General features: G+C 42.6%; 1 protein-coding gene across 3 annotated transcripts; it reads right to left on the bottom strand.

Moving 5' to 3' along the window:
• Nucleotides 1-15,456: 15,456 nt before the first annotated feature.
• On the bottom strand, nucleotides 15,457-93,832 carry LOC106581145 (roundabout homolog 2). 3 transcript variants are annotated; one of them, XM_014162987.2, is made up of 26 exons: nucleotides 93,289-93,832; nucleotides 60,193-60,519; nucleotides 45,741-45,898; nucleotides 45,279-45,399; nucleotides 45,067-45,205; nucleotides 40,294-40,421; nucleotides 36,836-36,960; nucleotides 35,286-35,457; nucleotides 34,860-35,065; nucleotides 33,332-33,413; nucleotides 32,905-33,079; nucleotides 31,610-31,776; nucleotides 31,302-31,423; nucleotides 30,953-31,169; nucleotides 30,552-30,670; nucleotides 29,782-29,965; nucleotides 29,311-29,529; nucleotides 28,863-28,905; nucleotides 28,637-28,743; nucleotides 28,138-28,410; nucleotides 22,267-22,405; nucleotides 20,999-21,378; nucleotides 19,312-19,428; nucleotides 17,116-17,268; nucleotides 16,681-16,820; nucleotides 15,457-16,140 (listed from the first exon to the last, which is right to left on the bottom strand). In XM_014162987.2, the coding sequence occupies exons 1-26, from the start codon at nucleotides 93,365-93,367 to the stop codon at nucleotides 16,129-16,131; spliced, it is 4,104 nt and encodes a 1,367-aa protein (XP_014018462.2). In that variant the 5' UTR covers nucleotides 93,368-93,832; the 3' UTR covers nucleotides 15,457-16,128. The 3 variants fall into 3 exon arrangements, with proteins under 3 accessions (XP_014018462.2, XP_014018461.2, XP_014018460.2); XM_014162986.2 differs by having other exon boundaries at nucleotides 17,116-17,295; nucleotides 20,999-21,375; XM_014162985.2 differs by having other exon boundaries at nucleotides 17,116-17,295; nucleotides 93,289-93,831.
• Nucleotides 93,833-102,687: the final 8,855 nt, after the last annotated feature.

Below are 102,687 nucleotides of genomic sequence, written 5' to 3'. Positions count from 1 at the left end.
CTACTGCTCTCTCCTCGTCTGCCCACGTGTTCTCGCATACCCCTAGAGCATCGAGCCAGCGGGGTGGTGGCACTGGAATCCTCATCTCTCCCAAGTGGACATTCTCTCTTTCTCCCCTGACCCATCTGTCTATCTCCTCATTTGAATTCCATGCCGTCACAGTTACCAGCCCTTTCAAGCTTAACATCCTTATCATTTATCGCCCTCCAGGTTCCCTTGGAGAGTTCATCAATGAGCTTGACGCCTTGATAAGTTCCTTTCCTGAGGATGGCTCACCTCTCACAGTTCTGGGTGACTTTAACCTCCCCACGTCTACCTTTGACTCATTCCTCTCTGCCTCCTTCTTTCCACTCCTCTCCTCTTTTGACCTCACCCTCTCACCTTCCCCCCTACTCACAAGGCAGGCAATACGCTTGACCTCATCTTTACTAGATGCTGTTCTTCCACTAATCTCATTGCAACTCCCTTCCAAGTCTCCGACCACTACCTTGTATCCTTTTCCCTCTCGCTCTCATCCAACACTTCTCACTCTGCCCCTACTCGGATGGTATTGCGCCGTCCCAACCTTCGCTCTCTCTCTCTCCCGCTACTCTCTCCTCTTCCATCCTATCATCTCTTCCCTCTGCTCAAACCTTCTCCAACCTATCTCCTGATTCTGCCTCCTCAACCCTCCTCACCTCCCTCTCTGCATCCATTGATTTTCTCTGTCCCCTATCCTCCAGGCCGGCTCGGTCCTCCCCTCCTGCTCCGTGGCTCGACGACTCACTGCGAGCTCACAGAACAGGGCTCCGGGCAGCCGAGCGGAAATGGAGGAAAACTCGACTCCCTGCGGACCTGGCATCCTTTCACTCCCTCCTCTCTACATTTTCCTCTTCTGTCTCTGCTGCTAAAGCCACTTTCTACCACTCTGAATTCCAAGCATCTGCCTCTAACCCTAGGAAGCTCTTTGCTACCTTCTCCTCCCTCCTGAATCCTCCTCCCCCTCCCCCCCTCCTCCCTCTCTGCGGATGACTTCGTCAACCATTTTGAAAAGAAGGTTGACGACATCCGATCCTCGTTTGCTAAGTCAAACGACACCGCTGGTCCTGCTCACACTGCCCTACCCTGTGGTTTGACCTCTTTCTCCCCTCTCTCTCCAGATGAAATCTTGCGTCTTGTGACGGCCGGCCGCCCAACAACCTGCCCACTTGACCCTATCCCCTCCTCTCTTCTCCAGACCATTTCCGGAGACCTTCTCACCTCGCTCATCAACTCATCCTTGACCGCTGGCTACGTCCCTTCCGTCTTCAAGAGAGCGAGAGTTGCAACCCTTCTGAAAAAACCTACACTCGATCCCTCCGATGTCAACAACTACAGACCAGTATCCCTTCTTTCTTTTCTCTCCAAAACTCTTGAACGTGCCATTCTTGGCCAGCTCTCTTGCTATCTCTCTCAGAATGACCTTCTTGATCCTAATCAGTCAGGTTTCAAGACTGGGCATTCAACTGAGACTGCTCTTCTCTGTGTCACGGAGGCTCTCCGCACTGCTAAAGCTAACTCTCTCTCCTCTGCTCTCATCCTTCTAGACCTATCTGCTGCCTTTGATACTGTGAACCATCAGATCCTCCTCTCCACCCTCTCCGAGCTGGGCATCTCCGGCGCGGCCCACGCTTGGATTGCGTCCTACCTGACAGGTCGCTCCTACCAGGTGGCGTGGCGAGAATCTGTCTCCGCACCACGTGCTCTCACCACTGGTGTCCCCCAGGGCTCTGTTCTAGGCCCTCTCCTATTCTCGCTATACACCAAGTCACTTGGCTCTGTCATATCCTCACATGGTCTCTCCTATCATTGCTATGCAGACGACACACAATTAATCTTCTCCTTTCCCCCTTCTGACAACCAGGTGGCAAATCGCATCTCTGCATGTCTGGCAGACATATCAGTGTGGATGACGGATCACCACCTCAAGCTGAACCTCGGCAAGACGGAGCTGCTCTTCCTCCCGGGGAAGGACTGCCCGTTCCATGATCTCGCCATCACGGTTGACAACTCCCTTGTGTCCTCCTCCCAGAGTGCTAAGAGCCTCGGCGTGACCCTGGACAACACCCTGTCGTTCTCCACTAACATCAAGGCGGTGACCCGATCCTGTAGGTTCATGCTCTACAACATTCGCAGAGTACGACCCTGCCTCACACAGGAAGCGGCGCAGGTCCTAATCCAGGCACTTGTCATCTCCCGTCTGGATTACTGCAACTCGCTGTTGGCTGGGCTCCCTGCCTGTGCCATTAAACCCCTACAACTCATCCAGAACGCCGCAGCCCGTCTGGTGTTCAACCTTCCCAAGTTCTCTCACGTCACCCCGCTCCTCCGCTCTCTCCACTGGCTTCCAGTTGAAGCTCGCATCCGCTACAAGACCATGGTGCTTGCCTACGGAGCTGTGAGGGGAACGGCACCTCCGTACCTTCAGGCTCTGATCAGGCCCTACACCCAAACAAGGGCACTGCGTTCATCCACCTCTGGCCTGCTCGCCTCCCTACCTCTGAGGAAGCACAGTTCCCGCTCAGCCCAGTCAAAACTGTTTGCTGCTCTGGCACCCCAATGGTGGAACAAGCTCCCTCACGACGCCAGGACAGCGGAGTCAATCACTACCTTCCGGAGACACCTGAAACCCCACCTCTTTAAGGAATACCTGGGATAGGATAAAGTAATCCTTCTAACCCCCCCCCCCCCACTTAAAAGATTTAGATGCACTATTGTAAAGTGGTTGTTCCACTGGATATTATAAGGTGAATGTACCAATTTGTAAGTCGCTCTGGATAAGAGCGTCTGCTAAATGACTTAAATGTAAATGATTACAACTGTACTTCAATTTCAAACACTTTAATTGTAATTTAATATATTCATTCAAAATACATTTGGAGTTGTTTTTAAGTTGAAGTGTCGATTTAAAAAAAAATGTAACTGCTTGAGAGTAATCAAGTACACTATAAGTGTAGAGTAACTTGCAAAAGTATTTATACCCCTTGGATTTCTTCACACTGTATTGTGTTACAAAGTGGGATTCAAATTAATTTAATTGTCATATTTTGTCAACAATGAACTGCAAATACTCTGTAATGTCAAAGTGGAAGAAAAAGTTGTAAAAATATATGTTACATGGAATCACTCCGTGTGAAATAAAAGTAGTAGACATCATTCTTGAATGACTAACCCTTCCTCTGTCCCCCATTCATACAACATTTGTAAAGTCCCTCAGTCAAGTATTGAATTGCAAGCACGGATTCAACTACAAAGACCAGGGAACCTCATAAAGAAGTGCAGTGATTGGTAGATGGGTAACAATATAAATCAGACATTGAGCATCTCCTTAAGCATGGTCAAGTTAATAATTACAGTATGCTGTGGATTATGTATTAAACCTCCCAGATACATCAAAGATATGAAACTGCTCAGGGATGTTACCATCAGGCCATTGGTGATTTTAAAACAGTTACAGAGTTCAATGGCTGTGATGGGAGAAAACTGAGGATGGATCAACAACATTGTAGTGTCTCTACAATAATGACTTAAATGATAGAGTGAAAAGAAGAAAACAAATATACAGAATACAAATATTCCAAAACATGCACCTTGTATGCAACAAGGCACTAAAGTAATACTGGGGAAAAAACACAACAAATGAATACACTTTTTGCACTAAACGCAAAGTCTTATGTTTGGGGCAAATCCAACACAACACATTTTATTTAACCCTTATTTTACCAGGTAAGTTAACTGAGAACACATTCTCATTTACAGCAACAACCTGGGGAATGGTTACAGGGGAGAGGAGGGGGGATGAATGAGTCAATTGTAAGCTGGAGATGATTAGGTGACCATGATGGTATGAGAGAGAGATTGGGAATTTAGCCAGGATACCGGGGTTAACACTCCTACTCTTACAATATAAGTGCCATGGCATCTTTAATGACCTCAGAGAGTCAAGACACCCATTTAACATCCCATCCAAAAGACAGCACCCTACACAGGGCAATGTCCCCAATCATTGCCCTGGGGCATTGAGATATGTTTTTAGACCAGAGGAAAGGGTGCCTCATACTGGCCCTCCAACACCAACTGGTCTCCCATCCAGGGACTGACCAGGACAACCCTGCATAGCTTCAGAAGCAAGCCAGCAGTGGGATGCAGGGTGGTAAGCTACTAGCCTACACATCACTGAGTAACTGCCTACCTATTTTCAAGCATGGTGGTGGCTGCATCATGGTATGGGTATGCTATAAGAGCTTTACACACCTGGATTGTGCACTATTAGCCAATTATTCTTTGGTTAGACAGCAATTTTCAAGTCTTGCTATAGATTTTAAAGAGCTTGAAGTCAAAGCTGTTACTTTGCCACTCAGGAACATTCACATTCTTCTTGATAAGTAACTGGGATGGAGCTAAGCACAGGCAAAATCGTAGGGTAAGACTTGCTTCAGTCTGCTTTACATCAGCCACTGATAGAGGAATTCACTTTTCAGCTGGGTAATAACCTACAACACAAGGCCAAATCTACACTGGAATTGCTTACCAAGAAGACAGTGAATGTTCCTGAGTGGCCAAGTAACAGCTTTGTCTTCAATCTCTTTAAAATCTATAGCAAGACTTGAAAATTGCTGTCTAACCAAAGAATACTTGGCTAATAGTGCACAATCCAGGTGTGTAAAGCTCTTATAGACTTACCCAAGAATACTCACCGCTGTCATCACTGCCAAAGGTGTTTCTAACATTCAGGGAGCTGAATACTTATGCAACGACTATATTTTAGTTATTTAATTTCTATTAATATTTACAAATATTTGTAAAAAATATTCCACTTTGACATTACAGAGTATTTTGTGTAGATTGCTGACAAATTTTTTTTTACAATTAAATCTATTTTAATCCCACTTTCTAACAATAAAATGTGAAGAGGGGTATGGATACTTATGCAAGGCACTGTAGTTTCAGTGCCAATGAGGAGTTTTGAAGTTCTTTCTGAATTCCTGTTCAGAAGAGTGCAGAGAAAGTTGACAATTTGTAACGGCTATCGGGAGAGAGAGAGAGTAGACCAAGGTGCAGCGGAGTTAGTGTTCATCATTGAATTTAATAACAGAAAGTACACTATACAAAACAAAACAAAACAAAACAAGACAAGACAAGCGACAGCCAAACAGTCCTGCCAGGTGCAAAACACTAAACTGAAACAATTACCCACAAAACCCAAAGGAAAAACATGCTCCTTATGTGTGACTCCCAATTAGCAACAACGAACTTCAGCTGTGCCTGATTGGGAGCCACACACGGCCCAAAACAAAGAAATACAAAAAAACTAGAAAACGAACATAGAACGCCCACCCAATGTAACACCCTGGCGTAACCAAAATAAAGAACAAAAAAACCCTCTCTATGGCCAGGGCGTTACACAATTATTGTGTCTATTCAACACAAGGAAATATCCACAGCTGAGGAACATGCTTCCTGAGAGTATACTTTTTCATATCACAAGAAAATAGTTGGGGCTAGGGGGCAGTATTGAGAAATTTTGAAAAAAATATGTGCCCATTTTTAACTGCCTCCTACACCAACTCAGAAGCTAGGATATGCATATTATTAACACATTCGGATAGAAAACACTCTGAATTTTCTAAAACAGTTTGAATGGTGTCTGTAAGTATAACAAAACTCATATTGCAGGCAAAAACCTGTGAAAAATAGATTAAAAAAAAATGTGAATTTTGTGACTGTACTATTTAGTGTCATTGTTTTATAGATACCATAGTGAGAAAGGATTCATTTCGCAACTCCTATGGCTTCCACTAGATGTCAACGATCTTTATAAAGTTGTTTGAAGCGTCTATGATAAACAGAGAGCAAATTAGAATGCAGGGAAGTTGACATGTCGTCACTTCATTTTTTTGCGCCTGCGCATAAATCTGAGAAGCGTGAGTTTGTCATAATTGTTTATCTAGACATAGGATAGGTTGTGTGAAAATATTACTGATGTTTAACGTTAAAAATGGACCAAAAGATTAATGCTAAACAACGTTTGACATGTTTGAACGTTTTGTGGGAGCATAATGAACGCTAACTACTTGGTGTTATTTGGACATAAATTATGAACTTTGTCAAAAGAAACCACATTTGTTCTGGACCTGGGATTCCTGGCAGTGCCTTCTGATGGAAATAATCAAAGGTAAGGGGATATTTAAAATGTTATTATCGATATTAGATGATGCTAACTGTATAGCATAGCTTATTGTTCTTAGCATAGCACCCCGTTTATTGCAAAATGTGATTTCCCAGTAAAGTTATTTTGAGATCTGGCCATTCGGTAGCAATTACGAGATGATAATATATTATTCTTTGAATGACAATATTATAATTTACCAATGTTTTCGAATAGTAATTTTGTTATGTTCACCAGAAGCATTTCAGAGAAGAAAAAATCTGAATTTCACGCTACTGTAAAATGCTGTTTTTGGATATAAATATGAACTTGATGGAACAAAAAATGCATGTATTGTATAACATAATGTCCTAGGAGTGTCATCTGATGGAGATTGTCAAAGGTTGGTGCATAATTTTAGCTGGTTTCTGCTTTTGGTGACGCCTGACCTTGAATTGAAACTGGATGTTTGTACTTTTGTGGCTATGTACTGTCCTAACATAATCTAACTTTATGCTTTTGCCGTAAAGCCTCTTTGAAAATCGAACAATGTGGTTAGATTAAGGAGATGTTTATCTTTTAAATTGTGTAAAATAGTTGATTGTTTGAGAAATTGAAATTATTAGATTTTTGATGTTTTGAATTTCCAGCCTTGTTAGCAATCCCGTCTCGGGGTTCATTGCTAACCTGTAGCCCCAACAGGTTAACTTAAATCTCCACAAAATATATTTTAAGTATACTTTCAAAAACCCATGTGCATCCTTTTCTGCAGCTGAAGTTGTGATTTGTAATATTATATTGTTCTAATATTTACCTTATTCAAATATTTTGATGTAAGTTTTCAAATTGAATAATATTGTACTTTTAATTACACATTACAATGAAATGTTAATTTATTACTGTACTGTGAACAACTAAAGTGTGAAATGCCACTGGTGCACAGGTATCATATACAGTGCATTTGGAAAGTATTCAGACCTCTTGACTTTTTCCACATTTTGTTACGTTACAGCCTTATTCTAAAATGGATTAAATTGATTTTTTCCCTCATCAATCTACACACATTACCCCATAATGATAAACATTTACATAACTGAAATATCACATTTACATAAGTATTCAGACCCTTTTCTCAGTACTTTGTTGAAGCCCCTTGAAGCGATTGCAGCCTTGAATCTTCTTGGGTATGACACTACAAGCTTGGCACACCTATATTTGGGGAGTTTCTTCCATTCTTCTCAGATCTCAAGCTCTGTCGGGTTGGATGGGGAGCGTCGCTGCACAGCTATTTTCAGGTATCCAGAGATGTTCGATCAGGTTCAAGTCCGGGCTCTGGCTGGGCCACTCAAGGTCATTCAGAGACTTGTCCCGAAGCCACTCCTGCGTTGTCTTGGCTGTGTGCTTAGGGTCGTTGTCCTGTTGGAAGGTGAACCTTCGACCCAGTCTGAGGTCCTGAGCACTTTGGAAGAGGTTTTCATCAAGGATCTCTCTGTACTTTGCTCCGTTCATCATTCCCTTGATCCTGAGTAGTCTCCCACTCCTTGCCACTGAAAAACATCCCCACAGCACCGTAGCTATGATGTGAGGTTTCCTCTAGACGTAACATTTGGCATTCAGGCCAAAGAGTTCATTCTTGGCTTCATCAGACCAGAGAATCTTTTTCTCAAGTTCTGAGAGTCCTTTAGGGGCTTTGGCAAACTCCAAGCGAGCTGTCATGTGCCTTTTACTGAGGAGTGGCTTCCGTCTGGCCACTCTACCATAAAAGCCTGATTGGTGGAGTGCTGCAGAGATGGTTGTCCTCCTGGAAGGTTCTCCTATCTCCACAGAGGAACTCTGGAGCTCTGTCAGAGTGAAATCAGGTTCTTGGTCACCTCCCTGACCAAGGCCCTTCTCCCTTGATTTCTCAGTTTGGCCAGGCAGCCAGCTCTAGGAAGAGTCTTGGTGGCTCCAAACTTCTTCCGTTTAAGAATGATTGAGGCCACTGTGTTCTTCAATGCTGCATAAATGTTTTGGTACCCTTCCGCAGATCTGTTCCTCGACACAATCCTGTCTCAGAGCTCTACGGACAATTCCTTCAACTTCATGGCTTGGTTTTTGTTCTGACATGCACTGTCAACTGTGGGACTTTATACAGACAGGTGTGTGCCTTTCCAAATGATGTCCAATCAATTGAATTTACCACAGGTGGACTCCAATCAAGTTGTAGAAACATCTCAAAGATGATCAATGGAAACAGGATGCACCTGAGCTCAATTTCAAGTCTCATAGCAAATGGTCTGACTACTTATGTGGTAATAAGGTAATTCTGTTTTTTATTTTTAATAAATGTACCTACATTTCTCAAAACCTGTTTTTGCTTTGTCATTATGGGGTATTGTGTGTAGACTGATGAGAATATTGTTTTTAATCTATTTTTGAATAAGGCTGTAATGTAACAAAATGTGGAAAAAGGGAAGCGGTCTGAATACTTTCTGAATGCACTGTATGTTACTTGTAAATTGTTGCTCCAGCCACAACTGTTTAATAAATAGTATGGTAACAGTTGCTGAGAAGATGCCTTGGTCATTCAAGGTCACCTTTACATGGCTACTTACAATAGCTAATGTGGTTAATGAGTAGAAGTGTATTTGTAAAAGTATACTTGAAACACATAACTATACTAAATATGTAAAAACAAAAATCTGGAATTCTAATTCAAATACCATTTTAGTACACTTCTAAATTATAAGAAATATACATAAAATGTACTTTTAAGGTGTATTCAAAGTATATTTGTTTTGCTCTTTATCTAATATACAAAGAATATACAGTTGAAGTTGGAAGTTTACATACACCTTAGCCAAATACATTTAAACTCAGTTTTTCACAATTCCTGACATTTAATCCTGGTAAAAATTCCCTGTCTTAAGGTCAGTTAGGATCACCACTTTATTTTAAGAATGTGAAATGTCAGAATAATATTAGAGAGAATTATTTATTTAAGCTTTTATTTCTTTCATCACATTCCCAGTGGGTCAGAAGTTTACATCCACACAATTAGTATTTGGTAGCATTGCCTTTAAATTGTTTAACTTGGGTCAAACATTTTGGGTAGCCTTCCACAAGTTTCCCATAATAAGTTGGGTGAATTTTGGCCCATTCCTCCTGACAGAGATGGTGTAACTGAGTCAGGTTTGTAGGCCTCTTTGCTCGCACATGCTTTTTCAGTTCTGCCCACAAATTTTCTATAGGATTGAGGTCAGGGCTTTGTGATGGCCACTCCAATACCTTGACTTTGTTGCCCTTAAGCTATTTTGCCACAACTTTGTAAGTATGCTTGGGGTCATTGTCCATTTGGAAGATCCATTTGCGACCAAAATTTACTTTCTGAATGATGTCTTGAGATATTGCTTCAATATATCCACATAATTTACCTCCCTCATGATGCCATCTATTTTGTGAAGTGCAGCAGTCCCTCCTGCAGGAAAGCATCCCCACAACATGATGCTGCCAACCCTGTGCTTCACGGTTGGGATGGTGTTATTAGGCTTGCAAGCCTTCCCCTTTTAGCTCCAAACATAACGATGGTCATTATGTCTAAACATTTGTATTTTTGTTTCTTCAAACCAGAGGACATTTCTCCAAAAGTACGATCTTTGGCCCCATGTGCAGTTGCAAACCGTAGTCTGGCTTTTTCGTGGCGGTTCTGGAGCAGTGGCTTCTTCCTTGCTGAGCGGCCTTTCAGGTTATGTCGATATAGGACTCATTTTACTGTGGATATATACTGCTCAAAAAAATAAAGGGAACACTTAAACAACACAATGTAACTCCAAGTCAATCACACTTCTGTGAAATCAAACTGTCCACTTAGGAAGCAACACTGATTGACAATAAATGTCACATGCTGTTGTGCAAATGGAATAGACAACAGGTGGAAATTATAGGCAATTAGCAAGACACCCCCAATAAAGGAGTGGTTCTGCAGGTGGGGAACACAGACCACTTCTCAGTTCCTATGCTTCCTGGCTGATGTTTTGGTCACTTTTGAATGCTGGCGGTGCTTTCACTCTAGTGGTAGCATGAGACGGAGTCTACAACCCACACAAGTGGCTCAGGTAGTGCAGCTCATCCAGGATAGCACATCAATGCGAGCTGTGGCAAGAAGGTTTGCTGTGTTTGTCAGCGTAGTGTCCAGAGCATGGAGGCGCTACCAGGAGACAGGCCAGTACATCAGGAGACGTGGAGGAGGCCGTAGGAGGGCAACAACCCAGCAGCAGGACCGCTACCTCTGCCTTTGTGCAAGGAGGAGCAGGAGGAGCACTGCCAGAGCCCCGCAAAATGACCTCCAGCAGGCCACACATGTGCATGTATCTGCTCAAACAGTCAGAAACAGACTCCATGAGGGTGGTATGAGGGCCCGACGTCCACAGGTGGGGGTTGTGCTTACAGGCCAACACCATGCAGGACGTTTGGCATTTGCCAGAGAACACCAAGATTGGCAAATTCGCCACTGGCGCCCTGTGCTCTTCACAGATGAAAGCAGGTTCACACTGAGCACATGTGACAGACGTGACAGAGTCTGGAGACGCCATGGAGAACGTTCTGCTGCCTGCAACATCCTCCAGCATGACCGGTTTGGCGGTGGGTCAGTCATGGTGTGGGGTGGCATTTCTTTGGGGGGCCGCACAGCCCTCCATGTGCTCGCCAGAGGTAGCCTGACTGCCATTAGGTACCAAGATGAGATCCTCAGACCCCTTGTGAGACCATATGCTGGTGCGGTTGACCCTGGGTTCCTCCTAATGCAAGACAATGCTAGACCTCATGTGGCTGGAGTGTGTCAGCAGTTCCTGCAAGAGGAAGGCATTGATGCTATGGACTGGCCCGCCCGTTCCCCAGACCTGAATCCAATTGAGCACATCTGGGACATCATGTCTCGCTCCATCCACCAACGCCACGTTGCACCACAGACTGTCCAGGAGTTGGCGGATGCTTTAGTCCAGGTCTGGGAGAAGATCCCTCAGGAGACCATCCGCCACCTCATCAGGAGCATGCCCAGGCATTGTAGGGAGGTCATACAGGCACGTGGAGGCCACACACACTACTGAGCCTCATTTTGACTTGTTTTAAGGACATTACATCAAAGTTGGATCAGCCTGTAGTGTGGTTTTCCACTTTAATTTTGAGTGTGACTCCAAATCCAGACCTCCATGAGTTGATAAATTGGATTTCCATTGATTATTTTTGTGTGATTTTGTTGTCAGCACATTCAACTATGTAAAGAAAAAAGTATTGAATAAGATTATTTCATTCATTCAGATCTAGGATGTATTATTTTAGTGTTCCCTTTATTTTTTTGAGCAGTGTAGATACTTTTGTACCTGTTTCCCCCAGCATCTTCACAAGGTCCTTTACTGTTGTTCTGGGATTGATTTGCACTGTTTGCACCAAAGCACGTTCATCTCTAGGAGACAGAACGCATCCCATGGTCCCATGGTGTTTATACTTGCGTACTATTGTTTGTACAGATGAACGTGGTCCCTTCAGGCGTTTTGAAATTGCTCCCAAGGATGAACCACACTTGTGGAGGTCTACAATGTTTTTCTGAGATCTTGGCTGATTTCTTTAGATTTTCCCATGATGTCAAGCAAAGAGGTACTGAGTTTGAAGGTTGGCCTTGAAATACATCCACAGGTACACCTCCAATTGACTCTAGCTGATAGCTGGCTAGACTAATTTACCAATCTAAAACATTGTAGCTGATGGGCTAACTGAGTGACTGTCAGACTGACATAAGAGAAAAACTGCTGATGCACAACCAAAATTTTGAAATTGCACCTTGTGTATTCTACTATTCTAACTCTGAAGGGGGGGAGGCGGCTGCTGTGATGTGGGGGGGGGTGATCCGCGGGCCTACAAAAGGGGGGCTGCGGGTCCAGTTGCCCATCCTATAATTTCACTTTTTTTTTTGCTTACATCAGGGATCATCAAATATATTCAACTGCGGGCCAAATTTTTATTGCGCCAACAAGTGCTCAGCATATATAGGAACTCCTTCAACATTTTTGGAAAAGCATTCCAGGTGAAGCTGGTTGAGAGAATGCCAAGAGCTGGCAAAGCTGTCATCAAGGCAAAGGGTGGCTACTTTGAAGAATATCAAATATAAAATACATTTTGATTTATTTAACACTTGTTTTGGTTACTACGGGATTTCATATGTGTTATTTCATAGTGTTGATGTCTTCACTATTATTCTACAACGTAGAAAATAGTAAAAATAAAGAAAAACCCTTGAATGAGTAGGTGTGCCCAAACTTTTGACTGGTATGTTTTATGTGTGTCATAGGGGTCGTAAGGATAGGACCAAGGCGCAGCGGGTAAAGTGCTCATACTTAATTTAATCGATGAAAACACTTAAACAAAATAAACAAACGACAAAAAACAGTTCCACAAGGCATCCAGGCTATACAGAAAATAACCACCTACCAAAACACAGGAAAAACAGGCTGCCTAAGTATGGCTTCCAATCAGAGACAACGAAAGACACCTGCCTCTGATTGGAAGCCATACCTGGCCACACATAGAAAAAGAAACATAGAAATAGAAAACTACAACCAAAATCCCCTAGAACCAAAAAAAAAAAAAAACACACAAAACAAACACCCCCTGACCATACTACAATTACAAATGACCCCTTTACTGGTCAGGACGTGACATTGTGTTTCGTTAGGCTGAACATGTCTGTCAACAGCCAGTGATTTGCTGAGAGTTCTGTTAATATGAAATCCATTTAGCATACACTTTTATCCAAAGCAACTTACATCAGTGAGTGCATATATTTTTTTCCTATGGGTGGGTGTAGCACCCCGCGGAAATCAAACCCACCACCCTGGCAGTATGCTCTTACCAATTTAGTCACACAGGACCTCTTCAATTGTGATAGATTGTGAATTCATTTCCTAGTGTTCAAATTTTGAGTCATGCTTGAGCTAGATAAGAGTCTGAGACAAAAAAAAAGCTCCATTGTGATAGCTTCTGTGTGGCCTAATGGCATTATTATCTGTGGATCCTACATATAACTAACTCATCACTGGGCAGAAGGATAAATGCTATGTAACAGCCACTAGATGGTGCCTTCTATCAAGTCAAACATCCACATATGGAGCAAGTTCAATAGGCCTCTGTTACTCATCTAACCAGTATCTGGCCAACTGGTAATAAGCATGTGTGTGTTCCTTGTCATCCTCCACATGGTAACTGACTCCGGAGTATTTAGTCAACAGTACATGGGATCATCTCTGCAAATTCTCTCCGTGATGACATTCATGTTTGATTTATAATCTAATCTACAGTACCAGTCAAAGGTTTGGACACAACTATTCATTCAAGGGTTCATCTTTATTTTTACTATTTTCTATGTTGTAGAATAATAGTGAAGACATCACAACTATGAAATAACACATATGGAATCATGGAGTAACCCAAAAAGTGTTAAATCAAAATATATTTTACATGATTCCATTTGTTATTTCATAGTTTTGATGTCTTCACTATTATTCTACAATGGAATGAGTAGGTGTCCAAACTTTTGACTGATGCTGTATATCAGATCACATTAAATTCATAATCCCATCATCTGCCATTGATAAACATTGTGGTATTTTATATTCTTACTGTGTGTATGATGCTGAAGTGGATTCATGTTTGACCTTTTCTATATGAATCTTTAGTCAGCAGATCAGTTCTCATATCTCTAATCCCATCATATACAACTGATCAGGGTTGGGGTCAATTCCATTTCAAATCCAGTCAATAAAAAAATTATTGAAAATGGTTCCTCATTGAAAAGCATTGAATAGAATTAGAATTTTAGTCTACCTTCTGAATTGACTGTAATTGAAGTGAAATTGACCAACGCTGCCAGATATAAAAACATCTGTGGATGTTTGTCTATTTCTGTTCCTATACTAATGGGAAATAAACTATAGATTGAAAAACATTCTATACAGAGACATACTGTATGTGAAATGGCCTTTCAGTAGTCTAACTGAGCCATGCTGGGAGAGGAGCACTGAGGGATTGTGATTCATAAAAATACCCTAATCCACAACACAAACAAGCATGCACATTTTTTTTTTTTTTAACAATGCCCCCCCACTGCTTAACTGCTTTGCTCTACATTCTGATGGATTATCCCCAATCTTTGTGGGTCCCTGTGGACATTTGGGAGAGAGAGGAGTATTTTTGGCTCCTGAGTGGTGCAGTTGTCTAAGGCACTGCATCTCAATGAAAGAGGCGTCACTACAGTCCCTGGTTCAAATCCAGGCTGTATCACATCTGGCTGTGATTGGGAGTCCCATAGGGAGGTGCACAATTGGCCCAGCATTGTCCGGGTAGGCCGTCATTGTAAATAAGAATTTGTTCTTAACCGACTTGCCTAGTTAAATAAAAAAATTGCTTATCATACACCGTCTTGCCCAATCCCTAATTACCAACAGTCCCAGAACCCATCATACACACTAAGTAACGGTGTCCAGAAAGAATGTCCCTTTGAAGTCCAGTGACATTCTACTGACTTTAATAAGGCATGGTCTGTTCTTCTCGTGCTATTTTTACCCAATATAAAAGAAACCACCCAATCATCTTCATATATTTCTGCTCCCAGGCGCCTGTGTTCTCAAAAACCCTAAATGTTCTTACATAACAGTATCTCAAGCAGAGGTTTTCAGAACGACTTGAGACAGTATTGAAAGACAACTGCATGGATGTATTATTGATACCAGTGTACCAGTCACTAGAGAGCTCCATGCTGAGCCACAGAACAAAGGAGGTTAATATTGTACAGAGAGGAGCTTTTAGAAACCTGGGAAGAATGTCTCACAGGTGGAACAGCTCACATGCTCCTCTCTCCCAATCTCATCCACAACGCTCCCAGCCAGCCAGTTGATTTAACACACCTCACATATACTGCCCAATGTTCCACACTAAATAAAAACCTCTCCCTCCTCTGGCTACCTTTTAACTGTAGCATATCCCTGCCGGTTACAGTTCACTCTACTGTAGTTGTGGTGGGTTGTCCTCCTCACCAACTTACTATTAACTACTTTCTACTGTCTGGTAGAAAACACAATCTGAAATCTGTCTGGGTTTAGCAGTTAACTATTATATCAAAGTCAGTGCACAGCGGCACAATACAAGGAACCCAGGAAAAAGGGCACATTTTCCTCAAACGTGAATCAATATAGCAGGCATGTACAATAGGACTGATTACCGACACTTGATCGATTCCAGGAAACAGTCTAGGGAAACATGTCTTTAGAGTAACAAATGTTTTATTGGTATTTTTTAACAAATCATTCAACTGATGACAGAACATAACAATTGGTGTTCAACAAGGATATAGGTTCACACATTTTCAGCATCACAACCTAAAAGGACAAGGCTATTTCATCTGGTGTTGATAAGATCGATATGTCTGTTTAGAAGAAGTAGGAGGTTTACGCCACAATGACAGCGAGAGAGAAACTGTAAACACAAACATATGCCCAACTCTCTGATGGTCTTGTTAACAGAGTTTCTGCCTCATATCCTTTCATCACACAAACATCACCAGGGTTTCAGGGTAAACAACAAACAGAAGTACATTCAAAAATCTGTTGTATAATATCTACAGTAATTTTAAGACTTTTTCTATCCTTTTTCTCAAAATACAATATATTATCTTTATCCAAGGTCCTGTTTAAAAAAAGTTGCTAAGATGTCTATATACATCGAGGCACGACATAAAATCACATACAAATTATGAATAATCAAACGATAAAAAACACAAATATGAACCAATATCGAAAAGGCAGGTGGCAAGCCTACATGCTTTCACTTTTGTCTTCAGCTCTTCTTTGATACCATGGCAACAGGCTGGAGTTCAGCAAAACAACCTTTAAAAAAAACCATGGCGGAGAACTTCACATCACATAATCTGCTTCCAGCTATAGGAGGTTCTGAAAGTAAACAAACATACAACACAAATCAGCGATGTGGCTGGTGCCAAAAACTAATCCTGACACTGTAATTTAGCCAAGGCTTAGCCACACAAATGTGAGTATTCCATTTATGGTTGAGCTCTTATAAATCTACTGACCTCCCATATTTGCCTACATCTATGCCATTGTCAAAACATTAATTTGACATGTCCATAATCTATCCTATGCAACATACTATAGATGAAAACACTAGTGTTGATTTGGCATTAATTTTACCAACATGTTGGATAAACTGGACCAGATTAGTATAGAGATTAAAGCAGCAGAGAGCCAGGTGGGTCTTTGGCCAGTGGGTCTCTTGGCTCTCTGTGCCACACCAATCAACACTGATTAAGATCCAAAATTGTCTTGGATTATCACCAAATCCTTGCCTTACATTTACCCACTATAGTACTAGACTTTAGGAGGACAACAACCAACACTGATAACAACTATAGGACTAACATGTCTCTACTGAGCCAGACCAGGTAGTCCTGCTGTCCTTCACACTAGACTCACCTCGTCCCTCCTCTGGGCAACTCCAGGCCCTCTCTGTCCAGTTGAAGCCCGCGAGGAGGCCCCTCCACCAAGGGAACCGTAGCCGGACATCTGACCCCGGGGCAGAAAGCTGGACGGGTAGTACGGGATTACCCCCTCATCTGCAGATGACAATATGCAATACCGCAATCACTCAAAAGTACAGCTGGAATTATATGGGTCAGATTCTAAGTGCTGGACCAGACTAGACCCCCCACCATCTCTGGCCACCTGGGTAGAGGGGATTGTTGCGCGATGTGTGCTTAAACCGATGCACTATTTTAAGTCCACTGAGGATTTGTATGCATATTAATGTAGACGGAGCATTACTAGACCTCAATCACAATATGAGTCTGTGCTTGCCGCTTTTATATTACTGTACGTGTATTTGCATTAATTAGATGGTTTGATGCATACCTTGTGAGCCCCTCATGGCAGGCCCTCTCTTCTGGGGTGAGGAGTAGTCTCCTCTCCTCTGTAGGGCCGGCGAGTTCTCCGCCGACGACGTCTGGCTACAGCCCAGCACATCAACCAGGAGCTGCATGGGGTCATCTGCTGCAGGGGGTGGGGCTGGCGGAGGGGGCAGGTCTGCACAGACTGATTGACAGCTCATGAAAAAAACACTGCCTTCACTCGACCACGCAGGTTGCCTCCTCAAAGCGCTGCTGTCTATCTGTTCACAGTTAAATGTACACTACAGGAATTTGAAGTGGAACTGACAGCATCTTAGCAACATTAAATATTATTAAAATCTATGACATTTAATTATATATTTTTTTTTATACATTTTCTGACAAGTGAAAACTTAGATATGGTAATGTTCATGTTTTCATAAATTCTTAGAATGTTTGGGAATTACGAATACTAAGGTATTTGTCAAAATTCTACAGCAATATAGAGTGGGAAAGCGGCCGTGCGTTTGGACAATTAATAGACACTGCAGTAAATAAATAAATCTGTCTCGTCCAGGACCAGAGTCTACTTAGACTTGTACACCATAGCCAATCAGAGCTACAGTATAGGCCTTTATGCAAACAAGCCATTTGCACACAGGCCTGCCATCATTCACTTTGAACTGGACTGTGTGTTTACAGGCAGTTGTAACTTAGATCATTAGAACGCATTCGCCAAAAAATACACCGGAATGGATTTCTGCAAATATGTCAATACCACTTGGGAGTCCTCTTACATTTGGGAACTTTGCAGTGCTATTGATTAAACCACCATGAAAAGGTAGGCTCTCCTTCAGTTATGCACATCAACAACAAAAAGATCAACTAATGCTAGCCAGAGAAAGATGAGCTAACATCTAACAAAGGAACATTAGATAAACACTAACTTGTTCAAATAACTAGTCGTCAAAATCGCACTGATAAACGATGGGGAATTGTAGCCTACTATTCCTTTGCCACTTGCATGCCTACAATGCATGCTTATCCCAACCATGAACCAAAGCTAACTGGTTAAAGTTAGCTAGCTTGCTACTTCCTGACACAAATGAGAGAACACCTTACTCTGACCATTTTACTCGCCCTAGCAGAGCTGGTTAGGCTGTTTACATGTTGTTATCTAAAGTGTTCGTGACTAACTATTACTTTCTTTGCCTACATTTACTGACACAAGTCATATTCAGCGGATGTTGCGCATTCATAAATTTATCAGTTATTCTGTGTTCTGGCACATTCAGAAGAGAGTGATCTGAAATTGGAGTAGATAGCTAGAGTGAATTTGCAAACCAAGAGATATGCTAAATGTTAAAGTTCTTGCTAGCCAACCAAATTACACCAGCATCTCTAGCTGTGTAGAGCCACCCAAAAACAATATGAGCAGAAAAAGTCAGTCACTCCTCCAATGACATGACATCCTCCTAGCAGCTAGCTAGCGATTTAACTAACCTTAGGATCTGAGTTTTTAGCTTGCTACATAAATAGATACGCTAGCCTATTAGCCACGTTATGACTGACTAGTGATCATTGCCCTTGCTAGTTTGATTGTATTGTCATATCCAGCCTTAGTTACATTCAACCATTTTTGTCCAAAATATTGAGCCATTGAAACTGAAACAGTGCATCCCAAACAGAGGCAGCAAACAATGTACCAGGCCAACTGTGATTTACAACCTGATAGCAATATTTTTTGGACTACCAAGAAACATATTGGTGAATTATATTAATAATGCATTGACCGGCATCAATCTATTCTGCCAACAATGCCTTAGTGTACATCATGGAATGTTGAGGCAAATATAATTTATTTTTAAAACCTCTTAAGTTGTCTTGTAGCATAAACTGGGAATTAGATATTTAATATTGATATTACGATTGTTTGTTTGTTTCATACCTGGAAAGTAGTTAAAACGCTGTCAGTTCCACTTTGTGTGACCAAAATGTAAATGTGCTGTAAGGATGTGGCTTGAATCCCAAAACAGGCGTGTTACTTATGTGCATGTGCTAGCAACACACCACGAAGTTAGAGCCAGTGAGAGCCATTTCTAAGTTCTTGGAAATAATAAGATGGTGTAACTTGTTATTACAAAAGCTGTGTGTGTTGCCTTGTATAAAAGCTTCTACAAAAGAGAAGATAACATAAATGTAGCTGCCCAATATGTCTTACCTGCTTGGTCATGCAGCTCTTGTCGGTGCTGGCACTCCCTGAGGGCTTTCTTCTTGCTTCTGGTTCTGTGGCCCTGTGTAGCGTATGAGGAGTCAGCCGGGAAAGGAGGAGATTGTCCTGACAGAAAATAACAGCGATGTCATCATCAAGAAGACATTCAGAGGGAATAAAAGATAGAGCCATCTCATAATAGATCTGATTTTCATGTACAAATACTTTGTCTTAAGTAACATAATAACATTGAAAAATTCAGGATAATTATGCAGTTATGTATTAGCCTGGTAGCAGATCTGTCTGTGCTTTAGCCAACTCCTCTTGTCCTTTCGTTGTCATGCCAAACACGGACTGTATGTATGGCAACAAATGACAAAGAACGTGGCTAAAGCACATACAGTTCTGTGACCAGGCTGGTCATTTTCAAGAGGCTAGCTACACATATTTTTTTTATTTCACCTTTATTTAACCAGGTAAGCTAGTTACCAACAAGTTCTCATTTAAAACTGCGACCTGGCCAAGATAAAGCAAAGCAACAACACAGAGTTACACATGGAATAACAAGTGTACAGTCAATAACACAATAGAAAAAAAGAGTCTATATACAGTGTGTGCAAATGGCACGAGGAGGTATGGCAATAAATAGGCCATAGTAGCAAAGTAATTACAATTTAGCAGATTAACACTGGAGTGATAGATGAGCAGATGATGGTGTGTAAGTAGTGATACTGGTGTGCAAAAGAGCAGCAAAGTAAATAAAAACAATATGGGGATGAGGTAGGTAGACTGGGTGGGCTATTTACAGATGGACTATGTACAGCTGCAGCGATCGGTTAGCTGCTCAGATAGCTGATGTTTAAAGTTAGTTAAGGAAATGGGCCAAAGGAGGTGTTGGCTTTGGGGATGACCAGTGAGATAAACCTGCTGGAGCGCGTGCTACGGGTGGGTGTTGTTATCGTGACCAGTGAGCTGAGATAAGGCTGAGCTTTACCTAGCATAGACTTATAGATGACCTGGAGCCAGTGGGTCTGGCGACGAATATATAGCGAGGGCCAGCCGACTAGAGCATACAGGTTGCAGTGGTGGGTGGTATAAGGGGCTTTGGTAACAAAACGGAGGGCACTGTGATAGACTGCATCCAATTTGCTGAGTAGAGTATTGGAAGCTATTTTTTAGGTGACATTGCCGAAGTCGAGGATCGGTAGGATAGTCAGTTTTACTAGGGTAAGTTTGGCAGCGTGAGTGAATGAGGCTTTGTTTGCGAAATAGAAAGCCGATTCTAGATTTGATTTTGGATTGGAGATGTTTGATATGAGTCTGGAAGGAGAGTTTACAGTCTAGCCAGACACCTAGGTATTTGTAGTTGTCCACGTATTCTAGGTCAGAACCATCCAGAGTAGTGATGCTAGTCGGGCGGGCGGGTGCGGGCCGCGAACGGTTGAAAAGCATGCATTTGGTTTTGCTAGCGTTTAAGAGCAGTTGGAGGCCACAGAAGGAGTGTTGTATGGCATTGAAGCTCGTTTGGAGGAAGGGCCAGATGTATACAGAATGGTGTCGTCTGCGTAGAGGTGGATCAGGGAATCATAATATAAATAATTATCCTATAACAGATTAGCCTATATTAATAATTATCCTAGAACTATGACAGAGGAACAGGTGTGTAAAGACAGGGGGACAGGTGTGTACAACTAACCTCCTCTGCCACTTCTCTCTGAAGTAAAGCTCTCCCCTGTGAAGGGGTCTCCCCATTGGCTGGTGTGGTATGGCCCGCTGACGTCATAGGCGTCTATATTGGCAAACAGGTTGGGGTTGGAATGGGAGACCTGGGAACTGGACTCGTAGTTGACCCGCAGGTCAAAGTGCTGCAGCGGGGGGCTGTCGTTGGGGTTGGGGGGGCGTGTCTCCTCTTGGGGGGAGGGGGGAAGCGTGGCTGTGGACTGTAGGCTGGAGGTGGTGTCCTGGGCCAGCTTCTCTCTTTTGAAGGAGGGAAGGCTGGGTAAAACCTGCCTGGAGCCATCCATCAGGTAAGTCCTTGCTGGCAGCGGGGGACACCTGTCCTCCTCATCGGAGCTACTGGGAGAGGGAGGAAGAGGAAACATGATTAGTACATGGGGGAAAGCGAGAAAAGACCCTTGGTTTAACAACTAAGAGGACCTGACACATTGAGTGAAAAACACTGCCACTATAAATCTAAGGGGTCTATCTTACACAATACTTGTACTTCATCAAGAAAACTCTTCGAGGCACATTAACAGCCATATCCAGAGACCGTAACAGTAGTTGACAGTGTTACATTTGAAAAGAGGAACCAGCAGCAATGGGTTACAAAACAGAAGACTTCAAATGATGTATGTTGCCGTGACAACGTCAGAGCAGATTTAACATAGAACATGTTATAGAAAAAGGAAAGGGCTAATCAACACTGTCAGAGGATGGCTAATGTCATTACAAAAAAAGACAACAGTCAGAACAGCTAGGTCCCTCCAGTTATGGCCACAATCTCATCTGTCACAATCAGTTAGAGGAAACTGTACACTCCCCCTGATGCAGCCACACTAAGAGTCTCTCCTGAGCCTCCAGACAAGAATGTTTATGACTTCAACTTTAACCGTAGTAAACATCACTAGAGTTTATAATCTGGTTTGAACTGGAGGTCAGGTTCTGGCCCTAACGTCATGAACTCTTGCTATGTAGTTCAGGTAAACTAGCAGGTCAAATAGAGTGCAAGACATACATTCAATCTAAACACAGCCCTCATATGAGGGCGTCAGAGAATTGATAAAAAGGACACATCAGGAAAAATCACAATGAGTTATGGAGAAAGTGTGCAATATGTAGCAACTTCAGCACTACTAGTTCTCTTTCCCTGTACTGCCATTTCCCTCCTGAACACCGGGAGGGAAATGCTAACAAGCTATCCCATGGGAGGGTGTCTACAGGGGATATAGCGCTGGGTGTTACCTGTTCCTCCCCTCATCCTGAGCTCTCTTGGTGTAACCACGTCCTTTATTAGCAGGCAGTGGTAGAGACAGAACGTCCTCCCAGTTGAGTGGTGCAGGCTTAAATGGAGGACACACTGACCTCTGCTTCACCAGCTTGGCTACAGTACAGAGAGAAAGCAGACAACCCACACACTTAGTTAAATCAAGCTGAAGAGAACATTGGTATATATATATATATATATATATATATATATATATATATATATATATATATATATATATATATATATATATATATATATATATACATACACACACTTGAAGTCGGAAGTTTACATACACTTATGTTGGAGTCATTAAAACTCATTTTTCAACCACTCCACAAATTACGTTTTTTATCCGGCCGTGCGAAACACTGCCCCCTAGCTGTTGGGGCTAGGGGGCAGTGTTTGCACAGCCGGATAAAAAAAACGTACCCGATTTAATCTGGTTACTACTCTTGCCCAGAAACGAGAATATGCATATAATTAGTAGATTTGGATAGAAAACACTCTAAAGTTTCTAAAACTGTTTGAATGGTATCTGTGAGTATAACAGAACTCATATGGCAGGCCAAAACCTGAGAAGATTCCATACAGGAAGTGCCCTGTCTGACAATTTGTTCTACTTCTAGGGCATCTCTATCAAAAATACAGCATCTCTGCTGTAACATGACATTTTCTGAGGCTTCCATTGGCTCTCAGAAGGCGCCAGAAAGTGGAATGACGTCTCTGGGCGAAAAAAAAGCAGGAGTTTGTGAGTGGTCAGGCTGAGAACAATGACACTGCAGTGCGCGTCCATGAGAGGACTCCATGATTTTCTTTCAGTCTATGAATGAATATAACGTCGCCCGGTTGGAATATTATCGCCATTTTACGAGAAAATCGCATAAAAATGTATTTTAAACAGCGTTTGACATGCTTCGAAGTAATGCATCACCCTTCGGATAGGGACCTCAACGCACGAACAAAACGGAGCTATTTCGATATAACTATGGATTATTTCGAACCAAAACAACATTTGTTGTTGAAGTAGAAGTCCTGGGAGTGCATTCTGACGAAGAACAGCAAAGGTAATCCAATTTTTCTTATAGTGAATCTGAGTTTGGTGAGGGCCAAACTTGGTGGGTGTCAAATTAGCTAGCCGCGATATCTACTCAGAATATTGCAAAATGTGCTTTCGCCAAAAAGCTATTTTAAAATCTGACACCGCGATTGCATAAAGGAGTTCTGTATCTATAATTCTTAAAATAATGGTTATGTATTTTGTGAACGTTAATCGTGAGTAATTAAGTAAATTCACCGGAAGTTTGCGGTGGGTATGCTAGTTCTGAACATCACATGCTAATGTAAAAAGATGGTTTTTGATATACATATGAACTTGATTGAACAAAACATGCATGTATTGTATAACATAATGTCCTAGGAGTGTCATCTGATGAAGATCCTCAAAGGTTAGTGCTGCATTTAGCTGTGGTTTTCGTTTTTGTGACATATATGCATGCTTTGAAAATGGCTGTGTGATTATTTTTGGCAGGGTACTCTCCTGACATAATCTAATGTTTTGCTTTCGCTGTAAAGCCTTTTTGAGATCGGACAGTGTGGTTAGATTAACGAGTCTTGTCTTTAAAATGGTGTAAAATAGTCATATGTTTGAGAAATTGAAGTTATAGCATTTATGAGGTATTTGTATTTCGTGCCACGCAATTCCACTGGCTGTTGACTAGGGTGGGACGCTTGCCAGGGAGGTTAACAAACTATAGTTTTGGCAAGTCGGTTAGGACATCTACTTTGTGCATGACACGTAATTTTTCCAACAATTGTTTACAGACAGATTATTTCACTGTATCACAATTCCAGTGGGTCAGAAGTTTACATACACTAAGTTGACTGTGCCTTTAAACAGTTTGGAAAATTCCAGGTGATGATGTCATGGCTTTAGAAGCTTCTGATTGGCCAATTGACATAATTTGAGTCAATTGGAGGTGTACCTGTGGATGCATTTAAAGGACAACCTTCAAACTCAGTGCCTCTTTGCTTGACACCATGGGAAAATCAAAAGAAAATCAGCCATGACCTCACGAAAAAAAAAAGAATTGTAGACCTCCACAAGTCTGGCTCATCCTTGGGAGCAATTTCCAAATGCCTGAAGGTACAACGTTCATCTGTACAAACAATAGTACGCAAGTATAAACACTGTGGGACCACGCAGCTGTCAAACCGCTGAGGAAGGAGACGCGTAAAACGAGTCCTATATCGACATAACCTGAAAGGCCGCTCAGCAAGGAAGAAGCCACTGCTTCAAAACCGCCATAAAAAAGCCAGACTACAGTTTACAACTGCACATGGGGCCAAAGATCGTACTTTTTGGAGAAATGTCCTCTGGTCTGATGAAACAAAAATAGAACTGTTTGGCCATAATGACCATTGTTATGTTTGGAGGAAAAAGGGGGAGGCTTGCAAGCCAAAGAACACCATCCCAACCGTGAAGCACAGGGGTGGCAGCATCATGTTGTGGGGGTGCTTTGCTACAGGAGGGACTGCTGCACTTCACAAAATAGATGGCATCATGAGGGAGGTAAATTATGTGGATATATATTGAAGCAAAATCTCAAGACATCATTCAGAAAGTTAATCTTGGTCGCAAATGGATCTTCCAAATGAACAATGACCCCAAGCACACTTCCAAAGTTGTGGCAAAATGGCTTAAGGACAACAAAGTCAAGGTATTGGAGTGGCCATCACAAAGCCCTGACCTCAATCATATAGAAAATTTGTGGGCAGGACTGAAAAAGCGTGAGCGAGCAAGGAGGCCTACAAACCTGACTCAGTTACACTAGCTCTGTCAGGAGGAATGGGCCAAAATTCACCCAACTTATTATGGGAAGCTTGTGGAAGGCTACCCAAAACGTTTGACCCAAGTTAAACAATTTAAAGGCAATGCTACCAAATACTAATTCAGTTTATGTAAACTTCTGAACCACTGGGAATGTGATGAAAGAAATAAAAGCTGAAATAAATCATTCTCTCTACTATAATTCTGACATTTCACATTCTTAAAATAAAGTGGTGATCCTAACTCACCTAAAACAGGTCATTTTACTAGGATTAAATGTGAGGAATTGTGAAAAACTGAGTTTAAATGTATTTGGATAAGGTGTATGTAAACTTCCGACTTCAACTGTATATACACATACAACCGTTCAAAAGTTTGGGGTCACTTAGAAATGTCCTTGTTTTTGAAAGAAAAGCACATTTTTGTCCATTAAAATAACATCAAATTTATCAGAAATACAGTGTTGACATTGTTAATGTTGTAAATGACTATTGTAGCTGGAAAGCCTGCCTAGAAGCCCAGCATCCTGGAGTCGTCTCTTCACTGTTGACGTTGAGACTGGTGTTCTGGGGGTACTATTTAATGAAGCTAGCAGTTGAGGACTTGAGGCGTCGGTTTCTCAAAACTACACTCTAATGTACTTGTCCTCTTGCGCACCCGGGCCTCCCACTCCTCTTTCTATTCTGGTTAGAGCCAGTTTGCGCTGTTCTGGGAAGGGAGTCGTACACAAGACTGTACAAGATCTTCAATTTCTCGGACAGAATAGCCTTCATTTCTTAGAACAAGAAAAGACTAACAAGTTTCAGAAGAAAGTTCTTTGTTTCTGGCAATTTTTTGCCTGTAATCGAACCCACAATTGCTGATGCTCCAGATACTCAACTAGTCTAAAGGCCAGTTTTATTGCTTCTTTAATCAGAACAACAGTTTTCAGCTGTGCTGACATAATTGCAAAAGGGTTTTCTAATGATCAATTAGTCTTTTAAAATGATAAACTTGGATTAGCTAACACAACGTGCCATTGGAACACAGGAGTGATGGTTGCTGATAATGGGCCTCTGTTCGCCTATGTAGATATTCCATTAAAATTCATCCGTTTCCAGCTACAATAGTCATTTACAACATTAACAATGTCTACACTGTATTTCTGATCAATTTGATGTTATTTTTTTTTTTAAAACAAGAACATTTCTAAGTGACCCCATACTTTTGAATGGTAGTGTACATACACACACTAGTTTTTGGTTACTACATAATTCCATGTGTGTTATTTCATAGTTTTCATTTCATACAATGTAGAATAGTTAATGAGGGTGTTTGTGTGTAGACATCAAATCTATGAAATAACATACACACACACACTTTTTTGGTTACTACATGATTCAATGTGTTATTTCATAGTTTTGATGTCTACACAAACACACACACCCTCATCAACTATGTAACAAAGTTAGCTACAGTACCAATCAAAAGTTTGGACACACCCACTCAAGCGGTTTTCTTTATTTTGACTATTTTCTACATCGTAGAATAATAGTGAAGACATCAAAACTATGAAATAACATCATGTAGTAACCAAAAAAGTCTTAGACAAATCAAAATATATTTTAGAGTCTTCAAAGTAGCCACCAATTGCCTTGATTACAGGTTTGCACACTCTTGGCATTCTCTCAACCAGCTTCATGAGGTAGTCACCTGGAATACATTTCAATTATCAGGTGTGCCTTGTTATACATTTATTTGTGAAATATATATTTCCTTCTTAATGTGTTTAAGCCAATCAGTTGTGTTGTGACAAGGTGGAGGGGGGGGGGGGCAAAGAGAAACGACAGTATGCAAAGACAAACGACAGTTCATCATTACTTTCAGGTCAGTCAATCGGGAAGATTTCCAGTCTCAAAAACCATCAAGTGCTATGATGAAACTGGCTCTCATGAGGACCGCCACAGGAAAGGAAGATCCAGAGTTACCTCTGCTGTGGAGGATAAGTTCATTAGAGTTACCAGCCTCAGAAATTTCAGCCCAAATAAATGCTTCAAAGTTCAAATAACAGACACACCTCAACATCAACTGTTCAGAGGAGACACAGAGTAGGTGAACGGATGATCTCCGCATGTGCGGTTCCCACCGTGAAGCATGGAGGAGGAGGTGTGATGGTGTGGGGGTGCTTTGCTGGTGACACTGTCAGTGATTTATTTAGAATTCAAGGTACACTTAACCAGCATGGCTGCCATAGCATTCTGCAGCGATACGCCATCCTATCTGTTTTGCGCTTAGTGGGACTATCATATGTTTTTCAACAGGACAATGACCTAGAAGGAGAGTGATGGAGTGCTGCATCAGATGACCTGGCCTCAACAATCACCCGACCACAACCCATTTTTTTATTGAACCTTTAACTACGCAAGTCTGTTAAGAACAAATTCTTATTTACATTGACGACCTATACCGGTCAAACCCGGACGACATTGGGCCAATTGTGCGCCGCCCTATGGAAATCCAGTCACGGCCGGTTGTGATAAAGCCTGGAATCGAACCAGGGTGTCTGCAGTGACACCTCTAGCACTGAGATGCAGTGCCTTAGACTGCTGCGTCACTCAGGAGCCCAGTACAATTGAGATGGTTTGGGATGAGTTGGGGCCACAGAGTGAAGAAAAAGCAGCCAACAAGTGCTCAGCATATGTGGGAACTCCTTCAAGACTGTTGGAAAAGCATTCCAGGTGAAGCTGGTTGAGAGAATGCCAAGAGTGTGCAAAGCTGTCATCAAGGCAAGGCATTTGAAGACTTAAATATTTTGATTTGTTTAACACTTGTTTGGTTACTACATGATTCCATATGTATTATTTCATAGTTTCTATGTCTTCACTATTACTCTACAATGTAGAAACAGTAAAAAGAAAGAAAAACCCTGGAATGAGTAGGTGTGTCCAAACTTTTGACTGGTACTGTATATCCTCACCACTTAACATTCCTTGAGCCCTTAACTACAGTACATGAGAAGTGTAATAGGTGCCTGTACCATTGCTTATCTTGGCGTACTCTACAGACTGTCCAGACTGGATGGTCCACTGGTCCAGGTCTTGCACCAGACTGAAGAGGCCCGAGTTGGAGAGGACGGGGGTACTGGCATAGGAGTCAGGGCCCTGGGTGCAGGGGGTGTTGGAGTATGTGTTGTAGTAGGCTAAACCCTGCAAGTCCTCAGCAGCAGCTGTATTGATGGTGCTGTAGATGGGACTGTCAGTTGACACTGAGCTGTATTTCTCAGACTGGCTCAGGTAATTGGAGATGGCAACTGCAGAGAGAAATAGAAAGTCATTAAAACATTTAAAAAGTCAAAACGCATTTCCTTGAATGAACCACTTGATCTTCCCTCTGCAATTTCCTGGTCAATCACAAAAGCTCAAATAGGTTCCATCATTTGAGCAGTAAAGGCAGCGTATTACTATTCATTTTGCTTCTATTCAAACTACTGCATTTTATCCCATCCCAAGTTGCAAGACGTGACTGTGGGCTCTCACCGTTGTAGTATCTGTCTGTAGAGTCCAGTTTGCCAGAGCAACAGTTGACTGAGTCTTTTCCATTCTGGGCAACGTTCCCCATGTTAGAGCCCAGCATCCCTGGTCTACTGTAGACAGATGGAGAAAACTAAAGGTCAGATATTACTGTAAGTCTGTGCTGTTTGTAATAAAAAAATGAGTCCACTCATGTTTACATTGATTCTCTGAGTAAAACCAAGATCTCTACCTTCCGTTGCTGAGACCAGATCCTTCACTGTGAGCAAATCCAACTGCAGGAAAAAACAACAAAAGCAATGGCTGCAATTAAAATATATCTCTTTATTATGCAGTGGCTTTCATCTAGTGCTGTTTGCCAAACAAATTCAGATAATATGCCGTATACTCAAGGGCACAAAACAGTGTGTTCCACTTGTGATTCAGGCATGCCATTTTTTTGTTGTCATTTCATTAAGGCCATGCTTCTGAGTCTGACCTAGATATGCTTTTTAGTGTATCACAGCAACACTAGGATTCAGAACCCACAGATTACAACAAGTCACAGTTTAAGACACTCAGATACCCAGACTTGGCAACTGTGATGGTGACAGGATTGGAACAGATTAGTATTGTAATGCTAATGGTATTGTTTGTATGCTATGTGAATACAGTGTCGGGTTGAGGATGTTACAGTATACCTGCAGGTGTGTAGGCGAATGAGGTGGTGTAGTGTCCCAGCTCCTTCTTCCTGCGGTGGCGACAGTACAGCCAACCACTGAAGCCCATGAGCGCCAGCCACGGAGCCACACCCAACCCAGCGATGAACGCTGGTTGGCAGACCACACCCGTAATCTGCTCTGATAGACTGAGGCTGCTGTCTTTCTGCAGAGGGTCTAAAGGCATGTCCAGTGACAGGGCTGAAAGATAGAGAGTCCAGGTTATCAGTCTGGCAAAGTAATTTCCAATATGGCTTCCTGTATAAATAGACAACTAACTAACCCCATTGGTTTTCTAGCTAAAGGGTTGAAATACAGTATACCAGTTACAAACAATTCAGAAATCTCAAGCCTCGTCTTTAGTCATCTCCCATTACTGACTGAGGACCAAGTTGACAGGCTGTTAATGTTGCATCTAAGGAAGGGTCTATTCTAGTGGTAAAGCTGACTCACTGAGGACCAGGTCTATAGGTGGGCTGTGTTCACCAACTCCCAAGATGGTGACTGCAGCCACCATCACATTGTACTGGAGGTCTGGTAGCAGCCCAGTCAGTAGGATGGACAATACTGCTCCATCCACTGTTCTGTTGATATGGCTCTCTGTCTTCATCTCAGAGTCTCTTCCCAGGCACCAGACCTGACAGACAAACAAGCGTGATACTAAGTGGTGGAGGGACAGAAATGACCTACAACATTTAAAAACACTAGAAGCATCAAGTCGATCATGTTGCCAAGAGGACAACTGAACCAGAAGTGGAGATATTTTGTTGTTGTAAGCCAGCTCGACATGGGGATACGATAGGCTTTAAAACACCTTTCCAGAAAAGTCTGAGATTTTTTGGGGGGGACTGAAAATCTAAATTTAGAGGAGATCCAATCAACAAGATGAGGACAAGTGATTTAAATCTGAGGACTAAATTAGGTAAATTGTGTATTTGTATTCTACAGAAGTGTTGCTGTTAACAGATACTAAGCAGGGAGCAATTTGCAATGTTTAATTAAAACCACTAGCACAGCATGATTTGGCAACATGGATAAAACCGACTGCTTAAAATCAGCACATTGCTGATTCAAACAAATATTACATTTTTGTCTTTCCCACGAACAGCTGTAGTGACTAATTAACTGCCCACTTTTCACTATATTAACATCAAACAGTAGTCTAGAGTAGCACTTTCCTCCAGCCAGGTACAGCTTCAACAGTCTCCATGCTGTAATCTCACCTTGTACTCCAGGACTGTACCACTCTGAACGTCAGAGGAGGGAGGCTCCCAGGAGACACGGATGCTGGAGCTGTTGCTGAGCTGGACCACTGATACAGCCTGCGGGGGAGCACTCAACACTGGAAGGATGTGAATATGGAAAACTGTTAGTTAACAAGACCCAGAGGATCAAGAAGAGACTTTGGTCAATAAAATTGATTTTCCTATACGCATGTGCTGTGGTGTTCTAGAGTAGCATATAACAGCATTGATTAGTCATTTTAGAAGAAAAAATAAATACAGCTTTACTAAATTCGAAGGAAAATGGTTTCTTACTGCCCTTGCAGCTACAATAAAGAAGTCTGTAGGCATAGTACACTACTTCAGAGAGGGACGCTCCTGCATCCCGCTGTGTGTCTTACCCTCCTTGGGGGTGCGTAGCAGCACCAGGGGGCTGTCCAGTCCCTGCAGCTCGTTGAAGTAGGGAAGGACCTTCACCTCATACTCTGTGTCCGTGCGCAGGTCTGATAGGACAGTGCTAAGCTCAGGCCCCGCCTTCACGTCCTGGACCAACCAGACGCTGCCAGTGGAGCGGTACAGCAGCCTGTAGCCCTGCACATACTGAGACTGATGCGCCACCTGACCAATGACAGAACACAGGAGGAGGGAGATAGAGGTGGGTATTGATCTATTCCAAGATATTGTAAAGTATGTAGCACAGTATAAAGTAGCATATTGTTTCTCCAGATTAGAATTATCAGTTTTACTCACAGTCCAGGAGACCTGGGCACTGGTGGGTGATAGGACCACAGGCTTCTGCAGGTAGACAGACACCTCCCCTAGTTCTCTCTGCACCTGTCTGTGGTCCACCCCCTGCTCTGTAGGACTCCCATCTACAACAACACAGAGAGAACTGCACTCAGAAGAGCCTGACATCATACCACATTGCATTGAGAACAGCCTGATGTCATACCACACTGCACTCAAAACAGCCTAACATCACGTAACACTTTACTACGAAACAGTTCAAGTGATTGAGTGATTATGCACATTATATGCTGTTCTGTGCCCATACTGACCCTGTGTCCTGATGGGTTCAGAGATGGGGCTGGGGTCACTCAGACCGTAGGAGTTGACCGCTCGGACGATGAACAGGTAGACAGTGTTTGGGTACAGGCCAATGACCGTGTGCTTCTCCTGTCTCACGTAGTCAGCTACCGTCTGCCACACACTGCCAACGGATTGGCTGGAAAAGAACATTAATCAATTACAGGTTGAATACTGGTAGGATTGTCTGGCCTTGTCCTTATCATGATAAGGACTCGGCTAGCCGAACGAGTGGGCTAACATACTCCCTTAAAAGACCTTGAAAAACGACAAAAAAGTGACAATAGTACTGTTTGACAATTTTGAGACGCCATAGCCAGTATACACTTCCTCAAAATAGTCCGAATTAATCTACGATAACGCAAGAAATCTGTCATTCATTTTCAAGGGGTGTAGACTTTGGCTCGAAATTTCAGCTTGCTGAAAGAAAAATTATGTGTTCAAACAGGCGAAAAAAAACCTTACCGAAGTCCAAAACGAACAAACTCTTCCGAATTCTGACCTTCTCCTTAACTAGGTGTCATAGAAGACCTGCGTGGCAATCTGCCCTCTACTGTACTCCAACCCCCTTCAAGCATCCCTCTCCTCCACCCTCTCCACTCTTCTTCCATTAAGCCCTGTTCGCCAGTCCTAGGAGGGTTAGCGGAGGGATAATGGGATATGTTTCCATCCAGCAGCTAGCTCTATTTAAAGACTGTGCTCTGTTAGATGAAGTTTGAGGAAAGCAGCTAACAGCTACCCATGGGAATGACTCCTCTCAAACTGTGCTGTCAGTCTCAGTGCCAATCAACAGGCAGCCTGTTGGCCTGTCTGTGTCTGGCTCTGCCTGTCCTGAGCCTCTGACCTCTCTGCCTGTGATGAGAGCTCTCTGGCTGGTCTGCCCTTCCATAGCCCCAGGTCAGTGCCGTCCAGGACCATGGGGAAAATGCTGCTTTTTTCCCCTTTATGCAACTGATTCTATGATTCTCTGCTCCAGAACGCGTTATGCTTTTATTAAATCTGCCACGGCTCGGTTTCCCTTCATGTCGTTATTTCCTCTCCCTGTAGCACATGTATGAATGGCTTAGTTAAACCAAATGGACATTTTCTGTATGTGAATACAATACACATCAAGAACACAACTGATACAGCAACAGACCTAGAAAGCATTGAAATAGAAATCCTCTATTTATATGGTGCCCTGCAGGGCCATGTATTAAGAGAGGTTGGGCAATGCGGTTAACAAATATATGGCTCTGGTACCCAGTCCTTGCATGTCATACAGTACCTAAAGGCCTCGATGATGTAGGAGGTCACAGCGGCCCCACCCTCGTGGGGGTTGGACTGCCAGGTGAGGGTGACTGTGCCCTTGGTCACCTCCGTCACCACAGGCTTCTGGGGCGGGCCTGGCAGCTGGATGGACTCTGACACCCGGGGAACTGATGACCCAGGGGCTCCATCCTCTGGGACACAAACAGGGATCCGGCATGAGATAACATGAGACACAGTGGTGGGGTGTGATAATGGTACCGGGATATAGTATGAGTTTGACTGTTTATTTTTCAAGTCTGTTGATATTCACACACAGTAGTGGTGAATACTGTAGCTAAAGCAGGAAAGTAGGTTTCCATAAGATGTAATGTATCATTTGAAACCAGTGGTGTTTGGTTTTGTGAGGCGCTGAGAGAATTGTGTGTGTGTGTGTGTGTGTTTACCTCTCATGGTGAGTGTCCCACTCCAGCTTGACTCGCCCGTGGCGCTGGACACCACACAAGTGTACATTCCCGAGTCCATATCCTAGCAACAGATGTGCATTTTAGCTCCCTTACACGAGGAGAGGGGACCCAAAACATTGGAACCATGGTGCTTTAGATACTGTGTTTGCTAATCCAAGTGGAGCCAATCCCAGTGGATCTCATCTTTTTACTTATTAATAGCTTTTTTGTTCACTGCTTTGCTGCCTGAGACTCACTTTTAGAAGTTTAATGGTAAAAGCTTTTATGACATGCCACTTTGCCACAAAGCAGACATCACTCAGCCACAGCAGCACTAGGAGTCCTGAGTGAACAGTAGTCTACATGGGCTTCATCTCCCCATGTACATGGTCTAGCTCACAGGTGTAAAACACATTCCACAGAGGTCTGAGTGACTTCAGGTTATCGCTCCTTCCTTGTACTTGATTCATGAATTAAGCTCAATTATAAGTAAGGAACTCCTCACCTTGTTGTCTAGAGCTTAATTGAAAGGAAAAACATAAAACCAGCAGACACTAGGCCCTCCATGGAATGAGTTTGACACCCCTGGTCTACCTGCTCTCCTTTTCCACAGTACTGTATACATGGCCACATGCTTCACTGGCCTAATGGTGTTACCAACACTGGGCTGACAGAGTGCCAGTCTACTGTAACCAACATAAATTCATGTTAGATTTCACCTCTGGTTGGTGGACTGGTAGTATGTGGACAGATGAACTGTGTGAGAGTTTAACCACTGCTGAAATATTGAAGACTAGGAGGTGCATCGCTAGGCTAAATATTTTTAGTCCCTCTTTCTCCCTCTAGAACTAGTCCTCTCCCTCCCTCTTGATGCCAAGCTAATGCATATTTTCTGTTCCATTGAGCGCAGTGGCATGGCATATTTCCCCCACCTCATTGATGCATTGGACTTTGTGTTAATGCTCCAAGTTTGCTGAGCACAAATGCTGAGCATGACACAGTGATATAGATATAGATAGATATGAATATATGAGATAGATATATGAATATATGAGAGAGAGAGAGAGAGAGAGAGAGAGAGAGAGAGAGAGAGATGTAATTAAAGGCTTTGAGATCGTTAATCATGCGTGGCCACAGTCAATTATAACAAACGATGCTGCACTCCCCGCTCCGCACGCCCACCTCCAGTGAGGCCACAGCACAAAAGGGCCACTGACTGGTCTTTCATCAGAACACATTTACAAACAAGTCCCTTCATTAACATTACACACTGCATAGGCACGTAATCACACCGGAGAGGTCTGTTTGAAATTCAATTTTACCTAGAATTTTTTTGAAATGCTTAGGTACTTTTAATGGAGGAGAACATAAAAACGTTGGTTGGTTGCCCTCTGGCATTGGGGAAAGTAAAAATGTATAGATGATGGATGGCATTTCTGTCCAGCCGCGCAATACTCATTTATTCATGAGGATCAAAAGACAAATCCGATCCCAGCCATATTTTTATTCCATGACATTGTACAAGTACCTCAACATTAGTGATCTGCAGTGTCCCGTTCTCCATCAGGTTCATGCGGGGGTCGTCCTCCACAATCCTCTTCCCGTCCTTTTCCCACCCGATCCTTAGTGAGGGTCCACCAATCACATGACAGTGAAACTGGGCAACGGACCCCAGAGCCAACGTCTGATTGGCTGGGCCTTGGCGGATTATTGGTGGAACATGGTGTGAAGGACCTATGGGGAAGAGGGAATAACCGACAGGACATTGTCAGTGGGTCCTGTCACACACGCTGTAATGTCCACTATTTGACAGTGGTTATGTAGAGCTGTCAGAGCCTATCTGCCAATCCATACATGCATGTTATAATACCAATGTATTTGTACTGGGCTCTCTCCTCCCAGTACCATATTCCTTCCTCATCCCAAAGTAACCCCCTCAATCCCCCAAACTCACCCCCTTCCACCTCCAGCAGGGCTTTGGTCAGGACACTTCCTGCTACACTGATGGCCTGGCAGATATAATACCCAGAATCCTCTGGGTGCACGTCGGTGATGGACAGCTCTCCACTCATGGACACAGAGTAGCGGCCGGACTGGGAGAAGTGCTGGCCAGGAAACAGCAGAATCTACACACACACAGCGAGAAAGAAACACTTGTATCTTAGATAGTGATGAATCAGAGATGTACTTTATGCATGCATTATACAGAATAGCAGGAGATGACTTGGGACTTTTGTTTTGGTCTGTTGGCTTGATGTGAGGTGACAGACGCTTTACACACAGCCAGAGTGATGAGAGAGGGAGATGGGCATGAATAGGGGGAAGGGACATCCTTCCATCCATCTCCCCATCCATCTAATTGCTGTAAGAGGCCATAGACTGAGTGGAGGACCAGGGTTATAAACCCACAAGATAATCCCAAAAGTACAGCAAATCGCTTCACAAGCAGGGGACTGACCAGGCACCACAACTATCACAGACTGGACCACAATGAAACGTATTCAGAGAGCCTCAGGCCAACTTCCCCTGCATGGCAGACCTGAGGGTTAACTCCTCTACCACAAGCATCTAGTCAAATCAAATCTAATTGTATTTGTCACATGAGCTTAATTCAACAGGTGTAGACCTTACCGTGAAACACTTACATCTTTATTGTTCTCCCGCTGTTATCAGAATGTATTTCTATTAAGTTATAATGACAGAAGGCGTTAAACGTAGTGTTTCTGTGCCTATTTTCCAGGGAAGCAGCTCTTCTCCCACCTGATGTAGCTCATCCGAGTCACCCCCCTCCTCTACCATTCCTCCTCCATCGGTCTGCAGGCAACAGCGACTTCCTCGCCAACGCATTCCCCATCACTCTTTCCAACACGTATCAGTCTTTACATTTCACAGACAAATGCAAATGAGCTCCCTCCCTCATTTCACCTCGGCCAACGTCTCTTCAAGAGCCCGGGTAATCATGAAAATAAGTGCGAAAGCGCTGTTAAATCTAACGATTCCCGGGTTTGTTTTCAAGCTGAGAGAAATCAAATGAGTCACCACCTAACAAACATGGTGAGAAAACGATTTATCTGCTGCTGATCAAAATAACGGACTGTTGAGCACAAATAAGGCTAAAACACCACAAAATCCTACGGGTCCCGTGTGGCTCAGTTGGTAGAGCATGGCGCTTGCAATGCCAGGGTTGTGGCTTCGTTTCCCACGGGGGAACAGTACAGGAAAAAGGTTAAAAAAAAAATGTATCCACTCACTACTGTAAGTCGCTCTGGATAAGAAAGTGTCTGCTAAATGACTAAAATGTACATGTACTTCAAATGTGACAAAAACATCACTACTTTGTTGATCAGTTTAAAAGTGGCATTTATCTACGACTACACATGTTGTAGTGTGTACAGTTGGAATTTTCTTTAATTCTTTTAAACTCTTTACAAGGTATTAGTCTCATTTTTTTAGGGGGTAGTCTTTATTGGTCTCTCTCTGTTTGTCAGGAAGTGACACTGTTACCTGGCTTCCTTCTTTCTTCCAGAAGATGGCAGGTGAGGGGTTTCCTCTGGTGCCACAGCGGAAGGTGACACTGCGCCCCTGAGCTGAGATCTGGTCCCGGGGTTTAATGGCGATCTGTGGGGGCACTGGAGAGGAGAAACACTCTTTTAGGAGATTCAGGTTTTAGCATTTAAATTCACCATTTTATCCTGCCTCCCCTGCATAATCAATACCTACTCTGTAATGCCAGAACTGTATTGATTAAACATTTAGCACTACCCTTTTACGCCATGATTTGACTGCTGTCACATTTAACCCTCATGGTTTCCCTTTCTGATTAATCTGCCCTCTCATTTTCACATTATCCAGTGAAAACATTGATGCATATCTTTTATACTGAGATGAGCCATCATCTAATTCCAATCAAACTATTGTGATGGTATTTGTGGGTTTACTTTGGAGTGATATCAGTGGAAATGAGCTGGCAGTCAGGTTGTGTGTTGTGGCCACAGCTTGCTTCTGATCCAACCACATCCTGTCTTCCTATAGACATTGACTGAACAACGACAGCACTGACTTCCCTTCCATAGACTCTGAGCTCTCCTGCTGTTTAATCTCCTCAGCAGGCTTTTTCCCTGTCTTCTCACACACACACACACAAGATCAGGCTAAATCCTCAAGGGAACAGAGTCATCTGTGTCGTGTCTTGATTTTCTCACTGAGGGAGAACACAGCAGATCTTCCCACGTCAGAGATGGAGCACACACACACACACACACACACACACACACACACACAGAAAGTGACTGACTTCACTACACTAACACCAGCCAGCAGGGGGATGTAACAGGGAACCGTGCAGAGAAACTAACAGTCATGTGGTTTATGTTCACTTCAAATAGTCATCAGAGTGGACATGTAACAGAACTGCCTCTACCTTTTGATATTTAGATTTGTTTTTCACAATGTAAAAAAACAAAACATCAAATTAATAGTGGTATTTTCATTGGAATAATTACCCATTTTGAAATCATGGGTTTCTATGGTAACAAACAGAACAGTATGTCAGTGAATGTGTGAACTTTATGTCCTCATATATCAACACACTTCTTTAATAAGAGTAAAAACAGCAGATGTGTGTGTTTGATAGCAATCCTTAATCAGGTACACATTAAGTCACTGTGTCAGAGTACAGGCTTACTTACTGCACTGCCTGAGTGCTGCAACGGGCCAGTAGTAAGTCATGTTACAGGCTCTTTTATACCATTAGGTGCTGATGATACTGCATGCGTTAAATATCGCAACCCTGCCACACTAGCTTTAAAAATAAATTTGAAAAAAAAATCTACAAAATCAGAATGGTGACTTACAGAATGGGCCGACATGGATGGAGCTACAGTGAGAAACATCATGTGGGGGATAAAATTAAACTGGATGAGATTTCATCAGGACTGACAAAAGCAAATGGAGGATAAAGTCAACCCCTGCAGCCAACACACACACACCCACCAAACACCGCACGTCTTATTAATAGTGGTCCTGCTCTCTGGCACACCATCTCCCAAACAGCTGTCATAGGGAGTAATCCATACGATTTAGCATAAGCTTCTTTCAGTGGAGTTGAAGAGAAGAGAGCACAGCACAGATGCATGCGGAGTTCTGACAACTCCGCATGACCACTGTCAAATTAAGTGGACATACAGTGCCTTGCAAAGGTATTCACCCCCTTGGCGTTTTTGCTATTTTGTTGCATTACAACCTGTAATTTAAATAGATTTTTTATTTGGATTTCATGTAATGGATATACACAAAAGTCAAAATTGGTGACATGAAAAAAAATTACTTGTTTAAAAAAATTCTACATTTAAAAAAATTAGAAATAAAAAGTGGTGCGTGTATATGTATTCACCCTCTTTGCTATGAAGCCCCTAAATAAGATCTGGTGCAACCAATTACCTTCAGAAGTCACATAATTAGTTAAATAAAGTCCACCTGTGTGCAATCTAAGTGTCACATGAGTATATATATATATATATATCTCATGTGACACTTAAATAAAGTCCACCTGTGTGCAATCTAACTAATTATGTGACTTCTGAAGGTTATATATATATATACATACACACACACACACACCTGTTCTGATAGCCCCCAGAGTCTGCAACACCATTAAGCAAGGGGCACCACCAAGCAAGGGGCACCACCAAGCAAGCGGCACCATGAAGACCAAGGAGTTCTCCAAACAGATCAGGAACAAAGTTGTGGAGAAGTACAGATCAGGGTTGGGTTATAAAATAAATATATCCGAAACTTTGAACATCCTACAGAGCACCATTAAATCCATTATTAAAAAATAGAAAGAATATGGCACCACAACAAACCTCCCAAGAGAGGGCCGTCCACCAAAACTCACAGACCAGGCAAGGAGGGCATTGATCACAGAGGCAACAGAGACCAAAGATAACCTTGAAGGAGCCGCAAAGCTCCACAGCGGAGATTGGAGTATCTATCCATAGGACCACTTTAAGCCATACACTCCACAGAGCTGGGCTTTACGGAAGAGTGGCCAGAAAAAAACATTGCTTAAAGAAAGAAAATAAATAAACAAACACGTTTGGTGCTCGCCAAAAGGCATGTAGGAGACTCCCCAAACATATGGAAGAAGGTACTCTGGTCAGATGAGACAAATTGAGCTTTTTGGCCAATAAGGAAAATTATATGTCTGGTGCAAACCCAACACCTCTCATCACCCAAGAACACCATCCCCACAGTGAAGCATGGTGGTGGCAGCATCATGCTGTGGGGATGTTTTTCCATCGGCAGGGACTGGGAAACTGGTCAGAAGGAATGATGGGTGGCGCTAAATACTGGGAAATTCTTGAGGGAAACCTGTTTCAGTCTTCCAGAAATTTGAGAGTGGGACGGAGGTTCATCTTCCAGCAGGACAATGACCCTAAGCATACTGCTAAAGCAACACTCAAGTGGTTTAAGGGGAAACATTTACATGTTTTGGAATGACCTAGCCAAAGCCCAGATCTCAATCCAATTGAGAATCTGTGGTAAGACTTAAAGATTGTTGTACATCAGCGGAACCCATCCAACTTGAAGGAGCTGGAGCAGTTTTGCCTTGAAGAATGGGCAAAAATCCCAGTGGCTAGATGTGCCAAGCTTATAGAGACTTGCAGGGGGGGGGGGTGAATAGTTATGCACGCTCAAGTTTGTTTTTTTGTGTCTTATTTCTTGTGTCACAATAAAAATATTTTGCATCTTCAAAGTGGTAGACATCTTGTTTAAATCAAATGATACAAACCACCCAAAAATCTATTTTAATTCCAGGTTGTAAGGCAACAAAATAGGAAAAATGCCAAGGGGGTGAATACTTTCACAAGCCACTGTAAGTGTGTGACTACTGTACTGCATGCATGAGTTTGCCTTCGAGAACGTATATCAGTGTGTGTGTGTGAACATTTGTTTCTTACCATGGACCTGTAGCATGGCTGAAGCCTCCGTCTTGCCCACGCTGTTCTCAGACATACAGGTATAAGTTCCCTCGTCCTCCTCCCTCACCCCAGTCAGACGCAGGCTGTTGTCACTGCGGATCTCAAACCTGGGACAGACACACACAGAGAGTCAAAAGTATTTTCATCAAGTAAACCATTGAGAGAAGGAAAGTCAGACAGAGTTCTGAAATATTTTCATAAACTAAACCTGGGAGAGATTGAAACAGAGTCAAAGTCTTTTCCTAAAGTAAACCAGACAGAAAGACCAGGGCTGTGTCGAAATACCCATACTTGCATTCTAAATCGTAGGCATTTTAGGTATGCGAAAATAGAAAGTTTGATAGTATTTGAAATGTCGAGAATTCGAGTATACTTTAAATGCCAGGATGTTATACTACTTTTGGGTTTTCATCTAGTAGAATTCACTGCACACTTTTGAAGAAGTGCATTGTCATTCCAGATTCACGTGTGTTTGACAAGAGCTGATAATGAGATAAGGGGACGCGCTGTACCCAAATGAACAAATGGTGGGAATCGACGCAATTGTGCATTAGATGAGGCATTTTTAGGATAGGTGAGCCCAGTATGTTGATAATAATAACAATTGCTTACCGTATTTGTTTTTACTAAACAGTACGTTCTAAATAGTATGTACTATGATTAGTTCACAGTATGTAGTTTTAGTAAGTAGTAGGCAAGACAGATTTTGGACATGGCCCAGGTGTGACAACCAATGCCATTGAACTATGTAAAAGTGACCTTGAATGTACCTGACCCTCTGACCCATCAAAATGGAACTGCATGAAGTAATCTGAAACTGTCAATCAAAAACAACTATAAAAAAGATGAAAACCCTATAACTTAATAAATCTGCAGAGAAATATGCACAAGTCAACCGTGTTCGAGTCAAACAGCCAATCAGAATGGGCAGAGTGAGTCACATCCCCACTCCCCGTATTTACAGTATAATCATAATAATATTGAAATACTGTCAAATTGCAGAGTCACAGGAGGAACATTACCAGTCAAGAGTTTGGACACACCTACTCATTCAAGGGTTTTTCTTTATTTTTACTATTTTCTACATTGTAGAATAATAGTGAAGACATCAAAACTATGAAATAACACATGAAATCACATAGTAACCAAAAAAAGTGTTAAACATATAAAAATATATTTTATATTTGAGATTCTTCAAAGCAGCAACCCTTTGCCTTGATGACAGGTTTGCATACTCTTGGCATTCTCAACCAGCTTCATGGTTGAGAGAGTCAAGGAAACCACCAGGTACAACCCTAAATCCGTAAACATGGGCACCCTCATAGACATTATCCTGACCAACTTGCCCTCCAAATACACCTCTGCTGTTTTCAAATCAGGATCTCAGCGATCACTGCCTCATTGCCTGCATCCGCGGTCAAACGACCACCCCTCATAACTGTCAAATGCTCCCTAAAACACTTCTGCGAGCAGGCCTTTCTAATCGACCTGGCCCAGGTATCCTGGAAGGTTATTTACCTCATCACGTCAGTCGAGGATGCCTGGTCGTTCTTTAAAAGTAATTTCTCACCATCTTAAATAAGCATGCCCCTTTCAAAAAATGTAGGACTAAGAACAGATATAGCCTTTGGTTCACTCCAGACCCGACTGCCCTTGACCAGCACAAAAACATCCTGTGGCGGACTGCAATAGCATCGAATAGTCCCCGCAATATGCAACTGTTCAGGGAAGTCAGGAACCAATACACACAGTCAGTCAGGAAAGCAAAGGCTAGCTTTTTCAAACAGAAATTTGCATCCTGTAGCTCTAACTCCAAAACGTTTTGGGACACTGTAAGTCCATGGACAACAAGAGCACCTCCTCCCAGCTGCCCACTGCACTGAGGCTAGGCGACACGGTCACCACCGATAAATCCATCTGTAAATCGCCCACCCAATCTACCTACCTCATCCTCATATTGTTTTTATTTACTTTGCTGCTCTTTTGCACACCAGTATCACTACTTACACACCATCATCTGCTCATCTATCACTCCAGTGTTAATCTGCTAAATTGTAATTACTTTGCTACTATGGCCTAATTATTGCCATACCTCCTCATGCCATTTGCACACACTGTATATAGACTTTCTTTTCCCCCCTATTGTGTTATTGACTGTACGCTTGTTTATTCCATGTAACTCCGTGTTGTTGTTTCTGTCGCACTGCATTGCTTTATCTTGGCCAGGTCGCAGTTGTAAATGAGAACATGTTCTCAACTAGCTTACCTGGTTAAATAAAGGTGAAATAAAATAAAAAAGTCACCTGGAATGCATTTCAGTTAATAGGTGTGCCTTGCTAAACATTTATTTGAGAAATGTCTTTCCTTCTTTAATGCGTTTGAGCCAGTCAGTTGTGTTGTGACTAAGTAGGGGTGGTAGTTGGTAAAAGACCAAGTCCATAATATGGCAAGAGAATGGAAAGTTGATCATTACTTTAAGACATGAAGGTCAGTCAATGTGGAAAATTAAGAAATTTGAAACGTTTCTTTAAGCGCAGTCGCAAAAACCATCAAGCGCTATGATGAAACTGGCTCTCATGAGGACCACCACAGGAAAGGAAGACCCAGAGTTACCTCTGCTGCAGAGGATAAGTTCATTAGAGTTACCAGCCTCAGAAATTGCAGCCCAAATAAATGCTACAGAGTTCAAGTTAGACACATCTCAACATCAACTGTTCAGAGGAGACTGCGTGAATCAGACCTTCATGGTCAAATTGTTTCAAAGAAACCACTACTAAAGGACAAAAACAAGAAGAGACTTGCTTGGGCCAAGAAACACGAGCAAATGGACATTAGACCAGTGGAAATCTGTCCTTTGGTCTGATGAGTAGAAATGTGAGATTTTTGGTTCCAACCGCCGTGTCTTTGTGAGACGCAGAGTAGGTGTTCGGATGATCTCCGCATGTGTGGTTCCCACTGTGAAGCATGGAGGAGGTGTGATGGTGTTTTGCTGGTGACAATGTTGGTGAATTATTTAGAATTCAAGACACACTTAACCAGCATGGCTACCACAACATTCTGCAGCGATATGCCATCCCATCTGGTTTGCGCTTAGTGGGACTCCTATTTCAAAAGGACAATGACCCATCACACCTCCAGGCTGTGTAAAGGCTATTTGACCAAGGAGGAGAGTGATGGAGTGCTGCATCAGATGACCTGGCCTCCACAAATCACCCGACCACAACCCAAATGAGATGGTTTGGAATGAGTTGGACCGCAGAGTGAAGGTAAAGCATCCAACAAGTGCTCAACATATGTGGGAACTTCTTCAAGACTGTTGGAAAATTATTCCAGCTGGTTGAGAGAATGACAAGAGTGTGCAAAGCTGTCATCAAGGCAAACGGTGGCTACTTTGAAGAATCTAAAATATATTTTGGGGTTACTACATGATTCCATATGTGTTATTTCATAGTTTTGATGTCTTCATGATTATTCTACAATGTAGAAAATAGTCAAAATAAAATAAAAACCCTTGAATGAGTAGGCTTGTCCAAACTTTTGACTGTTACTGTACATGTTAACTAATGATTTCTCACTGGCCTCCCATTCATGAATTTGTATTGGCTGAGGGAATGGAAGGCATGAATTAATGAGTAATTACTGTAGCTGTGCTTTCTAGGTCACATACTTTAATCGCATATGCATCCCTGGTGAATGGGCTTCCCTAATTACGTCAGTCTATCTGTACTTCCAGCACTCCATCAATCAATGTATTACCCCCCCCACACACACTTAGAAGAGCATCCCCCTATTTATTTCTGCAACACATTCACTCATCATAAATTGTAAGCAAGCTAGCTACAGTGCCTCCTAAACACATGACTGACATCAAAAAAGAGGGTGGGCTATCAATTGATCATTCAAATTGATGATTGATGTAAATCTGCTAGTTAGCTAGTGAGATTTATTTGACTGATTATGATTTATTTTCAATGCTTGTATAAAATAATAACTAACTACATAATATAATATTCATAATCTTCTAACTCATGATATATGGCTGGCTGACTAGTGGCTTGTGTGGATATTTTAGTATATGGTGGTTAGCTTGCCTGTGTTGCTGCTGCCCTGACACATGTGCAACTCTGACTGAAAAAAAACGGGTGAGTTTGGGTTGGAGGGTTCGTTGATGCAGCGTCTCCTCTCTATGTCTTTCTGCCTCTCTCTGCTGTGTGTATCAGCCAACCAGAGTGAATATTTTTGATGATGTAGGCTAAAGCGGGTGTTAAATTAAATGTTATGCTACTGTGACAGTATGTGATATTTAAACTAGGTATCGAGCTACACACACACACTCTAGCAGTGACCGCATCTCTCAAGCCATGCATGTTTGGATACTGGGCGGGCGTGAGCTCCGTACAGGGCAGCAGTGGACGGAGTGGGTTATGGGATTAGCGAACTTGATGACATCACGACTACTTGCAGGCAGTGGTTACAGAACAACAATGAAACAATATTATACAAGAAATCAATTTTGAGGGAAATTATATCACCACCCAAAAGGGCACTTTGGAGACTGGAAGGGCAAAGGGACACGAGCTCTACACAGGTAGAACCCTATCTGTGCACCCCTGGTGAATGGACTTCCCTCATTCTGTACCTTCAGGACTCCATAAATCAATGTATCGCTGAGTGTTTTGTCGCTCTTTAGATGCAATTCAATCAGTTTATTTTTCTATTAGTGAGTAGACCTGTCTGTCAATGTGTCCTCACCTCCCGCGGGGGAGCTCTGCCTGCTCTCGGCGCCAGCGTACTGTGGGAGCGGGGTCTCCATGTACCTCACACAGGAAGTCAATGGTCTCTTCCTCCATCACCACCTGGTTCACCGGCCTCCGCATCAGCACAGGACGCTCTGCAAAGAGAGACCCAGAGTTACACACGAAGACACGTGCACACACACACACACACACACACACACGACTCACCATACACCACCAACTCAGCAGGATCACTGTCCCTCTCTCCCACCACATTGGTGCCCACACACACATACATGCCAGCATCACTCTTCCTGGTGTGGGAGATCATCAGCTTCCCCCCACGCATCTGAAAAACAAGACAGTGATGACAGGTCATCATATCAGGCCATGTATTAGCCTTTGGTCTTTTCAGAGGAGAGGCAGTACTTCCATTTGACATCAGCACTACAAATGCATAGACAGCATCATTAATGATTCCACCATCATCAACATGCATCATTAATGATTCCACCATCATCAACATGCATCATTCATTATATTAATGTCCTTTGAATCAGTTTGGGTTGACTTGGGATTGAACTGCACTGATTCAGTGAGCTTTGGGTTGGAACTTGTGTATGTAAACTCTAATGAGCTTGATGCTGTAACTAGGGGTCCTAGTTCAGGGGTCATATAGGCGAGACTCACAGAGATGCGGTCATCCTTGTTGCTGACGCGGGCGTTGTTCCTCTTCCAGGAGACGGTGGGCTCAGGGTGACCGCGGGGGGGAACACACTCCAGGACCGCTGGCTCACCGGCTGCCACCACCACATCACTGGGGGCCTGGCGGAAGTCATCCCTCAGGACTTGGGAGAGGAGAGCATTGGCATGGTTTAGTCTATCTATTCATATTACCATTATTTTACCAGGTAGGGAAAACAGAAAATAATTGACTCAAACTACAGAATATAGCTGATCGTTATTATCTATTAATAGATTACATGCATGTTATTAAGAATGTTGTCTTTCAAAGGCAAACTACTGTATATGAGATATATACATCAGAATTGGAGCACACATCCGTCTCCAATGCGGTATTCTGTCAATGTCATCACAAGTGCAATGTCAAATATTGCCCTTGAAATCAATTCGAGCATATTTTATATGTAGAGTTTCTGTTTGAAGGTTAGATGAGAGGAAAACGAGCTGATTGGGTGAGAGCAATACAGTACATTGTGTTTTGTGCTTGCACATGACAGTTCAAATCCCTGGCAACTTCCTTGCTGTGCAGTGTTTTGATGTTTCCTATGCCACATCCTATTCTGCAGTCTCTGCTGCCAAAGTGGATGAATAATTCATATCTTAGTCCAACACAGAGTAAACAAATACATAAAAAATGTAACGTGTCAGAGGGAAAAATGGCATCACACATTAATGCAATGCTTCTGTCTCATACGGGAAACTAGGATAATACACATCGCTGCACTAGCTAATTTCCCCCCAACATCGGACACCCCCAAACTTCAGACACTCTAGCGTTTGGAAGATTAAATCACGTCAACCTCAACATTTAAATGGCCTGGAAAATAACTGTACGTTTTGCGACTAAAGACTCCCTTCTAGCTAGCTGACCACCGATTTTCATTGCAGAGAGTGAGTACACACACACACACACAGAATATTGTAAAATTCGACTGCACGACAGACCAATCATTCAATATCCAACTTTTTAACAAAAGTATTCATACTCATATGTTAGTATTAAGCCGTTATATACTTTCTCAAAACATAAGATTAAATCTGTAAAATAAAATTTAAAACAGATACAACTTTGTACAATTACAAGATACGGTGGCCAATAACTGGAGACCGTATGCCGATAATACGGGCCGTCTTTTTTTTGCTAAACCGCTCATCAAAAAGCTAATAGTAGTAGTATTTCCACTGAAATGTCAAACATGCTAATTGCTAACCCGTTAGCTAACATTTTTACGACACCAAATCACAAAACATTGATGGCTTGATCACAAGATAACACGGTTGAAGGTAATATATTTCTTAAACACTGTTGAATGTGCCGATAATATGGGGTGCTACGCTACAAATATGACAGTTTGACACAACGAACGACAAAACTAAAAAAGGGACGTGATCTTTGTCACTGTCACACAGTGAGGTTAGCAGCCTTTTCTCTGCAAATGAAGACAGGATGAGATGCTTGACTTGGCAGCCTCAGGTAACCTGTGCAGCACTACTACTCCAGCCTTAAATTCTCTCTCACACACACATACTACTTCAGAATAATCAATATCTCTTCTTGTACTTTTATAAATATTTCAGGTTGGCATTTTACAAAGTAAAGAATCAGACCAAGACTATCTGCCTGCCTAACTATCCATCTGTTAACACAGTAATGCATCAACACCCAATCAAATTAGTTAGCACTGCAAATATGCTGTGAATTAGTCCAATCTCAAACATCAGTTAATCTCTAAACACAGTGAACTCGTCACCTGTCTACCAACTGTGCATCTCTCCAGCTAAGCCACACTACCCCATCACTTATCCCCTGACGTGTTTGACAGATCCCTCCTCAACACAGCAGCTATTTGTGTCTTTTAACATGGCATTTATATTTCACAACCACAGTGACTGACTGACTACCATCTCGTTTAGTTTATCACAGCCATCTAGAGCGTATAGAGTGTCTCCCTTCTGTCTTAATTTGTAAGGGCTGCAATTATCTTGGGAAACGTGTTGCTATGAATATTCCCATCTCTGAGAAGCTGACAAATGGTGGCTGAGCCTTCGCTGAGCCGGCTGCGTTTCAGATCCGCTGTCAGGATTGAAGTGGTCATCTGTCGATCTCCCCCTCCCTCTCGCCAGCCCATCAATATGAGACAATCTGTCACACACTCTCTGCCTGCCTGAAGTCGCTGCCTGTTCAAAAGCAGCAGTAGCTCTACTTTTGATCATTTGGAGGCATTTCGTCTGTATTATAATGAAGCACATTTAATTCCCCAACTGAAACTAGGCTGTCATTGACGTGACATTTAAACTTTTAGAAAAGTCGACTTCTGTTACCCATTTGTTTCAAAAGTAAAGGCTTGTACAGAACATTAAAAAGCTTGTCAGAATTCTTCATCATACCCAACTAGAGTTTTTTCTGTTGCAGATTGTAATACACCCACCACATCTGAATCTAAGATACACAAGGCCTATCAGCTCATCCAACTAGTAGGAGTTGCTCACCTACAGTCTGGGGTGAGTTAAGTACATAGGCAGGGGGGCAGTTTAAGGGAACATTTAGAGGCACACGGGGCCTGGACATCTGTCCCTTCAGGGGTCTAACGGAACCCTGACCTCCCATCCCACCCACCCCCAAAACAAGGAGACCAACACAGTTAAAGATCCCCCCCCTTAAGACGAGAGATGGATTAACTATAACCTGTCAAAGCACACACCTTTCCCAACAGTCGGTTCAGTAGTCCCCACTCAGCTGGCGGCTTGTTTGAAAAGCTTCAGATAGCTGAAGGCTAATTGAAAGTGGTGTATTATTTTTAGAGCTCCGTCTGTAAAGGGCCGGTGCAGAGACGAGACCGGGAGCACAGAGACCATCACTACCCAGCCATGCCGAGGGAACTGAAGAGAAGACATGGCTATAGAGCCAATGAGTTCATCCCTTAACCACACACACGGAAGTCCCAGAATCTGGGCCATTTGAGTACCTTGAAACACGATTCAGAGATAAGTAGCCTCCAATAATTACCCCTAAACACTGTGCAGTGCAAGCAGCCAAGAGCAACTCTTTGAAGCTGTTCAAGTTAATACGATCCCTCTTGCACCCAGGCTTTAAAGGCTACCATACTAAAAGTCATTTCACAGAATTCACACACTATTATAGTTTTATGAAATAATGATGGCACCACAGGAATCTCCTGATATTCTCAGACAGACAGATGGCCAGGGAACTTCCTGAGGTAAAGTCCAAAACACAGTATTTCTACCAGACCTAATTCACACTGATGGTGAGTAAGTACTAGGACTTCCTGAATCTGAACTATCCCAACCTTACGGTGACAAGAGTGGAGAACGGGGCCCCTAATGTCCTGGGCTGGCCTGAGGATAAATAGTGCCCATATTCACCTCCTACTATTCTTTTAGCTCAGTTTAAACAGTGTCGTTAAATGACTAACCATTATGCTATATTGTTACTACTAGAATAACTGTTAAATTTACATTTTAGTAATTTAGCAGACGCTCTTATCCAGAGTGACTTACAGTAGTGAGTGCATACATTTTTCATACTTTACTGTTACATTCCTATTCTAGGACAGTGCCATTTATTTTCATAACTTTCATGTTTCAGGGATATACAGATTAAGAATATCCCCAGAATATTCACCACTGTATCTTTAAGTGACATTAATCTCAATATTTAGCGTTTAGCAAGAGTGCAGCTTTAGTGCAGTCGAAGTGGCCATCTGTTAATGTTTTGAAGGGGGGAGATGGGAGAGTAGTCATGGCAATAATGGGCTTCATAAAAATAAAGTAATGGTCCGAATTGCCATGTGGCCTTTGTCAGTCAGTTCACTATGGACACCACTAGACCAGCAGACTAAACATCAGTCAGTGATCAGATTCACTGAACAGTCTAAAAGGCAGGATGGGAGGAGTACGGTGACTGGGGAAGAGCGTAGGGAGAAGGTGAGGTTGGAAAGGGCACTCGAAAGGTGGTGTAGGGGACAGGGTTGCGAGGTTGGGCAGAGTTTGGGGGATTTGTCAAACTGGATGGAGGGACAGAGTGCAGAGTCTTGTCCTTGACGCAGAACATGAGAGATATCCGCTAGATGCAAAGTCAGAATAGTCTATACTGTAAAAATTCATGAAAAACAAAAATGTGATTTTTGGTATTAATTTAAGGTTACTTAGGCATTAGGGTTAGAAGTGTGGTTAAGGTTACATTTAAAATATGATTTTATGACTTTGTGGCTATGCCAGCTAGTGACCACTCTGCAGAGCTGCCTCCAGAACAAGATTCATGATGAAAAAACACTAACCAGCGGACAGAGTGGGGAGCTGTGTACAGCAGCACAAGGCAGCTCCCGCTCAGCCCAGTCCGAGCTCTTCTCTGTCCTGGCACCCTTTCCTACTAACATTGACTTTGCTGATAACATCTTTATTGAGGGAAAATATACTTGCTACGATTGTGATATGTAGTTGTCTCTACTAGTTATCTTAAGATAAACACACTAATTGTAAGTCGCTTTTTCAGCTAATACAGGACTATTATAGGCCCAGTGTACTACAGGACTATTATAGGCCCAGTGCTCTACTTTTGTGAAAAAAAGATTTATTTTGTTATATATAAAAAACGATTCTGATTTTCAGGGCACCCTCAGCACCCCTACTTCCCAAGGCAGGTCCTAGAATAAAGTGACCTGATGGTCAGCCAGTCATTGTTCTTTTGTCTCAGTACAGTAGGAGTAAACCGATTAGAGGTGGTCAAATGCCATCTCTCTGCTACTGCCATGTCATGGCTAATAGAGCCAGCGGGATTGATTTAATCCAGCCATTGTCTGTGTCTACTGAGGTTAAAGAGGGACTCAGGCAGTTCTAGGTCTCCTGAGCCCGTTGCGTTTGAATGCTTGGACGAGCGGTAAACTCATGCCTACAACTTCATCCTTAGGCACTTGTTAAAGCCAACTCAATTATTCAAAATCTTGAATCCTTTATGTAAATGATTACGACAAGAAAAAGAGTAATGTAATGTAAAGTAGTATCCGTGACATCTGTCCAAAGCATCTCGTCTGCATTTCTTCTTCAGGGTTTAAAGAGACCGGTGGCAGAGTCGTAGTGTAGAAGAGGCCAAGAAACAAGCTGCAGCCAAAAATGTAATTCCTTCATAAAAAAAAAACATCAGGAGAAGAGGGACATCTCGACATAAAGCCATTTAAGCAAGTAAAAAAATTTTTTTAATTAAAAAAATTTGTAAACTTTATTTTAATCCAGCTCAGATTTTGCTACAATGGAAAGGCAAATACCTGCAGAAATTTGTGAATTACATTTTTTTTTTTTAAATCACCTGATTAACTGTTTAGTCATATCCCAGTTTATCTATTTGCTTATGGCCTTGCCTACACCTAGCAACTTGTTTTTTAAATTATATGAGCGAAAAAAAGATTACATTTTATTTGGAACGGCAAACCAGACAAAATTAAAACGGGTCTATTTATATAAAGAATATAAATTTGGAGGGCAGAAATAATTTAATATTAAAGCATTAGACCTCTCACTAAAGGCTTCAGTCATACAAAATATATATTTACATCTGAACTGGTTCTCTAGCAGATTAGTAAGAATGTCTCACCCCATGTTCAAGAAGGGCATTTTACCCTTTGTTCAGATTACAACATTTCCCTTTCGGTTATTTGAAAATGAAATACTCTCCAAATTGTCACAATTTTTAAAACAAGACATAGAAAGTTGGTTTGCCAATTTCAGGTTAATCCACCAGAAAAGACAGAACAAATATTACAACAAATATTATGGTTAAACTCAAATAGATTTTTTTTTTTAAATAAAAAAATTATACGGTATAATCTTTGTAAATTATATCATAAATAGGGCTGGTGGAATTGTCACACATGCAGCTAACAAAAATGTGGAAATGTCTGATCTACCCAAAATTAAAACCAACTAATTGCAGCATTACTGCACAAATGGAAGAGGCAACTGGATGGGGGAGAAAGTAAGGAACTTGTCTGTTGGCCCTGCATTAAAGACCATAATTGGTTAAAGACAATTCTGATAAATAGTGCCATATTGATAGCAAAATAGTTGGGGAGAGATTTCGATTTGTACCGATTCTATGGCACATGGTTTATGAAACTGATACACAAAACGATGCAAATGAGCAATAGAAAACCGATCGCCAAATGTCACCATTCTGAAATGCAACGTTTACCTGGAGCCAACTCCACAAATTGCACTGCTGGGTGATATGAAATTTGTAAGTCGCTCTGGATAAGAGCGTCTGCTAAATGACTTAAATGTAAATGTAAAAGTCATAGTCAATCGAGCAATAATATAATATTTCCCTTAGCAAAAAGGTTTACAATCTGCAGTTTTGTAAAAAAAACTGGATGGTCTTCAGGGATTGATGGGAGGGGTTGAGGGTAGCTGAAGGATGGACAAAAAACAAGCAAAAGATAACTTCATGTGTACAGACTAAGGTTTGTTTCAAATCTAGCATAGTTTTTTTTTACTTCAAGAGTTGTGAATATTACATTTTATGAAATATATTAAATGAAACAAACCAAAAATTCAGTGTGTGTAAACCACCACACTAGGGCAGAAAGCCTGGATATACAGAGCATTCGGAAAGTATTCAGAACCCTTGACTTTTTCCACATAGGTACGTTACAGCCTTATTCTAAAATGGATTAAATAATTCCCCTCAATCTAGACACAATAGTCCATAATGACAAAGCAAAAACAGTTTAGAAAAATTGGCAAATTTATATATAAAAAAAAAAAAAATGGAAATATCACAGACACTTTACTCAGTACTTTGTTGAAGCACCTTTGGCAGTGATTACAGCCTTGAGTCTTCATGGATATGACGCTACAAGCTAGGCAGACCTGTATTTTGGGAGTTTCTCCCATTCTTCTCTTCAGATCCTCTCAAGCTCTTTCAGGTTGGATTGGGAGCGTCGCTGCACAGCTATTTCAGGTATCTCCAGATCCAGAGATGTTCGATCGAGTTCAAGTCCGGGCTCTGGCTGGGACACTGAAGGACATTCAGAGACTTGTTCCGAAGCCACTCCTGCGTTGTCTTGGCTGTGTGCTTAGGGTCATTGTCCTGTTGGAAGGTGAACCTTTGCCGTCTGAGGTCCTGAGCGTTCTGGAGCAGGTTTTCATGAAGGATCTCTGTATACTTGGCTCCGTTTATCTTTCCCTCGACCCTGACGAGTCTCCCAGTCCTTGCTGCTGAAAAACATCCCCTCAGAATGCTGCCACCACCATGCTTCACCGTAGGGATGGTGCCAGGTTTCCTCCAAATGTGATGCTTGGCATTCAGGCCAAAGAAACCAAATCTTGGTTTCATCAGACCAGAGAATCTTGTTTCTAATGGTCAGAGTCCTTTAGGTGCCTTTTTAGCAAACTATGAGAGGGCTTACATGTGTATTTTCTGAGAAGTGGCTTCCGTCTGGCCACTCTACCATAAAGGCCTGATTGGTGGAGTGCTGCAGAGATTGGAGAACCATCCAGAAGGACAACAATCTCCATAGAGGAACCGGAGCTCTGTCAGAGTAACCGTCGAGTTCTTGGTCACCTCCCTGACCAAGGCCCTTCTCCCCCGATTGCTCAGGTTTGGCCAGGCGGCCAGCTCTAGGAAGTGTCTTGGTGGTTCCAAACCTCTTCCATTTAAGAATGATGGAGGCCATTGTGTTGTTGGGGACCTTCAACGCTGCAGACATTTTTTTGGTACCCTTCCCCAGATCTGTGCCTCGACACAATCCTGTCTTGCTTTTTGCTCTGACATGCCCTGTCAACTGTGGGACCTTATATAGACAGGGGTGAGCCTTTCCAAATGATGTCCAATCAATTGAATTTACCACAGGTGGACTCCAATCAAATTGTAGAAACATCAAGGATGATCAATGGAAACAGGATGCACCGGAGCTCAATTTCAAGTCTCATAGCAAAGGGTCTGAATATAGTACCAGTCAAAAGTTTGGGAGGGATCTCTACTTTCTACATTGTAGCATAATAGTGAAGACATAACTATTAAATAGCACATAAGGAATCATGTAGTAACCAAAGAAAGGTGATCAAATTATAATATATTTGAGTTTCTTCAAAGTAGACACCCTTTGCCTTGATGACAGCTTTGCACACTCTTGCCATTCTTTCAACCAGCTTCATGAGGTAGTCACCTGGAAGGCATTTCAATTAACAGGTGTGCCTTGTTAAAAGTTGATTTGTGGAATTTATTTTCTTAACCTGTTAAGGCTAGGGGGCAGTATTGACACGGCCGGATAAAAAAACGTACCCGATTTAATCTGGTTACTACTCCTGCCCAGTAACTAGAATATGCATATAATTATTGGCTTTGGATAGAAAACACCCTAAAGTTTCTAAAACTGTTTGAATGGTGTCTGTGAGTATAACAGAACTCATATGGCAGGCCAAAACCAGAGAAGATTCCATGCAGGAAGTGGCCTGTCTGACAAATTGTGTTTCATCTTGGCTCTTTTTATTGAAGACTGAGGAGCTTTGCAATAATGTGACACTTCCTACGGCTCCCATAGGCTCTCAGAGCCCGGGAAAAAGCTGAACGATATCGAGGCAGCCTCTGGCTGAAACACATTATCGCTTTTGGCAAGTGGCCGATCAGAGTACTATGGGCTTAGGCGCGTGCCCGAGTCGACCGAATGCTTTATTTTCTTTCGTCTGTTTACCTAAACGCAGATTCCCGGTCGGAATATTATCGCTTTTTTATGAGAAAAAAATTGCATAAAAATTGATTTTAAACAGCGGTTGACATGCTTCGAAGTACGGTAATGGAATATTTAGAATTTTTTTGTCAGGAATTGCGCCATGCTCGTCACCCTTATTTACCCTTTCGGATAGTGTCTTGAACGCACGAACAAAACGCCGCTGTTTGGATATAACTATGGATTATTTTGAACCAAACCAACATTTGTTATTGAAGTAGAAGTCCTGGGAGTGCATTCTGACGAAGACAGCAAAGGTAATAACATTTTTCTTATAGTAAATCTGACTTTGATGAGTGCTAAACTTGCTGGCTGTCTAAATAGCTAGCCCTGTGATGCCGGGCTATCTACTGAGAATATTGCAAAATGTGCTTTCACCAAAAAGCTATTTTAAAATCAGACATATCGAGTGCATAGAGGAGTTCTGTATCTATAATTCTTAAAATAATTGTTATGCTTTTTGTGAACGTTTATCGTGAGTAATTTAGTAAATTCACCGGCAGTGTTCGGTGGGAATGCTAGTCACATGCGAATGTAAAAAGCTGGTTTTTGATATAAATATGAACTTCATTGAACAAAACATGCATGTATTGTATAACATAATGTCCTAGGGTTGTCATCTGATGAAGATCATCAAAGGTTAGTGCTACATTTAGCTGTGGTTTGGGTTTATGTGACATTATATGCTAGCTTGAAAAATGGGTGTCTGATTATTTCTGGCTGGGTACTCTGCTGACATAATCTAATGTTTTGCTTTCGTTGTAAAGCCTTTTTGAAAATCGGACAGTGTGGTTAGATTAATGAGAGTCTTATCTTTAAAATGGTGTAAAATAGTAATATGTTTGAAAAATTGAAGTTTTTGCAATTTTTTGGGAATTTGAATAACGCGCCACGGGATTACACTGGCTGTTGAGTAGCCCATAGAGGTTAATGCGTTTGAGCCATTAAGTTGTGGTGTTTTGACAAGGTAGGGGTGGTACAGTATACAGATGATAGCCCTATTTGGTAAAAGACCAAGTAAATATTATGACAAGAACACCTCAAATAAGCAAAGAGAAATGACAGTCCATTACTTTAAGACATGAAGGTCAGTCAATCTGAAAATTAAGAATTTTGAAAGTTTCTTCAAGTGCAGTCGCAAAAACCATCAAGCGCTATGATGAAACCGGCTCTCATGAGGACCACCACAGGAAAGGAGACCCATAGTTACCTCTGCTGCAGAGGATAAGTTCATTAGAGTTACCAGCCTCAGAAATTGCAGCCCAAATAAATGCGTTAGAGTTCAAGTAACAGACAACATCAACTGTTCTTAGAAGACTGCGTGAATCAGGCATTCATGGCCGAATTGCTGCAAAAAAAACACTACTAAAGGACACCAAAAAGAATAAGAGACTTGCTTGGGCCAAGAAACACGAGCAATGGACATTAGATCGGTGGAAATCTGTCCTCTGTTCTGAGGAGTCCAAATTTAAGATTTTTGGTTCCAACCGCCGTGTCTTTTTCAACAAGACAATGACCCAAAACACACCTCCAGGCTGTGTAAGGGCTATTTGACCAAGGAGAGTGATGGTGTGCTGCATCAGATGACTTGGCCTCCACAAATCACCCGACCTCAACCCAATTGAGATGGTTTGGGAGGAATTGGACTGCAGAGTGAAGGAAAAGCAGCCAACAAGTGCTCAGCATATGTGGGAACTCCTTCAAGACTGTTGGAAAAGCACTCCAGGTTAAGCTGGTTGAGAGAATGCCAAGAGTATGCAAAGCTGTCAAGGCAAAGGGTGGCTACTTTGAAGAATCTAAAATATATTGTGATATGTTTAACATTTTCTTGGTTACTACATGAATCAATATTTGTTATTTCATAGTTTTGATGTCGTCACTATTATTCTACAAAGTAGAAAATAGTAAAAATAAATAAAAACCCTTGAATGAGTAGATGTGTCCAAACTAATGACTGGTACTTTATGTAAAGTATCTGTTTTTTTACTTAATACATTTGCAAAAAAAATCTAAAAACCTGTTTTCGCTTTGATATTATGCTGTATTGTGTGTAGATTGAGGAAAACAATTAATTTTATCAATTTTAGAATAAGGCTGTAACCTAACTAAATCTGTTAAAAGTCAAGGGGTCTGAATACTTTCCGAATGCACTGTATCAACAGAACACAGACAGACTCCTGTAAATTCTATATGACAGTATGATAGGTATAGTCTTAAGCAGGCGTGTTGACTAATTAGTCTGGCTGGTGGTATTCATGAGATTTGGGTGGACAACAACAGCCTTTAAAAGCCCTGAAAGCCAGCCATCCTATTAGCTCCTCAGTGATTTAAGCCACAGTCTAACAGCTGCAGCAGTACTAATTACTGCTCATAAAGGGGGGCTCTTCTAAAGCTCTTCCTCCCTCCACCTGTTGTTCCTAGTATCCACACTTCTAACACTATCCTCAACCCACCACAACCTGGGGGGGAGGGGGGAAGCCACCACCCTACTGTCTTCACATATGCCCCAGCTACCCAGAGGCAGCAGACCTAGGACAATACAGTCATTGCTGCGGTTAGTTACCGTTAGAGTGCCTGCATCTATGAGATGCATAGCCTTATTGGTATGACTGTCAACTCTGGCTACATCTCCACTGGCTGAGGAGAATGTCATCTCCACTGGCTGAGGAGAATGTCATCTCCACTGGCTGAGGAGAATGTCATCTCCACTGGCTGAGGAGAATGTCATCTCCACTGGCTGAGGAGAATGTCATCTCCACTGGCTGAGGAGAATGTCATCTCCACTGGCTGAGGAGAATGTCATCTCCACTGGCTGAGGAGAATGTCATCTCCACTGGCTGAGGAGAATGTCATCTCCACTGGCTGAGGAGAATGTCATCTCCACTGGCTGAGGAGAATGTCATCTCTGGCTACATCTCCACTGGCTGAGGAGAATGTCATCCCTGGCTACATCTCCACTGGCTGAGGAGAATGTCATCCCTGGCTACATCTCCACTGGCTGAGGAGAATGTCATCCCTGGCTACATCTCCACTGGCTGAGGAGAATGTCATCCCTGGCTACATCTCCACTGGCTGAGGAGAATGTCATCCCTGGCTACATCTCCACTGGCTGAGGAGAATGTCATCCCTGGCTACATCTCCACTGGCTGAGGAGAATGTCATCCCTGGCTACCTTTCCACTGGCTGAGGAGAATGTCATCCCTGGCTACCTTTCCACTGGCTGAGGAGAATTCATCATAAAAAACATCATACCTGTGATGCTTAAATGTTTTTCTCTGGAAACTGTTTTGCTCTAATATTTGTAGTTTCTCTAATATTTGATGTGCTTCTGTTTATTTGTATTTATTAAATGATCCCCATTAGCTGTTGCCAAGGCAGTAGCTAATCATCCTGGGGTCCAGTGTGGAAATATCATTTAGTATGGAAGATGAACTAAAGCTGGCCCTATTTTTGAACATGAGCTGTGATGGAGGTCAGTGAGCCATGAGCAGTTAGAGAGGCTGAGGAGGCTTGGCTGGCTTTGTGCTCTGGTGAAAGACAAGATGCAGGCAAATTGCTGTTTTGTGTTTTTAACAAGGAGACATTCCCTAATCTGTTACGCTCGTTTTCCTAATCAACACACTCCGCTAATCCATTTCCTAATGCCAGAAAGGGTCTGCGTTCAGCCCAGTGTCACACCACACTGACACAATTACAAGAGAGAAAACAGCATACCACAAAGTCATAATTGGCTTTATCAAATAAAATTAAAAAAACTTTTTTATTTTTTTATTTAAGGTTAGTGTAAGACATAAGAATAGCAGTGTGTTTAATGTTAGAGTTAAAAACAGATTTTAAGAAGAGGAATTGTAGAAATAGGCTGGGTTCATGACTTAATTTGTGGTAATTAGTGACAACCACTTTAGACTGAGGGCCATGATAATAGTGGTGCGGCAGGTAGCCTAGTGGTTAGAGCGTCAGCCAGTAACCAAAAGGTTGCTGGATCGAATCCCCGAGCTGACAAGGTAAAAATCTGTCATTCTGCCCCTGAACAAGGCAGTTAACCTACTGTTCCCTGGTAGGCCATTGTTGTAAATAAGAATTTGTTCTTAACTGACTTGCCTAGTTAAATTTAAAAATAAATAGAAAAGTCTCTTTAATGGTCATCATTTTCAGCAATGCTCAAGATAACAGCTGTCCTCTTCACCTGTTGTGCTTTGAGAGAGAGCGAGCGAGAGAGCAATTAGGATCGGGCTAAAAATACTTTAATCAGTTATTCCTCTTTATGGTTCTGAGGTCCGCTCACCAACCAAGAAATCACAAAATGGAACAAACACCAAATTGAGTCTCTACATGCAGAATTCTGCAAAAATATCCTCCGTGTACAACGTAAAACACCAAATAATGCATGCAAAGCAGAATTAGGCTGATACCCGCTAATTATTAAAATCCAGAAAAGAGCCGCTAAATTCTACAACCACCTAAAAGGAAGCGATTCCCAAACCTTCCATAACAAAGCCATCACCTACAGAGAGATGAACCTGGAGAAGAGTCCCCAGCAAGCTGGTCCTGGTGCTGTGTTCACAAACAGACCCCCACGACAGCAACACAATTAGACCCAACCAAATCCTAAGAAAACAAAAAGATCATTCTTTCCAACGTGTCAAGCAATTAACAAAAAAACAGAGCAAACTAGAATGCTATTTGGCCCTATACACAGTGGCAGAATACCTGACCACTTTGACTGACCCAAAACTAAGAAAATCTTTGACTATGTACAGACTCAGTGAGCATAGCCTTTCTATTGAGAAAGGCCACCGTAGGCAGACCTGGCTCTCAAAAGACAGGCTATGTGCACACTGCCCACAAAATGAGGTGGAAACTGAGCTGCACTTCCTAACCTCCTGCCAAATGTATGACCATATTAGAGACACATATTTCCCTCAGATTACACAGAGCCACAAAAAATTCAAAAACAAACCCGATTTTGATAAACTCCCATATCTACTGGGTGAAATACCACAGTGTGCCATCACAGCAGCAAGATTTGAGACCTGGGCAGTGGTGGGCAGTGGTGTCAAGTACTTTAGTAAAAATACTTGAAAGTACTACTTGAGTAGTTTTTTGGGGGTATTTTTGACAACTTTTACTTCACTACATTCCGAAAGGTAATTATGTATGGAGTAAAAAGTAAATTTTCCCTGGCACCCAAAAGTACTTGTTACCTTTAAAAAAAATGGTTAGCAGGACAGGAAAATGGTCTAATTCACTGACTTATCAAGAGAACATCCCTAGTCATTCCTACTGCCTCTGATCTGGCGGACTCAATAGACACATGCTTCGTTTGTGAATGATGTCTGAGTATTGGAGCGTGCCCCTGGCTATCCGTAAATTAAAAAGAAAACGGTGCCATCTAGTTTGCTTAATATAAGGAATTGATGAAATGATTTATACTTTTACTTTTCGAAAAAGCTAATTACATAACATTTTTTATACTTAAGTATATTTAAAACCAAATACTTTGACTTTTACTCAAGTAGGATTTTACTGGGTGACTCACTTTTACTGGTCATTTTCTATTAAGATATCTTTACTTTTATTCAAGTATGATAATTGGGTACTTTTTCCACCAATGGTCATGGGTGACATATACAGCAAGTAAAATAACAAAGACTTACTGGCTACCTCCAGCGAAGCGTTGCGACTGACAGCCTCTCCTAGGTAGTTACGTGCCACACAGGTGTAGACGCCCTCGTCTGGTTTAGAGCGTCGTCCGTGGACAATACGCAGGAAGAAGAGGGAGCCGCTGGGAAGGAGCATGCGGTGAGACCGAGGGTCATCCCGGTCTGTTTCCACCCGCTCACCGTCCTTGTACCACTCCACAGTGGGGTTAGGCCTCCCCTCTGCCTTGCAGTTAAGGGTGGCAGGCTCCCCCTTGGACACAATCAGGTCAGAGGGGTCCTCCACGATCCAAGGTGGGCTGTCCTCAAAACGTGCCCGGGACCCTGTGAGGTGAAATAAGGTTACTATCCATGTAGCTGTCATTCATACTGTAGCCCAAACATGCCATCTCTGAAAGAAAACATAACACAATGTAATCCCATTGAGAAAAAAGGCAATAGAAAAGCCCTGACAGGCAAACCCAAATCCATCATCTCCACTGACATGGACGTAAGGATGCATGAAGTCTGAGGGAGAGACAGATGGGTTGGACAAGACAGAAATACATCTGTCACTCACCACTGAGATCTGCTACTGATGCACCATGATAGTAAAGCTAACAAGGCTCAGAACTTTAGTACTGAAGATCTCATGTTGTCGTTTCTCCCCAGGGTGGATTTTGACTCTGTAGAGATAAATCACATCTTTCTTTTACCTTATAGGCCTCTGTTATTCTACTATTTAATTAGACACCTTTTCAGACAGCCCCTTGAGCATAGGTATCCTACTTGTATACTGCTCACACCGTAATGACTATATCATACCATATAGCCTTTTAACCACGTCCATTGAGATCCTGCAGAAGACAGGTTTATTCTGATGGGGTATTTTCAAAGGAGGAAGAAGCCGCAGGAGATCTGGCCAAACTTCTGAGATGGTAATAGCCAATCTCAATGTCAATCAGGATTTCAGCAGAGAAGACATGAAGGCCAGTGAGACGCTAACTAAAACAGAGAGAAAGCCAATAGAGAGCGAGAAATAGAAAGATTGAGAAATAGAGAGAGAGTGCTCTCCCATATCCCTCCCTCTTGAGATCCATTACTGTTACCCTCTGCTGTATGGGAGACGAGTACTTCTCCAAGCCAAGGGTTTTAGCTAAGCTTTTAGAGTAGATGCTCTAACAATGTGCACTACAGTTTTGGGTCTGGAATGTGAATCATTAAAATGAAGTAAAGGCCTCCAATGTGCTGTGTATGACCAGATTGATTGTAAAAAAAGTCTATGGTTCTCCTTTGTTTAATTGTTATCTTATGTTTTCCTGTCCATCTGTTTGTTTGCCTGTTGTTTTTAAAACTGCTTCAACCGAATAGACCAGCAATGAAACAGTTAAGATTTTCTGAATCCAAATGTTCACCATGCCATTGAATATCATTAGTTATTTTTACTGCAGTCAGTCTATAATCTCCAGTGAAGTGAACATCTTCCATTACCAGAAGCATATGGTGGGGAGGAGCATACAGCAACATATTGACATACAGTGAGCTCCAAAACTACTGGGACAGTGAATGTTTTGTTGTTGAAATTATAGAATGAGTAGGAGGTCAAAGTGCAGACTGTCAGCTTTAATTTGAGGGTATTCATCCATATTGGGTGAACCGTTTAGAAATTACAACACTTTCTGTACATAGTCCCCCCCATTTTAGGGGACCAAAAGTATTCTGACAAATTTACGTATGTGTGTACCCACATAGTCAAAAGTATTTAGTAACATTTTCATAGCCCGCATTGACTACATCAAGCTTGTGACTACAAATTTGTTGGATCCATTTGCTGTTCGTTTTGGTTGCGTTTCAGATTATTTTGTAGTAGTGCCCAGTAAAAATGAATGGTAAATCATGTATTGTGCCATTTGAGTCACTTTTATTGTCAATAAGAATATAATATGTTTCTAAACACTTCTACATTAATGTGGATGCTACTACCATGATTATGGATAATCCTGAATGAATTGTGAATATCATACCCCCCAAAAATGCTAACCTTCCCAGTTATTGTAATGGTGAGAGGTTAACATGTCTTGGGTGAATGATATTTGTGGGTCTGTAACTTCCTCACTCATCATTATTCAAAATTAATTCAGGACTATCTGTAATCATGATAGCATCCACATTAATGTAGGAGAGATTAGAAAACATTCTATTCTTATTGACAATAAAAGTGACTCAAATGACAAAATCATTTTTTGTATTATTTACAAATCATTTCTATTGGGCAGAAAATTATCTGAAACAAACAAAACAACCAGCAAATGCATCCAACAAGTTTGTAGAGTGACAAGCTTAATAAATCATATATTGAAGCGGGGAACAAAATGGCGCCGTAGAGAGAACACGGTGTTTCAGCGAGCTCACGCGGTATTCGTAAATTTATATTCTTACATTAATCTCCTAGCTTGAAAAAGTGGTAGAATTGGCTAAATAAGTTACCCGACAATGAGTCTTGGCGACTATTTCTCAAAAATCTCCGACAACATGCCCAACAGAGCTACTAAGAAGTCGACCAAAACCGCCATCCCTGTAGAGGTGCAGGAGGAGCTAGCTAACGTTAGCGAATCTAACATCATTGCGGATCCAGGCACAATGGACCTGGTGATTCAAAGGATGACAGATAACATTGCTAAAGTGATCGATGTTAAGATAAGAACGGTCCTGGAAGCAATAGCAGGCCATTCAGCTGAACTACAGAGGGTTGTCAAACGTGTTGATGAGGCGGAAGGAAGAATTGCTACTGTGGAAACTTCAACTACATCCATGGACACTAAGATAAAAGCACTTGAGAAGCAGGTGCGCGAAATGGCGGAGCACATTGACGACTTGGATAATCGAGGACGCAGATGCAATATCCGTGTTGTGGGACTCCCGGAAAATTCTGAAGGGACACGTTCAGTAAAATCTTTTGAGGAATGGATCCCTGGCTACCTACAAATCGACACTAAGGCTGGTCGTGTGAAGCTAGACAGAGCACATCGCTCTCAAGCACCGATACCCGGTCCCAATCAGCGCCCACGACCAGTGGTTATAAAGTTCCACAACTTTACCGACAAGCTGCGCGTCATGGATGCGGCTAGAAACATCGGTTCTGACGGTAGTCAACGTAAAGGTCCAAAGGTCTCATTCTTCAATGATTATTCCACAGCGGTTGTACGAAGGTGCAAAGCGTTTGATAAGGTGAAGGCTCGACTCAAGAGAATGAAGATCGACTACGCACTGCTGTACCCGGCCACATTGAAGATTATGGTCAACGGATCGCCTAAAAAAACTCTACACATCTGAAGAGGCTGCTGCGTTTATTGACTCTCTCGGGTAAATAACCTTAAGCTGCACCTCCGCAGCATTGGATAACGTCTTATTTTATTTTGAATCTGATCATGAAACAGTGGTGTAAGTTCTCATGTGCTCCTGTTCAGTAATATTCGTATCGGTATTATTTTTCTTGCTAAAGTAACTGCTGCCGTAGCTCAGACAGATATGTGTGAACCTATATTGGTGCCCAGGCTTGGTTTTAGGTGGAAGAGCCTCAATCTTCTTCTATCGATTTTAATTTCCACATATATAAAGGATGAGGCTATTGAGTGGCAATGCGGACTTAAGAGTCTACATTGGAAAGTTGAAATCCCCTGCATGTTAGCTAGTGGGAAAACCCCCTTTTGGATTTTTACATGTTTAATTTTTGGGTTTTGTATAGTTCGAGTTCAGGGTTCATTTCGTTTGTTTACGCTCAGTGAGATAGAGGAGAGTTCAACACATGGAAAAAGGCACCACCCCATTTTTACAGTAGGATTCAGTCTGGATATTGAATGGTCAAAGCGCAATGGCAGGTAACAGACTACGTGTATGTACATGGAACATTAGAGGGAGCCATAACCCCATTAAAAGGAAGAAGATACTATCCTTTTTGAAAAAAGAAAATATTGATATTGCCCTGTTACAAGAAACCATTTGAATGATAAGGAGCATCTGAAATTACAACAAGGGGGGTTTGGTCAAGTGTTTTTCTCATCATTTACATCCAGAAGTAGAGGTGTAGCAATTCTTGTGAAAAAGAACCTACCACTTAAGGTCTTGAAGTGTGTGAAAGATAAATTGGGTCGCTTTGTTATAATTAATGGTACTTTACAAGGGCAGAGCATTTCCATAATGAATATTTACTTCCCCCCTGCCCACCCCCCTGACTTCCTCACTAAGGTATTTCTAGACTTTTCAGAATTAAACTCAGACACTGCAGTGGTCGGAGGGGATTTTAAATGTTTGTTGAACCCCCTTATTGATAAGCTTCCCAGTGGTATAGCCTCACTCTCTCCTCAAGCTAAGTCACTTACAGCCATTTGTGATGATCTGGGGTATGCTGATGTTTGGAGAGTTTTTCATCCCTCCAACAGAGAGTTCACTTTTTTCTCTGCACCTCATGGATGTCAGACTAGAATAGATTACTTTTTTATGCCCAGGACGTCGCTGCAGTCTGTTTTATCCGCTAGGATAGGAAGCATAGTCATATCTGATCATGCGGAGGTGATCCTGGACATAAAACTCAACGGGGCATTCAATCAGTCAAGACATTGGAGGTTGAATACAACCATCCTTAAAGACCATACATTCACATCATATTTTATTACAGAGTTTAAAGCATTTTTCTCTATTAACTCTCAATCAACAGATAACCCCTCACTCCTTTGGGAAACCTGTAAGGCGTACGCCAGGGGTCTGATTATGTCATACGCAGCCACTAAGAGGCGGAAAAAGCGTGAAAAGCAAAAAACACTAGAGGGTGAATTGGGAACTAAAGAGAAGGACTACATTAAAACTCCCACTCCTGCCCTATTAAAGGAAATATCAGTCATTAGATCAAAGGTGGACTCCCTCCTAACACAGGACGCTGAAAAGAAAATGAGATTTGTCAAGCAAAAGCTATATGAACATGGCGATAAGCCAGGAAAGTACTTGGCGTACCTAGCTAAAAAGAGAGCTGACTCACAGTCAATTGCGGCTATTACTGATTCTGATGGCAATCATTTATATGAAAATAAATTGATAAATGACTCATTTAAGACATTTTATGCAAATCTTTACGCCTCAGAACTGCCAAATGACGCACCCAAGTTAATGGAGAACTTATTTTCTAAGATTGAGCTCCCTACTATCTCCGAAGAACAGAAGTCTCTCCTTAATGCCCCTATTACTGAGGAAGAGATAATGTCCGCAATTAAGAATCTGCAAAATGGTAAGGCCCCAGGACCGGACGGGTTTTGTAGTGAGTTCTATAAAGAGTTCAATGGCCTAATCCTTGAGCCATTGCGTGATATGTTTAACCACTCATTTTCAAATGACCAGCTCCCCCAAACGCTGCGAGAAGCCAACATATCACTTATTCTCAAAAAGGGAAAATGTCCGGAGTCTTGTTCCTCGTACAGACCAATTTCCCTTCTGAATGTGGATAGAAAATTGCTTTCTAAAATTCTAGCCACAAGATTAGAGGACTCACTGCCACTAATTGTGAAAGGAGACCAAACTGGCTTCATTAAGGGACGTAGGTCATGTAACAATGTCAGACGGCTCCTTAATGTAATTGAAGTCTACCAACAAAGTGCTATGGATGGTCTTGTGCTCTCCCTAGATGCTGAGAAAGCATTTGATCGTGTGGAGTGGTCTTACCTATTCTTTGCTCTAAATAAATTTGGTCTGGGGGACAACTTTATAAAATGGGTGAAAGTTTTATATGATGATCCTCAGGCTGCTGTCCTTAATAATGGACTACGGTCAAATAGCTTCTCTATACACAGAGGTACCAGACAGGGCTGTCCTTTGTCCCCCCTCCTATTTGCACTTGTTATGGAACCACTGGCCGAGGCCATCAGGGTAACGCCTGCTATACAGGGGCTTCTCATTGGTGATGTTCACCATAAAATAAGCTTGTATGCTGATGATGTCCTGATGTTTATTTCTAATCCCGAGACTTCAATCACATCTCTGATTAACATTATTGAGTTATTCAGCGAATTCTCAGGCTACAAGATTAACCTAACTAAATCAGAGGCTATGCCACTTGGTATCCTTCACTCTGTACCTAACACTTCTCCCCCCTTCCCTTTTAAATGGTCTCCCTCAGGTTTTACGTATCTGGGTATATTTGTAACTCCTAAACTCCAACAAATGTACAAAGCCAATTTTGTTCCCTTGTTTGACACAATAAGACAGGATCTGGAGCGCTGGAACTCTCTTCCGATTTCATGGTTGGGTAGAATATCCCTCTTGAAAATGAACATTTTACCTAGGCTACTTTACCCAATCCAAATGATCCCAGTATTACTCTCCAATAAGGTAATAAAGGATGTAAATGGATGGCTAAGTTCCTTTATATGGAGTAAACGCAAGCCAAGACTTAAGATGGCAATATTGCAGCTGCCAAATTCTATGGGTGGCTTGGATCTGCCCAATATCAGGCTCTATCAGTGGTGTGCCCACCTATGTTATATTTCAGACTGGATCACAAACGATGACTCCTCTATTTGGTTAGACATTGAGACTTCTCTTTCAAAATACCCTTTACAGGACCTTTTGTTTTTCACAAGTTTCAAGTCTGTAAAAGATCGCTGTAACAACCCCATTACACTTAACACACTCAAAGTATGGAGGTCAGTTCAACGTTTCCTGGGAAGGTCCAAACTAACCTCTGCTCTTACCCCAATTCTTAACAACCCAGATTTTGTCCCAGGATTGCTGGATGCTGGCTTTAACGTTTGGCTTAATAAGGGCATACGCAGACTAAATGACTTATTTGCGGATAAGATTTTATTGTCATTTGAGCAGATGGTCGAGAAATATCAACTCCAAAAGCAGGACTTTTTCCGTTTCCTACAAGTAAGACACTATATTCTGAAGAGCACCACCTTAATTGGTAACCCTGATATGTCTGTCATTGAAAGAATGCTTTTTTCCCCACAAAGGAAAATGTCTAAGTCTGTTTTATGATGCTTTAAGGTCCTTTTCCGCTGTCGACACACAGAGGGTGAAACAAGTGTGGGAGAAAGAACTGTCTGTTACCATTGACGAAGAGATGTGGGAGGACATTTGGAAATATGCAAAAACAATATCTATATGTAATCGTACTAGAGCAATTCAATTAAGAATAATACACAGATTGCATATATCCCCAAATCGCAGACATGCATTTAGCCCCTCTTCCTCCTCTCCTCAGTGTCTCAAATGTAAAACTGATACAGGCACCCTAACACATTGTTTATGGTCATGTCCCAAAATACAAAGATATTGGTCTGGTGTTCTGCAAGAGATTGAAAAGATCCTAGGGGTCGATCTAGAATTGGACCCAGTTTCTCTACTGTTAGGTCTCCCTAGTAGGCATGTAACTTCTGTGGGTAAGAGGAGGCTTTACAACATCCTCACCTTCACAGCGAGGAAAAAACATACTTTTACAGTGGATTAGTGATAAGGTTCCCTCTATTAAAGATTGGCATAAGATACTATTTGAATTGGTGCCGCTGGAATATCTGACATGTACATTGCACTCTAAGACAGATCAGTTCTACAAAGTATGGGAACCTTACCTAAATTACCTAGAACCTGAAGTATCAGCTATTATGCTGCAAGGATTCTCTTAGAATGGTGATCTGTGTATTCCAGAATCACACTGTACGGTCCGTGTGGGGAACTCAACTTCTTGGTTTGAACTGAGCGTTTTATTTTATTTTATTTATTTATTATGTCTTTATTGTTATTTTTTTCTGTTTGTTTGTTTAAAATGTATGTATTGAGAGACGCAATGAGCGGGGAGAGGGAAATGGTGGGTGTGTGTGTACGTGCGTGCATACATGCGGATATGTGTAAGCGAGTGCTGTTTCTTTTTGCCTTGTCTTTGTTGTTGTATCTCTTAATATGGGTGAAAATTGTGAAACTCCAATAAAAATACTGTTACAATAAATCATATATTTTTTTACCTTCATTTAAAAACAGGAAGTCACCATTGAAACCAAGGTCTCTTTCGCAAGGGAGCACTGCACATTCAGTTCATAGACAAAAATCAAAAAACAGCACAACAAAGCAAAAAAAGCCACATTCCTCAGCAAATAGTTGGCCAATCAATGTTTTTTAATTGCCCAAGAAGCATCAGAGCATCCAATTGCAGTGTATTTTGCAGTTGGTTCCAGCAATGAGGTGCATTAAAACTAAAAGCGGATTTACCTAATTCGGTGCCGCTTGTGTAGGCTTTGTAAACAAAAAAGGGAATAATTAAGTGATCTACGGGACAAGCTTTTTTCCAGATGCCCCAAACAATCAGAAAGGGCATTCATCAGAGAAAATGACTTTACCCCAGTCCTCAGCAGTCCAATCCCTGTACCTTTTGCAGAATATCAGTCTGTCCCTGATGATTTTCCTGGAGAGAAGTGGCTTCTTTGCTGCCCTTCTTGACACCAGGCCATCCTTCAAAAGTCTTCGCCTCACTGGTGCATGCAGATGCACTCACACCTGCCTGCTGCCATTTCTGAGCAAGCTCTGTACTGGCGGTGCCCCGATCCCACAACTGAATCAACTTTAGGAGACGGTCCTGGCGCTTGCTGGACTTTCTTGGGTGCCCTGAAGCCTTCTTCACAACAATTGAACCACTCTCCTTGAAGTTCTTGAGGATCTGATAAATGGTTGATTTTGGTGCAATCTTACTGGCAGCAATATCCTTGCCTGTGAAGCCCTTTTTGTGCAAAGCAATGATGACGGCATGTGTTTCCTTGCAGGTAACCATGGTTGACAGAGGAAGAACAATGATTCCATGCACCACCCTCCTTTTGAAGCTTCCAGTCTGTTCTTCGAACTCAATCAGCATGACAGAGTGATCTCCAGCCTTGTCAACACTCACACCTGTGTTAACGAGAGAATCACTGACATGATGTCAGCTGGTCCTTTTGTGGTAGGGCTGAAATGCAGTGGAAATGTTTTTTGGGGATTCAGTTCATTTGCATGGCAAAGAGGGACTTTCCAATTAATTGCAACTCATCTGATCACTCTTCATAACATTCTGGAGTATATGCAAATTGCCATCAAACAACATGAGGCAGCAGACTTTGTGAAAATGAACGTGTCATTCTCAAAACTTTTGGCCATGACTGTATATATTACCTCGACTAACCGGTGCCCCCGCACATTGACTCTGTACCGGTACTCCCTGTATATAGCCTCGCTATTGTTATTTTACTGCTGCTCTTTATTTGTTACTATATTTCTTATTTTCAGGTATTTTTCTTAAAACTGCATTGTTGGTTAAGGGCTTGTGAATAAGCATTATACTGTAAGGTCTACACCTGTTGTATTCAGTGCATGTGACAAATAAAATGTTATTTGATATCAGTAGAGAAGTATATTTTCTGGGCAATTTAAATATTGACTGGCTTTCATCAAGCGGCCCACTCAAGAAAAAGCTTCAAACTGTAACCAGTGCCTGAAGCCTGGTTCAGGTTACCAGTGAACCTACAAGGGTAGTTACAAACAGCACAGGAATGAAATCAACATGTATTAATTACATCTTTACTAATGCTGCAGAAATGTGCTTTTAAGCAGTATCCAAATCCATCGGATATAGTGATCAATGCTGGGCCTAATATAGTGTATAAGAAGTCATACAATAAGGTTTGTAGTGATAATGTTGGTCTGTGGTGTGTAATGAGGCTCAACCAGATTCTGCACTTGACACGTTTATGAAATTGCTTATTCCAGTAACTAATAAGCATGCACCCATTAAGAAAATTACTTGTGAAAACTTAAATCCCAGAGGACTGATGAGGAACTGAAATGGTATGGCTGAGAGGGATGAGGCAAAAAAGATTGATTTGCCAATCTGGGTGCAGAATCGATTGGCAAACGTACTGCAAATTGAGAAATCATGTGACTAAACTGAATAAAAATAAGTTTCTATACTACGAAACACAGAAATGATATAAAGAATGATAGTAAAAGCTCATCTGCATGTGTAACGGCTCATCGACAACGGACACAGTGCTGTTCTCTTTCACGGTTTATTGTGCAGACACACAATGTGTAAACTTCAGAGCAACTGCAAAATCCATCACGGAATCTCCATGAAAGTTGAACAATTATTGCTTTCTATAAAAGTTGTAGATATCAATCATTACATCTATAACAACATGACTACAGAGGAGTGCTCAACTTATGACTGCCATAACACAGCACATGGGCTACATGTGTACCTGCACACAACACATACACAATGGTGGAAAATAAGTATTTGGTCAATAACAAAAGTTTCTCAATACTTTGTTATATGCCCTTTGTTGGCAATGACACAGGTCAAACGTTTTCTGTAAGTCTTCACAAGGTTTTCACACACTGTTGCTGGTATTTTGGCCCATTCCTCCATGCAGATCTCCTCTAGAGCACTGATGTTTTGGGGCAGTCGCTGGGCAACACAGACTTTCAACTCCCTCCAAAGATTTTCTATGGGGTTGAAATCTGGAGACTGGCTAGGCCACTCCAGGACCTTGAAATGCTTTTTACGAAGCCACTCCTTCGTTGCCCGGGCGGTGTGTTTGGGATCATTGTCAAGCTGAAAGACCCAGCCATGTTTCATCTTCAATGGCCTTGCTGATGGAAGGAGGTTTTCACTCAAAATCTCACGATACATGGCCCCATTCATTCTTTCCTTTACATGGATCAGTCGTCCTGGTCCCTTTGCAGAAAAACAGCCCCAAAGCATGATGTTTCCACCCCCATGCTTCACAGTAGGTATGGTGTTCTTTGGATGCAACTCAGCATTCTTTGTCCTCCAAACACGACGAGTTGAGTTTTTACCGAAAAGTTATATTTTGGTTTCATCTGACATTCTCCCAATCCTCTTCTGGATCATCCAAATACTCTTTAGCAAACTTCAGACGGGCCTGGACATGTACTGGCTTAAGCAGGGGGACACATCTGGCACTGCAGGATTTGAGTCCCTGGCGGCGTAGTGTGTTACTGATGGTAGGCTTTGTTACTTTGGTCCCAGCTCTCTGCAGGTCATTCACTAGGTCCCCCCGTGTGGTTCTGGGATTTTTGCTCACCGTTCTTATGATCATTTTGACCCCACGGGGTGAGATCTTGCGTGGAGCTCCAGATCGAGGGAGATTATCAGTGGTCTTGTATGTCTTCCATTTCCTAATAATTGCTCCCACAGTTGATTTCTTCAAACCAAGCTGCTTACCTATTGCAGATTCAGTCTTCCCAGCCTGGTGCAGGTCTACAATTTTGTTTCTGGTGTCCTTTGACAGCTCTTTGGTCTTGGCCATAGTGGAGTTTGGAGTGTGACTGTTTGAGGTTGTGGACAGGTGTCTTTTATACTGATAACAAGTTCAAACAGGTGCCATTAATACAGGTAACGAGTGGAGGACAGAGGAGAGCCAGAGGTCTGTGAGAGCCAGAAATCTTGCTTGTTTGTAGGTGACCAAATACTTATTTTCCACCATAATTTGCAAATAAATTCATAAAAAATCCTACGTGATTTTCCGGATTTTTTCACCCTCATTTTGTCTGTCATAGTTGACGTGTACCGCTCTCATCTTTTTAAGTGGGAGAACTTGCACAATTGGTGGCTGACTAAATATTTTTTCCCCCACTGTACATCCAATTACACAACATATAAAAGGCCCATTTACAAGAAAACCAACATTTGAAGTATCCCAAAAAGATGAAGTGGAAGGAGAGTTGGCCAAACTCTCAAACCAACTACTGGCTGTAGGATGCCTTTCTACACCCCACACTACGCATCTACACTGTGTAGTACTAGACCTCACCAATAAAGTACAATGCTCATGTAAAATAATGGAAACTGAAATCTTCACTGAATGATTGTGTGAGTCACAACTATAGTTTTGCTAAATCTCTGAAGGCTTGGATCAGTGACTTGCAAATATTTGCTTGAATATTAAGATCAGTGTCACTTAGTGACTACACAACATCTTGTGTAGACATAGTGTAGATAAATATGTTGACAGGTTTGACGATTCGACCAACACGGGTCCTGATTTGCCTAACTGCACTAGGATTGTCGTTGTGAGTGTAAGTCACTAGTGACAGTAAACTGAGTCACTAGGCTGTTCAGACTGTCCAATGGCAGCAGAAGAGCGTGTCTGATCACTTGAGCTCTTCTGAATCTGAGTCTTGAGACCAGTGGTTCTGAGGTCACACCTGAAGAAGATTCCTCATCCCTACTAACTGGTAACTGTATTATCCAATCTCGAGTTCTTCCTTCAGAGTCCACAAGCTCCTGACCAGGTAAAGAGTCCTCGCGCTTTCAAAAATGGAATCCATTCTCTCTTCTGCATAGGTCTGCCACCGCTTTCCTCTTCGTGATCTGATTCTCCCTGTGTGACACCTTGTACAGCCACGTCCCGCTTCATTCCAGATAGTGAATCTTGACTCTCTTCTTGAGGAAAGGAACTCCCTTGTCTTGTTTGATACTGAATCCATCATCACATTGTGAGCACCGGAACTTGGAGTCAGGCCAACGGACATGGATGAAGAGAGACCAGAAACTGCACTTTCATCATCTACTGGGAAGAAGTTGACCAACATGATCAGGTTAACCTGCCGGATAAAAAAACGTACCCGATTTAATCTGGTTACTACTCCTGCCCAGTAACTAAAATATGCATATAATTAGTAGATTTGGATAGAAAACACTCTAAAGTTTCTAAAACTGTTTGAATGGTGTCTGTGAGTATAACAGAACTCATATGGCAGTCAAAACCCTGAGACAAATCCTAACAGGAAGTGGAAATCTGATGTGTGGAATCACTTTCAAGCCTTGCCATTGAAACACACAGGGACTTATTAATCATTTAGCACTTCCTAAGGCTTCCACTAGATGTCAACAGTCTTTACAAAGTGGTTTGAGTCTTCAATGGTAGAAACTGACCCAAAGAGAGGCTTGGAATGTTGGTCACAGGGGGAGGGCAATTACTACTATGACGCGGGCGCCCATGGGAACCCTTTAGTTCCGAAACATTTAGTAAGACAATGCAATCGTCCGCCTTGAATATTGTTGAAGCTCTGGTTGAAAAAGGCCCTAAAGATTTATGTTATACAACGTTTGACATGTTTGAACGAACGTAAATATATATTTTTTGCACATTCGTGACGACAAGTCCAGCGCGCCTCGTACATTATGAGTAGCCTTCGGAACGCGCTAACAAGGAGGAACTATTGGGACATAAATTATTAACTTTTTCGAACAAAACTACATTTGTTGTGGACCTGGGATTCCTGGAAGTGCCTTCTGATGAAGATAATCAAAGGTAAGGGAATATTTACAATAGTATATTTGATTTTAGATGGTTCCAAGATGGCGCTAACATGTATCGCCTAGCCTATTTTTCTGAGCATACCACGTCATTTATTGCAAAGTGTGATTTCCCAGTAAAGTTATTTTTAAATCTGGCAATGCGGTTGCATTCACGAGATGTTAAAATGTAATATTGTCATTCAAAGAATTATAGATTAACAATGTTTTCGAATAGTAATTTTGTAAATTGTAGCGCTGATTCACCGGAAGCATTTGAGGGAAAATATTTTCTGAACGTCACGCGCCGATGTAAAAGGCTGTTTTTATATATAAATATGAACTTTATCGAACAAAAAAATGCATGTATTGTGTAACATGATGTCCTAGGAGTGTCATCTGATGAAGATTGTCAAAGGTTAGTGCTGCATTTAGCTGCGTTTTGGGTATTTGTGATGCATGCTAGTTGCTTTGAAAATGGCAGTGTGATTTTTTTTGGCAGGGTACTCTCCTAACATAATCTAATGTTTTGCTTTTGCTGTAAAGCCTTTTTGAAATCGGACAACGTGATTCGATTCAGGAGAGGTGTATCTATAAAATGGTGTAAAATAGTCATATGTTTGAGAAATTGAAGTTATAGCATTTATTAGGTATTTGTATTTCGCACCACGCGATTCCACTGGCTGTTGACTAGGGTGGGACGCAAGCGTTAAGATGAACCACTTTTTGCCTTTCCAGTGGCTGTATTACATATTCTGTATGTGTGAGTGCCTGGATTCTTGTCCGACCACAGTGTAAATTGTCGATTCCCAGCGATCCGCCACTTTCCTCTGTCTTTGTTTGCCAATAGTACTCCATCGCTGACTTCTATGGCAGGCCCCTTGACCTTTCTGTTGTAGATCTCAGTTTGTCCATTTTGTGCTTTTGCAGCATGTTCCTGCGCTATCACCATAGCATCCTTCAGATCATTGGAGAGCGACATACTTGTCGTAATTGGTAACAGCTGTTTCTGAAAAGCACATCTACTGGCAGACAAGGGATCCTTCCATACATCAGGTAGAAGTGGGCGCACCCTGTCATCTCATGGGTGGTGCAATTGTACATGAACGTCAATGTCTGCAGGTGTCTCGGCCAGTCTTGCTTAGTGTTCGGTGCTAGAGCTCGGATCATGTTGCCAAGTGTCCGATTGAAACGTTCCACGCTGCCATTCCCCATCGGGTGATATGGTGTCGTGTGTGACTTCCTCACACCAGAAACTCTGAGTAACTCACTGATCACTGATACCGGTATCACTGATTACGTGAACCATCAGATCCTCCTCTCCACCCTCTCCGAGCTGGGCATCTCCGGCGCGGCCCACGCGTGGATTGCGTCCTACCTGACAGGTCGCTCCTACCAGGTGGCGTGGCGAGAATCTGTCTCCGCACCACATGCTCTCACCACTGGTGTCCCCCAGGGCTCTGTTCTAGGCCCACTCCTATTCTCGCTATACACCAAGTCACTTGGCTCTGTCATATCCTCACATGGTCTCTCCTATCATTGCTATGCAGACGACACACAATTAATCTTCTCCTTTCCCCCTTCTGACAACCAGGTGGCAAATCGCATCTCTGCATGTCTGGCAGACATATCAGTGTGGATGACGGATCACCACCTCAAGCTGAACCTCGGCAAGACGGAGCTGCTCTTCCTCCCGGGGAAGGACTGCCCGTTCCATGATCTCGCCATCACGGTTGACAACTCCCTTGTGTCCTCCTCCCAGAGTGCTAAGAGCCTCGGCGTGACCCTGGACAACACCCTGTCGTTCTCCACTAACATCAAGGCGGTGACCCGATCCTGTAGGTTCATGCTCTACAACATTCGCAGAGTACGACCCTGCCTCACACAGGAAGCGGCGCAGGTCCTAATCCAGGCACTTGTCATCTCCCATCTGGATTACTGCAACTCGTTGTTGGCTGGGCTCCCTGCCTGTGCCATTAAACCCCTACAACTCATCCAGAACGCCGCAGCCCGTCTGGTGTTCAACCTTCCCAAGTTCTCTCACGTCACCCCGCTCCTCCGCTCTCTCCACTGGCTTCCAGTCGAAGCTCGCATCCGCTACAAGACCATGGTGCTTGCCTACGGAGCTGTGAGGGGAACGGCACCTCCGTACCTTCAGGCTCTGATCAGGCCCTACACCCAAACAAGGGCACTGCGTTCATCCACCTCTGGCCTGCTCGCCCCCCTACCTCTGAGGAAGCACAGTTCCCGCTCAGCCCAGTCAAAACTGTTCGCTGCTCTGGCACCCCAATGGTGGAACAAGCTCCCTCACGACGCCAGGACAGCGGAGTCAATCACCACCTTCCGGAGACACCTGAAACCCCACCTCTTTAAGGAATACCTGAGATAGGATAAAGTAATCCTTCTGACCCCCCCTTAAAAGATTTAGATGCACTATTGTAAAGTGGTTGTTCCACTGGATATTATAAGGTGAATGCACCAATTTGTAAGTCGCTCTGGATAAGAGCGTCTGCTAAATGACTTAAATGTAAATGATCAACTGACTCTCGAAACTTGCCCCTTGGTCACTATGAATTCTCTCAGGAAATCCATACACACAGAAGTATCGGTCCCACAGGATTCTTGCCACCTGCTTAGCAGATTGGGCTCTGCAGGGAAACGCTTGAGCTATTCTTGTACTAGTGATAACAGATCACTTTACATCAATGGACTTCTTGCTTGAATCTTCAGCAGAACAGAAATGGATACAAACCAGTTGTAGCGGCCTAGTCAAGGTGATACCTTCCAGTGGAGCCCTGTCATCAGGCTCAATGGTCTTGCTGACAATGCAACAGTGGAAACCACGGACATAATCCCTAACATCTCTGTCAAGGTGCAGCCAGAAGAATCTGTCTATCTAAGCTAAGGCTTCTGAACTGACCCTGATGACACCGTGATCGTGAACACCTTTCAGGACTTCTGCTTTGAGAGACTCAGGAACTACGTACTGGAACCGCTTTGTCATTGATATCTGATCTTGTGAGACTCTGTACAGTATGGCATTTACTGACAACAAGCATCTCCCAGCTCGTCAAGTATCTGATGACTAACAGTTTCTCTTGCTCTTTCTCTTCTAGAAGGCCTGCGTTGTCTCCACATTGAATAGCACACGAGAAAGGGTCCTGTCGTTGAGTTGCTCATCACGAATCTCCTTCTCAGAGTAGGCATGTAAAGTGTCTTGACCAGGAGGTATCAGTTGAGGTAAATGATGATGAACCATTTCAACAGCACATGTTCTAGCTCCTGTTTCCCAGTTGTCATGTGACTGGAGTAAGGCTTGACACCTCATCCTCTGCCAAGGACTGAGAACACATAGACAGAAGTGGAAGTTCTGTGAGCTTACGCAGTTGGGGTTGCCTTTGAGATCACTAGACCACCTGAAGGCATCATGGACTGAAGTGTTTGACACTGCTTGAACATCGCTAAGGAGGTTTTCGTAGGGCTCACGAAGCAGCCTGTGGCCAACACCTTTGACAAAGAGCACTCGACTCAGAGCGTCAGCAACCATATTGAGGACCTGGCACGTACTTGATATCAAAATCTTAACAGGCTAACTTGGCCACCCAGCGCTGTTCACAACAGTCCAGCCTCAGCTTGGTCATTAATGTGAGTAAGTGGATTGTTGTCAGTCCAAACAGTAAAGACATGAGCTTTCAACCAGTGACTGAACTTGTTGCAGATCGACCACTTTGCCAGGAACTCTAACCAATGAGCTGGGTAGTTATTCTGAGACAAGGACTTGCTAGCAAATGTAATGGGTCTGGCACAAGTTTCTCCATCTTGCAACTGTGACAGGACAGCACCTATGCCATCCAGGGACGCATCTGTCGACAACATGAACGGACAGGAGACGTCGGTGTGCCAACACCACCGTGTTTACTAGAGATGTCTTAAACATTTTCGAAGGCCTGCTCATGTTTGGGTGTCCAGTCTGCGACGTTCAACTTTCGACGCTGTGAGGAGGGCTTTACTTTGACAACCCTTGGGTTCTCTTTGATCCAGTCAACAATGAGAAGAGAAGTCTGGCTATTGCGCAGAAACCTGGCAAAAAGTGTTGGTTGTAGTTGTTTACCATGCCAAGGAATGACATCCATTTCTATGAAAGAGTCACACCATCAAACTCCATCAGATCAGCACTGCTCATCTTAGAGATGCTGTCGACTTTACTAGGGTCACCATTGTCATAAATTATGTGACCAAGGAACTTCACAGACTTCCTGAGGAAGAAGCACTTCTTTGGGGCCAACTTCATGTTGTGACTATGAAGCCTGCTAAAGACCATCTCCAAGCGTTCCAAGGCCGTCTTCTCGTCTGGGCCAAAGACCAAACAGATCATCCAAGTAACACAGCAAACTGATGAAGTTCTGATCTCTGAAGATACTTGTCATCATGCGCATGAAGCTTCCAGGGCTGTTAGAGACCCTGAGGTAGACGGTTGTATTCAAAAGAGCCCCATAGGTGTTGTGAAGGCAGAATACTTCCTGTCATCTTCATGCAGTGGCATGTTATAGAACCCAGAGGTGAGATCCATTGTGCTATATAGTGTTGCCGCCAAGCGCAGCCAAGCAGTCTGCTTGGTGCGGGAGAGGATGTGCATCCTTCAGGGTCCTCTTGTTCAACCAGCAGAAGTCTGTACAGATACAAAAGGTCTCCATTTTTCTTCCAGACTTGCACCAGGGGAGATGCATACCGTTACGCCCCCCCTCGCTCTCCCTGCCTCCTCCTCTGTGTTTGTGCTTTTATTTGCAGATTGGGGACAGGTGGCGCTGATTGGGTTGTTAAGGTTAAAGTTGCACCTGGGTTTGGGATAAACTAGGAGATAAAAGTTCCTGGTGCCCAGTCCTGGTTGATTATGTTTCTTGTTTAGGTGCACCCTTCAACACATTTTACCTTCATCCATGCATCTCCATTACACCCCTCACATGCCTACTTTCACAGGTTAGTTTTCCTTTGTAGTTTTATACTTTGTTAGTTATATAATAAATATTTTTGTTACTCCTTAACTGCTTGATGTGGAGGCACTCTTCGGAACGGAAGCCGGAACGGGGTTATCAGTCATGCGGATTCTGTGAACAAATCCTTTAGCTTCTCCACAATCAAGATGGTGACGTGAGAAGATATCTTCATAGGGCACTACTAGGTCAGCCATCTGACTTGCACTTCAGACATCACAGGAGCTGAGATCCAAAGCACTCATATCCAGCAGTCTCAGTTTCTCATCCGTGGAAAGTGTCTCTCATGTGGCCCATCACGTCGGCCTCAGACGTGGCTTGAGGACAGCTGACCAGGTGGACTGCACTTTGTTCTGGTTCGCCATCTTGCATGTCCTCCCTTGCTACACATGGGAAGACATCTGCAAGCTTCACATTGCGCTTCAATCACACAGGACGGCCAGACATGTTGACCAGCTTCAGTGGGACCCATCAGTCTCCCACAGAGGTGTAACAATCCTTGACACCATGATCCCCTGTGGTGCTGAGCGAGACGTAGTAGGTTCTGACATCACCAGACTGCTAGGAGACAACGGTGGTTTTCGGTGGCTTACCCCAAACCAGATACTCGTGACCAGGGTCAAGGCAAATGGCTGTTCTTATCTAGTCAGGGATGTCGTCACCTCTCCAGTGGTTCATTCCAGCTAATATGGCGAGAAACATAACTCAGATTCTGTGTCATCTGTGCTGCAAGGGGCCGAGACTGCTTTCCAATAATTGTCACATTGTTTTGATTCACAGAGGATGTGCTTCATCATGTTGACCTTCTACTACCAAGATTGGAATAACCATCTTGCTTCCATAAACCTCCATGTTTAAAAAAGCCTGGGGCATGCATGTCTCGTATGACCAAGAGTAAAACAGAGGAAGCACAGACACTCTCCCATGCAATGAGACTTGAGTGACTAGTATCATTACAGACCCTGTAGGCCTGTTCTCTGGTACGATGTTGAGACCTTGGGTTGTGGGCAGGGGAGATGTGTTCCCGGGAAGCACGGCTTTGTCACTGCACTTTCTCCAGCGTTAGTACTAACATGCCCATCATACGACCCATAATCTTCTCATCTGGCTGCTGCTGTGCGTGTTGAACCAGGGCAGGAACGGCAGAAGTGTGCGGAACTTGATACTGTTGACTGAGTTGGAACAGTGTGACACAGATGACATTGAGCAGGAACAGGAGCAAAGGAGGAGTGTGAGGCATAACATTTTATCATTAGCTCTGTTGTGCGACACTGGGACCGTCATGCAGAGCAGTGGCATGACTCTTCAGCTGTGTAATGATGCTTTGTTTCATTAAGGCTCTCTGCTCCCTCTGGTACGCATTGATCCTCACCTGAACATCTCTGGAATTCCACTCAATAATTGCTTTGCAGTTAAACCTGCAGGAGAGCTCAGGATCAGGGCAATGTTTCACAAACATGCAGGCTACTTGTTGACTTGTTTTCCATCCTCCCACCCTGTCTGTGTAAACCCTCATCAGCTAAATCTGCTGCTTTGTTGAGCCTGATCCTGTAGTCTACGGGGTCCTCCCTCAGTTTGGGCTTGGTAGAGTAGAAATCTTCAAGCGGTAGACATGACGTGTCACTAAAATACTGCAGGAGGATATGATAGATTAGATCTGGGTTCTGTTTAACATCCAACAACTCGTCACTCCGCAAGCCTACAGTATCTTCACTACATCCCTAGCCCACCCCCCCAAATAGTCTGTCATATCAACCCACTCTTGAACTGTGTACTTGTCAGAGCTGTCACCTCTGAACACTCTGCACTCTGGGTTCTCTCTCAGACTTGACATGGATGGTCACATGTGGAACTTCATGTCTTACTGAATCAGTTGCTGATGTTTCTCTTCATGGTGTACTGTGGAGCACACCACTCGCATCTATGGCTCCTGCTGACAACAATCTGGCTACTTTGGAGTCCCCTATCTCCACTACTAACTGGCTTACCATGTCAGTAAGGTGTAGTATGGCATCTGTATCGCTACTGGGCGTGGACGTGTGTGAACCTCCCCTCAAAAACTGACCCATAGGAGAACAACCTGGGCTCTGACCTTGCCCCGCTCTCCTAACACTCAGCTAATGACTGATGTCCCCACTCCCTTACCACGAAACCCACTGGACATCACATTGCTACCTGTATGCTCGCCAAACCAAAACACCCCTCCCCTTAGCAATAGTAGTATAATCGTCAACTATTTAACTATCAGTTGTAAATGTGAGCCAGGACACCACCTTTAGATTAAACAAATGTAGAATAAAAAAAGAAAGATCAACAGAAAAAATAAAAAAAATGGGAAAAACCCTCAACACTGAAATTACAAAAACAGCAGTCCTAAAGGCCCCGAAACCAAAAATCTGACCAGAAGAGCACACTTGATCTTCACTTCCCCAGGTGATCTTCTTCAGGCTGATCTTGAGGTTCCGACGGGTACCGACACCAGTGTAACGGCTCATCGACAAAGGACACAGTGCTGTTCTCTTTCACAGTTTATTCTGCAGACACACACACACACACACACACACGTAAACTTCAGAGCAAATCCGTCATGTAATCTCCAAAGTTTAACAACGCTTTTGCTTTATATAATAGTTGTAGATATGCATTTCATGTATCATTATATCTGTAACAACATGACTACAGAGGAGCACTCAACTTATAATAATCATCAGATGGCCATAACACAGCACCGCAGCACATGGGCTACACGTGTACAGTAACATTGTTCCATAACAGTTTGGGAGCACATACCTGCAGACCTACACACAACGAGTAAACTTCAGAGCAACTGCATATGCCTCATGAAATAAAAATACATTTACACTTCGAGGTGACACCTCATTAGCAAGGTAAATAAAGGACGGACGCTAGCTAGCCTTTAGCGTACAGCAACGTGCTAACTTTGTAAATGTCCATAAAATTGTAAATACAGGACAACTCTAACACATGTCAACATCGATAGTGAGAAAAAAAATATCATTTTCAACCTAACATACATAAGATGGAACCTGCGTGATCATGGGCACATATATGCAGTTGCACCAATAATACAACTATATACAACCTGGCTGCTTAATTATGACAAAACTCATACAACTAAGGAAGTCTATTTCAACCCAATTACACATGTTCGTCCTCACCAGGGTCTTGACCTGACTGGAGCTCGGCGTCGTAACTGACTTCAGTGGACAAATGCTCAACGTCGATGGCCACTGGCATGCTAGAGAAGTGTGCTCTTCACGGATGAATCCCGGTTTCAACAGTACCTGGCAGATGGCAGACTGCATGTATGGCGTCGTGTGAGCGAGCACCCCATGGTGGTGGGGTTATGGTATGAGCAGGCATAAGCAATGGACAACAATTGCATTTTATTCTTGGCATTTTTGATGCACAGAGATACCGTGACGAGATCCTGAGGCCCATTGTAGTGCCATTTATCGGCTGCCATCACCTCATGTTTCAGCATGATAAATGCACAGTCCCATGTTGCAAGGATCTGTATACAATTCCTGGAAGCTGAAAATGTCCCCGTTCTTCCATGGTATACATACTCACCAGACACGGCACCCATTGAGCATGTTTGGGATGCTCTGGATCGACGTGTACAGTCGTGGCCAAAAGTTGAGAATGACACAAATATTAATTTAATTTTCAATGTCTGCTGTCTCAGTTTGTATGATGGCAATTTGCATATACTCCAGAATGTTATGAAGAGTGATCAGATGAATTGCAAAGTCCCTCTTTGCCATGCAAATGAACTGAATCCCCAAAAAACATTTCCACTGCATTTCAGACCTACCACAAAAGGACCAGCTGACATCATGTCAGTGATTCTCTCGTTAACACAGGTGTGAGTGTTGACGAGACAAGGCTGGAGATCACTCTGTCATGCTGATTGAGTTCGAATAACAGACTGGAAGCCTCAAAAGGAGGGTGGTGCTTGGAATCATTGTTCTTCCCATGTCAACCATGGTTACCTGAGATTGCACCTAAATCAACCATTTATTGGATCATCAAGAACTTCAAGGAGAGCGGTTCAATTGTTGTGAAGAAGGCTTCAGGGCGCCCAAGAAAGTCCAGCAAGGGCCAGGACCGTCTCCTAAAGTTGATTCAGTTGTGGGATCAGGGCGCCACCAGTACAGAGCTTGCTCAGGAATGGCAGCAGGCAGGTGTGAGTGCATCTGCACGCACAGTGAGGCAAAGACTTTTGGAGGATGGCCTGGTGTCAAGAAGGGCAGCAAACATCCACTTCTCTCCAGGAAAAACATCAGGGACAGACTGATATTCTGCAAAAGGTACTGGGCTTGGACTGCTGAGGACTAGGGTAAAGTCATTTTCTCTGATGAATCCCCTTTCCATTGTTTGGGGCATCCGGAAAAAAGCTTGTCCGGAGAAGGCAAGGTGAGCGCCAACAGTAAAGCATCCTGAGACCATTCAAGTGTGGGGTTGCTTCTCAGCCAAGGGAGTGGGCTCACTCACAATTTTGCCTAAGAACACAGCCATGAATAAAGAATGGTACCAACACATCCTCCAAGGGCCACTTCTCCCAACCATCCACGAACAGTTCGGTGACGAACTATGCCTTTTCCAGCATGATGGAGCTAAGTAGTTCGGGGAACAAAACATCAATATTTTGGGTCCATGGCCAGGAAACTCCCCAGACCTTAATCCCATTGAGAACTTGTGGTCAATCCTCAAGAGGCGGGTGAACAAACAAAAACCCACAAATTCTGACGAACTCCAAGCATTGCTTATGCAAGAATGGGCTGCCATCAGTCAGGATGTGGCCCAGAAGTTAATTGACAGCATGCCAGGGCAGATTGCAGAGGTCTTGAAAAAGAAGGGTCAACACTGCAAATATTGACTCTTTGCATCAACTTCATGTAATTGTCAATAAAAGCCTTTGACACTTATGAAATGCTTGTGATTATACTTCAGTATTCCATAGTAACATCTGACAAAAATATCTAAAGACACTGAAGCAGCAAACTTTGTGGAAATTAATATTTGTGTCATTATCAAAACTTTTGGGCCACGACTGTACTACAATGTGTTCCAGATCCCACCAATATACAGAAACTTCACACAGCCATTAAAGAGTGGGACAACATTACACAATCAACAGCCTGATCAACTCTATACCAAGGAGATGTGTCACCCTGCATATGGTGGTCACACTAGATACTGACTTACTTTCTGAAACAACGCCCCTACTTTTTTGTTGTTGTTGAGGCATCTGACAAACAGATGCATATCTGCATTCCCATTCATGTGAAATCCAAAAATGAGGGCCTAATGAATAGACTTCAATTGACTGATGAACTGTAACTCAGTAAAATATTAGAAATTGTTGCATTTATATACATTTTTTTCAGTGTATAATCAGGATGTTTGAATTATGAAGAAAAGGAAAGCTGCACACACGGAATGCAGATGCAATAAATGTATTTCCAATGTTGTTTCGACCAAGTTGTCTTCATCAGGGTATAATGACAAACACTGCAGGTCACCACTTTATATAGGGTTTCAAAGGACACACAGGTTTCTGTTATCATGGACGGCTGTGGCATGATTTCATTGGTCGATTTACAAATACCAATAGTACATATAAAAAAAAACATGAATGGATAACATACGATCATGGATACAATTAGGCTACAAACACAATATTATTTATAATTGAAAGCAAAAACACAATAACCCCAGGAATTGTTTCATATCAAAGTTCAGACTGAAGGGAGCGAGGGCTTTTAAATGAAAAGATCCAGGAGGCTTCACCTCTCCTAGGTAGGTTGATGTGTTCAATGCCAATATAGCGATGGGACAAAATAGGGTAGTTCGCTTCCAAAGTGGTCAGTGACTGGGTACGGTGAGTTTTTGCACCCAATGGTCCTACGATGCTCAGAGCTTTGTACTTTTAGTTCGCGCTTCATTTTGCCAACATTTTTACCAAGGACAAGTTATAAGATAAATAACTGCCTTAGCGGGGGTGTGATAACACTTTTGAATGGGATCCGTTTCCCCTGTTTGGGGGTGTTTGAAGGATCTACATTTGTAAGTGCCATTGCATTGAACACTTGCAGTTTCCATCCAGTAGAGGGGTAAGGAGAAGTTGTGCAGATGTAGAACATTAGAACATTATCCTCACAAATAATCAAAAGATCAAGGTAACTGATTTGACGTGTTTCAGATTCACTATGCAATCTCAGGTGCTGATAACAAGAGTTAAGAAAAGTATGGAACGCCTAGAGCTGTTCTGCATCCCCCCTCCATAGAACAAAAATATCAATGTACTGTTTCCGAATAATAATGTTGGGCAAACAAATGAAATAAAAACAAAGAGGATTTGCAAGACTGTTTCTTCATGTAACCCACATACAAATGAGCATAGTTAGGAGCCATAGGGGATCCCATAGCAGTACCCTTCATCTGGATAAAGAAATCATTTTGAAACATGAAAGTTGTGAGTACTATTTCAGCCAATGTTATAATGCATGCACTGGAGGGTAGTTCATCTGGGTCACATTGTAAGGGTGCTTTGATGCATAAAACCAGTCTATCTTTGATTTGTGACAAGAACATTGTGGGTGGCAGTTGAGTGCACCTTTCAGACACAAAAACACTAGCAGCCAATCATGTTTGTGACAAAGTGAAAAACCTGTAATTGGCCATGTCGGAGGCTTCTATAAAGCGGTACAAATATTCAGCTAATGCTCATGGCCCGTGGCGATTTAAGAATGTAAATCTTGGTGGGGGAAAAAATATATATAAAAAACAAATTGGGGGGGGGCATGTCAGCCACTACACAACACTAAACAATACATTAATTGCACTATAAACGGTGACAAACAGTGCCCAAACTGTTAGGGCCTACATAAAACAGCAGAGTCCCAACACCTTACCACTGCTACACCTGGCTATCAGTGGAGCCTTGTTCGGCAGCGAAAGTTAATTCAGCCTCATTTACTGCCTTTAAAAAAAATTAAAAAACAACATAGCTGATATGGTTGACTTGCTTAAACAAAATGTGTTTTTTACAGACAATTGAGATGTACAAACTATGGCACAAGAGGACAACAAGCAGATAAGAGGCAATCTGTAATTTCAATTAAGACATTAATGAGCGAGCTTGGACAGATGTAGTCAATATAACAATTTGTTCAGCACTTTTGACATGTACAGCGACAGAATTCAGATCATGGGCCGTTCTTAGTGTTCTCCCTGTACACAAATTCAGAACCGTAGGATAAATAAAGGGGGCATGAGCAGACAATGAAAGCTCTTACAATATGCAATCATTACATTTCTCTAAAAACAGGTTATAGGCTACATGTGCACCACCAAGTCAGAACAGTAGGCGAAATTATGAGGGGAAAAATAAACAAAATTATTAGGGTGAGGCACATGGGCTACTAACAGCTTACTACACAACATACACTTTGTATTACTTTCTTAGCTACAGTATACATATCTCCCTGGCATATTACATAATTTATGCAGCAGCATACAAGACAATTTTTGGACTTTGTCATCAGTCTGGCATTACGGAGCTTTCAAGACAACTTGGAACTCAGAAAAAGGTTGAATTATAACGACGTCAGTGATCTTCAGGTCATAGTTCTTGTAACACTCGTCCTTGTTAAAAGAAGTGGACCAAAGCGCAGCATGGTAAGTGTTCATGATAATTTATTTCAAGAAACACTCAAACAAGAATAACCAAAAGAAACAAAATGAAAGCGAAAAGTTCTGTCAGGCTCAGAATGCTAAACAGAAAACAACCTCCCACAAACACAGGTGGAAAACAGGCTGCCTAAGTATGATTCCCAATCTGAGACAACGATAGACAGCTGCCTCTGATTGGGAACCACACAGGCCCAAAAACAAAGAAACAGAAAACAGACTTCCCCACCCGAGTCACACCCTGACCTAACCAAACATAGAGAATAATAAGGATCTCTATGGTTAGGGCGTGACAGTTCTAGAAAGAGGCCCGAGTTCCCGATTTACAATTCCGAGTTGGATGAGCTTGGAAAAAGAGACCCTTAAACCCAGAATTGGAACCACACACACCTACTCCACTGAATAGCAGGCTAGTGACTGCTTTGCAATGCTTGCAGTTAGCCACGGATTCCTTCCAAACCACTCATTGTTGAATTAGGGATTTCCAGCTTGTTGTGTAATGTTTGTCCAATGGCCGATGAGCACCGATGTCATCTATAATTTCTCTTCATATGACAAGGATTAAAAATAATTTGCCAGTAGATTGTCGACTTGATTCATGATGACTGCTAGCTAAGATTTTGAAAGTATGTTGACATGATCAGTCCAATCAAAGCTACAATGTGATTTGATGTCATTTTATCTGTGGCCAAGGACCTTGAGCTTTCTTGGATGGACACTTATGTAACCATGGCAGCACACAAGGGGTTAGAATTTTTTTAGCTCTACCCTTAGATTTGGTGGTGACGTAGTGTCACCATGAGTGACAGAACACAAATCCAATCAAGGCGCAACTAGAGAACATTACCAATCTCTACACTCCGTATTTTCCGCTGGCTGCACCACCACAGAAAGCACTGAGCTAGGCTGAAACACCTACATTTTGGAGCTGCCTTACTCAAGAACGCAACACACAAAAAAAAGAGACCATGTTTATGTGGGGCTTTATTAACTCAAAGATTTTTTTGCAAACTGATGTGTGACACATATTAAATGCCAAAATAACATGCAACCAAAACAGTCGCCACTGCTCATTTAGCCTAGATAGCGTTCAACCACATGAAATACATAGCATGGTGGGTAAACAGAGTTCAATGTGCATATGGAATTCTTGAAATGCTTTGGTTTGACTTGATTTGCCCCACAATATGATTCTAGGTCAATCCTGTTTCCAAATTAACTAACAAAATAATTAAACACACTAAAGGATGAACAGTTAAGGGAAGGGCATATATCTAAACCCACATAAATGAATAAATTACATAAAACACAGAACTGAGCAAATTCTTAAATATGTGCTGTCACAATGCGCCCATCTGTGTTGATTCAATAAGTGGTTATGTAAGGTTTATGTCATTGCAATATGACACACTGGAGAAATAATGTAGATACATCCATTTCACAATCAGACTAGTCCTTCACTCCACATAGCCCCTGATAGAAGAAGCTTTCAGCGCTATTAGGCTCCAGAGTGGCGCAGCGGTTTAAGGCACTGCATCTCAGTGCTAGAGGCGTCACTACAGACCCTGGTTTGATCCCGGTCTGTTTCACAACTGGCCGTGATCGGGAATCCCATAGAGCGGCGCACAATTGGCCCAGCATTGTCCGTGCTAGGGGAGGGTTTGGCCGGGATAGGCCGTCATTGTAAAATAAGAATTTGTTCTTAACTGACTTCCATAGTGAAATACAAATGTATAAAAAAAGCAAAATTCCAAAGCAGGAGCCCAGGTTGTCCATAAGACAATTGTGGGCAACCTTGAAGTGTCTTCCAGAGGGAGGAGCCCATTTAATGAGAGGCTGTTGGCCTCAAACAAGCTGATCACACTCTACCAGCCTCTCAAAGATATGTTCACGCTGTAGCGAAGGTTGTGTACAGAGTATCTGTCTGGTGCACTGTATGGTTACTAAAGGTTCCTGTATCTCTGGTAGGAAGGAAGAGGAAACTTAAAGCAAACAGCTAGCTCTTGTTATGGTCATACGTCATTAGATAGATGTTGTGCAGTTTTCCAGAATGAATCTGACATTCTCTCCTCTTGTTAGGTTAATTAATAAACCACTAACATTTACATCTACTACTCACATACTGTGCAACGGAATCCAGAGAGCTAATCATATTATAGATAATGAGTAACTCATTATGCAAGGATGATGGGTCTAAATAACATCCATAGTCATACACTGTTGATTTACTAAGATAGTAAAAGCTATTCATGGAGAACATGAAAGATCCACAGGAGCGCAAGCAACATAGCCCTGTCGGAGTGATTGCGAAAGTAGCCAAGCACTCTGATAGCTTGTCTATTGAAGTGGCTCTAATTGCAACTTCAGACACCCACCCACATGTTGGTTCATGGCTTCTCATACATGTCTGCCTTATTAAGCCAGCAGAGTTAGCAGGAGAAGAGCTTAGGGAAAGATCAAGCCCCATCTTTACAGCCCTGTTGATCCAGGCTATATTTGGCCCATGGCTGCTAGCTATGACATTACTAATTGAGTTTTCATTAATTAATATTTACAAATATTAAGCACGCGTCGGTCTCTTTCTTACCCAAGGGCATAAGTGTACCCCCATCATGCTAATATGGTGTGAAAACAACAAAACCAGAGGGAGAACTACGTCCTGCTTCACTTCAAATCCTGTTGTTGTGCAGGGTAAGAGTAACCCTCTAGGTCTGCGCTGGGAACACAACTCTTAAAACAGAGATGCTACACCCCCAATCCTGTTTCCTATCTTTTTCACAGTATACAAAAATCAGGGGAGACAGTGCTACTACCCATACCCAACAGGTCCACTCTAAGGAACTACTATAGCTGGCACACAAGGATACATTGGGACACCGTCACACAAATTTGTAGGGGCTGCTTACCTTTGGGGCTGGTTGCTATGCACTGAGATTTATTCATGAAGCTTTCACTTCTTATACCATTTACATAATGGAGTGGATCCAAAAGCCCTTGAGAAGAATTTGAGAGTCATAAGGAGAAAAGTTTGGCTACCCTTGGCATGCTGTCAAATGGTCTTTGGATGGCGGACTCATAATAATGCTCTCAGTCCTAAACCTGTAGTCTTCCATTGACTCTTTGTGTGCATGTTGTGTGCTACCGTCTCATATAATATATATCTGAGACAGCGCCTTTGCCTGGCAGCTGCCCTTACAGCCCATGTCTCATCTCAGTGATGTCATCAGCATGTCCCAGAAGCAGGACATTATTCAGTGATATGACTCAAGTCAGGCTGTGTACTGTACAGTAGTTGGCTGTGGGCAGACACTGTTGTTGTGGTTTTATCATCCAGACCAGAGAACATTTTCATTAAGTGCAGCTCTGAAAGGGTTTGGGCGAACCTGCTGCCATGATGTTTCACTAGCTAAGTAACCGGGGGAGGAGGAACTGGACACATATCACTGTAAGCCATTTCATTAACTGTTGCCTTTAGAGGGGTGTTTAGCATTGGATTAGTAAAACACCAAGCACACCAAGTGCTCTGAATTAATTAAACTTCAATTAATTGAAATAGCAGTGATTTGTCATTACAGAGAGTAAGCGATTTAATTCCAACCTGTATCAGATTGACCAGTCAGTGTGAAACACTGGTGAGGCATGTTAAGTGCCGAGACTGCAACCAATATGTTAAGCAGAGGCAGCTAGTTCTGGCAACTCTGTCTCGCTCAACCCCTGAGGCACACAATTCTCCCTCTTTCTGCCTTCGATCAAATGCAATTTGTGGAGGATCCCTATTTTTTTTTTTACTGACTCAAACAGAGGCCTAGGAGGACACATTCAACACACTGTCAAGTTCAAAAACAACTTGGGAAAGTATTGGCATTGATAGACTCCAAAGAGAGATTGGAGACCATGCATTAACAGCCTGACTGAAAGTGGAGACCAAAGTCAACTAAGACCCCTGCTGCTAACATGATGATATGCACCCCTGTAATACACCAGCGTCTATCTATCATGTGTCTGTAAAGTATATATTTTTTTACATTATTTTTGTTTAACATGACTGTGGTCTCAATTGTACCAGAGTAGTTCATGTTTTTGACATCAATCATCCTGTCTCAAGGACATTAATTTCAAATAGTGTAGTACTTATCCTCTGTAAACATTTCAGCATAGGATTGCCAGTCTCTCAAAGGATCATAAGAAATCTTGAGGTCCTAAAGTAGCCTATGACGTGGATGCTCACAGTGACTGAGGCAGCTGCATTGATGTTCCATGAGTCTGTTGTCCCTGTCAACAGAACACTTAAGACATCTGGTGGAAACATGCATAATAAAGAAACCTCGGGATATGTGAAGCATATCACTCAATATACGTCACACCATATGGTACCAGTGTGCTCTGACAGCGACTCAAAAAGAGTTTGATGGGAGGGGTGTCTGGGGGATAAAATGTAAATTACACACAGGCACACACAAACGCATGAAAGCATGCACACACACGCACGCCTATGACATCACATTTGATAAATAAATAAAAAAGTGAGTTGTTTTTCATGGGTCGTAAAACTTCTGGATTTTAAAACGAAAAAAATATATATAGCGTAACGCAAAAAAGTGGTAACATATTTTAAGCAAAAACTTAACTTGCATTTCATGCCAAAACAAACGATATAAATTATTTTTAAAAAGGGAGCGCAATCTGCCCTGCTGTTTTCGCAACTTTTCCTCATCCATTCTTGCATTTCTTAGGTCTTCGCTTCGAATCACATTTCTATGGTTACAATCTTTTTTTCCCTGTGCTTTTATTTTTGAATCCTGTTCATGTGTTGGTGGGATTTTGAAGAGACGAACTAAATTGGTTACTGTTGGTCAATACATTTGGAGTGACAGTTCAACAACCACATCCACAGTCCGTGAACTCAAAATTCGAACAAACCTACAGTTGTTATTAACGGACTTGCCTAGTTAAATAAAGGTTAAGAACAAATTCGTTTTTACAATGACAGCCTACCAGGGAACAGTTCAATGGCAGAACGACAGATTTTTACCTTGTCAGCTAGTACCCACCCATGCTGGCAGCTACAGCCTGGCGCTAGTTTCCCCTTTCATCTGTGGCTAAAACTTGTAAAAGAAAGGGATAATTAACGTGTAATATTGGTCACAGTGTATTTCACCGTCACATGCCAATTATTAGCTAACGTTACTGCTCACGGTAAGCACGACAAGCCAGTGTGAATGACCAGTGCACCGGTTTTGTAGAGGTGCTTCCCGATGGGAGTTGCTTCCCACTGGGCAGCTGTATGGTCACATGTCGCCGGCAGTAGCTATGACCAATTTGAGTAGGTTGGCAGCCTACATGAGAAATAACTTGGAACATTGGTAGTGACCATCGAGGATACAGTATTCTGTTCAATGGGGAGAGTATTGGTGCAACTGGGAACAGCAACAAAAAACGAGGACAAATCTTGACGTCAGGGATCTTCAGGTCGGAGGTCTAGAAAGTTTCCAGAGTTTCCGATCTGGATCACTGTTCAAAACGATTTTTCCCAGCCAGAGCTATTTCTTTTCTCCATCTGAGTTCGCAGTTATTTTGAGTGCGGCACAATGCCATTCGCTTACCGAGCACTACTGGCCCGCAGTACGGCAGGTGATGTTGCTAGGCGGAGGATGGAAAGCGTTGATGATGCGTTCTGTGGGTGTGGTCGTTGAACTCACTCTAAATGAATTGACCAATAGTAACCAGTGTGGTTCTTTTAAACCCCACCCAGACGTAAACATTGGTTGAAAAATGAAAGCGTAGGGGACAAAATATTGTGACCGTAGAAATGTGATTCGAAGAGTAGACTTGCGAAATACAAGCATGGGTGAGGAAAGTTTAACAAAGCGGGGCAGATTGGATGGAAACCTGGTTACTTACTAGCAATATTTTTATGTGAGTAAAGTACATATCGGATAAAAAATTATGACAGGCCTGATGCAAATTTTCCAGAGAAGGCGAGCTCTTTGAGTCGGTAAAATGAATTATGCGAGAAATGTCAGTGGAAACGCTTTTATGCGCAAGTATCGATATAATAACCATCACATCGATGTAAACTTGGAGTCACGCTATGACATGTGTGGTACTCCCACTACAGCTTGTCGGGAAAGCATGCAGTTTATTAAACTACAGATTAAATAAAGTTATGAACTTCACAGGGTGGTGCAAATTATGAGTTTTACGCTCCTTTCCAATAAATATCGAGGGTCTTATGATAACTAATGTAGGCCATACAGTGCAGTTGGCTAAAAGGTTCTGCCTGGTCAATCCGAAATCTGCAGTGACCGTACAGCATTTACTGTGATAAGGCCTCCACAGAAGTCAGAGCATTCATACTTATTGCGTTTTATGGAGCAGAGCTGTTGTCAAGTGTAACAGAATAGCTTCCGTCCATCTCCTCGCCCCTACCTGGGCTCGAACCAGGGACGCTCTGCACACATGGACAACAGCCACCCTCGAAGCATCGCTCCACAAAAGCCGCGGCCCGTGCAGAGGAAGGGGAACAACTTCAAGGGCTCAGAGCGAGTGACATCACCGATTGAAACACTGTTAGCGCGCACCCCGCTACCAAGCTAGCCATTTCACATCGGTTACACTCACCCCCCTTTTGACCTCCTCCTTTTCCGCAGCAACCAGTGATCCGGTCAACAGCAAAAACACCTCATTCCATTATTTGGTGTTATGTTGATGATGTTAGAAAACGCTATTTCATGCACCGCTCCAGAATCTTCCATAAGTGTTCAATTGGGTTGAGATCTGGTGACACACACTTTAAACCCCCTATGCTCCTTTGAGAACCAGTCACAGATCTCTTGTTCTAGCCATGGTAGCCAAAATAACGGGCAACTGGTTTACTTTTAACATAACCCTAAGCATGTTGGGATGTTAGTTGCTTAATTAACTCAGGAACCACACCTGTGTGGAAGCACATACCTTGTATCCCTAATTTACTCAGTGTTTATTTTATTTTGGCAGTTACCTGTACTTGATGCATCGGCTACGCATACAAGTTGAGAAGATGAAGAGTTCATATTGTGGTTTCTCACTTACCTGATGCGGTACAGATGATTGATACCGTCAATAGCAGGACATGGGTGCTATGTGTCTCCATATTCTTGTAGTTTGTCATTTTTGCGTGGTGACAGGTTGGTCTATGTCCAAACTGATTTTAAACCCTCTGTCACATTCAATATCAGAGGTAAACAATTAGTGCTTACTACGAGCTCAGTTAGATTTTTCAAGCGTTAAAAATCGCCCCGCCGAACTTTGACAACAGCTCTCCGGGCCCCATGACAATTTCGCCTGAAGAAATGCATTGTAACATCACTTCGCCCCAACACATGCACGCAAAATCATAATGAAATCATCTTGTAGCGAAACGTCCTCAGCAAGTCGTTCTACCATAAAACAAGAAATCGATACGTAAATATATTAATCTTCTATAAAATACAAACAAGACAGCTTCGTCTGAGAAGTTGCGCTCCCGCTCGAATCTCTGTATGTGTGCCCTGTTCCTGGAATAAGAGATGACCAGTTTACGAATGTCAACTGACGCACATGCTGAACTGAGAAACATATCTCCGCTACGAAACCTTCGCCAATATAAGGAGGTATTCTTAAAGAGACAGGAGCAACATCTGTGCAGGCTCTGATCTGCCTGATCCCCCTTCTGCTCTTACGCATGGCTAGATGACAGTGAGATGATTCACAACCTAAAGGTCTGCGTTTCAGCCATGTCAATCTTTACAGTAATTGCAGGTGTCAGTTTCCTTAGACACCAACTCATATGGTCCTAACATTGTATGGCAAAGCAATTATAGGTAATTCAATAAACATAATCCTAGCCTGTCAATTGGCTGAAATGATTAATGTCATGTGTTGCCTATAAGTAGGCTAACACAAATGGATGAAAACTACATCGCAGAGGGCACATGTTGTTATTGACCAACAGAACTGTAATCAAGGGGATAATTATGAGGATTGTTATGGTGGTGACTTTAATCATTTATTGATGATCACTAAGTTATTGTTGCTTCTCCTCCTGTTGGAAGAGAATTCTAATCATAATGATGATGATAAAGGATAATGATATTCTGCTGCTGCTACAGTACCTCTGATGATGATGAAGATAGCCTTCCACTGTGATAAACAGTCCAGAACAACTCAGCCCTTTAACACTGCCTGCCACAGAGCTTCCACAGGCCCCAGATTCCATAGTGATTTATTAAACAGGTGCCGGTTCACACCCACTCCTTCCTCTCATTGATCTGCAATCTGGCTCTTGCAGAGACTCTGATGCATGTAGTCTCTGGGGAGGACACACTGCTCCCCAGGGCAGGCTCCATCTCTCTGCCCCCACCCTACTCCACCCCAGCCCGGCCCAGCCTCTGTGTGCCCCTGGCCCCTGCCTTCTCAATGCATTGTCTATATGTCTCTTACGGAGAGCCCAACATGATGGAGAGTGCTCATGGACAACCAGGCGCCTGCTCTCCCTTTGTCCCCCTGAATGGGGCTGGAAATTGGGCTACAGATGAGAAGTCCAGACGCCTGTCCCGGCAAACGACACAAAGAGAGGCCACAACGGCATTAACCCCCAGCTCCAATGGAAGCGTGGACCTTATCAAAGTCTACAAAAGCTAAACAGAGCAAATGGAAACATCTCATTAGGAGTCCTAGTGGCATCATTGGGTGTCAGTCTAGATTTAAACAACAACTGCTGCCAGTGGACACTGTCTTCAGGTGGTGGAGGTTCTTTTTTTATTTAACCAGGCAAGTTAGTTAAGAACAAATTCTTATTTACAATGACGGCCTACCCCAATTGTGCACCACCCAATGGTACTCCCAATCACAGCCAGATGTGATGCCGCCTGGATTTGAACCAGGGACTGAAGTGATGCCTCTTGCAGTGAGATGCAGTGCCTTAAACAGCTGCACCACTCGGGAGCCCAATGTTATCAATGCACTCATGCCTATTTCTTATGGATTTTATACATGATGCACTCAAAATAAATACATTACCTTTTGTGCCTTTGAGGGAAATGTATTCTGATTAGAAAACACTTATTTTTGCTCATGCATTTAATAAAATAATCTCCCTTTCCTCAACATTACCTGAGAGCTGTTGTGGTTGTTTACATTAAATTCAGAAACGTGCATTTTGGTAGATGACATTTTTATATATTTGGATTCAACTATAAAATAATAAATGTTGTTAATTGTAATAACCAAGAGTCCCTCAGCATGGGGTAGAGTATGTGGATGGTGGGGAAAGTGTGGCAGGGTACAGATGGTGGGACAGGCTAGTCAGTGTGACTCCGGTAAAGAATGTGAGGTTCAGTTGTCCAACCTCTGCCCAAGTCTTGACCTCATGTCTCTCTGATCACCGTCTGGCTCCATACCATAACCTGGAGACCCAATCCAGAGACGAGACTCTACAGACAACTACATTTTCCCTTTTAAACAAACTGTATATTCTGACATGAAATGTACAACTCTAATGACTACTTAAACAACCCTCAACCCTGGCTGAGCCTATCACTTACTTACACTCACTAACCTAACGCCTGGAACTAGATCCCCTACATACTGGTCTTAACATGCAGAAAATAAATATTGTGAGGTTCTCTTCTGTACTGTTCAACCAATCCAGTAAATGTGGAGGAAGAGTTAAGATGGAGTGCCACCTTGTTAACGTCCAAAAGCGGAAGTTGTATCACAGGCTCTCTTTCAACTTCCCCTGAAAACTGGAACATCCGGTTGTTGGGGACTCGGCAGAGGCTATACACTCACTACAACTGTAAATGTGAGCCTCTGATCATGGTTGGTGGTTCACTGTACAGTGTAGAAAACTCATTCAGGGATCCTAGTTTCTCTCTCCCTGCCTATACTGGGCTCAACTCGTCATGTTTCTCCTCTCCCACAGAGAGAGGGTCCTTAGCTGTCAACCTCTGTGGTAACTGATCAGCCAGTGTCATTAGTCACTGCTCCAGACCCTTTTGTCTTCCCCTCCTTGCCTGCCTGGCTGTGCGAGGGACCTTCAGTCAGCCTGGAGGACTCAGTCTGCGTCCCAAATGACACCCTATTCCCTATGTAGTGCATTACTTTTGACCAGGGCCCATAGGTTGGGCCCTGGTCAAAAGTAGTGTGCTATGAAGGTAACATGGTGCTATTTGGGAGACAACCTCAGCCTGGGGTTTATTTATAGACCTGGTGTCACCGCCCTGCAGGGCCAGCGGCAGGCCATTTACATCCAATACAGTAGAGTGCAAAGGTAAGCAACTAATATTACAACTGCATTTGGCGGCCAGCCCAGCTTTTCTCATTTCAGGCCCTTCGATACAGACAACGTGAACGTACATCCTCTTATCATGCCCTCAAACATCAGTTGCAAATTGTAGGAGAGTTGTATTTGTATTGAGCCACCCCAGAGGGAGTGAGGAGGTTTGTATTACTAGTTGTCCTTTCTCATCAGTCTACCTGACCAGGAGTGCTGACTGCTATTGGATCTCCTCCACTATGTGTTAATGAGCCATGGAAAACACTTACTTGCTCTTTCTCTGGCACAAGTGACTGCAAGTCTTTCTCTGCTATATAGTTGTTCCAGCTTTGAGCGTATAATCTCTTGCACAAGGATTGCCTTGTATTAAAGTTGCACTCTCAAACTTTGTAGAATTTCAGCCACCTGTGTACTATGTCATCCATTTTGTGTGATATGTTACAACTTTTACAATTTGTATGATCTATGATTTTTGCAATTCGTGGGAAATGTTAGAATCCAATTTGTGCAATATGATACAAATTTGTTGTGCTTAAGATCAGAGTGCATTTTTAAGCAAGAGTGCAATTGCAGTCTCAAACTGTTCTTGCTTTTACAGCCACAATGCTGCAAGCAAGTCAGCTGAGGCTGTATGAGAAAGAAAATATGTTTTACAGGTTCAGCCATAGTAGTACAGCGAACGTGGAGCAAATTAGGGTACATCAGATTTTTCACCTTGGGTAGAGTGTTACTGGCCTAATGCTCTAACCTCTAGGCTACCTGTCTGGCCTAGAGATCAGAGAGAGATCAGATGCATAGGGTCATAATGGGTTGTAGTCGTCATCATCATCATGTCCTTTAGTGCTCTGCTCAGATAGATGGACATCTGTGTAGCACGTCATACCATACATTGCCATATGGGGCTAGTCAGGCCCAAACAACAGTTGAGAAAGATGTAGATCGGGATAGGGAGCAGGAGGGAGGGAGGGAGAAGCAGGGGGGGTGGAGAGGGAGAGTAGCTGAGGGGAAATAAACCACTAGGATCACTCTCAAAGGATGTTCTCTTATGAAGTATAAAAGGCTCTTAGTGCCATCTACTGTCCATTCTGCCCACATGCAGTTCTCTCATGATAAATTCAACACGTTGCCTTGTCATGAAATATGAAAAGGTCCCATATTATATTGAACGACACATTGTTGTACTGTACTTACATTGTACTTATGGTTGGTTGTGGTTGAGGCTAAGGGGTTATGGTTGAACCAGCACTGCATCGCAGGCACTGTCGCATCCGGCTGTGACCGGGAGCCCGATGGGGCGGCGCACAATTGGTCCAGCGTCGTCCGAGTTAGGGGAGGGTTTGGCCGGCAGGGATGTTCTTGTCTCATCGCGCACTAGCGACTCCTGTGGCGGGCCGGGTGCAATGCACGCTGACACTGTCGCCAGGTGTACGGTGTTTCCTCTGACACATTGGTGCGGCTGGCTTCCGGGTTAAGCGGGCGTTGTGTCAAGCGGTGCGGCTTGGCTGGGTTGTTTTGGAGGACGCACGGTTCTCGACCTTCGCCTCAACCGAGTCCGTATGGGAGATGCAACGATGGGACAAGACTGTAACTACCAATTGGATACCACGAAATTGGGGATTATTAAAAAAAAAAAAAAAAAATGTAATATAAAAAAAGGTTGAACCAGAATGTGGACATGAAGCTACTTTTAGGGTTGTGGTTGAGGCTAGGGTTATGTGGACATGAAACTAGAGTTACGGTTTGTGTTGTGGTTGAAGCTAAGGGGTTATGAGGAATTGAAGTTAGGGATAGGTTTAGGGATAAGTAACCCCGCTGGTAACTGACTAATCTGAACCGGGATATGTTATTTTTTTCCCATGGATTCATTTTTCCACATGAGCCATCAGCGAGATCAACTCACCTGTAATATTCCAGTCTACCACTAGTAAGCATTATAACACAATGTTTGGGAACCTTTCCACCAAGGCTTATCATCAGCAGAATAATCAAAGTTTTAAAGGCTTGGTATAATGTTTCCTTTGTATGAATAAAAATGAATAAATAGTCATACACAAGTGGCAAAACAAAAACCGTAAACAGTCATAATACCACATGGGACCGGAGCCATGGACCTCAGTGCTGCATGCAACAAATAACTCAGACTTTAGAAGGCTAAATTGATAGGATTATATGAAAATAATATACATATTTTGATCTGAAAAGCATATAAATAGCTCCACAACAGCCGTGATGCTTTGATGCAAGGCCGGGGCATGCTGAGGCCTGCCTGAATAAGATCACATTCCCTGCCCTCCCTCCAGATCTAAGATCACATTCCCCCCAGATCTAATCTGCTGTGTAATGTCATGTCCCACATACACAGAGATTAGGCCCACACAGAAGGCCCATCTCGGTCAACACACAGTGGACACACAACCTCAGTGGCTGCCTGGCAATGTTTTTGATGCTGCTGCTGTCATGGCAACTCCTCTGGCTGCCCTCTATGCATCTGAGATGTGACTCTTTGGCTCTGGGGAATAGGGCTATAATAGATAGCTAGCTAACAGACAGATGTATGCCGCCGGTCCATTTAGAGTGAGAATGTGGGGGCCAATTCTATGTAGCTTATTATACACTGAATAAAAATATAAACGCAACATGTAAAGTGTTGGTCCCATGTTTCATGAGATGAAAAAAAATGTTATACATACATACTACATGCATATATGTATACATGCTTAGATACAAATATACTGTTGTGAAATTTAGAGCACATATCTATATGATTTTATCTATTGTTTCAACTTAATTTATCCTTACCAAGTTCACAAGAAAAAAAGTGACAAACAATAGTTCAAGGACATCTGATTCACAATTGCTTGGACCTCCAAGCACACCCGAAACACTTCTGCATGGTCACATAAACAACTCTCACACAAACAACTATATTGAACAAAAGTATAAACACAACATGTAAAGTGTTGAGCCCATGTTTCATGAGCTGACATAAAGATCCCTGAACCTTTCCATATACACAAAACATGTATCTCTCTCAATTGTTTTGCACATTTGTTTACGTCCCTGTTAGTGAGCATTTCTCCTTTCCAAAGATAATCCATCCACCTGACAGGTGTGGCATATCCAGAAGCTCATTAAACAGCATGATCATTACACAGGTGCACCTGGTGCTGGGGATAATAAAAGGCCACTCTAAAATGTGCAGTTTTGTCACACAACACAACGCCAGAGACGTCTCAAGTTGAGGGAACGTGCCATTGGTATGCTGACTCTAGGAATGTCTAACAGGCTGTTGCCAGAGAATTTAATGTTTATTTCTCTACCATAAGCTGCCCCCAAAGACATTTTAGAGCATTTGGCTGTATGTCCAACCGGCCTTAAGACCAAGTGTAACCACACCAGCCCAGGACCTCCACATCTGGCGTCTTCACCTGCTGGATCATCTGAGACCAGCCACCCAGACAGCTGATGAAACTGTGGGTTTGCACAACCAAAAGAATTCTGCACAAACTGTCAGAAACCGTCTCGGAGGCTCATCTGTGTGCATGTTCTCCTCACCAGGGTCATGACCTGACTGCAGTTCGGCATCGTAACCCAAATTCAGTGGGTAAATGCTCACCGTCGATGGCCACTGGCACGCTGGAGAAGTGTGCTCTTTACGGATGAATCCCGGTTTCAACTCTACCGGGCAGATGGCAGTCTGTATGGCATTGTGTGGATGAGCGGCTTGCTGATGTCAACGTAGTGAACAGAGTGCACCATGGTGGCGGTGGGGTTATGGTATGGGCAGGTATAAGCTAAGGACAACGAACACAACTGCATTTTATCAAATGGCAATTTGAATGCACAGAGATACCGTGACGAGATCCTGAGGCCCATTGTCTTGCCATTCATCTGCCGCCATCACCTCATGTTTCAGCATGATAATGCACAGTCCCATGTCGAAAGGATCTGTACACAATTCCTGGAAGCTGAAAATATCCCAGTTCCTCCATGGCCTGCATACTCACCAGACATGTCACCCATTGAGCATGTTTGGGATGCTCTGGATCGACGTGTACTACAGCATGTTCCAGTTCCCGCCAATATACAGCAACTTCGCACAGCCATTAAAGAGGAGTGGGACAACATTCCACAATCAACAATCTGATCAACTCTATGCAAAGGAGATGTGTCCTGCTGCATGAGGCAAATGGTGGTCACCAATGTTCCCTCTAAACTGCGCGTGGGCGTGCAGTAGTCCCGAGACTGCCGCGCAGCTCCCCCAGGACTACCATGCAGGAGAAATACTGTATCAGCCCACGAAGAGAAGCACCAGATTGAGCTTACCTCAACTTTCTAGCGTTTTCCCTGTTAATTAACACTAAACGTTTCCCTTTACTGTGGCAATTGTGATCGATTCAATGCAATATTAGCCACTTTCAATGCAACATACCAAAACATTTTGTTGTATGCAGAACTCATCGGAGTAGGATTCTATTGCATTGACCCCATGATTCAGCCTCTACTCTACACAGACCGGTGCCGCAAAACCAATCAGAGCTGCAGTAGGCCTATATGCAAATAGACCATTGCCATATATGGATCTGTGCCATTTACTTTGAACTGGACTGTGTTTACAGCTGTGGCCTTGAGTAGATGTGTTTGTTTTGAGATCAAAGCGAGAGCTTCATGTAGCCACGTGTGCACATTTTGTTCATATCCTTTGCTAGTTAGTGAGTTATTAGCCCAGTTATAGATCATTTGTAGTTTGCAATAGGGGAGGGATTGCTTCCCACAAGAGCACAACACGTGTACATTTCTGGATCTCTTTAAAAAGCGAGACAGGTAAAGAGCTTTTTTAATATCTTAAAGGGGCAGCGTTGCATTTTGAGACAGGCTTGAATAAGCTAAGCAGCCAATAGGCAGAGGGTAGCATAATTTGTCTGATTCTCTGTAATAATGGTATGTGAATAATAATGCATGTTATTTTGTAAAGTAGTTTATTGTATCAAACAACACCATTTTCAATCACCTCCTTGTCTGAAGGAGGATAAAAATATTAATGTCAAGCCCTGCATGTTTTTTCAAAAGTCTCATGGAATGTAGGCCTACATTGAGCACCACACATTTGCTGCTACTGTAGGCTGAATGATAGAACAGCTATTTCCATGTTGAAAGGTTATGGGATGCATTTTCTCCATTGTTTTGATGGTAGGCCACTCTGGTATGATCAAATAGCCACAGTAGCCTACTTGGCCACTTAATATTGTAACTTAAAGTGGGTACAGCCTCAGTGTTCACAATGTTCAAGTTTGCGCTCCTCAGACCTGAAGTTTGCACAGTCCCGAGAAAAATGAAAGAGAACATTGGTGGTCACACCATATACTGACTGGTTTTCTGATCCATGCCCCAACCTTTTTTTAAAAGGTATCTCTGATCAACAGATGCATATCTTTATTCCTAGTCATGTGAAATCTGTAAATTGCCGTTCGTATGTATATGTTTGTTTTTTGAAGAAAGACAAGGAAAACTGAAATATAAATAAATTAAATAACTATTCATTATTATTTGTAGATCAGTCAGTCAGTCACAATTTACCCATGATACATTACGGTTTGATCCTCTCGAACACGGCCATTATCGATCATCTGGTGATTGCTCACAAGCAGGGAGGCTACAGTCGTCAGGAACTGTAGTAGTGTATGTGTACAGGTGGGGGAGATAGTCTAAATTTAGAGCACAGGGGAACATGATAACGTGGATTGATGACAGAGAGACAGTCAGAGGTGTGAACATTTAGTTTTTCCCCTCTGTCCGACCTATTGGAATGAGGGCAGGATGGTGGAAAGGGAGAACAAAGATACATATCAATGCACAGGCTTCTGAATATGTGTATTGGAGACACAGAACCAGCTCATGCCCTCTCCTAATAATCCTGGTGTCCCATTCATAGTTAAGTCATTCACATAGTCCCCTCCAGTCATGGCCTCGAGATCCTTCCTCTTTAGTGATTAAAGCACAGGAGGCTGCTGATGGAGGACGGCTCATAATAATGACCGGAACGGAGCAAATGGAATGGCATCAAATACATGGAAACCATGTGTTTATGTATTTAATACTATTCCACCTATTCTGCTGCAGCCATTACCTTCAGCCCATCCTCCCCAATTAAGGTGCGACCAACCTCCTATGGA

The sequence above is a fragment of the Salmo salar genome, chromosome ssa20 (assembly GCF_905237065.1).
Source record: "Salmo salar chromosome ssa20, Ssal_v3.1, whole genome shotgun sequence".
NCBI classification, from domain to species: domain Eukaryota; kingdom Metazoa; phylum Chordata; class Actinopteri; order Salmoniformes; family Salmonidae; genus Salmo; species Salmo salar.
This window is presented reverse-complemented; position numbering and strand designations above follow the sequence as displayed.

What these genes read in the sequence shown, in the direction of transcription:
- LOC106581145 (XM_014162985.2), bottom strand. Translation starts at nt 93,367, where the DNA reads ATGACAAACTACAAGAATATGGAGACACATAGCACCCATGTCCTGCTA. An exon ending in GGAAGAAAGAAGGAAGCCAG is followed by an intron (nt 35,458 to 36,835) that starts GTAACAGTGTCA and finishes GTGTGTGTGTAG; the next exon opens with ATTCTGCTGTTTCCTGGCCA. An exon ending in CAGGATGAGGGGAGGAACAG is followed by an intron (nt 21,379 to 22,266) that starts GTAACACCCAGC and finishes TCCCTCTCCCAG; the next exon opens with TAGCTCCGATGAGGAGGACA.